The sequence below is a fragment of the Stomoxys calcitrans genome, chromosome 5 (assembly GCF_963082655.1).
Source record: "Stomoxys calcitrans chromosome 5, idStoCalc2.1, whole genome shotgun sequence".
Classification (NCBI taxonomy): Eukaryota; Metazoa; Arthropoda; class Insecta; order Diptera; family Muscidae; genus Stomoxys; species Stomoxys calcitrans.
The window spans coordinates 27493507-27615999 of record NC_081556.1 but is presented as its reverse complement, the minus strand read 5'-3'; the positions used below and the strand labels follow the sequence as shown (position 1 = coordinate 27615999).

The following is a 122493-nucleotide window of genomic DNA, read 5'->3' as shown; positions in this document are numbered from 1 at the left end:
TTTTCCATGCTATGTTTACATCCCCGCAAAAAACTTATGAGAAACTGATCTTCAGTGCGAGCTCTTAAATGGGGCTGCTTTTCAATCCATTGTCGCAAATCTTTCAAGTCCTGTTCAATGCGTTCGGACACTTCATTTAATTCCTCACAGGCTACTTTCTGCAGGGCCTCTGGCAGGGGACGTATATTGGGCATTTTCCTTTCTGTTTTTTTTTGGCTAAACTTCCAACCGTAATCGATATCAACCACGCAAGAGACTAAATTAGTATGATTATTAGTAGGAAGCTGGTTTTTTCCGTAGTTGCATTAGGGCACATTGTTTATACAGAAAAATGCTTAAATATCGAACGGATTAGATAGGAACATTCAAGGTTTGTTGATAATTGATAAGTAATTCGCGTGGAAGACAAGTTCAAGTGTTCATTAGACGATTATGCTTTTTATTGGCATACGTAATACTTCAAACCTCCAGAGTCCTTTAAAATCTAAAAATTTATTCTGCCATAATTTTTTACAAAAATCCTCAAAATACACCTTTCGGGCAAACAGATATTGTTAGGTGCAAAAATTTTTTTGCATGGGTTTAAGGGTCATACGAAGTAAAAACAGATAAAAGCGTGCTAAGTTCGGCCGGGACGAATCTTGGTTACCCACCATCTCGGGTATACATGTAAACCACCTTTCGTCATAATCCGAATGATCCGAAATGCGGCACGGACATTGAGTGGTATAATAAATACAAGCCACTGTTCAATTTAGTGGAACAAAATATTGGTCTTTTTAGAAGCTATATCCAAATATAGACCGATATGAAACATACAGGACTCGGCTGTCGAAAAGCCTAACATATGTCACTGTGTCAAATTTCAGCGAAATCGGATAATAATAGCGCAATAGGCCCTTGTTTTCCGCTGCCGTCCGTACTTAGAATGGCATAGGCGACATGACAGTCTGTTTGTTCTAGACGCAAATGACGGTGCAGCTCCTTCTGTCGGTCTTGATAATATCTAAAAAGAACAACATTTTTATTTATTCTGCCTTTGAACATTAGAATTGTTTTTTCTTACCTTTACATTAAATGCTTCCATTGCGTTCCGTATCCTTGGATATGCGGTTATGTGGTTGTTCAACGCTCGTTCCTCCATGTTTGGTAGGGCCAATTGTTTTGTCAGCTTGAGAAGGAATGGTCGTCGTCAGTAACTTCTTTTTATTGGCTTCATCTCGTTGTATAAATTAATTGAGCAATGTCCACCATATTATAATACATGACCAATGGCCAGCGGTTTGTTGAGCGCCTCGACTGGTGGAGCGGCTGAAACCGCGACTGATGAAGCGGCTGCTTCAGGCTCCACTAGCCGACAGACGACTGTTCAGGAGCTTTTGACGAAGACACCTGGTTAAGGACAAGACCGAACCGATTCTATCTTCGCATGCCTATAATTTGCTTAGGCCATCGGTCTTCCCCGACAAACCAACACGTTCTTTAAGAGGTTGGAATAACAGAAGCCCATCGCTCTCAGGTTTATTGAGAGGCTTGGTGCGAATGATCCTAAGACTCTCACTAAAAGGGAGAGAGACTCCCTAAATTGGGCAGCTCGGGGATATGCAGCACAGGCCCCAAAGATAACACGTCTAGATTTGGAAACTGTATCGCAGTCAGCCAAAAGGCTGCGGTCACCTGAAGGGTATCCCATGCCTTAAATAACTAGGGCGAACAATAGTAAAATGGGTCCAAGAACCTTTGCTAATGTCGCTTGGTACAGTTTTGTGATGACAATTGTGGACAAGGGAGAAGAACAGGACTGCATACCTACGTATAATTGGAGTGGGCTAGTCAATGAATTGTAATCAGTATACTCCAATGTTCTTGCGAAATTTCCTGGGTCTCTTCCAGTTTGTGACGATGCAGGCTGGTATCGGGGCCGATACACACCAATTGTCTTCGGGGATCAACGCTCAATTGAAATGTATCGTTGTGCGCTAAAAAAGATTGGTGAGATCTGACCAGGTGCAGCATTAGATTTAGTCAAGAAGGAAGATATTACGCCTCGACCCGAGGTGCATGCTTAGATATCAAGTATTCCCTCTGATACTGAATTCATACTTGGCAGACTAAGGGACTGTAATCATAATCTTTCAACCACCTACTGGAAGATTGGTAGATTGAATGAGGCTGATGGTGACCAGAGACATGCAGTATTCGTATTAAACTCCGGCTGCCTCACTGACTTCAACAAGTCTGAAGGAGTTGTAACCTACGGATTCAACAAGTTGAAACTGAAGTCCTATAGAAGCGGGAATCAGGAGACGACTCAGCAGTTATTTGCTGAACACTTGCCTGAGGAACTATCGACCACATCGCTAAAGTCTGGCGGATTGCAGGAGACTAAAGATCCCCCTTCCACAATCGAGGCAGGAGGGGATGGCATCGAAACGGGACCCGACAAGCCCTGTGTGGGTGGGTCACAAAGTTGGACTGGGCTCAAGATGTGCGCCAGCGGGGAAGCACGGAACTCAAAAAGTACTTCGATAGCAGCAGCCAGTGAATCATCTAAGGAGGAATCGCCCACACCGCAAGTGTCCAGTGTTCTGAGAAAGTCACATCTTTCTCACCTGTTCCTGGATGCGTACGGAGCACATCATGACAAGTTCTAACGAATCTTGTGAGGATGAACTACTGGTGGAATCAGAAGACGAGGCGGGGTGGAAGTTCTGAATCCTGACTATGGTCCGGTTTCTAGCCATTAACAATAAATTATTGTCTCTGCAAGAAAAAGACGTAAAAGTGGTCGCGTCGGGGTCGCGTGACGTGGCAATAGCAAGTTTCCCAGCACTCAAAGAGATGTACTTCAGGAAGCTTTACGTGCAACTTCAAAGTGGGCTACCAAAAGTGGTCTAGGTATAAATCCGTGCAAGACAGTAGTAGTTCTTTTCGGCAGGAGATACAAGTTGTCTACAGTGGAACCTTTATCTTGGGGTGGAGAGAATGTTCCATTTACAGAAAGCGCAAAATACCTGGTTGTTTTGCTGGGCAGGAAATTGAACTTGCAATCCAACATTTTGGAAAGGGCAGGAAAGGCAACTCTTGCCCTATACACCTGCAAGAGAGTCATTGTCAAAAGTTGGGGTTTAGACCGCGTGTCATGCATTGGGTATATACTGCAGTTCTCAGACCTATAATGCTATATGGTGTTGTGGTCTGGTGGACGGCGCCTCAAAAGAATGGCTTGTTTGTGCATCAAAGCCACACTGAGGACGACATCATCTGATGCACTGAATTTAAAGCTACATCTTATGCCTCTGGACATTGTGGCTACCCAAATTGCAGCGACTACTGCCGTGAGGTTAAGGGAGCTTTTTCTTTGGTTTTGTGGTGGTTAAGGGAACTGTGTTATCCTTTATACTATATCCGATGTTCCAGAAAGTGTGGATTACACCCTACCAGAGCCGCTTATTGATAAAAATTACTGTACCTTACTATTACTATTCCTGATAGAACCGATTGGAACTACGACATCCCTGGTAACAGAAGTTACATTGACTTCTATACGGATGGTTCCAAACTAAACTACCATGTGGGCTCTGGGGTGTACTCTAAAGATCTACAACGGGATATATCGAAAAGGTTACCCGGCCACTGCAGTGTTTATCAAGCGGAGATACTCGTAATTTAGAAAGTGGTGGAATGGCTAAGATATAATGTCTTAACGACGATTGGCATAAATATCTTCTCAGACAGCCAGGCAGCCATTAAATCCCTGGAGAACGGATTTCTGAACACAAAAATTGCCCTCGACTGTCGAAGATCTCTTAACAAGATGGCTGAACAGTTCAAAATTCACCTGGTTTTGATGTACTGCCACAGAGATAGCCCAGGGAATTAAAAAGCGAACGAGCTTGCTAGACTAGAAACTACTCTATACATTGCCGGGAAACTGGAATCTGTGGGTATGCCTCTAGCGAGATGTAGGTTAAGTTTTCAGGACCAGGCCCGAAGGACAACGAATGATAGATTGTCACAAAGATAATAAATCTTCAAAGATATAAATCTTCATCAAATAAAGACATGTCAGTTCCAATAAAAGGAAAATGAATACTGAGTTCTGGGGACAACTTTGCAATAAACTGCGTTGTGTTGATAATAATGTAAGAGCAATCAAGAAAATGGGCGTTAAATTGGGTTGAACCGAACGTTATATACCCACCACCATATAGAACATTTATAAAAGATAATTGAAGATCTTACAGCCAAATCGGATAAGAATTGCGCCCTCTTAAAGCTGAAAAATCAAGACCCATGATCGGTTTATATATTATATGGGAGCTATATTAGGTTATGAACCGATTTGAACCATGCTTAGCACAGTTGTTGGAAGTGATACCAAAACACAACGTGCAAAATTACAGCCAAATCGGATGAGAATTGCGTCCTCTAAAAGCTGAAGAAGTCAAGACCCATGATCGGTTTTTATGACAGCTCTATTAAATTATATACCGATTTGCGCCATAGTAAGCACAGTTCTTGGAAGACAAAACAAAATTTCGTACAAAATTTCAGCCAAATCGGATGAGGTTTGCGCTCTCTAGCGGCTCAAGAAGTCAAGATCCCAGATCGGTTTATATGACAGCTATACCAGATTATGAACCGATTTCAACCGTTCCTAGCACAATTGTTGAAAGTCATAACAGAATACCTCGTGCAAAATAAAAACCAAATCGGATAAGAATTGCGCCCTCTAAAAGCTGAAGAAATCAAGACCCATGATCGGTTTATATGGCAGCTATATCAGGTTATGCACCGATTTTGACAATACTTAGCACAGTTGTTGCAAGTAATACCAAAACACCACGTGCCAAATTTCAGCTCAAGAAATCAAGACCCAAGATCGGTTTTTATGGCAGCTATAGCAAAACATGGACCGATTTGGCCCATTTGTAAGACCTACACAAATAAAAAGTATTTGTGCAAAATTTCAAGCACCTAGCTTTACTCCTTCGAATGTTAGCGTGCTTTCGACAGACAGACGGACGGACGGACATGGCTAGATCAACTTAAAATGTCATGACGATCAAGAATATACATATACTTTATGGGGTCTTAGACGCATATTTCAAGGTGTTACAAACAGAATGACGAAATTAGTATACCCCCATTCTATGGTGGAGGGTATAAAAATGCACGACAGTTTGTATAAAGGCGGATGTTAAGCTATAATACGAGTATAATTAAAGTTTCAGGTAATATGAGGTGTTGGTTGCACAATATTGATAGCTTAACCCACTAACGACGAAAGGGTAGAAAATAGCCAAGAATAAAGCTGTCTTAGCAAAATACCCAAGAATAAAGCTGTCTTAGAAAAATTCAAGCTCGAGTTAGGAATGAGGAATCCTTATGAAATTTGGGTTGGGGTAAATTAGTTAGGTTATGTTGAAAGGAGTTTGCTGATATTAATCCGCCCCATGCCACTATGGACATACACCTAAACCAGTTATCGACTATTTGTGCGTTCTAAATACAAAATAAGTAAATGCGTGCTAAGTTCGGCCGGGCTGAATCTAAAACGTATACAAAATAAATGTAGTTGAAGGGCATAATTTTATTCTACATACCAAACTTCTGTAAAACCAGCAAAAATTAAAGCTTCTGGGAACCGAACAAGGATGAACATAGGAGCTATATTAGGTTATAGACCGATTTGAACCGTACTTGGCACAGTTGTTGGAAGTCATAACAGAATACTATGTGCAAAATTTCAGCCAAACCGGACAAAAATTGCAGTTTGTAAGGGCTCAAGAAGTCAAATCGTGAGATCGGTTTATAGGGGACCATATCAGGTTATATGCCTATTTGAACCGTATATCACACATTTAAAAGAATACTATGTGCAAAATTTCAGCCAAATCAGATAAAAATTGCGGCTTCCAGGAACCTAAGAAGTCAAATCGGGAGATCGATTTATATGGGAGCTATATCAAAGTCTGAACTTATATGACCCATTTGCAATCTCCAACGATTGCATATTAAGTAAATGTGCAAAATTTCGACCGCTATCGTGATTTCGACAGACGGACGGATGGACGGGCGGACAGTGTTAGATCGACTCAGAATGCCGAGACGATCCAAACAGTGGAAAAACTAACTTCACACTTTTCCACGACAAGGGTACATAGAAGTACCTAATACCCGCTCTAAACAAAGCGACGCACCTATCAGCCAAACAGTCAAAGCATTCCCTATTTGTTACAGTTGACTTTGATCTTAAGGTTATGTCATATTTATAATAAATTTGCATTGTCCAATTATCTTATTACCAGCATTTATAATTATTTATTGAATATTGAAAGAATTTATTACACAAGAGCACAAACGAACCTCAGCAGATAGTTATATATTTTTGATCGATTACATTAAAAACAAAGCTTTTATGTTCCAATCAACCAGATCTTATAAATAGTATCAACTGGGTTTTGAAAAAGACACAATCGAAGTTACGGTCAACAAAAACAGATACTAATACAAAATGTCTCAACTCATGCCATTAGGAGAGGACTTACAAAATGTGGCCATCAAAGAATTGGGTGAAAATCCCAGCAGAATATCTGAGGATTTGCTAATCCTTAAGGCATGGATTAATCAACAACCTCATTTGAAATCGCGCATGGATGATCAGTTCCTTATACAATTTCTTAGAGGCAGTAAATATAGCTTGGAAAAGGCCAAAGACAAATTGGATACATTCTACACGATGAAGACCAAATATTCCGATTTGTTTGCTATAACTGATGTGGACAATGAGATGTTTCGAAAATTTCACAATACTGGGTAAGTTGTGGGGAAAAACTGAAAGCGATATTGCAATTTGCAATTTAGGATATTCGTCTGCCGTATCATTTTCGAGAATATTGTCGTGTGCGGGAATCTAAGTTGGCAATATATCATGAGCTGGATGTTTATTTATCCCGGCCGACACGGGGTAACTATGAGCACCACTCAGAATGGAACTTTAAGCTCCGACTTGTGTGGTCTCCATCGTTACCACGGAAAGCTTAGCTGAAAGCTACCGGACGCGTCCACAGGTTGCGGATGGTGTAAGTCTCCGTTTTTATGCGTAGTAGCTGCAAATGCGGCCTCGGGCAGTCAGCGATTTTCGAGAGGAGAGTTTCAGTGAGGAGTCAGCTGGCACAGGCTATATATTAAATACTGAGTGCCAATGATACTCGAGATGACAAGGCGAGTTATTGGCGCCTTCAAATAAACAATGGCCAAAATCAACGTCTGTCCCCAAGTTAGGGGCGGCTGGGGGCGAGCGTCGGATCTTGGAGCAAGTGGCTCGCCACAACGAGGGAAACAATCTCACAAAACCCATGCGGTTGGGGCGCTGGGCCAGTAACCCGCCCCCGGAAAACTATGAGAACTACTATGAGAAACAAAGGAATAGTTGACGACCCACGCAAACGAAAAAAGGACCATGATTTGCGGATCTGCACCTGGAATGTCAGCACTCTTTATAGAGAAGGTGCAGTATACGCGCTAGCAAATGTATTAGAGAAGTACAAGGCAGATATTACCGCCTTACAGGAAGTGCGATGGACTGGGAATGTCGTCACTACAACACCAAACGGTGACGAACAATACTATAGCTGCCTTAGCACGGGCCATGAATTTGGCTGTGGACTTGTGGTTAGTCGGAGACTGAAACACCTTATCTCCAGCTTTACTTCGGTGGATGAGAGGCTAGCCACAATCCGCATAAAAGCCAACATCAGTCAACATCAGCCTTATTTGTGACCATGCCCCGACGGAAGATAAGGACGAGCAGACCAAGGATATGTTCTACGAGCGCATAGAGGGAGATTATGACCATTGCCCCGCCCATGATATTAAAATCCTTCTGGGATATTTTAATGCAAAAATAGGAAAGGAAGACTTTTTTCGTCCAACAGTCGGAAAGTTTAGACTCCACGAGATATCGTCCAGTAATGGATTGAGGCTAATAGATTTCGCCGCGATAGTCAGTAACTTTATCTACCTCGGCACCGCCGTAACCGAAACGAATGACACCAGTTTTGAGATAAAGCGAATAATAATACTGGCAAACAGATGCTACTTTGGACTAAGTAAGCAGTTTAGAAACAAGGCCACCTCTCGACAGACGAAGATTACACTATACAAGACACTGATACTACCCGTTTTGTTATATGGTTCTGAAGCATGGTACTTGTGAAATCAGATGAGGCAGTGCTTGGAGTATTTTAGAGAAAGATTCTTCGTAAGATATATGGACCAGTTTGCGTTAATGGAGAATATAGGCGACGTATGAACCACGAGCTGTATGATGACGATAGCATAGTGACATGCATCAAAATACAACGGCTGCGTTGGCTAGGTCATGTTATCCGAATGGATAAAGAAGCTTTAGCAAAGAAGTTTTTTGAAGGCTAACACGGTGGTACACGCAAACCGGGAAGACCAAAAGCCCGATGGAAAGATCAAGTGGTGGGAGACACCTCGAAACTTGGTGTCAGAGATTTTAGAATGAGCGCAGGAGACCGAGGCGCTTGGAATGCTATTCTACGTTCGGCTAGTGGAACAAATGTTCTGTCATAGCCAATTAAAGTAAAGTAAGGATGTTTATTTATATGCCTTGGCCTCACTGCCCTTGCATTCAAATCTTGAGCGACGCCTTACTGTGAATTTCAAGGGTGGTAGTTACAGATCTCTGCCCAAAAAACCCCACACTTATCCACAAAAAGCCTACATTTCAAGCGTGGTATGTAAGGGCCCTTTGCGGGAGTTTGTGTCAGGATATGGCAATATCACACACTAGTGCGTCAGTGTCACCGATTACAATTGCATCAAAATAGACCAATCTCCTGCAAGCCCTCAACTTGGAGATATCAGTGAAGATAGGATTTCTTTGTCCTCAAACAAGTAATAGCCGACCAATATTTCCCAGAAAAATAGTTAGTTTTGTTCCATATAATAAAAGCGGTAAAACTTCGCTAATACTGGAGATCGAAATCACAAAACAATTATCTGAAATCTATTCAGCAGACTTAAGTGTTTTAAATCAAGTTTAAATAATTTACATATTACACATCTCCCCAGAACTTATGTGACATTGCCGAAGCCGTTGAATGCAAATGGACCTCGAATTGTTTCCGTACGTATAAATTATGCAGCTCCCGACTTTACGGTGTGCCAGATCGTTCAATATACAACAGCTGCATTGGAAGTTGCTATGATATCTGATCCCTATGCTTGTATTCATGGTATATGCTTCATAATGGATTTCTCCAAACTTACCCTGAATCATGTCATGCTTATAACACCAACAAACTTTAAGAAATTTGTAAAATATTTTGAGCACACGATTCCGATAAGAATAAAGGGGATCTACGCTATAAATGCTACACCAGCCGCTGAACAATTGTATCAATTTGTAATGCCTTTCTTTCCACAGCAATTAAAAGAGCGGGTATGATAACAAAAATTAAAAAAAAAATAAAAATACTTTGAAATTTTTAATTTTTTCCTTTAAAGATTGTCATCATTCGCAATAATATAGAGGAATTGCATCGACATATACCCAAAGAGTATTTACCAACGGAATATGGTGGTGAAAATGGTTTATTGGAGCAGTTGTGCGAGGACTACAATCATGTATGGGATAAACATAGAGACTTTTTTCGCGAGAATGCTGCCTATGGCGTAGAAGAGAAATTGCGTTTGGGCAAATGCAAATTAGAATTTGGTGATGATTTCGGCATTGGGGGTACATTTAGAAAACTTGTGGTGGATTAATAATCACTTTGTGAAAAATAAGTTATGTAATAAATGTCATATCTATGAAATAATACCATTGAAATAGTGTGTATCTATATATAAAAAAATAGTAGTGTTACCGATGTTTGTGATATACGCCCAGAAGAAAGGGCTGAACCTACAAACTTGAAATTTTGCATAAAGGTCACTGTTGGTATGAAGGTACGGGATAAGGCTGGATTTTTTTAAATTCGAACCAGAACATATCATAATTAGAAAATTACCTAACACAACATTATTGTTGCCTTTCACTTAAGACTCATTTCTTTGTGCTAATGCAAAGCCATATTACAACAACAGTAGTTAGGTAAAAATACGAGAGAAGACCATTAGGTACAAGACAATGAGTATACTTCTAGAAGTTATTATTACGCCCTCACAAATAGAGTGACATAATATGGGAGCACTATGTGAGAGCATGACAGAGAAAAGTTGGATGTCGATAGATATAGTTCACTGTTGCGGTGGTTGGGTTGTTATAGTGATGAGTGAGGTGCTTGGTTTGTTCTTTTGTTCCTACGGAGGTCAACCAATTGCATATGCTTCTTTTTAAGACTGTGTAGTTGGAAGTTGAGATTCTACCGGGAAAAATTCCCAATGCGTGGGAATTTAACCAATAAATACCTTTTTTGGTTATTTATAAATTTTCACATATTTTGATAACTGAAAACATTTTGTACCATTTTTTTATAATTTCTTATTCTTTGTATATGAAACTGACTTTCTGATCTTATAAAACAGGACTATAATTATAAAGTCGCTCGCCTTAAATTCTTGGGGAAATAAATTGCTAAATTTCAATCCAATTTCGATGAAATTTGATAGAGTGTATTATGGTAGACCCCTACCATGGACCATGGATCGCATTTGCCGAGTTCTTTGCCCGTTATCTCTTTTAAGGCAAACAAAGAATAATGGATAAGAATTGTTATGCTATTGGAGCTACATCAAGTTATAGTCCTATTCGAATTGAATAATGAAGACCATAGTAGAAGTCATTGTGCAAAATTTCAGCTTAATCGAATAAGAATTGTGCCCTATAGGGCTCAAGCAGTAATGTAGGGAGGTATATTTCTATGAGAGCTGTATCAGGCTAAAGATCGATTCAGACAATATTTAACACGCATGTTGAATTTCAGCCAAATCGGATAATAATTATGCACTCTGGAGGCTTAGGAAGTCAAGACCTCAGATCGGTTTATATGGCAGCTATAATAGCTTATGGACCGATTTAAACCATATTGAGTACAGTTATTAAAAGTGATAACAGAACACGTCATGCGAAATTTCAGCCAAATCGGATAAGAATTGCGGCATCTAGTGTCTCAAGAAGTCAAGATCCCAGATTGGTTTATATGGCAGTTATAATAAGTTATGGACCGATTTGAACCATATTTAGCACACTTATTAAAAGTCATAACAGAACACCTCAAGTGGCTCAAGCAGTCAAGTTTCAACATCGGTTTATATGGCAGATCAAGATCCCAGATAAGTTAATATGACAGCTATATCCGGTTATGGACCGATTTCAACCATACTCAGCACAGTTGTTGGAAGTCATACCAAAACACTCCGTGCAAAATTTCAGTGAAATCGGATAAGAATTGTGCCATCTAGTGGCCCAAGAAGTCAAGATCCAAGATCGGTTTATATGGCAGCTATATCAAACGGACGGACAGACGGACAGACGGACATGGCTAGATCGACTTAAAATGTCATGACGATCAAGAATATATATATACTTTATGGGGTCTTAGACGAATATTTCGAGGAGTTATAAACAATGACAAAATTAGTATACCCCGATCCTATGGTAGAGGGTATAAAAAAATGGGACAGTGAGTTGTGTTAGGGCCTTCGACATCCCTCTTTAATTTGGCTCAGATCAGTCCAAATTTGGATATTGCTGCATAGACCGATCTCTCGATTTAATCTCTTGGCCCCTAAAAGGCGCATTTATAACTCGATTTCGCTGAAATTTGACACAGTGTTGGACTTTTCGACATACTTGTCGTATATGGTTCTGATCGGTCGATATTTTTCTATAGCTACCGAAAAAACAATATTTTGTTCTACGAAATTGAACAATGACTTGTACTTATTAGACCACTCAATGTCAGTGCCGAATTTGATCTAAATCAGACCATAATTCAATGTAACTGATATGGGGGCATACATTATGACGAAATGTGGTTTTCGTATATACCCGAAGTGGTGGGTATCCAAAGTTCGGCCTGCCCGAACTTAACGCCTTCTTACTTGTTAAATATATACCTATGATTAATATTGGGTATTATTTGTTTAAAAGTACTGTTATAAATAAACTATATGATTATTTGCACTAAATGACTTGGAATTGACATGTGTGCATTTCTCTATCACGTTTATGAAACATTGATTTGCATCACCTACATGATAGAAAAAGCATGCATGGCATGGTTGTCATACCAGTTAAGTTACAAATTCCCCCATTAATAAGGGGACCAGTCTATTAGCTGTGTTTGTATCGACATGTTGTATATTCTTGTAAGCTGTATGAACACACAGCATAAAAATCGTGTCACTTGAAAGCAAAAGACATTCGTTCCACTATTCTCTCATCCATGTCTCAGGGCGAATTTTGCTCAAGATCATCTGAATTGATATTGACGATACAGTAGTAACGCCATGCCCATGGGGGCTATATCTGTTTATAGAACGACTCGGATTTTACTTGGCATGGATGTTGGATGTTGTAACATAAGTCTTTGTTTTTTTGGCCAAATCAGATGAAAATTGAGGCTTCTAAGGGCTCAAGAAGTCAAATCCGGGGATTGGTTTATATGGGGCTATATCTGTTTATAGACCGTTTCGGATCATGCTAAGCATGGATGTTGGAAGTCATAACTCAAGTATTTGTTCCAAATTTTGGTCAAATACGATGAAAATTGAGGCTTTTAAGGCCTCAATAAGTCAAATCGCGGGATCGGTTTCTATGGAGCTATATCCAAATCTGAACCGATATGGCCCATTTGTATTTGTGAAAAATTTCAAGAGGCTAGATTTACGCGTTCGATCGCTATCGTGATTTCGACAGACGGACGGACGGACATGGCTAGATAGACTCAGAATGTCGAGATGATCAAGAATATATATATACTTTATGGTCGCAGATCAATATTTCGAGGTGTTTACCCCCATCCTATGGTGGTGGGTATAATACTCGTAAGCTCTTATGGGTTCATAAATGATGTATATTTCACGGTATTACACAAAAGGTGGTTAATATCCGCGTTGGTGGTTATCCAATGTTCGTTCTGGCCGAACTTTATCCCTTTTTACTAAGCAGAAAAATGAAATTCGCACTTAAACGACTGGCAAGTATGTCTAAACTACTATAGTTGTTAATGCATATGCGGATAAAACATAGATCGAATATATCATACAATATGCTGCATACCATCTCTTGTGAATGATCATGGTCAGATGTTCAGTGTCAGCTGGACAAACATGTTTGGTATACAAGGATTGCCTATTATATATTTCGGGATGGGACAACCCTTGTATTGCAATCCGCCGTGACAGCTCTATCGTAAAGCTTGACATTTTTGAGGTTATTCGTACTCAGAACGTTTTGACATACGAGCGCTGTTTGTGTTGTTTACAGTAACTTGAAAGATTCATTTCGCCCAAAAAATGGAATTGACTGGTGAACACTTTCGTGCGATTTTTTACAACTTTCGTCGTGGATTAGCTCAACAACAGTGCATCGATGAGCATCAAGGTTTGAATCGGACCATAACTTTATATAGCTTCAATAGCATATTATTTCTAATCTTTTATCCTTTGTTTGCCTAAACAGAGATACCGGGAAAAGAACTCGACAAATGCAATCCATGGTGGAGGGTATATAAGATTCGGCCCGGCCGAATTTAGCACACTTTTACTTGTTCTCTTTACGAATTGTTGTTTTCATTGTATAGTAACTTTGGATGCAATAAAGTGGAGAGTTTTACTACGAACATGTTTATACCCACGATTTGGTTGACATTTTGCATAATGTCTTCTACTATGGTCTCCAACATCCAACCCTAGTATGGTCCGAATCTGTCCATATCCTGATGCAGATGGCATATCTTATCCATTATCCTTTGTTTGCCTATAAGAGAAATGCGATCCATGTTGGAGGGTATATAAGATTCGGCCCGGTCGAGTCTGGCACGCATTTACTTGTTTCATTTATAGTCGCCTCCACCCGACTTCTGCCTTACTTATTTTGCTAGGTAGTTATATTGTTTAATTTTAATTTCTATCTAGTTAGTAAATATTGCAATTGGCTTATCCCCGGAAAGTTGTTATTAAACTCATTGATCCCAATTTGTTAATAATTTCGTAGGTAATATGCTTTATCCCCTGTTCCTTAGTGGAATGTTCATGGGAAATTTAGTAGTTGTAGTGGTTATTTTCTTTACAAGCTGTGCCCTCACGTTTTTCCAATTTCAAAAAGCCGGCAATCAAGAGCTCAAATTAAATTTAATTAGAGCACCTATATCAAATCGTTGCTACATATAAATAGTTTCACTTTGAGTTGTGAGTTTTTATTGCAAGTTAGAGACAATTGGAAACATAGGTTTTAGCATGTCTCAAATAAAATTATTAAAGGAAGAATTGCAAAAAGTGGCCATAGAAGAATTGGGTGAAGTACCTAGTCGAATTCCGGAAGATTTGGAAGTCCTTAAGGCATGGATCAACCAACAATCCCATTTGAAGGCCCGTACAGAAGACCAGTTTCTCATACAATTTCTCAGAGGCTGTAAGTATAGCCTGGAGAAGGCTAAAGACAAATTGGATATCTTCTATGCCATGAAGACCAAGTGTCCAGAAATGTTTGGCATTACCGATGTGGATAATGATGCTTTTCGAAGGTTTCACAAAACCGGGTAAGTTGTTTCTTCACAACAATAAAACTGTTTTTGGTATGTAACCCCTTAATTTTTTGCAACAGCACCTATGTGCCTTTGCCTGAACCTTTATTTGGGAATGGTCCCCGCATTGTCTTCATACGTGCCAATTATGCTGCTCCAGATTTTACTGTGGCCCAAATCATGTCATATGTAACAGCAGCTACCGAATTGGCCATGATAACAGATCCCTATGCTTGTATCCATGGTCTTTGTTATATCATGGATTTCTCCAAGGTTACCCTAAGTCATGTCATGCTAATAACGCCAGCGGCCATCAAAAAGATTGTCAAGTTTTTTGAGAACACAATTCCTGTAAGAATCAAGGCGCTTCATATAATAAATGCTTCAACAGCAAGTGAACATATGCATCGAGTAGTTTTGCCCTATATACCAGAGAATTTGAGACAAAGGGTAGGTGAAGATTTTAGCTGTGGAGATATGATTTAAAATTGTTCTTGTTTTTATCTCCAGATATTCATTTCTGCTAAAAATTCTAAAGAATTGGATGATCACATTCCCAAAAAGTATCTGCCTGTGGAATATGGTGGGGAAAATGGTTCTTTGGAACAGCTATGTTGTGAGCGCAATAAAATCTGGGATAACTATCGAGAATTCTTCCGGCAGAATGCCGACTACGGCACTGAAGAACATTTGCGTTTGGGTAAACCCAAGATAGACTTTGGCGATGATCTGGGTATTGCTGGATCATTTCGAAAACTTATAGTCGATTAACCTTCTACGTATGACAAAGTTTAGAGATATTCTTTACAACTTCAGTTCAGTTTGGAGAAGATCTTTTTTGGAATTTTTCATATGATATGGGAAATAGCTATATGTAATTTTTAAAATATATTTATATGTGTAGTTTGTGTTATATTAGCATATTGGAGACACATGTTATGTATAAGTCGAAAATATATTCCATACATTAGAAGTAAATTCCATGTCCATGAAATCATATTAATAATTTTACAAATTTTACAAACTTCTCACATCAATGAGTGCTGTCCGATTCAAGTTTAAGCTCAATGATAAGTTGCCTCTTTTATATAGCCGAACCCGAACGGCGTGCCGCAGTGCGACACCTCTTTGGGGAGAAGTTTTTACATAGCATAGTACCTCACAAATGTTGCCAGCATTAGAAGGGGATAACCACCGCTGAAAAATATATATACTTTTATAACCTCCACAATAGGGTGGGGGTATACTAACCTAGTCATTCCGTTTGTAACACCTCGAAATATTGATCTAGGACCCCATACAGTATATATATTCTTTATAGTCTCGACATTCAGAGTCGAACTAGCCATGTCCGTCCGTCCGTCTGTCGAAATCACTATAGCGGTCGAACGCGTATAGCTAGGCCTCTTGAAATTTTGCACAGATAATTAATATTGATGAAGGTCGTTGGGGACTGCAAATAGGCCTTATCGGTTCAGGCTTGACTTCTTGAGCCCCCGGAAGCCGCAATTTTTGTTCGATTTGCACATAGTGTTCTGTTTTGACTTCCAACAAATGTGCCAAGTACGGTCCAAATTGCCCAAGAACCTGATATAGCTCCCATATAAACCGATCTCCCGATTTGATTTCTTGAGCCCCTGGAAGCCTTAATTTTCATCCGATTTGGCTAAAATTTGCGCATAGTGTTCGGTTATGGCTTCCAATAACTGTGCCAAGTACAGTTTCAATCGATCTATAACCTGATATAGCTCCTATATAAACCGATCTCCCGATTTGATTTCTTGAGCCCTTAAAAGCCGCAATTTTATTATGACTTTCAACAACTGTGCCAAGTACCGTCCAAATTGGTCAAGAACCTGATGTAGTTCCCATATAAACCGATCTCCCGATTTGATTTCTTGAGCCCCTGGAAGCCTTAATTTTCATCCGATTTGGCTGAAATTTTGCACATAGTGTTCCGTTAACAACTGTGCTAAGTACAGTCTGAATCGGTCTATAACCTGAAATATCTCCCATATAAACCGATCTCCCGATTTGCCTTCTTAAGCCCTGCAGCCGCGATTTTTATCCGATTTGGCTGTAATTGTATGTTATACGTCTCAACAACTGTGCTAAGTTCGGTCCAAATCGGTCCGGTTCCCAAGATTCGACCCGGCCGAACTTAGCACGCTTTTGCTTGTTTTTTGATGTTCTCACTAGGATTCCAACCCAGGTGTTTAGGGTCATAGGCGGACATGTTAACCTCTGCGCTACGGTAGCATAATAAACAGTTTTAAAATGGTCATACCTGGCTCGATGCGCTTCTGTAGTAGATCGTTGGGGCTTGCAAATAGGCCATATCGGTTCAAATTTGGATATAGCTCCCATATAAAGCGATCTTTGACTTCTTGAACCCTTACAAACCGTAATTTTTGTCCAATTTGGCTGAAATTTCGCATGTGGTGTTCCGTTATGACTTTCAACAGTTGTGCCAAGTACGGTCCAAATCGGTCTATAATCTGGCAGGAATTTTGCGTGCAGTGGTCTGTTAAGATTTTTAAAATTTGTGCCAAGTACGTCCCAAATCGGTCTATAGTCTGATATAGCTCCCATATAAACCAATCTCCAGATTAGACTTCTTGAAACTTTACAAGTCGCAATTTTTATCCGATTTGACTGTGCATGCAGTGTTCTGTTAAGATTTTTAACAACTGTGCCAAGTACGGTTTAAATCGGCCTATAGCCTGATATAGTTCCCATATAAACCGATCTCCCGATTTGATTTCTTGAGTCATTATAAGCCGCAAATTTTGTCCGATTCGGCTGAAATTTTGCATGCGGTGTTCCGTTATGACTATCAACAATCGTGCCAAATACGGTCCAAATCAGTCTATCATCATCCTTGTTTGGTTTTTAGAAGCTTTAATTTTTGCTGGTCTGACAGAAGTTTGGTATGTAGAATAAAATTATGCCCTTCAGCTACATTTATTTTGTATAAATTTCTAGGTGAATCCATGACGGTGGGTTCCCAAGATTCGGCCCGGTGGAACTTAGCACGCTTTTACTTGTTATAATATAAATCTTGGTCAAGATTTCGATGGTAAATGCGTAGTTTGGACACAAGTTATTGTTTATTTGATTTGCGGATTTGTTATCTAATTTTAAATAATTTTCTTAAAAATACCATCGAATCCAACTTTTTGCAAGCCCCACAATATTTTCTCCACATTTGGATATGATATTTGGGATTTCTACTATACATTCACTTAAATTTTAGGTTTTTCAAATTGTCTCGGTCGAACTACATATCAGTTTGGAGGATTTAAGACAGCAGATTCATATCCCATATCTAATTACCTTTCATTTGACACCCACATCCTGGAAAACTAGATTTTTTTATTTATATAATTTTGTTTTTTTGCGGAAGGAGGACTATTCATAAACCACCATAGCACTCTTAATTACATTGACAGCAAGGTGAGAACATGATTATCTTCGCCATTACCACTATTCTAACCACACCACCCACCCCACTACATCACACCACAGCACACCATTTGGCTGCTCAGTTAACTCAGTTTCGTCGCAGTTCTTTAATCGTCCGCATGCAAAATAAAGCCCTCGTAAAAGTTTTAGTGGAAAATTGATCAAAACTAGATAAAACTTTCTCAAAAATTTAATAAATCAATAGAAAAATGTAGTGCAACTTATGTATTAATCGATTTATTTGGATATTCGTTAAAAATCTATTGGAAATCTTAAGAAAACAATCAGCAATAAATTATAATATTGGTCTGCGGGTTTCGCGTTTTTGCTTCGCCGTGTGTGTATCCATTTTTTTGTTTACATTTGTTGTTGTTATGTAAAGAGTGTGTGAGAGTGTGAGGTGAACACGTTATTTTCTCAGATTTACTTACTTCAGTGTTTTGATTTTTTTTTCCAAGATGAGTGACTTGACTAAGAGAAGTTTTTCACCAAACAAAAATAATTGAAAATACGTCATTAGCAAAAGGGTTTTAAATTAAGCAATAAAAAGCACTATTAAGTCAACTGTTATATTTGATATGAAAAATCCTTTTGTTATAATTTCTTATAATCATCAAGCAACAAAATTACAAAATTATTATACAGGTAAGTTTCATTGAAATGTAATTATATTTAAAATTGTGTGGAAAATATGAATTTTAGAAAAATGAAAAATCTTAAGATATTTATGACAATTATTTCTAAACTAAACATTTTAATACGAACGCACAACAAGCCGATCACTTTTCAACCGAACCTAATATGAACCAGTAAAAGCGTGTCAAGTTTGACCGACTCGGATCTTATATATCCTGCACCATGGATCGCATTTGTCAAGTTCTTTGACCGATATCTCTTTATAGGCAAACAAAGGATAATGGAAAGGAATTGCCATGCTATTTTAGCTATATCAGGTTATAGACCGATTAGGGTCATACTTGGTTTAGATGTGAAAGACTTTAGTAAAAGCCATTTGTGCAAAATTTCAGCCAAATAGGATACGAATTGCTCCTTATAGGGGTTCAAGAAATAAAATCGGAAGATCGGTTTATATGAGAGCTATATCAGGTAATGAATCGACTCAGATCATATTGAGCAAAATCAGACAAAAATTTCGCTCTCTAGAGGCTCAAGAAGTATAATCGGGAGATCGGTTTATATGGGAGCTACATCAGGTTTTAGACTGATTCTGGCCATACTCAACACATATATTGAAGGTCATAGGATAAGTCTTTGTGCAAAATTTTAGCCAAATCGCCATCTAGAAGTTCAAAAAGTTTAATCGGGAGATCGGTTGTTTTGGGATAAGACAATAGGCTTTGAATCAGGAGATCAGTATACGAGGGTTGCCTTTTATATTTCGGGATTAGAGAACAAAAACAAATAATAAGAATCGAAAATCGCTTTATTGTTTTTCAAAATATTTCCTATGAAGACCTATACACTTTTGCATGCATTTGAACCAATTGTCGAAGTACTTTTGCCACTATGATTGCAGTGTCTCCAAAACATGCATTCTGGTGTCCAAAAACGTTGACCTCTCATTTTAATTTTTGCGTACGGAAATAAAGAGAAGTCTCTCGGTGCCAAGACAGGACTATACGGCGGTTGACTCATCAAATCGATTTTTTGAGTGCTCAAAAATGTAGTTGTTTGAACCGATGTGTGAGAGGTCATATTGTCGTGGTGAAGAGTGATCCTGACCTCATGGAAGACAACTGCTACACAAATGATTGTGTACCTCTCGGAATTGACTGTTCTGCGTATTTCTAGTGGTACGATTGCGAGATGTTCAATTTTTCAGAAAAAACGGGCGATTATATTCTTGGAAGCGCTTCCAACTTTTGTTGGATTTGTCTCATCTTGAAACATCCAAACAGTCGACTGCCGCTTACTTTCACGACGATTCATCACTTGTCACGATGTCATAGACGTGTTTCGAAGCACCGCGATAGTATTTTCGGAGCATTTCTTTCGACTAATCGACACGAGCCTTATTTTGAGCGATTGACAAATTGTCGACTGCCGCTTACTTTCACGACGATTCATCACCTGTCACGATGTCATAGACGTGTTTCGAAGCACCGCGATAGTATTTTCGGAGCATTTCTTTCGACTAATCGACACGAGCTTTATTTTGAGCGATTGACAAATTGTGACGGTCAAATGTTTAAGAAATATTGAATATGTGTTGTTCCCACTAATGGCTAAGGTTGTCTCAATCCCATGATGAAAACCGTAAACCGCAAAGTGTATGGAAAGGTGGATATATATTTATGAGTATATGGCTATACCTTATGTTGCAATCAAGTGAACAAAGTTACAATAGGCCTACAGACCTATAAGCCTTACGTTGTGGATACCATGATAAAGAGTAGGACATCCAGCAAACTGCTCAAATCCAAACATCATGCCTATATCAAGGGAAGGTCGGTGGAGACTGCGCTATAGAAGAATCTTTCGATGCCAAGACGTACACATTGGCAGTTTGCATTGACATCGAGGGGGCGTTTAACAATGTGCGGACCAACACATTGCTACAATCCTTAGACCAGTAACGGGTGGACCTGGTCCTTAGAGTCTGGAGAAACCATATGCTAAGGAACACGACATAAATATAAGGAAGAAAGTGGTACAGGGAACGCCATAGGAAGAATTTTATCGCCACTCCTAGGGATGACCACCATAAATGACCTATTACGGATGCTGAATGAGAAGGGATTTGAACCAGTCTGCTATGCAGATGATGTTATAATACTTCTTAGAGGTAAGGATCAGAACCAGCTATGCAGAAGGGACGAAAGGGTCTTGCATATGACATATGACTGGGCTAGACCCACGGGTCCCAATGTTAAACCAGAGAGGACTGAAATATGCCTGTTCACGAGGAAGACGAAGGTGGGCCAATTTAACGCACCACGTTTTCTCAATAAAACGATTTCGAAATCTGACAAGGTCAAATACTTAGGAGTGATCTTGGATTGAAAACTGAATTGGAAGTGTCACATTCAGGAGCGTACTGAGAAGGCTCGCAGATGTTGGGCACTTTGTATACGGGCTATAGGCTCGAAATGGGGCCTGATCCAAGGATAGTCCACTGAGTCTATAGGAGCGTGATTAGACCAATATTTACTTACGCCTGAGTAGTTTCATGGACTGCTATGGAGAAAAATTTAAACATAAGGACCATACAGCAGATTCAGAGAATATGTTGCCTTGGCATAGGCGGAGCGATGAGGACCACGCTCACTAGGGCACTGGAAACTATTCTAGATATCTGACCCATTGACATTCAGATTAAATGTGAGGCAGGCACTCCGGTTATGAGACTTAAGGCAATGGGATAATGGATTGAGGATGGGAGCAGCTCATACCATCGTAGTATAATCGAGGCGACGATAGGAAACAGCGAAGGAAGGGAAGAGGTTTCCGATCGGATAACTGGGATGAACCCTGAGGACGAGCGTGAGGCATTGCTGCCAGCGGCACAGTCTTGGAGTGACGGAACCCTAGTATCGCCGTCTGGAAGATTATGTTACATGGATGGATCAAGCTAGAGGAAAGAGTGGGCCTGGGGTTTACATTTACAGAACCCAGGGACTGAGATCTGTTTTAAACTGCCTGCCCATAATATGGTCTTACAGGCGGAGATCCGGGCGATCACTTAATGCTTGAGTTGGTGTGGTACTGGCGCAAGGAAGTCAAGTGTGAACTTCTTTACGGTCAGTAATATTGCCATAAGGGCAATAACAACCAGGTAGGTAAGATCACGAACAGTCTTGCATTGTAAGAAGGAGAAGGTTGGCACAATCCCCATCGTTTGGGTGCCGGGCCATGACGGAGTAAGGGGGAAGGAAAGGACAGACAAATTGGCAGTGAATACCAGAGAACTGCCGTCAATAAACTTGGTTAACCTGAAGCCTTTCGGGTCGACGCAGTCCGATTTAAGGACTTGGGCGACGAACCCACACTATGGAACAGCGAAGCAGTCGGTAGAACAGCGAAAATCCTATGGGGCTAGCTAGTAAAAGTAAGAAGTAATACTGAAAAGAAGTAAGTGTAGCTATTGGTATCGTAACGGGACACATGGGGCTACGAGCTGACTTATGCAGAATCGGTGCGGCAAGTGATAGCATATGTAGGGCATGTGGGGAAGATGATGATGATGAGACGTGGAGACACCGGTACTAAGGTGGGGACACAATACCAGACATGAGCCAATATAGGGGCGTGGGATGGAACGCACTAAAGGATTTTGGAGTTCCTAACATAAAAATGTTCTTTTTCGAGGTTACTTTTAGAGCGCACAACAAGCCCATTACTGACTTAGGTGTATGTCCATAGTGGCATGGGGTGGAATAATATCCGCATCCTCTTTTCAACCTAACCTAATCTACAGTATCCTGTTACACAGTTGTGATGAAGGGTATGAACACCCATAGATAAATTATATGTAGATAAAGTATTTGAAGTTCGCACATAGACTGATTAGTGGCGCTTGGGAATACAGATACATGAGAGTTATTTAAGAACATGCCGCAAGCAGCATTCTGCTCTCAATGGCATGCTGTTTGCGTCGTTTGCATTTTCTTAATTTCCTTTATTTTCTTTCCCGTGAAGGAAACAATGGCGTAATGCACGTATATAGTGTTTCGTCGGTCTAAGATTTCATTATGTGCATCTTTCTTTCTTTTCTTTTTGCTGTAAATTCGATTTTTTTTAATTTATCGGCAAAGCTGCCTGCTTTCAAGATTGATTTACTTAACAATCTCTTTTATTTACTATAGAGTTTTTTTCTTCTTTGTTTTCTTTCAATCGACATTTAATTTCCTAAACGAACCGCCAATCCCAAGCACATCATCAAAATCTAAGGGTTTACCGGGACGTAGACTCTCATTAGTGCCAAATTCAGAATTTTGCTTGAAATACAACCGATGTTCGTCCCATACTTTATTGTAATCCGCAGTTAATTGTTGCAAACATCCATTTGAGCCTCCATAATCTTGTGGCAAATATTTTTGAGGGATATGAGAGTATATTTTGCTGATGTCTTTGCCGCATATGGCAACCTAAAGATAAAAAAGGTACTGAAAATTGTGTTATGTTTTCTTTTTTGAGAATTACTTACCCTTTCACGTAATTTCTCTGAGAGGCATGATAATACAGCTTTAAAAAATTGTTCTGCCACCGAAGAAGCGTTTATATAGCATATCCCTCTTATTCTTAATGGCCTGGATTTTTCATAAAAATTCATAATCCTTTTTATTGCTCCTGGACTCATATGCAGGAAATGACTAGCTGTGGCTTTACCCAAATCTACCAAATAAGTTATTCCATGAATACCAGCATAGGCATCGCTGATCATTAGAACTTCGTGCATTGCATTTATGGGCAGAAATATTTCTTCCAAACTAAATTTATTTGTCGGGTAGTTAAAGCGATAGAACAAAATTCGTGGTCCATTGTCGTTGAGCGGTATAGGCAGGGGAGTAAGAACTCTAAAAGTAAAACAAAAATTGTAAATTAATTTTTTTTATTATTTTTGTTTAGAGTACCCACTTCCCGATTTTATTTCGTGAGACCCTAGAGAGCGTAATTCTTATCCGATAGGGGTGAGATTTGGCATGAGGTGTTTTTGTTTTACTTTCTACAATTATGGTTAAAATCGGTTCAAAAACTGATGTAGCTGCTATATAAACCGATCATTAGATTTTCTTTTATTTATTATACCAATTTCAATTTTGTGCAACGCTGTCGGTTAAAACCCACATTTTCGTCTATTCTCAATTAATTTTTTATAATTTTGGTGATTTATTGCTAATATATAAACCTTAATCTATTCTGGAAAGAAAAAGTGTTGCTTAGTACAATTTAAACAAAAACAAAAAAATTTAGATCAATCCTAATGTGAGTGTAGTGTATTCCCAACAAAGAACTGCATGACACCCACAAATTTTTCACTCAAAAGTCACTTTGGCTAAAACAATTGTCTGTATCCCATGCGGCATAAAAACAAAGTCAGCTAGAAACACACGCACATATACAATAGAGTGAGAGATGCGCGAACGTTTTAGTAACCGTTCAGTGGATGTTACTTTTAATATGGTCGATGGTCATCTTGTGTTGTTTGAAATTTAACACCACTCAGATGAGTGTCATATGAAGCCAAAGCCATCAGATGAATGAGACATCAAGTTTTGTTGAGCGGCATACATAGATATACTCCTATGTTTTTTGGACTTGGCTTTTTATACCCTCCACCATAGGAAGGAGGTTTGTAACTTCTATAACTGTTTGTAACTTCTATAAATATTCATTTAAGACCCCATAAAGTATATATATTCTTGATCGACATTACATTTTAAGTCGATCTAGCCATGCCCGTCCGTCCGTCTGTCTGTCTGTCGAAAGCACGCTTACTTTTCGAAGGAGAAAAGCTAGCAGAAATTTTGCACAAAAACTTCTTATAAGCGTAGGTCGGTTGGGATTGTAAATGGGCCATATCGGTCCATGTTTTGGTATAGCTGCCATATAAACAGATCTTGGATCTTGACTTCTTGACTAGTGGCTCAAGACGTCAAGATCCAAAATAGGTTTATATGGCAGCTATGAGGACGCAGTTCTCATTCGTTTTGGCTGAAACTTTGCATGAAGTGTTTCGTAATGATTTTCAACAACTGTGCTTAGTATAGTTAAAATCGGACCATAACCTGATATAGCTGCCATATAAACTGATTTGGGATCTTGACTTCTTGAGCCTCTACAGGGCGTAATTATCATCCGATTTGGCTGAAATTTTGTATGACGGCTTCTCCCATGACGGCTTCTCAACATACGTGTAAAATATGGTCTGAATGGGTCTATAGCCTGATACAGCTCCCATATAAACATATCTCCCTATTTTACTTCGGGAAAAGAACTCGCCATAAGCGATTCATGGTGGAGTGTATTTAAGATTCGGCCCGGCCGAACTTAGCATGCTTTTGCTTGTTTATTTTTGGATCAGAACTGCTTTTATCAGTGACGTCTTTATCAGTGACGTCAGTCTGTCTCCGTCTGTTCAAAAGTGACAGATTTACTTCCATGGAATTCTTAACTTTAAATTTTCTTTTTAGAGTTTGCTTTATAGTTTTTAGAGCGCCCGATTACTGGCTTAGGTGTATGTCCATAGAGGCATGGGGCGGATTAATTTCTGCGCCCTCTTTTCAACCGAACCTTACCTAATCTACTTCCATTTTTATACCGTCCGCCATAGGATGGGGGTATACTAGTTTCGTCATTCCGTTTGTAATACCTCGAAATATTCGTCTAAGAGCCCATAAAGTATATAAATTTTAGATCGTCATGATATTTTAAGTTGATTCGTCCGTCTGTCTGTCGAAAGCATGGTAACATTCGAAGGAGTAAAGCTAGGCGCACAAAATCTTCTTATTAGTGTAGGTAAGTTGGGATTGTAAGTGGGCCGAATCGGACCAGGTTTTGACATAGCTGCCATATAATGAACCGATCTTGGGTCTTGACTTCTTGAGCTTCTAAAGGGTGCAATTCTTATCCGGTTTGGCTGAAATTTAACATGAATTATTTTCTTACGACTTTCAACAACTGTGTTAAATATGGTTTAAATCAGTCCATAAAATGATAAAGCTGCCATATAAACCGATCTCCCGATTAGACTTCTTAAGCCCTTAGAGCTCGCAGTTGTTATCTGATTTGACTGAACTTTTGCACACTGACGTCTCTTATGACCTACAGTTCTTATCTATTATCCTTTGTTTGCCTATAAAGAGGTATAAGACTCCGCCCACCACCGAAGGATGGGGGTATATTAATTTTATTATTGCGTTTGCACTACTTCGAAAAATCCATTTTTGACCCTAAAAATCATATATATTCCAGATCGTTGCAAAAACCTAAGACGATCTATCCATGTCCGTCCGTCTATCCGTTTGTCTGTTGAAATCACGCTACAGTCTTCAAAAAAAGAGATATTGAGCTGAAACTTTGCACAAATTCTTTTTTGTCGATGGACAGGTTTAGTTCGAAGATAGGTTATATCGGACTATATCTTCACCTAGACCCCATATATACCGATCTGCCGATTTGAGGTCTTAGGCCCAGTAAGTTGAGTTAGGCCCACCGACTTCCTTGTTCAACACAGCTCCGATCGGTAAAGATTTCGATTTCGAAGCTGCCATATAGACCGATCTCTCGATTTAAGGTCTTGTCCGATTTCGCTTGAAATTTTTAACGAGTTGTATTAGGCTCCTCGACATTCCTGTTCAATACGGCCCACAGGGGTTCAGATTTGGAAGAAGCTGCCATATACACCGATATCCCGATTTGAGGTTTTAGGCTCATAAAAGGTGTTTTTATTAACCGATTTTGCTGCAACTTAGCACATTGATTTCTGTTAGGCCCTTCGACATTCGTACCATGTATGGTGAAGATCGAGGTATATTTGGATATAGTTGCCATACATACCGATCTCCCGATTAAAGTTCTTGGTATCATAAAAGCATGTATATAACTAGATTTCGATGAAATTTGACTCAGTGGACAGTGTAAGGCTCTTCGACAGTCGCGTTTAATATGATCCAGATCCGATCTCCCTAGGTCCTATAAAATGCGCAATAATTGTCCCATTTCTTTGAAATTTGTCACAATGAGTCCTGGTAAGCTCTTCGACATCCGGTTCTATATGGTTCAGATCGGTCTTGTTTTGGATATAACAGTCATATCATATACCGATCTCCCGATGTAAGTTCTAAGGCCCATAAAAGGTTAATTTTTTCATAAAAAGGTTCATAAATGATCCATTATTCACCATATTATACAAAAGTTGTTAATATCCGAGGTGATGGGTATCCAAAGTTGTGCTCGGCCGAACTTATTGCCTTTTTTACTTGTTTTTATTATACCCACCACAATAGGACAGGGTTTATATTCATTTTGTCATTTCGTTTGCAACATATCCAAATATATATCTGCTTAGTATTTCTGATCGTAGTAAAATTCTAAGGCGATTTAACGATGTTAGTGTATCTGTCCGTTCATTTATCTGTATTTCCGTCAGTTGTAATCGCACTTACAGCCTTAAAAATTGATTAATTGAGCTGAAACTTGACACAGACCCCATGGTGGTGGGAATCCAAAGTTCGGCACTGCCGAACTTATTACTTTTATACTTGTTTTTTATTAGATCATTTCCTCGAAAGTCTAGCAAAAATTCATGGCGATTAACAATCACATATTTTAAAATCTTTTTCCTTCACAAATAACGCTTCCTTAGATAGTGCCATTATCGTTCGATTAAATATGGACTATAGAACAATTTCTCATTATCAGTTACTGTATTTTCATGAGCGTCTAGACTTACCCAAGATTATGGCATTCACGAAATATCACATCATCAACGTTTGTGGGTGAAAAAAACTGTGGATATTTTGTCTTCATGGCATGAAAATGGTCGATTTTCGCCTTGGCTTTTTCCAAACTGTATTTACAGCCTCTTAAGAATTGTATCAGGAATTGATCATCAGTGCGTGCCTGTAAATGTGGTTGTTGTTGTATCCATAATTTAAGTGTTGCCAAATCTTCTGGTATTCTTGAAGGTATCTCTTCCAACTCATCACAAGCGATCTTCTGAAGTTCTGCACTGAGAGGTTTTATTTGAGCCATCTTTCAGCCCAAAGCTGCGTATATTCTGGCAAAGAATTCACAAACAAAATAAGCTTTGAGTGCCTTGCATTGTTTATCGCACCTTACGCTTTGTGCATTTGAAATGTAGATTAGAAAAACGGGCCTTTTTAATAAATACAAGGCAACAAATTAAACTGAGTTGATAGTTATCTTTTTATCGAATTTATTATCCGTTCATTAAACATTTTATGTGTTGTGCGGTAAAATGATTTGACTGTTCTTTTCGTATTGCTTATAGTTCTACCCTACACTAAGTAATGGTACACGAGTATGCGTCTTTTTTCTGATAATATAAAAGGAACACATCGTATATAAGACTAGTAAGGAAGGACAAAAAAAGAAAAAATCAAAATTTTGGCCTAATTTTAAAGATTCGGGGCAAAGATAAGCAAATTTTTAACGAAAGATTTCCTTTGGTTAAAAATCCTGGGCACACGGAGCAACAGCGAGAGCCGTTGCAGTTGTCTAGCCTTCGAAGCCATCAATACAACTTCCAACAGATGCACAGAACCATTTGTACTACCGAAGAGTGTAATTGCCACAGAAAAAAAGTCTGTCATTACACAAAAACACATGCATTGGGAAAAAATAAGCTAATAGACAGTGTTGTCGAGCGTAGTTAACGTGGTAATCGTATCGTAGATGCGTTTTCGCAATTAATACAATTCAAATACAACATACCAACTCACGGCTCTTGAAGCCATCACACCTAATATGGTTGAAAAGTCTTCTAAACAAAGACGATACGTGTCCCATAGTGGTTGGTGTGTTGCTATCTTTGGCTTTCATTTTCATTTCCAAATTTCGATCATTTAGCTCGTCTCGAAAAAATACAAAAAAAAAATGTAAAATTTAATGAGCTTTGGCAAGAAACTTAAAAAAAAAAATTGTGTCAAAACAGAAAAAATTTAAGCTTCTAGGAAGCGAACAAGGATGATCGAAACCCGGTTTACATGGGAGTAATATCAGGTTATAAACTGATTTGAACCGTATTTTGTACAGTTATTGAAAGTCGTAACAGAACACCGCATGCAAAATTTCAGCCAAATCGGACTCCTGGGGCTCAAAAAGTCAAATCGGGAGATCGGTTTATATGGGAGTTATATCCGGCTATAAACCGATTTAAATCGTACTTACCACAGTTGTTGAAAGTCATCACAGAACACTACATGCAAAATTTTAGCCAAATCGGACAAAAATTGCGGCTTGTAAGGGCTCAAGAAGTCAAATCGGGAGATCGGTTTATATGGAAGCTATATTAGGGTATAGACCGATTTGAACCGTACTAGACACAGTTGTTGAAAGTCATAACAGAGTAGTTCGTGCAACATATCGGCCAAAAACTGCAGCTTTCAGGGGCTCAAGAAATCAAATCGGGAGATGGGTTTATATGAGAGCTATATCAGGATATAAACCGATTTCAACAGTACTTGGCACAGTTGTTGGAAGTCATAAAAGAACACTACATGCAAAATTGTAGCCAAATCGGACAAAAATTGCGGCTTGTAAGGGCTCAAGAAGTCAAATCGGGAGATCGGTTTATATGGAAGCTATATTAGGGTATAGACCGATTTGAACCGTACTAGACACAGTTGTTGAAAGTCATAACAGAGTAGTTCGTGCAACATATCAGCCAAAAATTGCAGCTTTCAGGGGCTCAAGAAATCAAATCGGGAGATGGGTTTATATGAGAGCTATATCAGGATATAAACCGATTTCAACAGTACTTGGCACAGTTGTTGGAAGTCATAAAAGAACACTACATGCAAAATTGTAGCCAAATCGGACAAAAATTGCGGCTTGTAGGGGCTCAAGAAGTCAAATCGGGAGATCGGTTTACATGGAGCTATATCAGGGTATAGACCGATTTGAACCGTATTAGGCACAGTTGTTGAAAGTCATAACAGAACACCGCATGCAACATATCAGCCAAATCAGACAAAAATTGTACCTTTCAGGGGCTCAAAAATCAAATCGGGAGATGGGTTTATATGGGATCTATATTTAAATCTAAACCGATATGGCCCATTTGCTATTCCCAACGACCGATATCATGATTAAGTTTCTGTGGAAAATATCAGGCGGCTAGTTTACGCGTTCGACCGCTTTCGTGATTTCGACAGAAGGACGGACGGACATGGCTAGATCGACTCAAAATTTCCAGACGATCAAGAAAAAAGGGTGATTTTTTTAGAGCTATAGGCAAGTTTAAAAGAAAACACATAAAATTAAGAAAACTGCGTGAAATCTTTATTTGAATCGTTAATACGGTCCATTCGCCTCTGAATAAGTCAATTTTTAGGCGTGCTATGTGGCATGTGTCATCGTCTTGTGGAAACCACATGTCATGCAAGCCAAGCTCTTGCATTTTGGGCGAAAAAAGTTGGATATCATCTCACGACTACGCTCACCATTCACATTTACGTTACGATTCGTATTATCTTTGAAGAAGTACGGTCCAATGATGCCACCATCCCATAAATCGCACCAAACTGTGACTTTTGCTGGATGCTTTGTTAGCTCTTACAATGCTTCTGGCTGATCTTCACTCTAAAATCGACAACTCTGCTTATTTATGGCCCAAATAAAATTTTGCCCATGAACATTCCACTAAGGAGCAGGGGCAAACTTCTCAAATATCAATGAGTGCAGTCCGATTCAAGTTTTTAAGCTCAATGATATGGGACCTTCTTTTTATAGCCGAGTCCGAACGGCGTGCCGCAGTGCGACACCTCTTTGGAGAGAAGTTTTATTGTATATGGCATAGTACCTCACAAATGTTGCCAGCATTAGGAGGGGAAAACCACCGCTGAAAATTGTTTCTGATGGTCTCGCCAGGATTCGAACCCAGGCGTTCAGCGTCATAGGCGGACATGCTAATCTCTGCGCTACGGTGGCCTCCATGCCCATTAAGCCATACGTTCCCATTAAGCCAAAAATGAGCTTCGTCGATGGAATGAAAGAAGAGTGCGATGAATTTTCTTAACGGAGCACACATTTTGATAAAAAAATTCAATAATTTGCAGTCGTTGTTCGTTTATAAGACGATTCATGGTTAAATTAAGCTGCGTAAGCTGTTTAAACCAGTGTTGCCAAAAAGATAATATCTAAAAAAAATCATACTTTATATTTTGAGCTTCGTAAAAATTTAAGACGATCTTGTCCCTCTACTCCTCTGTCCGTCCGTCCGTCTTTCTGTTGAAATAACGCTACAGTCTTTAAAAATAGAGATATTGAGCAGAAACTTTGTACAGATTCTTTTTTTGTTCATAGCCAGGTTAAGTTTGAAAATGGGCTATATAGGACTATATCTTGATATAGCCCCCCTTTAGTTCGATATGCTGATTTAAGGTCTTAGACCCATTAAAGCCACATTAATTATCCGATTTCGCTGAAATTTGGTACAGTTAGTTGTGTTAGACCTTTCGAAATCCTTGTTCAATACGGCCCGGATTTGGATATAGCTGCCATATAGACAAATCTGTCGATTAAAGGTCTTGGGCCCATTAAAGCCACATTTATTATCCGATTTCGCTGAAATTTGGGATAATGAGTTGTGTTAAGCCTTTCAATATCTTTATTCAATATAGTCCAGATTGATCAAGATTTAGATATATCTGCCATATTGACCGATCTTTCGATTTAAGGTCTTGCGCCCATGACAGGCGCATTTATTGTCCGATTTCGATGAAATTTGAGATAGTAAGTTACGCTAGGCCCCTCGACTCCCTTGTACAATTTGGCTTATTGGATCAGTCCAGATTTGCATATAACTGCCATATAGACCAATCTCTCGATTTTAGTTCTTGGGCCCATACTAGGCGTATTTATTGTCCGATCTCGCTGAAAATTTACACATTGGCTTATGTTAGGTTTTTCGACATCCATGTTCTCTATATGACCCTAGATCGGTCTTTATTTGGAGATAGCTGTTAAAAAGACCAATATTGAACCAAAATTGAACAGTGACTTGTATTTATTAGACCAGTCAATGTCCGTACCGTATTTGGTCCAAATCGGATCATATTTCGATATAGCTGCTATGGTGGCACAAATAATGCGTTTTCACCGGATTATGATGAAAGGTGGGTTACATATATACCCAAGTTGGGGGGTATCCAAAGTTCGGCCGAGCTCAATGCCTTTTTATTTTTTTGTAGCTAAGGTGGCAGTTGTTATCCTATCATCACTAAAATTAGCATGTATCAAATATGAAGGGTATAAAATTAATGTTCTATTTATAAGGGTGTTAAAAAAGGTAGAGTGCACACATTTCAGAAAGAACTATTAAAATATTTTTGTTTATATCGTATTGAAATTAATATAGGTGAAAATATAACGAAAACAAAATCAAAAATCAATTTCTTAATGTCCAACCAACGTTACCAGGTTTATAAAATATTTCATTTGAAACTACTAAATTTGGTAATTAAAATACAGGCTTTAAATAATGCTAGGAACAAAAATTGAGCAGTTGCACAATGGGATGGAAAAAATAAGAGTCTGCCATTTTGGAACAAATAGAGATATCTTCATGAAATTTGTTTGCTAAGGTGTTCTCCCAGGGGCGCATTGGTGGGCTTTCAAAGTTGGTCACCTCGGCCCTACAAAATTTTGTTCGGGCTGTCAAAAAAGCATTTATGGTCTGATTTGCAAAAAAATCGTGAAAAATAAAATTCAGATATAAAATATCATAAAACTAAAACTACTAAAGGTATCGTTCTAATTTTCTAATTAATTTGAAGATATCAATTTCTGAAGTTCAAGTTGTAGTGATGTGGTATTAGGATATTAGGTATATATATAGTGAATACAAAATCTAGTAAAAACGAACAAAGTTCGGCCGTGAAGATAACCACATCTAAGGCTTCTGCTAAAGATTTTTAGAAATTAGCCTAGAAAATTAAGGAATTATTTTAAAGAAAGCAAATATCAATATAACAATAAGCCTTCTACGGGCTAAGAAAGTTAAATAAAGAGATCGGTTTATATGAGGCCACCGTGGTGCAAGGGTTAGCATGTCCGCTTATGACGCTGAATGCCTTGGTTGAAATCCTGACATGTCTTCGGACTCGGTTATTAAGCTGAGGCCTTTTCTCATCGAGCTTAAACTTGAATCAGAGAACACTCATTGATAAGTGAGAAGTTTTCCCCTGTTCCTCACTGGAATTTTTATGGTCAAATGTGCAATTTGTTAAGAAGTTAAGGTCCAAGATCGGTTTATATGGCAGCTATATCAAAACATGGACCGATTTGGCCCATTTACAATCCCAACTGACCTACACTAATGAAAAGTATTTGTGCAAAGTTTCAAGCGGCTAGCTTTACTCCTTCGATAGTTAGCGTGCTTTCGACAGACAGACGGACGGACATGGCTAGATCGACTTAAAATGACATGACCAAAAGTTTATATACTTTATGGGGTCTCAGGCGCATATTTCGAGGTGTTACAAACAGAATGACGAAATTAGTATACCCCCACCCTATGGTGGAGGGTATAAAAAATAAATAGACAAGCAAAATGACACTAAGTATTTGCAAGTTAAACTTTAAATATCTATAGTCACCTTGGATGCATTTCGAGTGAGATGAAGTTAATAATTGTGATAATAGCAAACATATGCAACTTAAAAAAAATTTTCAAATAAGCAGCTTAATATTGACCTTAAAATCTAAAACAAGTAAAAAAGGCACTCAGTTCGTTCAAGTCGAACTTTTGTTTCGACAAATTCCGAAGAAAAATATAAGTTATATGAGTTATGTGAGAATGACTAGAGAAGCACTTTGGTGTAAGCAAACCGGGACAACCAAAACTCCGAGAGAAAGATCAATTGGTGAAAGACATGTCGAAATTAGGTTTAAAATTGGAGAAGGAACGCAGAAGATTGACTCGCTTGAAAATCTTTTCTTTTCTTTAAAACTAGACTACATTAGTTTGGTATTACCATGTTTTAGATACTCAAACAGTTAACAAATCGTCATCGTAATCCGTCGTTTCTTTGGGATCAGCCCACTTCCCCATAATTCTTACCATCGAACGGCCACCCGACTTCACAACCTCTGAGCTCCTGATGTTTATCCATCAGAAGAAGGCTGATTGGGTGGGCTTCAAAGAGTGCACCGTTCAATGAACTGACACCACCCTCAAATGTGCTAATTGCCGAGAGGAAATTCTGAGACATCATTAATGCAGCAGCTGCTCACTTTATACCAGCCGGTCGAATACCCCAAGTGCGTACCAGATGGGATTCCTTGCACGGACTACACTAACCCTAGAATCAGCGAGCTGAAAATGAACAAAGCAGAATTTGTGGCTGGAACACTTGAAGCAATGTAACTTAGATATCGGTTTAGACAAGCTATAATCTACTGTTAAGTCACTCTCGAACCGATGAAGACGGGATGTCGGGACCTCAGTCACTTTTGGCGACGTAACTGTCACTGATCCGAAGAGATGCGCCCGGTTGTTCAACCATCAATTTATTGAGCTTCACGGGAGTGAAAGGGCTAGGAGGAGAGCCATTCGTCGTATCCGTGGTCTCCGAGCCGATGGACAGTCATCACAATTTACCGTGGGCGAAGTTACAAATGGCATCCGTGGCGCAAAGTCCTCTAAGGTGTTGGGCCACGACGGCGCCAAGTTATCCAAGGTATTGGGCCTCGACGCAATCTCTATACTGATGCTGAAGAATCTGGATCAATCTGGAGTCGAGTACCTTACAAATTGTCCTCAACCTGCTCTTGAACACTGTGGAAGATGGGCAGAGTGATCCCTCTACGGAAGCCTGAAAAGGACCCGAGTAAGGGGGAGTCGTTCAGATCGATGTCCCTTCTCTCAGCAGTAGCCAAGACGCTTGAGGGGTTACTTCTCCCGAACCTCTTTGGAGAATTTCCATTTAACGAGCATCAGCATGGATTTCGAAGCACAACAACTGCTTTGCATGCCATAACCGCACACATTTGCCGTGGCTTGAATCAGCCCAAGGCATGTGATAAGACGGTTCTCGAGGCCTGAAACGCTGGGTCGCGAAATATCTGAGTGGTCGCTAAGCCATTTTTGGGGGAATTTAGGGATAAGAAATCGAAACACCGTAGAGTGAAACAGGAAGTTCCCCAAAGCGGGTTAATATCTCTGGCAATGTTTAACCTCTACCTATCCTCCATTATATCTACCTCCACCCACCCCAGACGGCTTAGAGATCTTATCATATGCGGACGATTGTACGATCATGGCATCAGGCTCCCCAACCAATGATGACATCATTGACGAAAGGTTGAACTTGTCTCCTATTTTCCTGCAAGAAATCTGAAGATATCTCATGTGTGCTGTTCACTACAACAAGCATGAGGTGCGTACGAAGCTGAAAGTGATGGTCGATGGAGTGGCAATTCCGACCATCAAGTGTCCCAAAATACTTGGTGTCACATTTGATAGTTCTTGCAAATTCTCCACACAGGTCACAGCCATTTGCGACAAACTCAAAAGTAGAAACAAGGTCCTCAAGTCATTTGCCGGCAGCACTTGGGGTGCTGACAAAGAAACCTTGTTGACCACTCACAAGTCTCTTGCTGGCAGCACTTGGGTGCTGACGAAGAAACTTTGTTGGCCACGTAGAAAGCATTGGCCGGTTTGTGGTAAGTTATGCAGCGCCAGTGTGATCTCGTCAGTTATGTGACATGCAGTGGAATAATATTCTAATTTGGCAGAATGCCGCTCTTCGAACTACATCGGGCTGTCGCCTCAGTTCTTGTGTGGACCATCAGGAGACAAAGATCCTACCAGTGCGAAAACATAAATACATGCTGTCTAAGCAATACATTCTGGGCTGTTATCGCAGAGACCATCCAAATCATCATCTTCTGAATAGGTATCCAACCCCCAGAAGCCTTAAGATAGATCTACAGATCTAGAGCACGATTTCCAGCGCTACAAAAGAGAACCTCTAGATCAAGCGGGTGTAGACAACATTCATAAAGACACGGTAGCAGATGCGTTGAATAGCTACCGGGTGAATGTGGTCCTTGTGATCCTTCATTGCACCTGAAGAAATTGAGTTCCCCGGCCAACCAGAGTAGTTCTGGCACAATTAGGATACGGAAGATGCAACCGCCTCAATTCCTACTGTCCCGATTCTAACCAGGGACCACATGACACACTTTACTTCTTTAACTGCCCAGACAGACCCTTTCGTCTCTGACCCAGATCCCTCTGGACGCACCCCATTTTACTAGCAAAGTTCCTGAAGCTGGAAATTTCACAGAATCAAGCAGACGAAAGATAGAACACAACACACTGCTACAACAACAACTAGTTCAGACTATATGCGGTGTGATCTATATGATTTCTTAAATATTTGCCCTAATATCACTTTATTACTATTTGGCTTAGTAAGTAACCTCATAATATGACCACTTCAGTCAACATTAATTTTCCTGAATGATCCTCCCGTACCAAAGACTCCATCAAAATCTAAAGGCTTGCCAGGACGTAGTCGTTCATCTGTGCCATATTCTGAGTTTTGTTTGAAGTATTCTCGACTTTCATCCCAGACCTTGTGGTAGTCTGCACAAACTTTATCCAAAGATCCATTGGAGCCTCCATATTCTTCAGGTAAATACTTTTGAGGTATATGATCGTATATTTTGCTAATGTCCTTGCTGCATATAACAACCTGCAAAATTCTTCATTACAGTTCAATCCAAGGTAAACATTCAGAGAACTTACGCGTTTTTTAAGTTTGTCCGAGATGCAGGATAATAACAATTTGAAGAACTGCTCAGCAGCAGCTGGAGCATTAATATAACATAGAGCCTTAATACGCAAGGGAACCGATTTTTCATAGTATGTCATTAACCTTTTCACAGTACCTGGAGTTAGTTGTAATAAATGACCTGTAGTGGCTTTGGCCAAATCTGTTACATAGACTATTCCATGTATGCCGGCATAGGGATCATTCATCATGAAATTTTCTTTCATTGCATTTAATGGCAATAAAACCTTCTCAATATCTTGATCCGTACTGTAGTTGAAGCGCGCGAATAAAATGCGAGGACCGCAATCATTGAGAGGTGTAGGCAAGGGTAACACAACACTGCGCGAGTCCAAGCAAAAAAGAAAAAAGAAGCAAGACATTAAAATTATGAAGATGTCTTACCAAGTTTAAAATACCACTTACCCCTGATCAAAATAAGCTCTGAATTTGGGATCATCGATGTTGGTGGCGCAAAACGTCTCGGGATATTTCGTTCTCAAAGCATAGAAATGATCCAATTTCTCTTTTGCTCTCTCCAAGCTATGTTTGCAGCCTCTTAGAAACTGTATCAGAAACTGATCATCGGTGCGGGAATGTAAATGAGGCTGCTGTTGAATCCATAATTTAAGGGCGACCAAATCCTCGGGAATCCTGGCGGGAACTTCGCCCAAATCTTCGCAGGCAATTTTTTGCAGTTCCGCGCTTAGAGGTCTTATTTGGGCCATCTTTCACTCTAAGTCATTCAATACCAACTAACTTAATGTTTGACGTCAAACCATCTAACTCATCTCTCCTCAGGAGACGCCGTGTGGCATTGAGGTGATATAATGGTCTCCATTAACCGGTTGCCGGTTGACGTACAATTCCATGCATTTTTTTTGCATAATTGTTTTTTTTTTAATTTAAATTTAAATTATATTAAATTATTCCATTGAATTTTATATGTTATCTTTTAAATGTATTTATTTAATAAAAAAAATGTTTAAGCTATTCCGGCTTTTGAGCCATATTTGTTGCTCAATTGATTTCGCTTAATGACATTCTAGTGAATTTATAATAAAGCCTGTTATACTTTTTCGGTATAAAAACAGGTTCAACAATTAAGTGGATCGTTTATTATGTTTACTATCGTCAAGCTGTATTGAATGCTTTCTTAATTTTAAACAAGTAAAAGTGTGCTAAGTTCGTTTGGGCCGAATCTTGGGAACCCACCACCATGGATTCTGCTTAAAATGTATGCAAAATAAATTTAGTTGGAGAACATCGTTTTATTCTAAATACATACCAAACTTTTGTCAATACAGCAAAATTTAAAGTTTCTAGGAACCGGTTTATATGGGAGCTATATCAGGTAATAGACCGATTTGTACCGTACTTGGCACAGTAGTTGGAAGTCATAACAGAACACTATGTGCTAAATCGGGCAAATATTGCGGTTTGAAAGGACTCAAGAAGTCAAATCGGGAGACCGGTTTATATGGGAGCTATATCAGGTTATAGGTCTATTGGGCCGTACTTGTCACGGTTGTTGAAAGTCATAACAGAACTCTATGAGCAAATTTTCAGCCAAATCGGACAAAAATTGCGGCTTGCAAGGACTCAAGAAGTCAAATTGGGAGATCGGTTTATATGGGAGCTATATCAAGTTCTTGACCAATTTAGACCATATTAGTTGGCACTACATGCAAAATTTCAGCCAAATCGAACCAAAATTGCGGCTTGTAAGGGCTCAGAAGTCAATTTTCAGCGAAATCGGATAAAAATTGCGGCTTTTATGGGCTTAAGACCCTAAATCGACAGATCTAAAACATATTTGAGTCGTATGTAGCGAGGCTTTTATCAACTCGCTTTTTCAAAATTTGGCGAAATTGGATAAGAATTGCGGCTTTTATGGCAGCTATATTTAAATCTAGTCTGTCCTGAACCATATTTAGGTGTGATGACGGAAAGCTTAAAACAACTCACCGTTTCAAGTTTCAGCGAAGTCGGGTTATAAATGCAGTTTTTATGGGCTCAACACCCTTAATCAGCAGATAGGTTTATAGGGCAGCCTTTTTTTTTTTTGAATAAAGACCGATCTGAACCATATTTGAGTCGGATATCAGTAGACGTTCATCAACTCACTACAAATTTCAGAGATATCGGATAATAATTGCGGCTTTTGTGGGCTTAAGTCCCTGTATCGACAGTTCGGTCTTCATGGCAGTTGTATCTATATATAGTCCGATCTGACCCATATTTGAGTCGTATGTTGTGAGGCTTAAAGTTTAAACTTTCAGCGCAATCAGGTAATAATTGCGGCTTTTATGGGCTATAGACTCTAAATTATCAGATCGGTCTATATGACAGCTATATCTAAATATGGTCCGATCTGAACCATATTTAAGTCGGATGTCGGGAGGCTTAAAACAACTCACTGTTTCTAATTTCATCGAAATCGGATAAAGAATGCTCCTGTTACGGGCTTAAGACCCTAAACTGGTATATAGGTCTTTATAACAGCCATATGTAAGTACGGTCCGATATGGGCCATATTCGGTTTGAACAACGGGACCCCTAGTACATCTTCCTGTTTCAAATTTCAGCGTAATCAAACAAATGGCTTAAGATCCAAAATTGCCGGATCGGTCTAGATTACGTTAGGTTTAAGTGCCAGTATGCCATCAGACTCATTTAGACGTTTTCGTCAATTGTGATACCACAGGAACAGAAGAAGGAATATGCCTTCTAGTTCCTACCGTTGAACCATCCAGATCGCCTTAAAAAGCCCAATAACTTGCGAATGTTCAAATTGCAAATTTTGCCCATGAACATTCCACTAAGGAACAGGGGCAAACTTCTCACATATTAATGAGTGCAGTCCGATTCAAGTTTTAAGCTCAATGATAAGGGGCCTCCTTTTTATAGCCGAGTCCGAACGGCGTGCCGAGTGCGACACCTCTTTGATGTGAAGTTTTACATGGCATAGTACCTCACAAATGTTGCCAGCATTGGGAGGGGAAAACCACCGTTTGAAAATTTGTTTCTGATGGTCTCGCCAGGATTCGAACCCAGGCGTTCAGCGTCATAGGCGGACATGCTAACCTCTGCGCTACGGTGGCCTCCAACTTGCGATTGTTCACATCCGCTAAATCAGATACGTTCTCAATGAAATGAAAATTTAAAGTGGAACTCCTTCTGACTGCCAGTGCGGTACACACACACAGAAGGTGCTCTGTAGTCTCTTCTTCATTCGATGTCCTCACAGTTTCTGCAAAAGTCGTTACTTCAGTTTGTCAGCATGTTTTCCGATTGGACAATGACTTGTCATGACGGTGACAATGACTAAGACGTCTGTTCTAGCCAGTGACAGCAAAGCGGTAGACCTCTTCAAGTCTACATTAGGCCACATAAATTTAGAATACTCACAGCCCTCTCTTTGTCCTTCGGGACTGGTCTATAAAACATAGCTTACATGTCGCTAGAGGCATACCCACAGATTTCAGTTCCTTGGAATGCGTAAGGTAGTTCATAGTCTCGCAAGCTCGTCCGCTTTACAATACCCTGGGATATCGTTGTTCCATTCGTTTCTATCAGGAATGGTGGTACAGTAATTTTTATCAAAAAGCGGCTCAGGTAAGGTGAAATCCACACTGCCTGGAACAACGGATATTGTATCAAGGATAACACAGTGTCCATAGCCGCCATTGTCCATACATTCTCTGACTTCTGAATATACCCCACCGTAATAGGTCTCGGGGACAGAATTTTCCTTAGCTTAGAGGCCTCAGATGTATCCTCCACGGAGGTGCAGAATTCTACCTAGGATTTGTTCTGAGCCTTTCTCAGCTCGCCCTTATATTTTCTTAGCTCAGCCTTATAGATGTCCGAATCGTGTGGTGCTTTTGTGGCTTTTGATCTGTTGAAGAGTTTTCTGCACTTTTTCTTGGATCATATCGCCAGATTGCAACTTATAATATATTGAATAAGCAGCTCACCCCTTTCGTTGACATCCGATCTTCCCCATATCTGGTGAGGTGCATTAGCATCACTTTTTACAATGAGGCTTTTCTTCCCGTCTTCAACCAGCGACTTAAGGTTTGAAGGTGGCATCTCTGAATCGTGTGCCATATATAGGGAAGCCAGCCAGTAATGAGACTTGTTTATTTCAAGGCTGGCTACTACTAAATCTTCAGTGCTTAGTGACGGATGAAGAAAAACATTTAGACTTTGCAAGAATACAAGCTCTGTGTCCCGGAATTCCTAGTCCACGAACCATTCCTCCACACACCCATGGTTCCTGGATAAGAACCACGTTAAATCCCCCTACCATCAGGAGAATTATGTGCCGCAGAAGCGGCCTTACAATGGTGGAGATTTATATGTGGAAATCGGACCATAGTCAGGATTCAGAACTTCAACCACTGTACGCATCCAGGGTTAGGTAAGAAGGCTGTGGAACCACTCTTCCTCAGGACGCTGGACACTTTCGGTTTGGACGATTTCTTCTTAGATGCTTCACTAACTCAGACAAGTGTTCAGGAACAACTGCTGAGTCGTCTCCTGATTCCCCAACCCCACAGCTTCTATAGCATTTCTGTTTCAACTTGTGGAATCCGTAAGATACAACCCCTTCAGACTTGTTTAAGTCTGATAGACAGCCGGAGTTTAGAACGAATACTGCATGTCTCCGGTCACCATCAGCCTTATCCAATCTTCCAGTCGGTAGTTGAAAGATTGGGACTACATTCCCTTAGTCTTCCAAGTATTGATTCAGGATCTGAGGGAATCCTTGGTATCCAAGCATGCGCCATTGGTAGAGAAGGAATATCTTCCTTCTTGACTAAATCTAGTGCTGCACCTGGCCAGATCTCACCAATCTTTTTTAGTGCACAACGATACATTTCCATTGAGCGTTGATCCCAGATGGCAATTAGTCTGTATCGGCCTCGATACCAGCCTGCATCGTCAAAACTGGAGGAGACCCAGGAAATTCCGCAAATACATTGGAGTATACTGATGACAGTTCATTGGCTATCCCACTCCAATTATTGTATGGTTGGCTAACCCACAATGAATCAAGAATTCCATGCTATTTACAAAATCCCTAATTGTTTGGCTCTATGTTGGTCCATGTCTTGCATTGTGTCCCCTCCTAAGTACAGATGTCTGTTAGCAGCGAAAGCCAGACAATTATATAGGAAGTGCCCCAACGTCTCATCGTCTTCCCCACATGCCCCCTTGTGTTTTGATGGCACAAGGAGGTTTACAATCAGCCTTGGTGGACACCAAAAAAATGAATTTTTTACAAAACCCTCTATAAATATATTTATGTAAGAACAAATCACCCACATTATAAATATTTATTATAACAACTACAAATAATATTAATCAACATCCAATTTTCTAAATGAGCCATTAATGCCCAGATCACCATCCAACTCGATTTTCTTGCCCACACGCAGACGTTCGTCTGTACCGTATTGGGCATTCTCCTTAAAATATTCTCTGTATTCATCCCAGACCTTGTTGTAGTCTTTGCATAGTTGCTCCAAAGAACCGTTTTCACCGCCATATTCAACGGGGAGGTATTTTCGGGGTAAATATTCCTCCAGTTCGGTTAGATCAGTACCGCATAAATGAATCTGAAATGAGAGAAACAAATAGAAATATGATAAGTAAAGAGGTAATATAGCTGAATAAAAACCAGGAAGGAAAAGCAAAGGTCGGCGGGGCCGACTATATAATGCCTTACACTTCCAAGTCCACACACCACTACTGTTGTGGGGTAAGGTATAACAAGTTAGTTCGGCCGGGCTGAATCTAATATACCCTCCACCATGGATGGCATTTGTAAAGCTTTTTGCCCATCTCTTTATAGAGCTAGTAAAATCGAGAGATCGGTTTGTATGGGAGCTATATCAGGTTATGGACCGGTTTAAAACCCCATACCGGAAAATCCGAAAGATTCGTCTAGGATATCCGGTGGCTTTTATGGGCAAATACTTTAATTCGGGGTCTATATGACAGCTATATCGAAATATGTTCCGATCTGTACTGTCCTAGGATCAAACAAAAGGTGGTCTAGTCCAACTCATTATTATAAATTTTAGTTGTTGGCTCGAGACCCTGTAACGGAAAAACGGACTTTAGACAGCTATATTTAAATTTGGTCTGTTCTGAAACGTATTCGGTTCGAACATTGAGGAGCCTTGTGCAATGCACTGATTAAAATTTCAGCGAAATCGGGCAACAAATGCAGCTTTTGCGGGCTTAAGACCCTAAATCGAGTGATCGGTCCATATGGCAGTTGTATGAAAAAATGGCTCGATCTGAACCATATTCCTTTTGACTGCAGGGGGCTTGGTGCAACACACTATTCGAAATCATGGTGAAGTCGAGCAATAGATGCGCTTGTTATGGGCTTAAGACCTCATAATGAGAGATAGATCTGCTATGGCAGCTAAATATGGTTCGGTTCGGACTTTGATGAGCCTTGCACTATACTGTATCAAATTTCGGCGAAATCGGGCTTCATAGGGCTAAATACCCTAAATCGAAAACAAGTAAAAGTGTGCTAATTTCGGCCGGCCGAATCTTATATACTAGAGATGTTGACGTGATTGATTTTTCACTCACGTTCACGCACGCTCACGAGACAAAAATTTGATTCACGCACATTTGTTTATGTTGACTCACATTTACGCAGGCTTACGAGACAAAAATTGTATTCACGCACGACTCACGAGAAAAAATCAGGATTCACGAAACATTTTACGATTCACGGTTTAAAAAATACTTTTTCATTAAGCGAATAATATTTTTTTTGCAAACATCTGCGAAAAGTATTTAGAAGAAACATAGGCGAAAAGTAGAAGAAACATATGCAAAAAAATACAATTCTTATAGTCAGGAACATGGCATAAAAACTTATATAAGCAACCCTTGATCCTTATGGCTACCATTGCCGGCATCATTTTTTGTTTTGTTAAATGGCTAGTTTTTTTATTTATTACCGAAAAAACAATAAATTTAAATATAGACACGAAAAGTGCAGAGAAACAAGTAAAACGGCATTAAGTTTGGTCGGATCGAACTTTGTACACCCTCCCCCTCGAGTATATATGTAAACCACCTTTCGTCAGAATCCGGTAAAAAATGCCCAAGACCTTAAATCGAGAGATCGATCTATATGTCAGCCGAGCACGCTACCAACTATCAAGGCAACCTAATATAGAAAGTAATTGGAATATTCAATAAAATTAATAATGTCTTTAATTGGATTAATTAAAAAAATAACTGAAATTTTCAAAAATGTCAATCATTCTTTTAATAGGATGAATGAAAAAATTAACTGCAATTTTAAAAAATTTCAATCATTTATTTAATTGAATATGCAATTTTTTAATTGGAAATTTCTCAATTACTTTTTCAAAAAACGTGATTGAAGCAATTTCAATTAAACAATCAATTGGTTCAATTACTTTCGTGATTAAAATCGTTTTTTTTATTTTTTATGTGTAAAAGCACCTTTAATGCCAAGATATGCTACCATTGTATCTTCCTTGGCAGCGAGAGAACCTTTTTTGCCTTCTTTGCCCTAAGATATATTTCTATCAACCTCTTTAGAGTCTTCAACAAAAAGAACGGAAGACTTTCGCCTTGGTGTGGTAAGGGTTTCCTGGTTTTGGAATGAAAATGATCTTTGTGTCTCTCCATCCCTCAGGCCTATACGACATGCTGATCCAGGCAGAGTATGTCTCCCTAAACCAAGAAGCCAGCCTATCGAACACAGCTTGTTATTCAACCAGTGATATATCATCAGAACCTGGCGACTTAAAGGAGTCGAAACTATTTATCGCCCAAAGGATTTTCGACTCAGACACAATTCTCCCAACAAACTCCCACTAAGAACACCAGTGACAACCTCTACGGGCGCCACGTTGTCCGTTAGAGAGTTTGCTGGAAAATGTGTATCAACGAGTAGTTCTGGTATTTTCCTACTAAACATTGTCCATATATTCTCTAACTTCTGATTGTATCCCACCGTTATAGGTTTTGAGAATAAAATCTTCATTATCGCAGAGGCCTCAGATGTAGGCGCTACGGAGCTGCAGAATTCCACTCAGGAGTTGTTCTGAGCCTTTTTCAGCTCGTCCTTATAGTTTCATAGCTCAGCCTTTTAAGGAGTTCAATCAATAATCTCTATATTAGACATCTTTATAAATATAATACATATTTATATAACTTACCCTACTTCTGAATTTTTCTGGAGCATATTGCATCATCATTTTGCAAAACTTATGAGCATATGGTGATAAATTTATTACACATATTGCCTTGATGCGCAAAGGTAATGTTTTCACAAAAAATTTTACATTGTGTTTAAAATCACTGGGCGTTAATGCCAATAGATGGCCAGATTGAGCTTTTTGAAAGTCCAAAATATACAGTATTCCCTGGATACAGGCATAGGGATCACTCATAAGGGCTATTTCATTAAGGCCAGTAATATGGCGCACGCAGTTGCGTACAGAAAATTCTTCAGGCCTAAATGTAGAACGACACAAAAATATTCTTGGTCCGTATTCACACAATGGTTTTGGCAGAACAATAACTGTGCTGCAAGAAAGGTTAAAGGGAAGATATTTACACAATCGAGTAAGATAAAATATTGTTTGAATCGGATTTTGTGTACGCCACTACCAGTGGAAGGGGAAACATTGTAAAATGGATTTTCGACTGATTTGAGTCTCATTTGTATAGCCACCACCGAAGGATGAGGGTATGTTCATTTTGTAATTCCATTTATAATGCGAAAGAGGAGAAATGTTTATGCCGTAGGAAGAAGAGAGAGATGGAAAGACGTGAGCGGGTCGAGATGATCAGCAGTCGGAATAAATGACTTTGTTGCAGGCTCATCCTACTGTAGAGACAAAGAAGAAAGTCTGGTAACAGATGCCGATAGAGAAAGAAAAGGTTTGATTTTTTTGAGGTTAGGATTTTCATGCATTAGTATTTGACAGATCACGTGGGATTTCAGACATGGTGTCAAAGAGAAAGATGCTCAGAAGCCGTTCAAGAACTGCCCATGCATCCCGAAAAATGCACTGTTTGGTGTGGTTTGTACGCTGGTGGAATCATTGGACCGTATTTTTTCAAAGATGCTGTTGGACGCAACGTTACGGTGAATGAACACATTTCGAACCGAACACTGATTTTGGTAATAAAATTCAATGATTTGCAAGCGTTGCTCGTTAGTAAGTCTATTCATGATGAAATGTCAAAGCATACTGAGCATCTTTCTCTTTGACACCATGTCTGAAATCCCACGTGATCTGTCAAATACTAATGCATGAAAATCCTAACCTCAAAAAAATCACCCTTTACTATGTGAAATTGTCTACGAATATACCACATAACCGATCTTTGATGGCGGCATAGAATATTTACCGCCTAGTCAAAATGAGGTCAGCTTAGTAGTAACACGGCTGAATAAGAACAAGGCAGCTGGAGTCAATGGGTTGCCAACAACACTGTTTCATACCAAAGGCGACTCACTAATGAGGCATATGCATCAGCTCGTTTGAGCAATTTGGCTAGAAGAGCTCACATCTGATGATTTAAAACCTCATCATACTATGGTGCTTAAACAAAAAGAGAGGCAAGACGTAAGGACTTACTACAGAGGAATAAGTGTCCTTTCGCCATACGTACTGTATGAAATATCAAAATCTTAAGGCAACGCTATAATAGGGCCCTACCAATGCTGCTTTGAACCTGGTAAATTCACCAAGTATCAGATATTCATACTACCGATGGGCACGTGATTGATTTTTCACTCACGCTCATGAGAAAAAGAATATATTCACGCAAGCACGCCGATGACTTTTTAATGTCGACTTACGTTCATGAAAGCTCACGAGACTATATTTTTACTCACGCAAATTAGACAATAAATGCGCCATTTATGAGCCCAAGGCATAAATCTGCAGATCGGTATTTATCGCAGCTATATTCAAATCTGGACTGATCTGAACCAAATTGAAAAAATATGTCGAAGTGTATAACAAAACTCACTGTCCCAAATTTCGGCGAAATCGAACAATAAATGCGCCTTTATGGGCTCAAGGCTTAAAATCAAGAGATCGGTCTATATGACAACTCTATCCAAATCTGGACCGATCTGAGCCATATTAAAGAAGGATGTCGAAGGGTCTTACACAACTTACTGTCCAAAATGTCAGCGAATTCGGACGTCTCACGCGTGACACGACAACTCACGTGCACACCTCTAGTCGTGAGCATGATTTTACTCATTCTTGCTCACGCACGAAGAAATTTACTTCAATCACAGTCACGCACGATCACCTGAATGAATTTGAATCTCACTCACGGCTCAAAGTGATTCAAGCGCGACACGACAACCCACGACTTACGTGCACACCTCTAGTCATAAGCATGATTTTACTCACTCACGCTCACGTACGAAGAATTTTAATTCAATCACGGTCATGCACGATCACGTGATTGTATTTGGAACTCACTTACAAATCAAATGACTTCACTCGTGACACGACAACTCACATACACACCTCTAGTCGTGAGTATAATTTCACTCATTTTTGCTCACGCACTAAGAAATTTATTTCAACCATGGTCTCGCACTATCACGTAATTGCGACTCACTCACGACTCAAAATAACTCAAGCGTGACACGCATATACTGGAAAAAAACCAAGGAAGATAGAACGACAATTGCCATCTTCTCGGCGACTACAAGGCCTTCTTCAACTCTCCTATACTGTTCAAGGTATTTCAAGCTGCAGGAAGTCCATGTTTTGATATAGCTTTAATATAAGCCATTCTTGGATCTTAACCTTTTTAGCCTATAGAGGGCGCAATTTTTATCCGATTTGTCTGAAATTTTTCATGAGTTGGTTCGTTATGGCTTCCAACTACTGCGTTAAGCATGGTTCAAATCGGTTCGCAACCTGATATATCTGCCTATATAGCACAATGTCGGATCTTGACTTCATAAGCCTCTAGAGTGCGCAATTATTATCCGATTTGGCTGAAATGAGGTGGTGGTTATGTTATGACTTCAAACAACTGTCCCAAATACGATCCAAATCTGCATACATCCTGATATAGCTACCATATAATACAATCTCACGATTTGACGTCTTGAGCCCTATAGGCATTTGGCAATTACAAATTTCACATACGATCGATCCATGGCAGTGGGTAGTACACATGCTTGGGCCCTGCCTTACTTAACACTGCTTTAGTTGTTAGCCTTACCCAGAATTTTGATAGCGACGAATTACTGGATCATCCACATCTGTCACCGAAAACAGTTCAGGATATGTGGTTTTCATGGCAAAGAAATAGTCAATTTTTTCTTTGGCTTTCTCCAGGCTATATTTACAGCCTCTAAGGAATTGTATGAGAAACTGATCATCCGTACGAGCCCTTAAATGGGATTGGCTACTTATCCAATCTTTAAGGGTCTGCAAATCCTGGCCAATTCTATTTGGAACTTCACCCAATTCGTCATTGGCAACTTTTTGTAATTCCGCACTGAGAGGTTTAATTTTTAACATGATGAATAGCGTAGTTCTTAAACACGAATAGTGTTATCTTTGTAAAATGTCAGTCTATGCGTTTTTTGGTTAGAAAAAAAAACAAAACAAAACCTGTTTTTTGGTTTGAAAAATAAGCCAAACATTTAGTGAATAAGTCCAAACCCTACTGCAAGCAGAGAGGCAAATAAATGTCAAACATTTTCTAAATTAAAATCTTAATCTATCTATAGCTAAATAGAGACATTTCCATATTTATAAACCTCTTGAAAGCAAGAAAAAAGCTTGTATTCGTTTGCTGCTATATTTTTAATGAAGCTGCTGCTAAGTTCGATGAAGCTTGTAAAAATTTGCAAATTATATTCCAGTCATAAACACAAGTGAATTAGACTATTATTGAACCTGTTAGTTCACAAACATTTTGTGGATGTTCATTATGAACTTTAATTCTGAAAATTCTGGATACACGTGCTTAAGTTGTCCATTAAAAATAGCTCTACGTTGATCAACTTGAAGCACATAACAAACCTTCTGACTGAAGTTGTATTTGTGTAAAATTAAAATTGAATTCTCAAGCAGTATATTATTATTAGTTATATGTGCTGAGTTTGGTGGGGCCGAATCTTGTAAACCTATCATCATGGATTGAACTTAAAATTTACACAAACTAAATTAGTTGAAGAGCACATGTGTACTTAACGTACAAAATCTCTGCCAATTCAGCTGGAAATTTAAGCTTCTTGGGGCTGTAGAATGCTAATGGGGAGATCGGTGTATATACACTCATAGAAAATGGTCTGCTGATAGTAGCAAACACTGTCTGCCGACTGTTAGTAGTTAATTTTACTACTATTACAGCAATAGTTATGCTGTCATAGCTAAATGTGTGTCATTTCAGAACAGCAGCATGACTGCTGAAAAGTCTGTTATTTGCTGAAACTTACTTCTGTTTAATTTAAAATGGGCTATAGCTGTTTATATACCGATTCGGATCATACTTGACAAGGATGTTGAAAGTCGTAACACAAGCCTTCATTCCAAATTTCAGCCAAATCGAATGAAAATTAAAGCTTCTTGGGCTCAAGAAGTCAAATCCAGGAATCGTTTTATATGGGGATAGCCCCCGTTTATAGACCGATTCAGATCATACTTGGCATAGATGTTGGAAATCATAACTCAGGTCTTTGTTCCAAATTTCAGGCTAATCAGATGAAAATTGTGGCTTCTAAGGGCTCAAGAAGTTAAATCCGGGGGATCGGTTTATATGGGTGCTATATCTGTTTATAGACCGAATCGGATCATACTTGGTATGGATGCTGGATGTCATAACTCAAGTCCTTTTTTCAAATTTCAAACAAATCAGATGAAAATTGAGGCTTCTAAGGGCTCAAGATGTCCAATCCGGGGATCGGTTTATATAGGAGTTATATCAGTTTATGAACCGATTCGAGTCATACTTGGCATGAATGTTAAAAGTCATAACTAAAGTCCTTGTTCTAAATTTCAGCCAAATCTGGTGAAAATTGAGGCTTCTAAGGACTCAAGAAGTCCAATCCAGGGATCGGTTTATAGGTGGGCTATAGCTGTTTATATACCGATTCGGATCATACTTGACAAGGATGTTGAAAGTCGTAACACAAGCCTTCATTCCAAATTTCAGCCAAATCGAATGAAAATTAAGGCTTCTTGGGCTCAAGAAGTCAAATCCAGGAATCGTTTTATATGGGGATAGCCCCCGTTTATAGACCGATTCAGATCATACTTGGCATAGATGTTGGAAATCATAACTCAGGTCTTTGTTCCAAATTTCAGGCTAATCAGATGAAAATTGTGGCTTCTAAGGGCTCAAGAAGTTAAATCCGGGGGATCGGTTTATATGGGTGCTATAACTGTTTATAGACCGAATCGGATCATGCTTGGTATGGATGCTGGATGTCATAACTCAAGTCCTTTTTTTAAATTTCAAACAAATCAGATGAAAATTGAGGCTTCTAAGGGCTCAAGAAGTCCAATCCGGGGATCGGTTTATATAGGAGTTATATCAGTTTATGAACCGATTCGAGTCATACTTGGCATGAATGTTAAAAGTCATAACTAAAGTCCTTGTTCTAAATTTTAGCCAAATCTGGTGAAAATTGAGGCTTCTAAGGACTCAAGAAGTCCAATCCAGGGATCGGTTTATAGGTGGGCTATAGCTGTTTATAGATCGATTCGGATCATACTTGACAAGGATGTTGAAAGTCGTAACACAAGCCTTCATTCCAATTTCAGCCAAATCGAATGAAAATTAAAGCTTCTTGGGCTCAAGAAGTCAAATCCAGGAATCGTTTTATATGCGGGCTATATATGTTTATAGACGGATTCAGATCATACTTGGCATAGATGTTCGAAGTCATAACTCAGGTCTTTGTTCTAAATTTCAGGCTAATGAGATGAAAATTGTGGCTTCTAAGGGCTCAAGAAGTTAAATCCGGAGGATCGGTTTATATGGGTGCTATATCTGTTTATAGACCGAATCGGATCATACTTGGTATGGATGTTGGATGTCATAACTCAAGTCTTTTTTTCAAATTTCAAACAAATCAGATGAAAATTGAGGCTTCTAAGGGCTCAAGAAATCAAATCTGGGGATCGGTTTATATGGGGGCTATATATGTTTATAGACCGATTCGAATTATACTTGACATGGATGCTGAAAATCATAACTCAAGTCATTGTTTCAAGTTTCAGCCAAATCAGATGAAGATCGAGGTTTCTAAGGGCTCAAGGAATCCAATCTGGGGACCGGTTTATATGAGGGCTATATATGTTTATAGACAGATTCGGATCATACTTGGCATGAGTGCTGAAAGTCATAACTCAAGTCTTTGTTCCACATATCAGCCAAATCGGGTGAAAATTTAGGCTTTAATCAAGAAGTCAAATCCGGGGATCGGTTTAAATGGGGTCATTATCTCAGCCTTGTCATGGATTTCGGAAGTCATAACTCAAGTCCTTGTTTCAAATCGGATAAAAATTGAGGCTCTAGAAGTCAAATCAGGGGATCGGTTTATACGGCGGTTATATCTGTTTATATACCGATTCTTGTCATACTTGGCATGAATATTGGGAGATATAACTCAAGTATTGTTTTCTTGAGCCCCTGGAAGCCACAATTTTTGTCCGAGATAGCTAAATTGCACATAGTATTCTGCTATGACCTTCAACAACTGTGCAAAGTATGGTCTAAATCGGTCTATAACCTGATATAGCTCCAACATAAATTGATCCCCCAATATGACTTATTGAGCCACAATTTTTGTCCGATTTGGCTGAAGTTCTGCAAATTGTCTTCTATTACGACTTACAACAATTGTGCCGAGTACATTACAAATCGGCTTATAACCTGATATAGCTCTCATATAAACCGATCTCCCGATATGACTTCTTGAGCCACTGGAAGCCACAATTTTTGTTCGATTTGACTAAAATTGTTGCACAAATTGTTCTGTTATGACTTCCAACAATTGTGCCAAGTATGGTCCAAATCGATCAATAACCAGATTTCTTGAACTCCTGCTAGCCGCAATTTTTGTACGATTTAGGTTAAATTTTTGTACATAATGTGCTTTAAGACTTCCAACAATTGTCTCAAGTACGGTTAAAATCGGTCTATAACCTGATACAGGTCTTATATAAACCTATCTCCTTAAATCGGTTAAAATCGGCCTATAACCTGATACAGCTCTTATATAAACCGATCTCCTAATATGGCTCCTTGAGCCCCTGGAAGCCACAAATTTTGTCCAATTTGGCTGAAATTTGTGAAATGTGGTGTTCTGTTAAGACTTCCAATAATTGTGTCCAGTAGGGTCCGAATCGGTCTATAACCTGATATGGCTCCCATATAAACCGATCCCCGGATTGGACTTCTTGAGTTCTTACAAACCGCAATTTTTTCCGATTTGGTTGAAATTTTGCATGTAGTGTTCTTTTATGATTTCTATCAATTCTGCGTGGTACGGTCCAAATCGGTCTAGAACATGATATAGCTCCCATATAAACCGATCACCCGAGTTGACTTTTTTGAGCTCTGACAAGTTGCAATTTTTGTCGGATTTGGCTGAAATTTTGCATGTGGCGTCCTGTTATGACTTCCAACAACTGTGCCAAGTATGGTCAAAACTAGTCTATATAAACCGGTCTTTCGATTATCGTTGTTCGGTTCCTAAGAGCTTTAATTTTTTCTGGTTTAACAGAAGTTTGGTATGTATAGTAGTATTATGACCTACAGCTAAATTGAGTTTGTATATGTTGCCTACCCCTGGCTACATCCCTTGTGGAGGGTATAATTAACTTGCCCCAATACATACAACCTGAAATGTTGAGCACCTCAACCGGCGGAAGCTGTCAAGATTTGTCCCAGTGCTAACTGGCCAATGGCTAGTTATACAAACTGTCTAACGACCTTACAACGATCACTTCCTCTCCCTAGCTATAGCCCTTGTGGAGGCTATAATTAGCTTGCCCCAATACATACAACCTCAAATGTAAATGTTCTGCCTCAACCGGCGGAAGCTGTCAAGATTTATCCCATAGCTAACTGGCCAATGGCCATACATGCAAACTGTCTGGCGACTTTACAACGATCACTGCCTTAGTTGCAGAGACGAGAAGACACATTCTCTGTAGCTTAGATCTATAGAGCGTTCGTGACTCCACGTTCTTGTTTAGATCATGGAGCTAGGTCTGGGTGACCCATTAGACTGGATGTAATCGCAATTGGTGTACAACGATACAATTACATCATCATTCATGTCACTACACTTACTCTGTTCTTCAATTTTTCTGGTGCATACTGCAGCATCATATTGCAAAATTTATGAGCATAGGGCGTTAAATTAATAATGCATATCGCTTTAATGCGCACTGGAATAGTCTTCTCGAAGAATTGTATCAGGTTCCTTACAATGTTGGGTGTTAGCACCATTAAATGGGCTGTCGTGGAATTGGCAAAGTCCATAATGTACAAGGTGCCACAGATGCAGGTGTAGGGGTCACTCATCATGGCAATCTCATTGAGGGCCGTCACATAACGTAAACCATCGCCGACATAGAAGTCACGGGGATCGAAAGTGCAGCGGCAAATATATATTCTTGGCCCGCAGTCATTTAAGGGGATTGGCAATGAAATCACCGATCTGCATGAGTTAGCAATGGATTAGTTGTCAACACCAGATATGGGGTCATTTTCTGCAGTCTTACCCAAGATTATGAAAACGGCGAATACTGCATTCATCAACATTGGTAACAGAGAACAGCTCAGGACATTTGCTTTTCAGGGCATAAAATTTATCGATTTTATTTTTAGCTTTTTCCAGACTATATTTACAACCTCTCAGAAATTGTATAAGGAACTGATCATCAGTACGAGCCCTAAGATAAGGTTGCAAGGCTATCCAATCCTTTAGGACCATTAAATCTTCGGAAATTCTGTGCGGCACTTCTCCCAACTCTTCGTTGGCAATTTTTTGCAATTCTGCACTGAGTGGTATAACTTGTAACATCTTCAAAGCTTGACGTTTGAATCACTAATGCCTCGATTTGGCCATAAACGATGATACTATGGCGCAATTGCATTTAAATTATTTGCTTCACTGACATCTAGCGTGTGTCACTCAGCTTAACTGCGAAGATAGCTCTCCTCAAGTCGACTTCATAATATTTGTTTGCCAGCGAATGAAGATGGTGAAAAGACAACAAAGAGACACTGCATTTCAAACATCTTCAAAATATTTCAGCTTTGAAAATCATTATTTTCCTGTTATTAATTACCAGTATAAATATCTCGTAGCCGTTGGCAAATTTTAAAACAAACAAAAAAAAAGAGCTATCTTCGTTTCAATTTTACAGTGTTTCAAAATTGATATTTATAGCAATCATCTTAGGATTGATGATCGAATTGAAGATAACGTGATGCTCGGAAACAATTTAAGCGGATGAATGGGCTAAATCGAGCTAGATCAACTGAAAGGTTTTATATGAAATAAAACAGAGTTGTTCTTTATACAATTTTTTTTAACTATTTACAAAAAAATATTACGAAAATTTTTTCAATTAAAAATTGAATTAATGATTTTTTAATTGAATCTGGATTTTTTTTTTCAATTACGAACGTGATTGAAATTTTGTCAATTTTCATTTAAAATATTATTGATTCAATCATTTTTATACCCACCACCATTCCGTTTGTAACACCTAGCTTGCAAATTATTGAATTTTATTATCAAAATGCGTGCTTTGTTAAGAAAGTTCATCTCGCTCTTTTTCCATTTTACGTCGAAGCTAATTTTTGGCTCAATGGATACGTAAAAAAGCAGAATTGTCGATTTTGGAGTGCAAATTAGCCAAAACCATTGCAAAAGCTACCAATGCAACCAGAAAAAGTCACATTTTGGTGAGGTTTATGGACTGGTGGTATCATTGGACCGTACTTCGTAACGCCTTTAGATTTTGTGGGGTTATGATAAAACTTATGTCTACCCAGAAAAGTCCGCTACAATTGACGCATTGGAAGACAACATTGAAGATTTTATTCGTGAGATACCGGCCGAAATATTGGAAAGAGTGTGCCAAAATTGGACTAAGCAGATTGACCATTTGAGGCGTAGTTACGATCAACATGGAAGCCGCAATTTTTGTCCGATGAGGCTGAAATTTTGCATGCGGTATTTGGTTATGACTTCCAACAACTGTCCAAATCGGACTTAAACCTGATATAGTTCCCATATAAACCGATCCTCCATTTGACTTCTTGAGCCCTTACAAGTCGCTAGTTTTTCCGATGTGCCTGAAATTTTGCATGTGATGTTCCGTTATGACTTCCAAAAACTGTGCCATGTACGGTTTATAACCTGATATAGCTCCCATATAAACCGATCTCCCGATTTGACTTCTTGAGCCCTTACAAGTCGCAATTTTTTCCGATGTGGCTGAAATTTTGCATGTGATGTTCCGTTATGACTTCCAACAACTGTGTCAAGTACGGTATAAATCGGTGTATAACCTGATATAGCTCCCATATAAACCAATTCCCAATTTACTTCTTGAGCCCTTACAAGTCCCTAGTTTTACCGATGTGGTTGAAATTTTGCATGTGATATTCTGCTATGACTTCCAACAAATGTGCCTTGTACGGTCCAAATCAATTTATAACCTGATGTATCCCCCATAGAAACCCATCACCGGATTTGACTTCTTGAGACCTTAGAAGCCTCATTTTTCATCCGATTTGGCGAAAATCTGGAACAAGAACTTGAGTTATGACTTTCAACATACATGTCCCCCATATAAACGGACTCAGACTTGACTTCTTGAGCCCTATGGAACCTCAATTTTCATTCGATTTGTCTGAAATTTAACACAAAAACTTGAGTTATGATTTCCAACATCTATGCCAAGTATGATCGGAATCGGTCAATAAACAGATATAGCCCCAATATAAACCGATCCCCCGGATTTAACTTCTTGAGCTCTTAGAAGCCACAATTTTGATCTGATTAGCCTGAAATTTGGAACAAAGACTTAAGTTATGACTTCCAACATCCATGCCTGATTAGCCTGAAATTTGGAACCAAGACTTAAGTTATGATTTCTAACATCCATGTCAAGTATGATCGGAATCGGTCAATAAACAGATATGGCCCCCAAATAAACCCTTCCCCGGGTTTGACTTCTTGAGCCTTTAGAAGGCTAATTTTTTCATCCCTTTTGGCTGAAATTTGGACAAAGACTAGAGTTATGATTTCCAACATCCATGCTAAGTATGATCGGGATTGGTCTATAAACAGTTATAGCCCCCATATAAACCGATTCCTAGATTTGACTTCTGGAGTCCTTAGGAATGTTCCTCCGATTTGGCTGAAATTTGGAACAAGGACTTGAGTTGAGATGTCCAATATACATACCAAGTATGATCTGACTCGGTCTATAAACAGCTATAGCCCTCATACATACCGATACCCGGATTTGACTCTTTGAGCCCTTAGAAGTGTCAATTTTCATTCGATTTGTCTGAAATGTGGAACAAACACATGAGTTATGATTTCCAATATCCATGCTAAGTATAATCGGAATCGGTCTATAAACAAATATAGCCCCCATATAAACCGACTTTATCTTGATATACCCCCTTATAGACCGATTTGTCGATTTAAGCTCTTAGGCCCATGAAAGCCACATTTATTATCCGATTTTGCTAAAATTTGAGACAGAGAGTTGTGTTCGGTCACTTGATATCCTTCTTTAGTTTGGCCCAGATTGGTTCTGAATTGGATATAGATGCCATATAGACCGATCTATCGATTTAAGGTTTTGGCCCAATGAAAGGCGCATTTATTAGCCGATTTTGCTTGTATTTGAGACAGTGAGTTGAGTTATGTTATTTGACATCCTTCTTCAGTTTGGCCCAGATTGGTTCTGAATTGGATATAGCTGCCATATAGACCGGTCCCTCGATTTAAGGTTTTGGGCCTTTACTAGGCGCATTTATTGTCCGATTTCGCTGAAATGTGGTACAGTGAGTTGTCTTAGGCCCCTCGATATCCTTCTTTAGTTTGGCCTAGATCGATCCAGATTTAGATATAGCTGCCATATAGACCGATCTCTCGATTTAAGGTCGTAGGTGTTTTGTTTTTAAGCAGTGATCATGGCACAAACATAAACCTCAAATTCGTGCTCTAGGAGTTTTACATATGTGAACCATGTTGCATCGAAGGCGAGGGTGCGCCCTATACAGCGCGCTTTTCTCAAATATTTTAATATAACACTGTACAATTTTCAATTAAATTTTTAATTGATCGAATTAAAAAATTTATTACACTACAAATTTCCTAAAATTATTGTGTGCCGATTAGATCTACAGCGAAAAAAATAAAAAGCAGTTTCAATCACAAAATTAACTGAGCCAATTAATTTTTTAATTGAAACTGCTGAAACTGATAATATCGATAAAAGTTTTTGAAAAAAGATGATTAAAAAAATTCTCAATTAAATAAAATGCATATTCTATTGAAAAAATTCAATAATTTTTTTAATTGGATTGATTAAAAATTAGTTAGAATTTTATAAAAATTTTCATTTCAACATTTTTTTAATTGAAAATTTTTTCAATCACCTTTTTTCAAAAACTGTTATCGATATTATAATTAAAATTTTTGTGTTTGAAGCAGTTTCAATTAAAAAATTAATTGGTTCAAATAATTTTGTGATTGAAACCGATTTTTATTTTTTCGGTGTAGATCTAAGCGGCACATAAATTTTTAGAAATTTTTAGTGTAGTGTATATGACATGCTTGCAGTAACAAGTTGTTGTAAGTACATATTCAGAATAAGATATAGGGTATTACCTTGATCACTTTTGACTTATCTTACCTTTGGAAACTACTTAATCGATTTAGATGTATTTTTATGCGAAAAAAGTGCTTTGACTTACCCTATTTCTCAATTTTTCCGGAACATATTGCATCAGGGTCTTGCAAATTGTATAAGAATATGATGATAGATTAAATATACAGATTTCCTTGATGCGTAATGGCATAGACTTTATGAAAAACCTAATCATTTTCATAATAAGACTGGGTGTAAAAATTACCATATGGCCAGTGGTGGCTTTAGCAAAATCCAGCATATACCATATACCGCAAATACATGCATACGGATCACTCATGATGGCGATTTCATTAAGAGCGGTCATATAGCGTAACACATCTTCAGCTAAATAGTCGTTAGGTCCAAAAGTAAAACGAGTCATAAGAATTCTTGGACCGAAGTCATTTAAAGGTTTGGGCAATACAAACACTGAGCTGAAGGAAATAACTTGGAGAGGTGAATAAATAATGCTGGTGATACTTTTGCTATTGAAATGCAAGCTCACCTCACATTGTGAAAAGAACGAAATCTTGGTTCATCAACATTCGTCAGAGAAAATAAATCCGCATATTTACCTTTCAAGGCAAAGAAATAGTCAATCTTTAGTTTTGCCTTTTCTAGACTATATTTGCTGCCTCTTAGAAATTGTATGAGAAACTGATCGTCCATTCGAGCCTTTAGATGCGGCTGCATGTTAAGCCAATCTTTAAAGCCTTGCAAGTCCTCAGGTATTCTGTTTGGTACTTCACCTAATTCTTCAATGGCAACTTTTTGCATTTCCTCGCTTAGGGGTTTTACTTGCAACATTCTGAACACTTCACTTTGAATTATAGTGGAATTTGTTATTTTTGTTTAAATCTATCTATTTGAGCTCTTACCTCAGTTGTAGCCAAAAAAGCCGATGATTGCGTAATATACAATACATGAGTTTAAATGTTTTTGTTGTTGTTAACAAAACTTTTAGTTTATACATCTATTCATCCAAAGCAATTTTGTTGTTCATAAATTATCATAAATAAGTAAAAACAGGTTAAGTTCAGCCGGGACGAATCATGAATACTCATCACCATGGATTCCGCTAAAAATGTGCCTTTATTAACTCAGTTCGTATTAAAACTATTTTATAACAATCAAATCGGGCATTGGTTGTGGTTGCTATTGTCTCAAGTAGTCATATCGGAGAATATCAGTATATAGAGCGATTCGGATCATAAGTAGCAGCATGGACGCTAGAAATCATAGCAGAATTCTTTGTGCCAAATTTCAGCCACATAAGATGAAAATTGAGGCTTTTAGGAGCTCAAGAAGTAAAATCCGAGAGACGGTTTATATGGGGGGTATACCAGATTATTGATCGATCCGAATCATACTTGGCAATGATGTTGGGAGTATCACGTTTCATCCTAATCGAATGAAAACTGAGGCTTTTGGGAGCTCAAATGCGGGGTTAGGTTTGTGTGAGAGCTAAATCAGTTTATAGACCGATTCGGATCATACTTGGCATGGATGTTTGAAAATCAGAGCAAAAGTCTTTGCCTCAAATTTCAGGCAAAACAGGGGAAAATTTAGGCCTGTGGGAGCTCAAGAAGTCAAATCCAGTGATCGGTTTATATGGGGACTATATCAGAATATAGACCGATTTGGATAACACTAGGCATGGATGTAGGAAATCATAAAGGAAGTCTTTATGACAAATTTCAGCCAAATTATATGAAAATTGAGGGGCTTCTAGGGGCTCAAGAAGTCAAATCCGGGAATCGGTTTATATGGGGTTATACCAGTTTATTGGCCGATTTACATCATACTAGGCAGTGATTTTGAAAGTCAGAAGAGACGTCCTTGTGCGAAGTTTCAGATAAATAAAACGAAAACTGAGGCTTTTAGGGGCTCAAGAAGTCTAATCCGTTGATGGGTTTGAATGGGAGCTATATTAGTTTCTAGACCGATTCGGATCATACTTAGCGCTAATGTTGGAAGTCATAAAGAAAGTCTTTGCGTCAAATTTTAGCCAAATCAGGCAAAAATTTAGGCCTGTAGGAGCTCAAGAAATCAAATCCGGGGATCGGTTTATATGGGGGCTATATCAGTATATAAATCGATTTGGATCATACTTGGCATGGATATTGGAAATCATAGCGGAAGTCTTTGTGCCAAATTAGATGAAATTTAAAGTTTCTAGGGGTTCAGGAAGTCAAATCCGGGTATCGGTTTAGTGACTGATTTGAATCATACTCGGCAATAAGTGAGAACGAAAGTCTTTGAGGCAAATTTCAGTCAAATCGGATGAAAACTGAGACATCTAAGGGCTCAAGAAGTCAAATCCGGGGATTGGTTTGGATGGTGCCTATATCCAAATCTGAAGAGATATGGCCCATTTGTTACAAACGGAATGACTAGATTAGTATGCCCCCTATCCTATGGTGGTGGGTATCTTATATAAACAATCAATTTGTGTTTGTTTGTTTGTGTGTTCCTTATAGACACAGAAAAGGCCGAAAAAACGTATCGATTTTCTTGAAATTTTCACTGATGGTGCATACGGATCCCGTGGTGAAAATAGGGTTCTAAATTTTTTGATATTTGAAGGGGGAGTGGACCCTCCCCATACCCTAATTTTCCGAAAATGCCAGATCTCGGAGATGGTTGGTGCGATTTAAGCGAAATTTCGTGTGCTCTCTTATAGTAAACTACAAACAAAAATTTGGTATCCAAAAGGGGTTTACCCCTTTCCCAAAATATCCCAAAAATAGCAATTTTTTACTGACCATCGCAATATGGGGCTCAATTAAAGGTATTTGGGAGCAGAATACGAATTTGATATCCAAATGTAGGACCATGTATTTTAGGCAAGACCCCTTCACCAAAACACCCGAACAAATATTCCAAGGAAAATTTTGTATGGAAAACAATTAAGGATTTTGATTTCGAGGTTACTTTTGAGTACTTAGAGCGCACAACAAGCCGATAACTGACTTAGGTTACCTAAGCTAAGTTGTAGTAGGCCCCTCGTCATTCTTGCCCAATATTGCCAAGATCTTATTATATTTGGATATAGCAACCTGATAGACCGATCTCCCGATTCAAGTTCTTGATCCCATAAGAGCTGCACAGTGAGTTCTATTAGAACCCTCATCATTGGTGCCGAGTATGGTCAAGATCGGACCATATGTGGATATAGCAGCCAGATTGGTCGATTTCCTACTTCATGATCATGAAGTATGATCATGGTCATGATCCCATAAAACCTGCACTTATAACCTGATTTCAAAAAAATTTGGAACAGAGAGTTGCGCTAGACCTCTCGATATCGGTTTCAAGGTCTTGATTCCATGAAACTTCCCCTAATTAGCCAATTAAGCTGAAATTTGGAACAGTATGCTGCATTAGAGCCCTCGATATCCATGCCGAGTATGGTCAAGCTAAATAGACCGATCTGCCGATTCAAGGTTTTGGACGCATTAAACCTAATTGCCAGATTCTGCCGATTTTTGAGCGTTGGATCCCTCGATACCCTTCGATCTGCCGATTCAAGGTCTTGGACCCATAAACCTGCACTCATTGCTCGATTTCGCCGATTTTTAAAACATTTTTTTGAGATTTTTGAGCGTTGGATCCCTCGACAGGATTGGACCATATTTACTGATCTTCCGATTTCAGATTATGGACTCATCAAAACCTCATTTACTATCCAATATCCATAAAAATCTGGAGCAGTGAGTATTTTTGGTCCCATCGACGGTTTTAGTCGTTTAGGACTAGATTGAATTATACCAGTATTTGGGTATAGCTAAATATTTGCCCTTGTCCCTTACTGGATTGTTTATGGTCAAATTTCCATAAGGAGAAGTTTTGGTCCCCTCCACAGTATTACTAGATTTGGACTAGATTGAATAATAAGAGCATTTGGGTATAACTGCATATTTGCCCTTGTCCCTTAATGGATTGTTTATGGTCAAATTTCCAATTTGTAGCTGCATTTAGACCGGTGGCCACCGTAGTACTGAGGTTAAGACTGGGTTCCAATTCTGGCGAGAACTCCAGAAAAAAAATTTCTGCGTTGGCTATCCCCTTTTATTGCTGTCGAAGTTTGTGAAGCACTGTTCCCTTCAAAAAAAAAAATGTAATGACAAAGGGGTGTCACACTACGGCAAGCCGTTCTGACTCTGCTACAAAAGGGAGGCCACTTATTATTGAGCCTCAACTTCAATCGGACAGCGCTCACTGATATGTTAGAAGTTTTCCATTTTGGTATTTAATAGCCACTTTGCCTGTGTCGCATGCCACATAAAAACAAAGTTATCTACAAACACACGCACATATACAATACAGTGAGAGATGCTCGATCGTTTTAATAATCGTTCAGTGGATGTGATTTTCAATTGGTCGACGGACATCTTGTGTTTTATGCAAATGAAAATCACTCAGATCAGTACCATATAAAGCCAAAGCAAGCAGAGGAATGAGGCATCAAGTTATGTTGAGCGGCATAGGTATACTCCGTTGTTTTTTTTCCTTGCTTTTTTATTTTTGGATGAGAATTGCTTTTATCAGTGACGTACGTGCTGTCTTTCTCTGCCTGTTCAAAAGTGACAGACTTACTTCCATTTTTTTCTTTACCCAAGCCATTACAAAGCACGCAAATTCATTTCAGTTCTCATAACTTTGAAAGGTAGCTGAGTGTGTGTTGTCTTCTATTCTGTTGCGCTCAATGTGAGACATTATGCGTATTGTTTAAAATTCAAAATATGAATAAAACGAGTTTAATCCCGGAGTACTTTTTTGATACTCATTTATTTCTTCAAAATCTCATCCTTATATATAAACTTAAAACTAACTACAAACTAAATATCCTAAGAAAGGCAGGCAAATCTAAAAATAATCACTTTGGGAAAATAAGATCATAAACAAAGACGATAAACATCCTATGCAGATACTAAATAAATTTGTCCAGCTGCAAGCCATATGCTTGCCATTCAGACCGCTGTGTTTTCTGATAATCCCTAACTATTTCCTTATCTACGCACATTAAAAACTATCTTCCACTTATCCCTGTGCGATGCGTTGGCTAGGTAAAAATATAAACTCTTATCACATTTATGCCGGCCCTTAAAACTATCCTTTAAAATAAACAAAAAATGGAAAGTATCTTATCTATTCGTTCTCAAGGCTAAAACATTTCCATGACACACATCAACTAATATCCCATGTTTAGAAATCTAAACATTCTGCGGGCGGCCAAAAATAATTATGAAATAGCTCTACTTATAAACTGTAAAAATTCAGCAAAATGGACTGTAATTCAAATATATATGTTAAAATCTAAACATCCCGAGGACGAACAACAACTATGTTACTTTCTCTTGTTAAATACTTATAGATTACATAACTTAAAAATAATATTATTAAAATAGAGGTAGAGATTAGTGAAATATGACCACTGATGTGATGCCATGATAGCTCCTTAAGGTGGATCGGATTCGCCTTCATCATTTTAATTTCTTCCTCCAATCCTTGAATCGTTGACGAATGATCGATTTTATTGTAGTTTAGCTCGTCCACCATCGCTATGTCCTTCACCTCTCTCAAGATATATGATGTGGAATTATAGGACATCTCAGTTTTTGCTTCTTGTGACGCAGTTAATACGGTTCGTCCAATCCTAGCAGTACACCCAGGCTGGAGAGTGATGATACCTAGGCCTGGTAATTCAAATACTCCTTTAGTGCGCTCAGCACATAGAATATGGGCCGAAACTTGATCTTTAGTTTTAAACAACCATGATCCTCTTGTCTTCAGCTCAATCCAAAAATTCCTGTTCTGAGTCTTCAAAAACTGGCAGCCATATTTACTTGTTGGCTTAAGCGCTGCTAGCTCACATGAATGATCGTTGGCGTCTTCCCAGGCCCAGTTGCCTCTGCAAAGAAATTCATCTTCACCAGTTAGCTGACATTGGTTCATCGATGACTGCGACAGTAGATGATAAGCATCCATTTCATAGTTGTAGGCCAGGAACTGCTGTCTTAAAGCTGCTACCATTGCGGTTCCGTTTCTCACCATCGGCAGTGGTACGACGCGGAATATTTCTGCTGATGATTTTTCTACCAAGGGAATCTGCACGTCAATCACTAATTTTTCTTCCACCAGCAGACCATGCGCCGTCATCACCTTGTATATTGCCTGCAAAACATCGTCCTTCTCACCAGGCAACCTTAGTCCTTTAGGTAGCTGATCCTTTATTTTCATCACCTCTGCCTGCAACTGGTTTGGCCGTACTAAATTTGGATTTACTTTTCCATGGTTGATGTCAATTAATAAGCCAATTACCCTGGCTTGAATATGTTCCACTTCAGTAAACAAGCTGCTAAGTTGATCGGCTACCGCGAAGAAGTCCATCGCCTTTTTGAAGAGGGAATAGTCAGTGTTCAGCATCTGACTTATGTTTTGCACCTTCTCATTCAGCTCTTTAAACTGTCCATTTATTTCATCCGTGGTCTTTTTCAGCACATTAAGCGTTGCTTCCACCACAGACGTTTGCTTCTCAGCCAAATATTTCAAGTTGTGCTGATTTTCAAGTACATTTTTCATATTTGCTTCCATACTCTCTCTGTCGTCCGCATCCATTACTCCGAAAAGAATGTGGAAAAGAGACCCAACAAACTCTAAAGGAGCCCTTTTATTTCGTTGGCGTTTTTTGTGTGAGAGTAACAAGTGGTTCTCATCTATAGTGTTCAGTCTGTTCGTCATAATATCCATCTGCGTGTCGCACTGCTGCTCGAACGATCTCAGCCGAACACATAATGATTTACACGCTTCTAGACCCTTATCCAGATGATTCACCGTGACAAAATACCCGTGCAGATCGAAATATGTCATAAGGTTCCATGACGATGTTACTCGGTTGATTCTGCCAATTTTATCCATATAAATGATTGTGTCATTTCCCAATTCTTTTATCGCACCGCCGGTAATTGAGGTTGACATCGATTGAACACTTGCCATCATTGCCATGATCATCCATAACATCATTGCTACGTTTATTTTTCTTCTTTGAGGTAATTTGCAAATATATGTCTGCGACACTTCAATGTCGGCTTCCTTTTCACCACCATTAGCTAATATCTCCAGCGGGCATAACTTGTGTATGGGCCGTTTTAACAACCCCTTTTGTTTAGCGACCTTTACTGTAGCGACTCGAACCTTTCCATCTTTGCCTTTATGTACTTCCGCAATACTTCCCAAAGGCCACCTTCCAGGAGCAGTATTTTCATCCTTCACTATCACCATCTGTCCAACCTTGATATTTGGTACTGGAGTTTTCCATTTTACTCTCTGCTGAAGACTACTCAGATAGTCATTGCGCCACTGTTTCCAGAAATCATCCCGCATTCTTTGAATTATTTTCCACCTGTCTAAAGATCCCAGTTTATTCTCCACGCCTCTTTCTGGAATACTTAGCAATGGTCTTCCGACTACAAAATGTCCTGGCGTTAAAATCTCGCAGTTATCCTCACTGAGTGGACACAAGGGACGAGAGTTGAGAACAGCTTCTATCTGCGACAAAAACGTTGCCATTTCCTCATACGTTAATTTCGTTTCACCAACAACCCGTCTCAAATGGTGCTTCACAGACTTCACGGCAGCCTCCCACAATCCTCCGAAGTGAGGAGCTCCGGGCGGAATAAAGTGCCACTGTATTCGCTCAGATGCTAATATATGAGCCACGTCTGAATTTTGCTGCACCGCTTTGACGAACTCTTTATCCAGATGTCTTGCCGCTCCCACGAAATTAGTGCCATTGTCCGAATATATATGGCTACTTTTTCCTCTTCTACTGAAGAATCGCCGTAGCGCAGCCAAAAACGCTTCTGTTGTTAGATCGCTGACTGCCTCCAAATGTAATGCTTTGGTTGCCATACAAACAAATACAGCTATGTATCCTTTGTAAGCTCGCTGTCCTCTTCCTTTAGACACCTTCATTTGAATAGGACCTGCATAATCAATTCCTGTGTGATCAAATGGATGAGACACACAAACTCTGCTTTCTGGTAGGTTACCCATTAATTGAGCCGCAGTTTCTCGCCTATAACGCAAACATTTGACGCATGACCGAACTGCTCTCTTGATGGCATTTTTGGCACCAATCACCCAATATCTGCTGCGTAGTTCATTTTCCATGAGTTTCGCACCTCCATGTAGCGTTTCTGTATGGATGCCATCAATTATTCGATCCACCAGACAACCTTTCCCCAATAGAATTGGATGCTTTCTGTTGAAGCTTAAACCAGAATTCTCCAGCCTGCCTCCAACTCTCAACACTCCAGCTGCATCAATGAACGGTGTTAGTCCACATATCTTGCTCCTCGTCGGTACTTCGCTGCCATTCCTTAGACACGAAATCTCTAACGAAAATTGGTTTGCCTGCACGCTCGTAATTATTAATTGCTCTGCCTCGTTTATTTCTTCCGCAGTTAATTCATTTTTTCCTGGTTTACGCTGAGCACGTTCAATAAATCTTCGCACATATGCTATAATTCTTATGAGTTTTTTGTAGCTAGAAATCCTCGTAATTAACTGCATGATGACATCGTCTTCCTGTTTATTTTCCTTTAGAACTCCAACAAAGGGTTGAACCGTCGATATGGGCCAATTGTTTTTCTCCAGCAGCCAATGTGGACCACTCCACCATAACTCATCTCCTTTTAGCAGCTCTGGCTTCATCCCTCTTGATGCAGCATCCGCTGGATTCTCCTTGGATCGCACATGACCCCATACGGCACCAGGAACAGACTTCTTAATTTCCTCTACTCTAACCCGAACAAATTTGTCTTTAATATTTTCAGCCTTTGCGATCCATGCTAGAGCAATAGTTGAATCGCTCCATAAATATTTCTGTTGTTTTTGGACTATTAACTTTTCCACATTAAGCATCAATTTAGCCAACAGATGCGCTGCACACAATTCAAGTTTTGGCAGTGTTTTCCTATTTTTTACTGGGTTTACCTTAGATTTTGCTGCTACCAACGTAACTTTGTTTGCGGCCCGGATGTATATGACAGCTGCGTACGCCTTTTCCGAAGCATCAGCAAAACCATGCAGTTCTATTTCCATTAGTGATGAGGTAGACAACCAACGCGGTATTCGGATTTCTGCTAAGTCGGGCAATTTCCTCATGACGACATCCCATTCCTTTATCATCTCAGAGCTTAACTGGTCGTCCCATGCCATATCCATTACCCATAGTCGCTGAATGAATAGCTTGGCTAGAATGGTTACAGGAGCCAGCCAACCCAAAGGATCATATATCTTGGCCAGTGTGGAAAGCGCCTTCCGCTTAGTCAACTTGTTATCTTCAATGATCTGAAAATAGAAAGCAATTTTATCTGTATGGGGATCCCATTGAACACCCAACGTTTTCATTGTTTCGCCTTCCTCAATCCTAATGACTTGATTTTCGCCAACATTTGGTATTGCCTCCAATATGTCATTTTCATTAGACATCCATTTACGCAGCTTGAAACCAAACTTATCCAATTGTTGGCTGATGTCATGATGAATTCCAATGCATTCCTGTACTGAATCAGCACCTGTCATCAAATCATCCATGTAAAAATCATTTTCTATGATGGCTTGAATCTTTGGATTCCGTTCGCTGCACTCTTTTCCAATTTCAATTAGAGCTCGTTTTGCCAGAAATGGAGCACATGCTGTTCCGTAGGTAACAGTCGTTAGCGCAAACTCCTCAATTGGCATATGTTTATTCTCGCGCCACAATATGCATTGGTATGACTGATCTTTATCTGCTACTAACACTTGTCGATACATTTTCTCCACATCCGCTACCAAGACAAATCTCCATAATCGCCATTTCAATAGAATTTGAAATATATCTTGTTGTAGTTTTGGACCAATTTCAAGTACGTCGTTTAAGCTTTTACCATTCGATGTCTTGGCTGAAGCATCAAATACCACCCGAACTTTTGTTGTAAGATGGCTTTCTCTTATCACCGCTTGATGTGGTAAATAGTACTTTCCACTATTTCTTCTTGAGACCTTTTTCATATGCCCCATCTCCAAATACTCCTTCATAAAAGCACAATATTGTTTCTGTAACTTTTCATCCTTTTCCAATCTTTTTTCAAGATTTAAAAAACGTGCTAACGCCATTTTCCTTGATGCGCCCAACTCGATATCCTCCTTAAACGGCAATCTCACCACCAATCTCTTATCCTCATTTATTGTTGTTGTTGTTGTAAAGAGCTGCTCGCATCGATCTTCCTTGACGTCGTCATCTTCACATACTTCCTCCATCTCCCAAAATCTTTCCAGCTCTTTCGTAACCGTCATCACGGCATTTCCAGATTCATGTCCGCAAACGCAACCACAGATTATGAGACCAAGTGACGTCTCTTGTCCAGACAAAGAGCCAATTTTGACTACCCCTTCTTGAATGATTTCATGATATAAATCTGCACCAATTAATAAGTCAATTCTATCGGACTTATAGAACAGCGGATCAGCCAAACAGTAATTTCGCCAGCTCTCCACACTGACGTTCAAATTTCTATCAGGTTGCGCTGAAAATAATGTTGACAACACCATAGCATTTATAACATGAACCGCATCGCTCTCAAACCGTGGTTTGATTTCAATTTGCATGATGGCTTTTGATCTGCCGACTGTCGTGTTACCCAGACCCACTAAATCTGTAACTAACTTCTTTCTGGGTAACCTCAGTATTTGGGCTGCCTCTTCCGATATTGAAGTGCGTTGAGAACCTTGATCGATTAAGGCTCTCATTAAAATTTGCTCACCACTTGCAGCCTTTACTCGTATTTGTGCTGTTGCCAACAGAGTGACAGCATTGCCTTCCATAGTTAATTGAGCTTTGGAGTTTGATCTCTGAGTTTCCTGCGTTTTGTTTCCTTCGACGTGAAGCATAGTAATATGTTTTCCGCCGCACTTGTCGCACTTGGTGTTAAATTTGAAGCATTTCTTTTCCGACGGGTGACTCAAACAAATTTTGCACATTTTCATTTTTTGTGCCCACGCACCTTTTTCAGCTGGTTGCAGTTTCAAAAATTTGTAGCACTCTTTTAACCCATGTCCTGATGCTTGACAAAATGCGCACGATCGTTGAGTTGTTTGGTATGACTGTGTTGTTTTTGCTCTTTGATGCGTGTTTCCTTTTTTGCTGTATACCGCTTCCAAAGCCAAGTATTGCTGCTCCAGAAAAGACAGGACATCCTCTAGCCTTTGGACTTCTTTTGATTTCTGGACCCATTGCTCATATTTCAGCAATCCTTCCTTATCTAGCTTTCTAATAAGGATCCGAGCAATGAATGGATCTGCCTCGTCTACCTTCATTCCCATAGCTTTCAATGCATGTAATGATTCCGTAGCCGTATCCAATAGCTGCTTTATACTGTTGCTATACTGAATATTTATTATGCCGTGGTCGATGATCTTGTCAAACAATGTGCAGAATAACAGCCGCCGGTTATCGTATCTCTGCTCCAGTATCTTCCATGCCGCACTGTAGTTCTCCCCTGTCACTTGAAGATGTTGTATTAAGCGAGCAGCATCACCTTTCACCACACTTTTAAGTCGATAAAATTTTTCGACTTCCGATAGCCTTCTGTCCTCCTCTACTAACTTTGTAAATATTTCTTTGAAGGAATTCCAATCGTTGATATACCCACTGAATATGGGCACTTTTAACTCTTCCAATCTAATTAAACTTGTTGATCCTGTATTTTGCATTGTTTCCACACGTTCTTCAATTTCCACACAGACATCCACGTATCTTTCCCTGATACAGTCCCAAGCTTCAATCATGTCTAAATCATCTTCGTCATCATCATCAATAATTATTTCCACTATTGATTCCAGTTGTCCATACTCTGATTGCAACGCCAGCCATTGCATATTTAAATAACTTTTATTCGCAGTTGGCAATCTGCTTTCTATTACTTCCAGCTTTCTTGTAATAGTTCTATACTTCAATTCAAATTTTCTTCTTAGCTTCGACACAGGCTTTTCTTGCTCTCTGCTAATTGCCTGATCTCTCGGCTGGGTGTTACTCTCATTTGCCGTTTGTTCGCTAGGTGCCAATGCAGCTGCACCTTGCGTTACCATTAATTTTTTCTCCGCACTGCCTTGCGTTATCTCTGCGTCCTGATTAGCTGCCACTTTGGCTGAGGCTCCTTTTTCTTGCTGCTCAAACCCTTGCACAATTTTATCCATTTTGCTAATTGCTTCTTCTACTCGTCTTTGCAGCTCCTGGACCTCTTCTTCATGCCCACTGGACGACTTTCCGATATCCTTGTTTAACTTGTTGTAGCCTACAATGATTTCCTGCAGCCACTTTCTATTTTTCTTGACAACTGGCAGTAACATTTCCTCCACATCGAGGTCAACTGCTTTTACTGCCAACAAATGTTCAAGGTTTTTCAATTTCTCCAACAGAGAATCCGATTGACTCCTTGTGAACATTTTTCTTTCAATTTTAAATCACTTACACTGATTCGATACGTGTATTAAATCTTTGTTTATTCTTTACTACTTTGCAAGAATCACCAACTTTTACTTTAAACACACTTAACCGTACCGAAGGTTCGAAGGACCAAATGAATAAAACGAGTTTAATCCCGGAGTACTTTTTTGATACTCATTTATTTCTTCAAAATCTCATCCTTATATATAAACTTAAAACTAACTACAAACTAAATATCCTAAGAAAGGCAGGCAAATCTAAAAATAATCACTTTGGGAAAATAAGATCATAAACAAAGACGATAAACATCCTATGCAGATACTAAATAAATTTGTCCAGCTGCAAGCCATATGCTTGCCATTCAGACCGCTGTGTTTTCTGATAATCCCTAACTATTTCCTTATCTACGCACATTAAAAACTATCTTCCACTTATCCCTGTGCGATGCGTTGGCTAGGTAAAAATATAAACTCTTATCACATTTATGCCGGCCCTTAAAACTATCCTTTAAAATAAACAAAAAATGGAAAGTATCTTATCTATTCGTTCTCAAGGCTAAAACATTTCCATGACACACATCAACTAATATCCCATGTTTAGAAATCTAAACAAAATATAATTGGAAATCATTTTATGCTCATCGGCAAAAACACTTACATAAGTTCAACGAATGTAAGGGAGCATTTTATGTTTTGGTCGTTGAGAATCGCAAGCGTTAACAACAATTGCTGGTATAAGGTGTGAGCATATCATTCGTTTCATGTCTATGTGTAAATAGGGAAATATCATTTTATGGAAACTATAACTAATTCTTCACTTCTTTATTTAAATTTCCAATATCCAAGCCAATGTTGGTCAATCTTAATTAATATTGTTATCACCTTTAATAGCTACAATAAGCTTATGTGTTCCCCATAGGAACTCGAGCTGAGGCGTTAGTTTTATAAAGTTCATACATCACTTTCTTTATCTTTAATACAACAAAAATCTGCGCGTCACTTCTGTAGCATCCATATCTTATGAAAATTTTACTTAAAAAGCATCTACAATATGTCCTCTTTTCGAACAAAAAAAAAAAAAACAAGTAAAAGCGTGCTTAGTTCGGTCGGGCCGTATCTTCAGAACCCTCCACCATGGATTCTTCTAAAATATGGGAGCTTTATCTGGTTATAGACAGATTTGGACCGTACTTGGCATAGTTGTTGAGAGTCATAACATAAAATTCACGAAAAAGTTGATAAAAATTGCGTCTTACAAGGGCTCAAAAAGTCAAATCGGGCGATCGCTTTATATGGGAGCTGTATCAGATTCTTGACCGATTCGGACCGTACTTGGCACAGTTGTTGGAAGTCATAAAAGAAAACTATCTGCAAAACTTTAGCCAAATCGAACAAAAATTGCGATTTGGCGACCTAAGAAGTAAAATCGGCAGATCGGTTTATATGGGAGCTATATCAGGTTCTTGACCGATTTAAATTTAACTTAGCACAGTTGTTAGAAGTCATAACAGAACACTACGCTCCAAATTTCAGCGGCTCATGAAGTCAAATTGGGAGATCGGTTTATATGGTAGCTATATTCAAATCTGAACCGATATGGCCCATTAGCAATCCCCAACGACCACATTAATAAATAAAAGCCTTAGGGTACACCCAAATTTGCTATGAGGTTGATCCTTGAAGGGTTAATAAATAAAAGCCTTAGGGTACACCCAAATTTGCTATGAGGTTGATCCTTGAAGGATTACATTTATTTTGGAGCATATAAGGCATTTGAGCAACACAACATCAAAGACGAAAAAAAAAACAATTAAAGCGTGCTAAGTTCGGTCGGACCGAATTATTTGTCATTTGTCAAGATCTTTGCCCGATCTTTCTTCATAATGGATAAGAATTGCAATACTATTGGAGCATTATAAACCGATTGGGGCCATAATTGGCTTGGCGGTTAGAGACCAACGTGCAAGTCATTGTGCAAAATTTCAGCCAAATCGTATAAGAATTGCTCGATCTTGAGGCTAAAGAAGTGTACTCTGGAGATTGGTTTATATTGGAGCTATATCAGATTGTAAAGTGATTTGGGCCATACATGGCGCAGTTGTTGATGGTCGAACCGAAATACTTCATGTAAAATTTCAGCCGAACCGGATAATAATTGCGCACTCTAGAGGTTCAAGAAGTCAATATCCAATATCGGTTTATATGTGTGCTATATCAGGTTATGAACCGATTTGAGCCATACTTTGCAGAGTTGTTGGAAATCATAACTAAACACTTTGTGCAAAATTTCAGCCAAATCGGACAATGAATGCGCCCCCTATAAGCTTAAGAAGTCAAGATCCGGGATCGGTTTATATGGGAGCTATACAAGGTTATGAACCGATTTCAACCATACTTGACATAAATGCTGGAAGGTGAAAAGAAAACAAAACACTTCATGCCAATAATAATCGGATAATTATTGCGCCCTCTATCGGTTCAAGAAGTCAAAATCCGAGATCGGTTTATACGGGACCTATATCAAGTTATGAACCGATTTAGACCATACTTAGCGTAGTGATAGTCAAAATAAAACACTTCGTGCAAAATTTCAGCCAAATCGGTTAATAATCGCGCCCTCTATATAAATATAGAGGGCGCGATTATTATTCAGCAGCTATACCAAAACAATGACCTGCACTAATAAGAATTATTTATGTAGAGTTGCAAGCACCTAGTTTTACACCTTTGAGAGTTAGCGGACGCACGGACAGACGGACGGACGGACGTCCGACTAAGACTAAGAATGTCAAGAATATATATACTTTTTATGGTTCCCAGATCAAACGCAATGACGAAATAAGTGTACCCCATCCTATGGTGGACGGTATAATAAAATAATATAAATTCGGAATACATATATGTTATAATATTTAAAGAAATACATATTTTTAAAAGGCCAGTTAAAAGTGTGACAAAGCACACCGGGCCAGCTAGTATAGTATAAATGAATACATATGCACAAACTTACTTTTTTTAAATATTTCTCCGGTATGAATTTGTCGAACATTTTTAAAAAGGCAAGAATTCCCTTTGGTATGTTTATGGCATACAATTTCTTATTGCGGAGCGGAAAGGCTTCAATAAAGAACTTTATTGACGTCGTGATAAAGGATACCGTAAAATGTCCCATATTAGCAAGATTCGTATTACTAAAATCGATGACATAAACAGTACCGCAGATGCACGCATATGCATCACTTGTTAACAAAACTTCATGGGTGGCAGTTATGTACGGAAAGCTTACAGTGGGTGGGTATTTATCTGCGTATTTACCGAAGATAATGCGTGGTCCAACTCCATGTAGTGGCATGGGAAGGGCAACAGCTAAGCTGAAAGTGTTGTAAAGGCACCTTATAGGTTATCTCATTTAACATATTTGAGATTATCATATTGTCTTACTTTTGCTCTTGTTGTTGGCGAAAATTGATGTCATCAACATCTGTGATGCCATACCATTCACCACGTAAAGTCTTGAATGTAAAGAAGTAGTCAAGCTTGCTTTTTGCTTTCTCCAGGCTATATTTGGTGCCTCGCAGAAATTGTAAAAGGAACTGATCATCGGTGCGAGCTTTCAAATGGGGCTGTGTAATTAACCATTCTTTGAGAGCTTTTAAATCTTCGGGTATTCGGGCAGGCACTTCATGCAACTCCTCGATAGCAATTTTTTGCAATTCTGCACTAAGTGGTTTAATTTGTAACATCCTAAAGATAATACTTCTCAATCACAACTGATACTTTCTACTGGTTTAGCTGCATTAGATCGACTTTAATCATTTAGCAACTAGTATATAAAATAACAAATGCGGCTAAACCGAATCGTATGTACCCTTAATGGTAGATTTTAGAAAAATTGTTTAATATACACAGATAAAAATAATTTTGAAAAACAACAACTTTGGTCGAAAAACTGCGATGAAATTTGATAATTATATTGCAACAATTTATTTTGAATCTCAGCGGACGAGAAGTAAAAATTTGTTGTGGAAAGGCACTCGCCAACATATTACAACAACAACAATATATCCATTAGTAAGGCTAAAAACCATTTAACCAGCCACCACATGTGCTTTACACGCACAGCTTCGGTGTGGTGGTGTTTTTAATTTTCTTTGTTCGACTCGCGCTGCTTGTCTCGTTCGTTTTACTGCTGCTCTCAGACTTTTCTCTGTCAATCTCTCTACTATTACCCTTAAAAACAAATTTTAATACATTTGACGTCGCAGAGGATTGAACTCATGATCACATGTTTGCTAGTCTTGCTTGCTCTCTAACCTACCGCCATCATCTTTCTTATGATGAAATAACTCAATAATTATTACTGCAACGTAATAAGTGTCACAATTAATTAAATTCAAAAAATGTAAAAAACAATTTAAAACAATTTTTTTAATACGAAATATAATGGAAATGACTTTTTTTACCGACCGGGGGTTTATATCATGCATGTTATGAATGCCATGGGAGTTTGGTGCGATCCATGGTAGTGCGCCTATTAAAACAACTACCTCAACTAAAGAATTTGTTGACAATCCAGAAAATTTCAATAATTTTGTCCGTCTAGTCTCTATAAACCGACAGGGGATAGCTATGAGCACCACACAAGCTGGAACTTTGAGCTCTGACTTGTGTGGTGTCCATCGTTATCACGGAAAGCCTAGCTGAAAGCTACCGAGCGCGTCCACAGGTTACGGATTGTGAAAAGCTCTGTTTTTATGCAGAGTAGCTGCAAATGCGGCCGCGGGCAGTCAGCGATTTTTGAGAGGAGAGTCTCAGTGAGTAGTCAATGAGTGCAGTCCGATTCAAGTTTAAGCTCATTGAAAAGGGGTCTGAACGGCATGCCACAGTGCGACACCTCTTTTGGAGAAAAGTTTTACATGGCATAGTACCGCAAAAATGAAGCTAGCATTAGGAGGGGAAGACCACCGCTGAAAATTTTTTCTGATGGTCTAGCCAGGATTCGAACCCAGGCGTTCAGCGTCATAGGCGGATTTGCTAACCACTGCGCTACGGTGGCCTCCTGAGTGCCAATGAGTTTTTGGCGCTTTTAAATAACTAATGGCCAACATCAGCGTCGGTTCCCAGGTAAGGGGCGGCTGGAGGCCGGCCTCGGATCTTAGATCAAACGGCTCGCGGCAACGAGGGATACAAAACCCATGCTGTTGACGCACTGCGCCTGTTACCCGCCCCCGGAAAACTATGGGAATCACTACGTGAAACAAAGGAATAGTAAAAACGGACCCCGTACCCAACGTTGGCGACCCACGCAAACGAAAAAGGACCATGATTTGTGGATATGCACCTGGAATATCCGCACTCTCTTTAGAGAAGGTGCAGTATACGCATTGCCAAATGTATTGGAGAAGTACAAGGCAGATATTACCGTCTTGCAGGAAGTGTGATGGACTGGGAATGGTGTCACAACAACCCCAAACGGTGACGAACTATACTATAGCTGCCATAACACGGGGCATAAATTTGGATGTGGATTTGTTGTAAGTCGGAGACTGAAACACCTTTTCTCAAGCTTTACTCCCGTGGATGAGAGGCTAGCCACAAGCCGCATAAAAACCAAATTCTTCAACATTAGCCTTATTTGTGCCAATGCCACGACGTAAGACAAAGGCGAGCAGACCAAGGATATTTTCTAGACACAGGGCAAGCCACAGGGGGGCATTTTATCGCCACTGCTTTGGGTGACCACCATAAATAACCTTTTACGAATGCTGTCTGAGGAGGGATTTGTACCCGTCTGCTATACAGGCGATGTGATAATACTTGAGGCAGTCACTGCGGCCATGAGACTGCCGTCTGGAAGATCACGCTACACGAATGGATCAAAGCTAGGAGACAGAGTGGGCCTGGGAGTCTACATTGAGAACAAAGGGACTGAGTTGTGTTTTTGACTGTCTGACCATTATACGGTCCTGTAGGCGGAGATCCGGGCGATCACGGAGTGCGTGAGGTGGTGTGGTACTAACAGTAAAATTGCCATAGGGGTAATAACAATCAGGACGGTAAAGTACCGAACAGTCTTGTGGTGTAAGAAGGAGATTAACGCCTTCTCTGAGGATGGCAAAATCCGCATCGTTTGGGTGCCGGGCCATAACGGAGTAAGGGGAAATGAAAAGGCGGATGATTTGGCAGTGAATGCCAGAGGACTGCCATCAATAAACATAGTAAACCTGAAGTCTTTCGGGTCGACGCAGTCCGAGTTAGGGGCGACGAATGTGCATGCAACATTGTGGAACAGCGAAACGGTCGGTAGGTCAGCGAAAATCCTATGGGGGGATCCAGATCGTGAAAAAACGAGGCTATTACTGAAAGGAAGTAAGAAGGAGGTCAGAGTAGCTATTGGTATCATGGCGGGACACATAGGACTTATGCAAAATCGGTGCGGTAAGTGATAGCATATGTAAGGCATGCGGGGAGGATGATGAGACATTGGTTTTCCTTTTCATTTCCTTTGTCATTGCCTGGTTTTCGCGTCTAACAGACACCGACACTTAGGTGGGCACACAATACCAGACATGAACCAACGTAGGGGAGTGACATGGAAAACAATTAAGAATTTTGTAAGTAGCACGGAATTTCTAACTTAGATTTGCTTTTCGAGGTTACTTTTTTTATTAAAAGCACACAATAACCCGATTACGGGCCTAGGTGTATGTCTATAGTGGCATGGGGCGGATGAATATCTGCATCCTCTTTTCAACCTAACCTAAATCTAAAGGAGCGGAGCGGAAAAAATTGTCGTAACGGAATAATTTTTGCTGGAGTGGGAGCGGAGCGTAAAAAAGGTACCCGCTCCGGATCCATGGTTTGCCTTAAATGCATGTTGAAGAGAAAAGTCGCATATTTAACATTTTCAAGTGGTGTTATTGAAAGTGATTTTTGCTTTGCAAGTCTTAAGTTGAGCCCAATGACTGCAATCTATGATGGAGGGTGTGCATGATTCGCCACAATTTCTATTTTCTATAATTTGCCTCATTTATTCATAAGGAATTTGAAAGAGCAGGTTTTCGTAAAGACTTCACTAAAATGCATATTCGTTAGATTTATATTAGGGTTGAAAATAAAATATCTAATTTAAGTTGATTACGCATATCGAAAAAAATATAACAACTGGCATTAATTTGAAATTGTTGCTAGATTGGGAACATTCAAGTTTTGCCTGACGAAAATTGACCACGTATGTGATGAAGAAGCATTCGAGCAATTCTCATCGCAACATTTAGTTATTTATCCCTAAAATTTCGTTCATACTTGCAATGGTCTTATCCTTTCGATTATTTGTATTTTAACACTTCAGTAACAACTGCTGACTGAAGTTGTGACTGGTATCTGTACCAGTCACAGATGCCAAAGGATAGCAATAACAATGTTATCCTATAAGCGTTTGGTAGTTTGTGCTAGAGCCAATGGGTTGACATAGAATGACACTTTTGTCTCGACAGGACTTTGAAGGAACGGATGACCAGGGTTCTAAGTTTTCATTAGCGCAGGGCATGAACATAGTAATCACACAATTGTTTTCAGCTGTCGTTCTCTATGGAATTTTAGATGTTTGGCATGATTTTCAAAAAGGCAGTAACCTTTAACTATAAGCGTTTTGGTAGTGCCAAGTACGGTCCTTATGAGGATATGACCTGATATAGCTTCCATATAAACCGATCTCCCGCGCCCTTAAAAGCCACAATTTTTGTCCGATATGGCTGAAATTTCTTTTATTCGCACCCTCTTTCCAACCTAACCATAAATTCGCTTTTAGGTACTCCAACAAAATTTTGAAGGGTCGAGGTGACTAACTTTGAAGGCCCACCAATTGGTCCCCGGGCCTTCTAAAGTCCTGATTTTGCACAATAGCTATAACCATATGAAAATTTTCGTATAGATATCACTATTCATTCACAAAGGTCAGACTTATTTCCACAATTTTTTTTCCATCCCACTGTGTGACGTAAATCGAAACGACATTAACCAAGACGTCGTAAATCGAGGTGGTAGTTAAAGCGTATTTAACGTTATTTTTGATATTTGAAAAATGTCTTCTTTCCACAAAACCAAATCTACGTTAGTATGTAGCGAATCCCGCCGGGTCAGCTGGTAAATTCATATTATCAACTTTATTCGCCATTAAAATTATTTATTCTAATTTATTTATTTATACTATTTTGCAAATAGTCAATATTTTATTCTTAGTCAACTTTTTAGATCTGAGCAGAGGAGATTTAAATGACCTTGAATAGAGTTTAGCAAACTTTCCAATATAATTCATTGGTTTTATCACTAGTTGTTCAATAATCCATTTTAATGAGAAAAATGCAAAATATAAATTTAATTATTGTACCGCTTAACAGGATCATACAATCCCATGACAGCCTTCTTTCGTCATGGGAGTGGAGTATAGTCGCACTGATTATGTTGCAAGGTGCTGTGCGAACATAGACAGCAGTGGGTCACAAGTGTCGCCATCTTAGCCTCTTGCGTCCTCGACTCCGCACTAAGTGACGCCCGACCTATCCCGTGCGCCAATATATGCAAGAGCATCATCCCAGCCCCAATATTGCCAGGCCAGTGTATATTTCTTCCAGTTGAATTGGAATGGTCTGAGAAGCAAGATCAACGAGATGTTGGATTTAATGAATTGGAAGAACATATTGGTTGCAGCGATCCATGAGACAAAACTGACCAACACCTGCAGCCTGCACAACTGTCATGGATACAACGAATACTACGTAAACATCGTTTAAGGAATGGAGGTGAGGATTGGCCTTCGTGATACACCATTCCGTGCAGTATAGACCGATCTCATCTGCGTCTGGCGCTAATGACCCCAACATAGGGATAGCAGTCAGATCCGGTACTGTCGAGATAGAGCTATACAACGTGTACATACCGCCTGTTGGAAGTTGGGACCAAGTTAATGGCAAAGCTTACAAACCCGACATAAGTGGGCTAATGCACATCTCGTTTCAAGTCATTCTCCCCTAGGTAACGACCAGCGGGGAATATCTTTGACAAACCAGATTGAAGGCCCACGTTTTGCACTGTGAATGAGGATGCCCCACTAGGATTACGAGGAGGTGCATCCATACATTTCCATTGCATCCCCTGATCTCCTGAGTGACGTAACACGACAAGCCGTAATTTCTTTAAGATCAGACCATCTCCCCATAATTCTCACCACAGACTGACCACCCGACTCATAACCTCTGAGCGGCGGACTTTTATTAATCAAAAATAGGTCCATTGAATCGGCTTCAGAGAGTACAGCAATCGTCGCTTCGAGCTGAATCTGAAAATTAACAGGGTAGTCAACGAATATAAGCGGAACTAGTAGCTGGAACACTAGGAGCAATGTAACTTGGCTGTGGTCTTCTGTTAAGTCACTCTCGAACCCCTGTAGACGGGATGACAGGACCTCAGTTACATTTGGCGACGTAAATGTGGCTGATCCGAGAAGGTGCGCCAGGCTGTTCGACCGTCAATTTATTGTGCATCCCAGAGTGATAGGGCTAGGAGGAGAGCCTCCCATCACAATCATCCCGTGGACGAAGTTACGAATGTCATCCGTGGCGGCAAATCATCCAAGATGTTGGTCCCCGACGCATTCTCTACACTGATGCTGAGAATATGGATATACCTTGCAACTGTCCTCAACATGTCTTTCAACACTTTTATAGTACCCGATGTCTGGAATATGGGCAGAGAGATCCCACTATTGAAGTCTGGAAAGGACTCGAGTAAGGGAGAATCATACAGACTGATCTCCCGTTTCTCACCATTAGCCAAGACAATTGACGGACTACTCCTGCCGCACTTTTGTTGGAGAATTTCCATTCGCCGAGCATCAGCATGGATTTCCAAGACTGTATAGCACTATAACTGCTTTGCATGCTATCACCGCACATATTTGCCGTGGCTTGAATTAGCCCTGGCCTGTGATAGGACGGTGCTCGTGACACTGCACCTATCGAAGGCATTCGACTCGGTCAGCCATGCCATACTATTTGAGGACATCGACAATCCGTCCCCCAAGCTAAGCCTGAAACATTGGGTCGCTAATTATTTGTGCGGTCGCCAGTTATTTGTGGAATTTAGGGATAAGAAATCGAAACACCACAGAGTGAAACATGGAGTTTCCCAAGGCAGGTTGATATCTCCGGCACTGTTTAACCACTGCCGATTCTCCATTCCACCCCCTCCAGGCGGTATAGTGATCGTATCATATGCGGACGATTGTACGATCATGGCATCAGGTCCACACGCAATTTTTTTAAGGTCGACTCACGTTCACGCACGCTCATGAGACATACATTTTTCTCACGTCACGAATCATGTGACTCACATGTGACAATGCAACTCACGTGCACACCTCTGGAGTATACTCCCATCCAATGGTGCTGGGTATAAAAAGATTGAAGATTACTCGCATGTGCGTGGTAATCCTCAGAATACATGAAGAAGCTCCAGTGAAGAAGTCCTTTGAATGTTGATCAAATAAAACGTGAGTAAGATTAAGATCTGGAGAAGTAGTAGAAATAATTGAAGAATTAAAGGAAAAGAATGGGTTATACGTTTCCAAAAAAGTTTTTGTTTTGGAACACACTCGTATGTAGTCAACCACTCTTAAGTAGTCAACCACCTTGGTGGGAAAAGACGGCGACTTTGAAGCTTCATATCATTCTTTATTTTGCATCCGCGAGGCCTGGTTTCCGAATTCTATGTTTATAACTTTTTAACATTGAGTGACATTGCCAGATTAGTACTTGCCATTCACGGTAAATACATGGTCTTAAGAAGGACAGATTTACTGCTTTAAAACATCAGAAGTTCAATAGACACTCAAATGTGTCCCACATATTTTATGGGGTGATTTAGAAGAAATATCTAAAGACGGTATAGGCATCTCTTTGCAATCTTTTAGAATTTGTAGGGTAGTCTTTACTTTAGAAGGTATACGGTCCTTTCATTAGAAGTCTTTGAAACGCTGTTATCAGGCCTGATTTAAGAAGGCCTTACTAGTGTTCCCACTGGGTTGGTTAATATTTACTGCTAAGCTTTTGTTTGACTTACCCTTGATTTAAGTTTCATCGGAGCATATTGCAGCAACATATTAGTAATTGTATGTGCGTACGATGATAGATTGAAAATGCATAGACCCTTTAGACGCATCGGTGAAGTGTTTTCAAAGAATTTAATCATCTGTATGATAATGCTTGGTGTAAGGGCCGTCAGATGTGGTGTTTTGGCGTCGGCAAAATCGAAGACATACATGACGCCACTGATGCAGGCATATGGATCACTCATGTGTAAAATTTCATTGACCGCACTGCCATTACGTAAACTATCGACGATGGAAAATTCATAGGGACTATAGGAGTATCGATTGAAAAGTATACGTGGACCACTTTCTCGAAGCGGAATGGGCAGGACAGCATGTGAACTGTGGTGGAAATAATCTTGACATAACAAAATGAAGAAAATATCGAGCATGTCTCCTTGTCTTACTTTGTGTTGTGAAATCTGCGAAAAGTGTCATCATCAATGTTGGCGATAAAAAATAGATCGGGATGTTTTGTTTTAAGGCGATAATAATTATCAATCTTTTCCTTAGCCTTTTCCACACTGTATTTGCAGCCTCTCAGAAATTGTATGAGAAATTGGTCATCTGTGCGTGACCTGAGATGGGGTTGCTTTTTTATCCATTCCTTGAGGGCTAGCAAATCTGCGGGGATTCTAGAAGGTACTTCTCCCAATTCTATATTGGCAATTTTTTGCAATTCCGCTGGAAGAGGCACTAGACAAGACATCTTTAAAGTTTCGCGAAATATTTACAACTAATGCCATGATTTTCTAATGCCTAATATAAGATGAGGAAAAGAATGGCATATCAATAGAAGTAACCCTACACAAGGCAAGTTGCAACAGCTCTAATTTTGTTAGAATTTAACATATCCCTAACTAGTTATCTTTTCTTGGGTTACTAACTAAAATTCGCTACATATTTTATCACATTTGTGATTATAGCGATTCTTCAAAGCGGTATAAAACCACCTAAGCATAAGGGTTTGGCAACATATTTGGTTTTTGCACTCATTACTAATGTTGGCGCTTCCAAGTCTTCGATTTGCAAAACTTTGCAAAAGTCTGAAAGTTTGTTCACCCCCAAAAACTTGTTTTAAACAAATAAACAAAGTTCCCTAGAAATTGGCTGACATAAAAATTTATGTTCTACAGCTCCAGCTAAGCCTATGTGAATATGTTTTGAACATATTTAACTTAAGTTATAAAAATCTTTTTTTGTTTTGGCATAATCAGTGAATCAATGAATTTTTATGGCGACGGAAGTGATACCATTGTATGGCCTATAACAACTAACAAATTAATATTAGGTTGCCCAAAAAGTAATTGCGGATTTTTTAAAAGAAAGTAAATGTATTTTTAATAAAACTTAGAATGAACTTTAATCAAATATACTTTTTTACATTTTTTTTCTAAAGCAAGCTAAAAGTAACAGCTGATAACTGACAGAAGAAAGAATGCAATTACAGAGTCACAAGCTGTGAAAAAATTTGTCAACGCCGACTATATGAAAAATCCGCAATTACTTTTTGGGCAACCCAATAGTTGACATTTTTGGCGAATATCGATATTTATTTTCTCCACTATAGCATGGGGATTTACCAGCATCATAATAAGTTGCAACACCTCAAAATATTGATCTAAGAAAAAACTAGTAAACACTGAGCTGAATTTTAAGTAACCACCACCGTACTGGGCAGGGTTGTTGGTAGTCATAACAAAACACTTCGTGCGAAATTTCATGCCAATCGGATGACACTTTCGGCTTCTAGGGGCTCAAGGTGTCAAATTGGGAAATCGGTTTATATGAGAGCTATATCAGGTTATAGACCAATTCGGACAGTACGTGACACGGTTGTTGGAAATCGTAAAGAAACACTCCGTGCAAAATTTCAGTTAAATCCGTTAAAAATTGCGGCTTCCAGGGCCTCAGGAAGTCAAATAAGAAGATCGGTTTATATTGGAGCTATATCCAAATCTGAACCGATATGATACATTTGCAATCTCCAATGACCTATATCAATTACAAGTATCTGTGAAAAAATTCAAGTGGATATCTTCATTCGTTCGAGGGCTATCGTGGTTTCGACAGATGGACAGACTGGCGGAAGGGCATGGCTTAATCGATCCCATGATGGTGAGTATATACACTGTGTATTTTTTGTTAAAAATAAGCGAAGCACCTCGAGTATATGCAATAATATTTCGTTTGAATCCGGTGAAATATTCACTGAACTGAACCAAACTCGCCACAATTCACTGTTCAAATTTTCAACAAAATCTGGTAATAAAACAGTCTTATATGGGTTCAAGGCTATTAAACAATTTCACCAAAATCCGGGATAAATACGCTATTTTTTCACGTAATCAACACGCAGGGGATGTCCCCTATATATGCAGTGCATTGCGTTGCAATTAGGAAAGTGAAGGGTTGGAGGGGGGAAAGAGGGAGTAGTGTTTATTGATATTCGTCTTAAATTTCTGAACGTCAATGTCGGTGGGAAAGACTTTAGCCGGAAGTCGATTTAACATACGAATGGTTCGGGCGAATAATGAATTTTCTCGGTAATGGTTCGGTCGACTGGCCAATCAATTACAAACGGTTGTGAGTTCCTGGCAAGTCTTGTATTCCTGGTGAACATCCTAACGTCAGGGATAAGAAGACGAATATCCCGGGAACACATGCCATGAAAATGACGATAGAGCAATACAACGCTACCCACATTCCGACGATGTTCAAGAGAAGCAATAGAATTGGATACTTTACTATCCCCAATCAACGCAATCGCTCTCCGTTGAACCCGGTCAAGTAGCTCCAAGGATGATTTTGGAGCTCCTGCCCATATATGAGAGTTATATTTCATCCTCGGCCTGATGTAAGCAGTATAGATATTGAGAAGATCAGAAGAGGTGAAATATTTCTTGCACCGCTTAAGAAAGCCTAAACACTTGAATGCTTCTTTCGACACTTCGAATACGTGTTTTGATCAACGAACATAACATTTATGGGTGAACGAACTTCAAACGGGAGATCAGTCGTTACGAGGGCTATACCTGAAAATTGTCCGATCTAAACCTTACTCAACACTGACATCAAGGGCTGAACACAGCTCTGTGTGTTATATTTGGGCGACATCTGGCAAAAAAAATGCGGTTTGATTGCCCTGAGACCTTAAATCGGAAGATCGGTCTATAGGGGGGCTATATTATGATAAAGACCGATTAAAACCATATTTGGCAAGGATGTGGGAATCTGATCAAATTGAGCAATAAATGTGGCTTTTAAGGACCTAGGACCTTAAATCGGGAGATCGGTCGATATGGGGACAATATTAAGATACAGACCGATCTAGGGCATATTCGGCATAGATTTTGGGGAACTAAACACAAGTCATTGTTCCAAATATCAGCGATATCGGGTAATAAATGTGGGTTTAATGAGCCTGAGACCTTAAATGGAGAGATCGGTCTATATGAGGGCTATATTAAGATAAAGACCGATGTAAACCATTTTCGCCACGGATATCGAGGATTTTAACGCAACTCATCCCAATCGGACAAAGAACGCGGTTTTATTGCCCTGAGATCTTAAATCGCAGGATCGGTATAAAAGGGAGCTATATTGAGAGGTAGACCGATTTTAACTATATTCAGTACGTATGTCCAGGATCTTAACGCAATTCATTATGCCAAATTTCAGCGAAATAGGGTAATTAGTATAGCTTTTATGGGCCTAAGACCCTAATTCGGAAGACAGATCTCTATAGGGGCTATCCTCATATACAGATCGATCTAAATCATATTCAGCACATATTTTAGGGATCTTAACACAAGTAATTGTGCCAAATTTCACCGAAATCGGGTAATAAATGTGGGTTTAATAAATCGATCTATATGGGGCTATACTCAAATATGGACATATTTCAACCATATTCCGCACGGATGTCGAAAAACTTATCGTAAGTCATTGTGGACATTTTTAGAAATTTTTGTCTGAAGCATATTCGGCATTGATTTTGGGGATCTCATCGCAAATTATTCTCCCATATTTCAGTCAAATCCGATAAAAATACAGCTTTTATGAGCCTAAAATCCTAAGTCTGGAGATCGGTCTATATGGGGAGTATATTAAGATATTGACCGATTTAAAACAAATTAGCCACAGACTTCGGGGATCTTAAAGCAAATTATTGTGCCAATCAGCTAAATCGGATACTGAATACAGCTTTTATGAGACTACAACTTTTAAGCCGGGAGATCGGTCTATATGGGGGTTACACCACCACTGTGGTACAGGGTTTTATAACTTAGTGCATTTGTTTGTAACACCCAGAAAGAAAAGAGCTAGACCCATTGATAAGTAAACCGATCGACTCAGAATCACTTTCTGATGCAATTTAGCTTTGTCCGTATGTCTGTCCATGTTAAAGAATAGGTACAAAGTACACTTCGCAATTTTCATCCGACCGTCTTATAATTTGATACGGCCATGTTTTTCGGCCTAGAGACGAAGCCCATTGAAATTGCAAAAATCGGTTCAGATTTGTACCAATATTGCAATAATATGGACATGTGTCTACCGATTCTATAGAAATTTTGCAGGAAGGATTTTCTCTCGATATTACAGTTGAGTTTCATAGAAATCGGTTCAGATTTAGATGTAGATATAGCTACCAATCTTGCCAACGCTTTCCTCGACGACTACCACAATATCTAAGAAGTTTGGTCGAAATCGGTTTAGATTTAGATAAATCTCCCATATATATGCTCATCAGATTTTTTTTGGGCAATTTGCAACAATGTCGTCATATGTCAACCGTATTTATTACAATTTGAACATATTTTCTCGAAAATTGGTACGGATTGTTAAATAACCCATCTGAAAACATCCGCCGAGGTCCATCAAAATTGATTCAGAATAAAATATAGCTCCCACATTGTACTTATAGAATAGGTGTAGGGTAATATATAGTACACATCGCTTGACTTATTATTAATTTTTAACGATTGGTTATTATTGATGATAAACTTTGGTTTTTTTTTCAGGCATATTTTACAAGAAATCATTCCGGTAAGTCACCTGAGCAAGAATATTCCTTCATCATTCTTTAAATACTTCGTGCAATCAAGTTGAAATTTTATACAAACGACTAGATATACTGGGCCAGCTCTGCTTCGCTTTCATTCACTATGTAATAACTTTGTTCTGAGCCCCATATTGCTATGGTTGGTAAATATGTTTAATTGGGTGATGATATGTATATATGTGATGTTCTCAAAAATACTTTCTATTTGAGTCCAATATTATAATGGTCAGTAACTAAATCCAATTTTGGGGGCGTTATGTCGTTGGGGCGACCCACCAGAAAGTTGGTTCTGAAACTGGACAAGCGGATTACTGGTTTAGGTGTATGTCTAAAGTTGCTTGGAGCCTAGGAGCTTGAGTAAAATTCACCCAAATGCGAAATTTGTTCTTAGAATAAAAAAAAAATGGAAAACATTTTGATTTAAAACCAAATGGTGTGAGGCAACCATTGCACTATGGGCTCAAATTCAAAATTAGCTGCAAAAATTATATACATGTAAATAAGTGTGTCTAATTAAAAAAATGGATTACAAATGATTTTGGAAAAAATCGGTTCAGATTTAGATAAAGCTCCCATATATATATTTTACCCGATCTTTACCGATCTAGAAGCCATAAATTTGCTCCGTTTTAAATTTTGCACGAAATATTCTATTTGATAACAAAACACCTGTGCAAAATTTCATTCAAATCTGATCAGATTTAAATATAGCTTCCATATATATCTTTTGTCCGATTTGCTCTTTTTGGCTGTGGAAGCCACAGTTTTAGTCCGATCATTACAAAATTTGGTACGAGGAGATCTTTTTGATGTCTTAATACATGTGTCATATTTTATTAAAATCGGTTCAAATTTAGATATAGATCCCATATATATCTTTCCTTCAATATGGCCTTTTTTGGCCATTAAATAACAATAAGTAATTTAAAAATGTGCAAATATGTGCAGGCAAATTTGACACCATGTAAAACTAGGCAATCACACGAACAACAAAGTGGGAATTATTAATTAATCTTAACATTTCTAGTTCTACTCCAAATAAAATGGAAGAAATGTTAAAATTTTCACGAAGAAACATCACCATCAACATAAACCCCAAACAGAACTATTAAAACAAAAATATATTGAAAAGGTATACCGCATTTTTTAAGTACTCACCTCTACCATTTAAATCCAATTAAAAAATTATTGAAATTCAAACTCCTTAAAAATATATATAACAAACGAAATACTTGAAATTTCAGCCCAGTTTGCTGCTTACCGTTTGTTTAAATATTGTAAACATTATCAGCTGTTTCCTAACAACCAGGGTTGCCAAATTTTATAATTACTTGTGATTCTTACTCTCCAGGGTGTTCTAAAGCAAATACAATAAGAACATTTAAAACATTTCATTTTGAAAAATTGACTTTTGCCGCTGTTTTACGATTAGAGCCCATAGTGCATTGGTTTGGTAGTTATCCCTACGATAACTGCCAACAAAAAACAAATGAAAGCACATAGGCAAAGATCTATGACAAAGTAGATCAACAAGACCCACCACCTCGGGTATATATGTAAACCCCCTTTCATAACAATCTGGTGAATATTGGATAACTTATGAACCCAAATTCGGCACGGACATTGAGTGGTCTAATAAATATAAGTCACTGTTCAATTTTGTTGAAAAAATTTTGGTCTGTTTGGCAGCTATATCCAAGTATAAACCGATCTGAACCTTAAAAGACAGGGATGTCAAAAAGCCTTACATAAGTCACTACGTCAAATTTCAACGAGATCCGATAATAAATGCGCTCGAGAGTTCTTTCTATATGGCACCTATAACCAAATCTGGACCGATCTGGAACAAATTAAACAAGCTTATTATAATCATCCTGTTTTATTATAACTCCACTACCATATACGTAGTTATATCATAATAGGGGCTGGTCTCGATCATATTTTAATCAGTTCCCGAGAACTCATACACAAGTAAAATTTTCAGATAATAAATCAGCTTTTTATGGGATTAGGACCCTAAATTGGAAGATCGGACTATATGACAGCTATATCTATATAGTCTGATTTGACCCATACTTGGGGCAAATGTCGGGAGGCTTAAAACCACTCACTTTTTCAAATTTCAGCGAAATTGGATAAAAAATAAAGCTTTTATGGGCTTCAGGCCCTTTATCGATAGCTGTATCCAAATATAGTCCGATCTAAGCCATATTTATGTCAGGTGTTGGGAGGCCTAAAACTACTCAGTGTTTAAAATTTCAGCGAAATCGGGTAATAAAGCTTTTATGGGCTTTAGACCCTTTATCAGGAGATCGGTCTATATGGCAGCTATATCTAAATATAGTTCGATCTGAAACATATTTTGGTCAGATATTACAAAAAGTAGACCTAAAACTACTATTTCAAGTTTCAGCGAAATCGAATAAAAAATAAAGCATTTATGGATATTAGACCCTTTATCGGGAGATCGGACTATATGGCAGCTGTATCTAAATATAGTCCGATCTGAACCATAGTTAGGTCAGATGTCGGGAGGCTTTAAATAATCCACAGTTTTAAATTTCAGCAAAATCGGGTAATAAATAAATAATTTATGGGCATTAGACCCTTTTTCGGCAGATCGGTCTATATGGCTGCTGCATCTAAATATAGTCCGATCTGAACCTTAGTTAGGTCAGATATCGGGAGGCTTAAAATAACCCACTGTTTTAAATTTCGGCAAAATCGGGTAATAAATAAAGAATTAATGAGCATTAGAACCTTTAGCGGAAAATCTGTCTATATAGCAGGTATATCCAAATATGGTCCGATTTGGCCCGTTCTAGAACTTATCCAGCGTGCATCAAAAAGACGTCTCTGTGTTCAATATCTCATTTTTTGAAGGTTGTAGAGTGATTACAGCAGACACACAGATAGACACACGGAAATCGTTGAATCGTCTTAGAATTTTACAACGATCCGAAATATTTATACTTTGTAGAGTTGGAAATTGATATTTCGGTGTGCTGCAAACGGAATGTCTAAATAAATATACGCCCTATCCTACGATGGTGGGTATACAAATGGGCAACGTTTGTCATCATTCTTAACCATTCATTTATTTTCCTAAATATCAATCATTACTAATTTTTATTCTAATTTATTGCCAATCACCATTTTTTTAGTCCACTTCTACTTTCCTAAACGATCCTCCAGGTCCAAATTCAGCATCATCACATCGCAGTGGTTCACCCATGCGAAAATGTTCATCGGTGCCAAACTCGGCATTCTGTTTGAAAAATTCACGAAACTCATCCCATACTTTATTGTACTCCTTGCACAGATCATCTAAGCAGCCATTTTCTCCACCATATTCTTTTGGTAGATATTTAAGGGGCAAGTGCTCACCAAACGAATCAAAATTCTTACCGCAAACGAATATCTGTTGAGAAGAATAAATGAATGGGAAAATGTAAGTGTTGATGAAATGGCAATCATTTATGTAAAATACTATTAGGAAGTAGGTAAAATTGAACCCTTCCCCCCTGAAGGAAATGCACACAGCAGATATTCTCGTTCTCACAGCTTGTGTAGAAAATTTCACAGAAATTCTGTATTTCGAAACCTTTAATTGAATTTTTTTTGCTTGGTTTGGCCTTGAAGTCCCAATGGCATTTCAACATATTCTAAATTACTTTATTACTAGGATTCGGATTTTTATGCAAAGTCGGAATTTTGCCATATCCACAAATGTTATATAGAAAAATATCACCGCATTTTCCAAATAATCGATCTGAAAATTTAGATTTTGCATTTAAATCCGGAATCTAGTTATTACTCACTCTTTTCTGTAGCTTTTCTGGCATATATGTCAGCAGCAGTTTAAAGAATTGTTCCACAAAGTTTGGCATATTGATGATGAAAACACCCTTTAGACGTAAGGGTACAGCTCTCTCTTTCATCATAAAAAGATTCATCAACAAGACTGGTGAAAGATGGGCCAAAAAGTCTTTGGTCAAATTGGAAAAGTCAAAGACATAGACCAGACCTTGAATGCAAGCATATGGGTCGTCAATCAAGGCAATTTCGTGCAGAGCAGCAATTTGGCGTAGACCATCCGAAAAAAGAAAATCTTGGGCATTAAATGAAGCACGAATCATCAGAATACGACATCCAGTATCATTCAGAGGAGTTGGTAATGGTAAAATGGCTCTAAAATGATTTTTTTTTTTTTAAATCCATAAGTATTAAGCCTTTTTGTTTTTTTTTTACTTTATTCAACTTACCCGGTATTATGAAAATCTCTAAATTTTTTGTTATCCACATCGGTTAGCTGAAATAGGTCCTTCTTGGTTGTTCTCATGTAATGATAGTAGTCTAACTTTTGCTTGGCCTTTTCCCGGCTATATTTACAGCCTCTTAGGAATTGTATAAGAAATTGATCATCGGTACGAGCTCTTAAATGTGGTTGTTGACTTATCCATGTCTTGAGGTATTCCAAATCCTCCGGTATCCTTGATGGTACTTCACCTAATTCTTCAATAGCAACTTTTTGTAACACATCATTGAGGGGCTTTACTTGAACCATATTAAAGTGAATTACTTCAGAGACTATATTTCACCTGTAACTTTAAACTGTTTATGAAGCAAATTGAATGGCATAGGGTTGAAGCAGATGTATACTAGAGTGGGTAAGAAATAATGACCTTAACAGTGGCCAGAATCAATTCAAAAATTCGAATAAAATTTCTTAAAACAAGTAAAAGCGTGTCGGGCCGAATCTTGTATACCCTCCAATATTGATCCGATTTGTCGAGTTCCTTTTCCGGTATCTCATTTAAGGCAAACAAAGGATAATGAAGAAGAATTGCTATGCTATTGGTGCTATATCAAGTTATGGTCCGATTAGGTTCATAATTGCATTGAATAATGGAGGCCATAGTATAAGTCAATGTGTAAAATTTTGCTATGCTATTGGTGCTATATCAAGTTATGGTCCGATTAGGTTCATAATTGCATTGAATAATGGAGACCATAGTACAAGTCAATGTGTAAAATTTCAGCCAATTCGCATAAGAAATGCGCCCTTTAGGGGCTCAAGAAGTAAAATCGGGAGATCGGTTTATATGGGGCTTTATCATGCTATAAACCGATTCACACCATATTTGCCACGATTGTTGAAGGGCATGCGAGAAGCCGTTGTGTAAAATTTCAGCTATATTGAATAAGAATTGCACCCTCTAGAGGCTTGAGAAATATTATCGGGACATCGGTTTATATAGGAGCTACTAGCTGAACCGCGCCCGCTCCGCAAGGCCTTCTTTTACAAAAATTGGAACAAAATCATCCTTGGAATATTTATTTTCAACAATTTGAGAGCGTTTAGTTAAATACCATGCTGCGAAAGTGGTATATGTACATTGCACAGTGGGAGGAAATCGACAAAAACTAGTAAAAAATATGCCGTGTAAGAACGATTTTTCGATTTTCTTCCACTGTGCGTCGCTTGACTAACAGTATAACAACATAAATTCCTATATTTGAATCCCACATAATCTTTATTGGTCTATGAAATCGTCTATTTGAGCCCGATATTTCCATAGGGATTCTGGAAATGCCACTGCCCCCCAAACATTTGGCCTCGAATGTGGATATAAAATTCATTCTGTACTCCCAAGTACCTTTCATTTGAACTTCTTATTGCCATAATTGGCGAATCTGTCCAATTTGGAGGTGTTCAGTGGGTGGGGCGGTCACCCAGACACTTAGCCCTAAAAAATGTCACCATTTTTTTGAACCCCATATTGCCATTGGTTTACAGGGAATTTATGCAATGAGACGTCCCCTAAACACTTGGCCCCAAAAGTGGATATAAAATTTGTTATCTAATCTCAAATACCTTTCATTTGAGCCCCTTATTGCCAGTGTCGGCATATATGTCCGGTTTAGGCGTGGACCCGTAAAACCTATTGACATCGTGTTCCACTCTCATTGAGCTCCAAATTGCCATGGTCAGCAAATACGTCCTAACTCCTCGCAAATATCTTTCGTTTTTGGCCCAATATGTCCGATTTGGGGGGTTTTGGGGAATGGGATGGCCACTCAGTGACTTGGCCCTGAAAGTATATTCCAGATTCGTGTTCTACTCTACAAAACCTTTTCTTTGAGCCCCATATTTCAGTGGTCCGGACACTTTGTCCCGCTATTCTCCCATACCCCCAGAAATTTGGTCCCGTAAGTGGGTATCAATTTTGTGCTCTGCTCCCAAATTCTTTTCATTTGAGTCCCATATTGCCATCGTCGGTAAATATGTCTTATTTGGGGGTGTTTTGGGTAGTCCCTCAAATACCTGGTCCCACAATTGGATGTCGATTACATTTTCTTATTTAAAATGCATATCATTTAAGTCTCATGTTGTCGTGATTGGTTTATATATTCATATATTTGGTGGGTTTCGGGGGTGGGGCGGCCCCCCTTGGTAGCCCATCTGAAATTTGGATACCAAATTTTTGTTTTTTGGTTAACTATAAGAGCGGACACATAATTTCGCTTAAATCGTACCACCCATCTCCGAGATCTGGCGTTTCTGAAAACTAGGATAAGGGGGATGATATCAAAAAATTTAGTACCCTATTTTCACCATGTGTTCATTTTACACCATCCGTGAAAATTTCAACAAAATCGGTTCAGACGTTTTTGAGTCTATAAATAACAGACTAACAAACACACTTGGTCATAAAACTTATAGAGATTTGAGCCCCTTTTTGCCATAATCCACAAATAAGTCTAGTTCACTTTGCCATGAAAAATATCAGCATCGTGCTCTACTCTCAAATTGCTTTTATTTGAGCCCCTACTGCCATTAGTTTAGGGGGTAGTTTATGGTGTGAGACGACCTACAAAGACTTGGCCTCAAAATTGGATAACAAATTCGTTTTCTACTATCAAATACCTATTGTTTGTTGCCATAGTGGGCAAACATTGGCGGTTTGAAGGGAGTTAAGGGGATGGACCTCGAAATAATATCAGCATTGTGCTAGAGCACGATTTTGTTTGAGCACCATAATGGCAAGAATTAATAGGTGGCGATCAAGATATGCAGAGCTACGGGTTTGGTTCAGAGCCACACTAATTAAATTTTTATACCCACCACCATAGGATGGGGGTATACTAATCTTATAAGCTGCAATTTTTGTCCTATTGGTCTGAAATTTTGCATGTGGTGTTCCGTTGTGATTGATTCAGAAACTGTGACAAGTACGGTTTCAATCGGTCTATAACCTGATATAGCTCTCATATAAACCGATCTCCCTATTTGATTTCTTGAGCCCTTACAAGCCGCAATTCTTGTCCGTTTTGGCTGAAATTGAGCAAGTAGTGTTTTGTTGGGATTTGCAACAAGTGTATCAAGTACGGTCCAAATCAGTCTTATACTTGATATAGCTCCCATGTAAACCGGTCTCTCGATCATCCTAGTTCGGTTCCTAGAAGCTTTAATTTTTGCTAGTTTAATATAAGTTTGGTACGTAGAATAAAATTATGTCCTTCAACAAAATTTATTTTGTATCAATCTTAGGAGAATCCATGGTGAGAGATTCCAAGATTCGGCCAGGCCGAATAAGCACGCTTTTACCTGTTATTTCTTACTTCTATTTCGAAACAAAACAACAAAAAACTTTGAAGAGCAATTGTGTTGTGGTGGTGTGTGCGGGCTGCAAGGATCGCGATTTCGCCCTTTGCCAGAGGGCTTATTTAATTTCATTTCACTTCATTTCATTCCATTTCATTTCATTTCATTTCAATTCAATTCAATTCAATTCATTTCATTTCACTTCATTTAATTTTATTTCATTTCATTTAATTTAATTTAGTTTAATATTATTTTATTTAATTTTCCTTATTTATGAACTTTTAGATTTTTTACACACACACACACTTTTTAATATGACCCACCTTAATAAATAACCATTGTGCAGCCATTTGTACTAGCCATAAAACAAAGTGAGCATGATGCTGAAAATGGGTTAAAAAAATTACGATGCGTTAATAGCTTCATTAACATTGGATTTTTGTCATTATCTTGTTATGTCTGATGTTTTAAAGTTTAAACTGTCCAAGCCTTCCCCATATCTCAAATTAATATGTTTTTAGTGGTTTATTTATAGACTTTGATATCATCATATTAAAAGCTTTTGGAAGGTAGTTGCTAATAATAATGGGGGGGAAAAATATAAAAATGCAAGTTTGTTGTAAATATAAACCATGGCACGTGTTGTGTTTTTTTAGTCTGTATTTTGAACTTCGGTTAAATCTTAATGTTTGATTTCTGTAAAAAAACAAATTACATCAAATCATATTAAGTACAATAATATGGAGCCAGTTACTTCAAATCGTTTGCGTTAATTTACATCATTATGAAATTCATGTGCCAAAAAAATGGAAATTTATTGAATTTATCAATTTTGATTTCCCAGCAGTCATCAATTCATTGTTTTCCTTTTAGTAAACGAAATATCGTGACGATCGGTTAACGATATACACAAACAAAGATGATCGAGTTTATATGGGAGCTATATCAGGTTATAGACTGATTTGGACCGTATTTGGCACAATTGTTGGAAGTCATAACAGAATACTATGGGCAAAATTTCAGCCAAATCGGACAAAAATTGCAGCTTGTAAGGGCTCAAGAAGTCAATTCGGGAGATCGGTTTATATGGTAGCTATATCTAAAAAGCGATATGGCCCATTTACAATCCGCAACGACCTACATAAATATTACGATCTATACAAAATTTCAATCGGCTAGCTTTACCGCTATCTTGATTTCGACAGACGGACGGACATGGCTCGATCGATCCTATGGTGGTGGGTATAAAAAGTGAATTTTTATACCCACCACCGAAGAATGGGGGTATATTCATTATGTTATTCCGTTTGCAACACATCGAAATATATATTTTCGACCCTATAAAGTATATATATTCGTGTTCAGCGTAAATTTCTAAAAAAGATTCGTCCGTTTGTCTGTTGAAATCACGCTACAGTCTTTAAAAATAGAGATATTGAACTGAAACTTTGCTCAGATACTTTTTTTGGTCCATAAGCAGGTTAAGTTCGAAGATGGGCTATATCGGAATATATTTTGATATAGCCCCCATATAGACCGATCCGCCGATTTAGGGACTTAGGTCCATAAAAGCCACATTTTTATCCGATTTTGCTAAAAATGGGACAGTGAGTTGCGTTAGGCCACTCCACATCCATCATAAATTTGGCCAAGATCGGTTCAGATATGGATATAGCTGCCATATAGACCGATCTCTCGATTAAAGGTCTTCGGCCCATAAAAGACGCATTTATTTTCCGATGTCGTCGAAATTTGGGACAATGAGTTAAGTTAGGTCCCTCGACATCTTTCTGCAATATGGCACAGATCGGTCCAGATTTGGATATAGCTGCCATATAGACCGATCTCTCGATTTAAGGTCTTGGGCCTATAAAAATCGCATTTATTGACCGATTTCTCCGAAATTTGGTAAAATGAGTTGTGTTAGGCCCTTCAACATTATTCTTGAATTTGGCTCAGATCGGTTCAGGTTTGGATATAGCTGCCATATAGACCGATCTCTCGATATAAAGTTTTGGGCCCACAAAAGACGCATTTATTTTCCTATTTCGCCGAAATTTGGGACAGTGAGTTGTGTTAGGCTCTTCGAAAACTTTCTGCATTTTGGCCCAGAACGGTTCAGATTTGGATATAGCTGGCATGTAGACCGATCTCTCGATTTAAGGTCTTAGGCCTATAAAAGTCGCATTTATTGTCCGATTTTGTCGAAATTTGGGACAGTGAGTTATGTTAGACTCTTCGACATCTTTTTGCAATTTGGCCCAGATCGGTTCAGATTTGGGTATAGCTGCTTTATAGACCGATCAGTCTTGGCCCCCAAAAAATGCACATTAATAATCCGATTTCGCTGAAATTTGACACAGTGATATATATATTAGGCTTTTTTATATGGTCCAGAACGTTCTATATTTGGATATGGCTATCAAAAAGACCAATATTTTGTATTGCAAAATTGAACAATGACTTGTACTTATTAGACCACTCAATATCCATGTCGAATTTGGTCCAAATCCGTCCAAATTTCGATAAAGCTGCTATGGAGGCATAAATTATGCATTTTTCACCAGATTCTTACAAAAGGTGGTTTATATATAGCCAAGGTAGTGGGTATCCAAATTCGGCCCGAACTTCACGCCTTTTTACTTGTTTGAAATCAATTGAAGGGTTTTACGTCTTAGAATTTCCTTTTAGCTCAAAGTAAACATATTTCGCACTTATTATTAACTAAGCACGAGTTACACCTAGACACACTACTTTGGCAGTTAACAGTGTGTCGATCGACTCATAATTCTTCCTAGTTCGACCTAGCCATGTCAGTAATCAAGGTATAGGTAGCATTTGTTATCAAATCATTTCGAAATTTTTCAAATATCACTTTTTTAGTCTGTGAACAAACGCTATTAATTTTTGGTAAACATCGGTTCTGATTTAAATATAACTCCCATATATAAATATCGCCCGATTTTCATTTAAACGGTCGTAGTTGCCCCAATTTCTAACCGATTCATACGAAATTTGATTTGAAGTGTTTTATTACTTATCCGTTGAATTTCATCAAAATCGGTTGAAATTTATTGGTCGATTATGGATTGCAACTCGGCTACAGTTGCGTTACCAGGAGAAAAAACACGAAGCAGAAATTGGTGTAAGTTAGAAACTTTTGTCAATTGCATTCAATATCAGTATTTTATAGCCTCCACCATATGATGGGGGTATACTAGTTTCGTCATTCTGTTTGTAACACCTCAAAATATGAGTCAAAAACCCCATAAAGTATATATATTCTTGATCGTCATGAAATTTTAAGTTGAATTAGCCATGTCCGTATGTTCGTCCGTCTGTCTGCCGGAAGCACGAACTTTCGAAAAAGTAAACCTAGGTGCTTGAAATTTTGCACAAATACTTTTTATTGGTATAGGTCGGTTGGGATTGTAAATGGACCAAATTGGTCCATGTTTTGGTATAGCTGCCTTTAAGCCTCTAGAGGGCGCAATTATTGTCTGATTTGACTGAAATTTTGCACGTGGTGTTTTGGTATTACTTCCAACAAGTGTGTTAAGTATAGTTCAAATCTGTCCATAACCTGCTATAGCTGCCATATAAACCGATCTTGGGTCTTGACTTCGTGAGCTTTTAGAGGGAGCAATTCTTATCCGATTTGGCTGTAATTTTGCACGTGGTGTTTTGGTATCACTTCCAACAACTGTGCTAAGTATGGTTCAAATCGGTTCATAACCTGATATGGTTGCCATATAAACCGATCTTAGGTTTTGACTTCTTGAGCCTCTAGAGGGCGCAATTATGGTCCGATCTAAATCGCCCCGGTAGCCGAGATGGTAACGTGCTTGGATTACCAGTACAGGGGTCGTGGGTTCGATTCCCGCCACAAGCCTTGGTCTGTCTGTGGTATCACATTGGACTTAAAATTGTCTTAGTGAGTCTGTAAAGGACTGCCACTCTTACTTAACCTAACCATTGTCTAAATCGGTCTACAACCTGGTATAGCTGCCATACAAAATGATCTTGGATCTTGAATTCTTGGGCCGCTAGAGGGCGCAATTCTTATCTGATTTGGCTAAAATTTTGCGCGAAGTGTTTTGTTATGACTTCTTACAATTGTGCTAAGTATGGCGCAAATCGGTACATAACCTGATATAGCTGCCATACAAACCGATCTGGGATCTTGGGTTCTTGGGCCTCTAGAGGGCGTTGGAAATCTATATTGAACTACAGTTGGGTTGTCATCCATAATCGACCCTCTAGATATAGCTCCTATTGAGGGGTTTGCTAGGCTTTTATGTTTAGTTTTTAAGTTGTTACCCTTTGTTTTTCTTTTGTTATTTAAATAAGAAAAGTTTTTTAAGTGTTGTACAAAACGTTTTGTTTGAGTTCTTGTTACATAATTTGATGAATTCACTTTTATTCTTGACTTTGTTTTAACTAGGGTTTTTTTCTTTTGTAAACTACTACCACTGACTTTGTTGGCTTTTGTACGACTGAACAATTAAACGTTGACTGGCTTCTCTTCTAATCCCTGCGATGGTTTAAAGGTTCTTAGAGAAGAATTCAAAATCATAACAACAACAATGACATGTGATGCGTGTGCATGTTTGTTGCTATGCTCTCTCGTCATGATCGAAAGCAGAGAAATGAAGATTGTCAATAATGGTGCAATCAAAGCAAACAATGATCAATGGGTCAGCTCATGCATGCGAGTATGTACAACTATTGTGCATATACATATATGGGTCATTCAATGACTATTTTAAATAGGTGTATTACTTTCTAATAGAAAGTGAATGTGGATTGAACCTAGATTTATTTCATGTACTTATTTACTATGATGGCCACCGTAGCGCAGAGGTTATCATGTCCGCCTATGACGCTGAATGCCTGGGTTCAAACCCCGGCGTGAACATCAGAAAAGTTTTCAGCGGTGGTTATCCCCTTACTAATGCTGGCTACATCTGTGGGGTTCTTTGCCATGTTAAAACTTGTCCCCAAAAAGGTGTCGCACTGCGGCACGCCGTTCGGACTCGGCTGTAAAAAGGAGCCTCCTTATCATAGAGCTTAAAACTTGAATCGGACAGCACTCATTGATATGTGGGAAGTTCGCTCCTGTTCCTTAGTGGAATGTTCATGGGTATTGCATTTGCATATATATATATAGTAGACTTAGAATAAAAACAAGTAAAATCGTGCTAAGTTCGACCGGGCCGAACATTATATACCCATCCACCCGGTAATTCTTTTGAGGCAAACAAAGAATAATGGATTGAAATTTGTATGCCATTGGAGCTATAAGACCAAAGAAGAAGTCAAGTCAAGTGCAAAATTTCAGCTAAATCGGTTAAGAATTGTGCCTTATAGGGGCTCAAGAAGTAATATCGGGAGATCGGTTTATATGGAGGCTGTATTTGGAAATAGATCGTTTCAGACCATATTTGACGCGAATGTTAGTGGCGGAAGATGTTTTACAAAATTTCAGCCAAATCGGACAAGATTTGCGCCTTCTAGAGACTTAAGAAGCCAAAATCCCAGATCGGTGTATATGGCAGCTGTAACAGGTTATGGACCGATTTGAACATAACAAAGAACTTCGCCCAAAATTTCAGCCAAATCGGATGAGAGCAGCGCCCTCTAGTGGCTTAAGAAGTCAAGATCAAACATTGGTTTATATGGGAGCTATATAAGGTTATAAACCGAATTGAAACATACTTCGCACAGTTGTTTGAAGTAATAACAAAACACTTCGTGCAAAATTTCAGCCAAATCTGATCATTATTGCGCCCTTCAGCAGCTCAAGAAGTCAAGTTCCAATATCAGTTTATATGGCAGCTATATCAAGTTGTGAACCGATTGCAACGATACTTAACTCATTTGTTATATCAAAACACTACACGCAAACTTTCACCCGAATCGGATAATAATTGCGTCCTCTATCGGCTGAAAAAGTCAAGATCCGAAATCGGTTTATACGGGAGCTATAGGTCAGCATGTTTTCCAATTAGACAGTGACCTATCATGACGGACACAATGACTGAGACGTCTGTTTTCTCTTTCTCTTCCTCTCAAGTCTAAATTAGGCCACATAGTTTTTGAATACTCACAGCCCCCTCTTTGTGACCATCTATCATTCGTTGCCCTTCGGGCCTAGTCCTGAAAACTTAGCTTACATGTCGCTATAGGCATACCCACAGATTCCAGTGTCCCTGGAATGTGTAGTTCTTAGTCTCACAAGCTCATCCGCTTTACAATTCATTGGGATATCTCTTTGGCCCGGCACCCAAAACAGGTGAATTTTGAACTGTTCAGCCATCTCGTTGGGAGATCTGCTACAGTCGAGTTCGGTTTTTGTTTTCAGAAATACGTTCTCCTGGGATTTAATGGCTGTCTGGCTGTCTGAGATTATATTTATGCCAATCGTCGTTAAGACATTATATCATAGCCATTCCACCACTTCCTTAATTGCAAGCATCTCTGCTTGATACACACAGCAAGGGTCGGGTAACCTTTTCGATATGACCAGTTCTAGATCTTTAGAGTACACCCCAAAGTCCACCTGGTCGGTTAATTTGAAACCATCCGTGTAGTTCCAATCGGTTCTATCAGGAATAGTGGTACAGTAATTTTTGTCAAACTCAGTTGTGGTCCCAACCCGAACCTTATTCGATAATGGTCTAGAAATCGAACTAGTGATACCAACACTAGTTCGCTATCCATTCTTCTGCAATCCACGGATCGTCATTGAGCGCCATAATAAATCTTCTTCCGTCCTCAGAGGGAGGATCCATTCTGAAGATGTGCCAATCCCATGATGGATAATTACTATTTCTTTGAACTCTTATAATTTCTTCCAGTCTGTCCTCTGGTAAGACTGGAACCGTGATGAAAACACTTATCTTTGCCTTTTTTGGGAGCTCCTCTTCTGCAATGAGTCTTAGTCTGGTCCATGTCACAGGCCCGTATTCTGGACACATTCCCTCAACCAGTCAAATGTCTCACCTGTTGTACAAGCAAGTATTCTTCCCCGAGAGATTTATAAATGGAACTGGGCCCCTTAAAAATGGATACCCCGATAAGACTTCTTGAAACCTTAGAAGCTTCAATCAATGCCCGATTTTATACAAACAGAAAGAACATTTTTGGCAGAATCCATGGTGTTGGGAAAGCAGGAAGTCTATAATACAACTGCTAATTTTAGTCTATTACAAATATTTCAATATTACGAGTATGATACCTGATGGCGTTTTATTTAAAAAGATTGGCTAGACTTATTTCCATTGTTAATTTGTTTATGTCCACAACATAAATGGTTCGCAGCCATTTTAAACTTTGGGATAATGACCCATAAGGTTAAACGACTTTCAATCTCAAGTGGCTGGTGAAAAGTCTAAAAAACAGAACCAATCAAACCAGTTGGCATACGATAAAAACAACATCAAAGAATATTTGGCCACATATGAGATAATTCGCATTTAGAACGTGTTCTTAAGTCAAGCATGAACAACAATGTTGGCGGATCATTTAGCAACGTAAACAGCTACCAATAAGACGACCATAACTCCAAGATGTTGCAACTCATGCCTTTAAGTGCAGAATTGCAAAAAGTTGCAATTGAAGAATTGGGTGAAGTGCCTTCAAGAATACCACAGGATCTGGAGAACCTTAAGTTGTGGATTAAACAACAACCCCATCTAAGAGCACGTACCGACGATCAGTTTCTTATACAATTTCTACGAGGATGTAAATATAGTCTGGAGAAAGCCAAAAGTAAGCTGGAATACGCTTTGGCTGTGAGAACGAAATTCCATGAATATTTTCAATTCACCGATGTGGATGATGTGCAATTTCGACGATATCACAATACTGGGTGAGTGTTGGAAAAAAAAGAACAAACCCTTGCATATTAAGCGGGAAAAAACAAGCAAAACCAAAATGAACATTTGATTTCAATATTGTTTCAATATGTTCGTCTGGCAGAATGTAGGAAATTTTGTCAAAATTTGATTTCTATGGAAAATTGGTCACTCCTTTTGTATGCTTGTTTTTTAATCCTTACATATATTTCTGCAGGGCCATGATGCCATTGCCCACACCTCTTAATGGTTTTGGACCACGCTTAATAATGGCTCGTTTCACCTTCTCTGGAAAAGAGTTTTGTAGCAAGGACAGCGTTCGTTATATGTCAGCAATGATGGAAGTCCTTGCCATTAGTGATCCCATTGCTGCCATCAATGGTTTCGTATTTATCATGGACTTTTCCCAATGCACAAGAGATCATATGAAGGATATAAATGCCACAATGATGAAACTGCTTATTTCGGTCAAAGAAAAAGCCCTTCCTATGCGATTAAAAGGTTTCTATGTCATAAACCTAGCACCATATCAGGAGCAACTGGTAAAACTAGCCCTCACCTTTATGCCTACAAAGTTACGCCGGAGAGTAAGTTGATTAATTAAAAGAAGCTTAAGGCATCTATTTTAATTGGTTTCATATTTTAATGCTTTTAAAATAGATTTTTATTTGTGGCAAAGATGTAACCACTTTGGGTGAACATTTGCCGCAAAAATATTTACCCCAGGAATATGGCGGAGAAAATGGTTGCATAGATGAGTTATGCCTGGAATTCAATCAAGTCTGGGATCAGTATAGAGAGTACTTCAAAGAAAACTCCAAATATGGTGTAGATGAGCACTTGCGTTTGGGCGGATCTATTTTCAGTGATTTTGGAGAATTTGGTGCTGGTGGCTCTTTTAGAAAAATTGAGGTGGACTAAAGCAAAATGGTGTATAATTAACCTAAAGATACAAAAAAAAAATACAAAATCTGTGATTTTGTTAAAGATGCGATTTTTTTTTTGGATCGTAATCGAAAAACTTTTCTACTTAAATAAAAAAATTTTACTATTCTCGTGACAATGTAAACAAAAACAAGTAAGAGCGTGCCAAGTTCGGCCGGGCCAAGTCTTATATACCCTCCATCATGGACCGCATTGGTCGAGTTCTTTGCGCGGTATCTCTTTTTAGACAAAGTATGAATAATGAATAAGAACTGTCATGCTAATGGAGCCATCTTAAGTTATAGTCCGACTCGAACTATAAATTGATTGAATACTGAACATTGTAGTAGTTATTGTAAAATATTTCAATCAATTCGGATAAGAATTGCGTCTCGTAGGGGCTCAAGAAGCAAAATCGGGAGATCGGTTTGTATGGGAGCTGCATCGAGCTATAGATCGATTGAGATCATATTGGTCACGTATGTTGAAGGTCATGGGAGAAGCAGTTGTACAAAATTTCTGCCAAATCGGTTGAGAATTGCGCCCTCTAAAAGCTGAAGAAGTCAAGACCCCAGATCGGGTTATATGGCAGCTATATCAGGTTTTGGACCGATTTGAACTATCGGTCACATTAGCACAATTAGTTGAAAGTGATACCAAAACCACACGTTCATAATTTCAGTCAAATCGGACGAGAATTGCGCCCTCTAGAGGCTCAAGAAATCAAGATTCAAGATCGGTTTATATGGCAGCTATATCAGGTTATGGACCGATTTGTATCATACTTAGCGCAGTTGTTGTTGGTATCCAAACAACACGAGAAAATCTGCAGCCAAGTCGGACAAGAATTGCGCCCTCTAGAGGCTCAAGAAGCCAAGACCCAAGATCTGTTTATATGACAGCTATATAAAAACATGGACCGATTTGGCCCATTTACAATACCAACCAACCTACACTGTAAAATGTGCAAAATTTCAAGCTCCTAGCTTTATTCCTTCGAAGTTAGCATGCTTTCGACAGACAGATGGACGGACGGACAGATATGGCTAGATCGACTAAAATGATATGACGATCAAGAATATATATACTTTATGGGGTCTTAGACGCATATTTCGAGATGTTACAAACAGAATGACGAAATTAGTATACCTCCATCCTATGGTGGAGGGTATAAAAATCAAAACATCTAACCGTCACGACACTAAAACAAATTAATTAAATAATTAATTCTAACCATTGTATTTCCATAGGGAATTTTGTCAAACTATCATTTCTCTGTGAAATTTTGTCAAAATTTTATTTTTAAGGATTTTGGTCTAATTTAAATAGTTATTGTTTGTATGTTTTTCGAGACGAATTCAATGATCGGAGATTATCTTTGCAAATGGAAAGCCAGACATCACAACCCACCAACCACTATGGACCGCGTTTCGTCTTTAGTTAGAAGACTTTCAACCATATTAGGTGTGATGGCTTCAAGGGCCGTACGTACGTACGAAAACCCCTCTATGATACAAACACCACATTAACCACGCTCGACAACTCTGCCTAATAGCTATACCTTCCCCAATGCATGTGTTTTTCTGTAATGAAATATTTTTTGTCTGCGACAATTACACTACTTCCACATGGTGCACATGATTCTGTGCATCTATTGGAAGTTGTGTTGATGACCTCGAATGCTAGACAACGTCAACGACTCTCGTCGTGCTCCGTGTACCCAGGTTGGAATCCCGGCCGGGCTGTGCCGAATTTTTTCATTTTTAATCTTTTTGTCAGAGCAATCAGTTTTTTCTCTTTCGAGACGAGCTCAATGATCGGAGATTTTCTTCGCAAATGGAAAAGGAAAGCCATATATCGTTACAGACACCAACCATTATGGGACGCGGTTCGTCCTATTGCTTTATTAAGCTCCCAAAGGGGAAAACAATGGCCAAGCCGCAACTAGGCAACCATGACTAATAGAATATGTTTTATGTTTTTTTTTTTCAATTTCTTTTCTAAAGTAATCAATATTGTATTCGTTCAGATTTTTTTTCACCAATTCTGTTAAATTACATTTTAAGGAAATTTTGTCAAAATTTATTCAAAACCATCGAACGTGTTGTGAATACCACGATAAAGAGTAGGACATCAAGCGAACTAATGTAATGTGGTTTTGTCGAAAGCTGAGGTAAGTTCAGTCGTCTCTAGGATCAACTTAAGGACACACAAACCTTAAGTGATAACACAAATTAATTAGAATCGAGGGTTGACAAAAAGGGGACTTTATTAGTTTAATTCAATGTGGTGAAAGGTGAGTACGCTGAATGATAAACCGATTGTCATATTAACGAACAGCGTTCGTTGACTTGCATAATACAACGAAAATTTACATTAGTACAATGAAAATTTTCGTTAATAGAATGAATTCAATCGTTGACGTTGTCTTTCTGAATTTCGTCAATCGTTGTATTTACGAATTCCTGCTCATCAATATTACGAAATTTTTATTTTCCATATTTTAAAGAAAAAACTGAGAAATTCTTAACTTTTGCCATGAAACAATCGTACATTTTCCACTCCATAGGGATTTTTAACTTTTAGGCAGATATGACGACGGAGATTGAGATTTGAAAATACCATACAAAAATTAATGAAAAATTTTCATTAATATAACGATCAACCACCAATGAATTAAAATGAATTGCAATCATTAATACAACAACCCAGTTCATTATCTGAACGATTGACTTCGACACGAGGGGAGTAAGTAGTATTAGTATTATTACTATTGTTGAGTTCGTTGATACAACAACCAAATACGTTAATACAATGATTTTTTATTTAGAAGAAATGACCGTGTTTGTAACGAAAAATCATTTTATTAACGACACAAAATACCCTGATCACGTTCTGATTCGATTTAGCTATGTCCGTCTGTCTGTCCATGTTAGTTTGTGTGTAAATTACAGGTCGCAGTTTTCATCAATACAATGATCGATTATCATCAATACTATGATCTGTGATCATCAATACAACACTTACATTTTTGTAAATTGAACAATTTCGTTAATTAATGCAATGATTGGATTTCATTAATACAACAATTCTATGTAATAAACACAACGAATTACATTTCGTAAATACAATGAAAACTAATTTTTAAACAATTTTTTATCCTTAATACAATGAACAGTCGTCATTAATGCAACGACTGTGTTTCGTAAATATAACGATTAACCTCTCATATTTACAATTGATCCTGGTTGTAAATACAACATAACAGGTTTCATTGTATTAATGAAACTCTACGTTGGTTCAATATTAACGTTAGATTTCATTAATACAACCATCAAAATCATTCATAGTATGAACATTTTTCTTTCAGTGTGGGTTTTAGTCTTCGGCTCATGCTTACGAGCGTTCGGTAGTGGAAGCGTTTCTTGGATGATGGTTGAGTTTGAGGGTGTTAATGTGGGCTCGGCTGGTGTTGTCTCGACGGCGGGCTCTAGCAAGTTTAATTCCCCCTTGTTAGTGCTTTTGGTCGGTGTTGTTGCCGACAGCAGTCGATTTATAGTTTATGGTAGACTTTCGGTGGGTGTTGGTGGAAGGCGTCAGGCGTCGATGCGGGCAATGAATGGTGTTTGGGATAGATAGCGGGCACCTTGTTGTCGAACTCTCCTTGTGTAACTGAGCGCTGGCCTGGCTGCCCTCCGGATCGTCTTCTTTGGTTCTGAGTTCTGGCGGATACTGTTACGGCGTCTTCTGGTTCGGTGGTATAAAGACACCACTATATATTTAGGATTCCAAGTATCACTACTACAAGGTCTACGGGATGAAAAGATCTCCAGCAAGGGTGCATGGGACAACAAGCTATCTACGGCCGGTTATGCTATTTAAGGATGCGAACGGATCGTGGATACGAGCTAAGCGCGGATGCGAACGAATCGTGGATGCGAACGAATCGCGAATGCGAACGACCCGCGGATGAGAGCTAAGCTCGGATGCGAGCTAAGCGCGTATGTGAGATAGGCGTGAATGCGATTTAAGCGCGGATGCGAGCTAGCCGCGGATGCGAAATAGTTGCGAATGCGAAAGATCCGCGGATTCGAAGGAGTCGCCAAGGCGTAGGGAGCCAAGGCGTATTTATAAGGTGGGCGCAACGGCGAATTGCTACAACAAAACATCTTTTTTGGGGAACTTGATATGTCAAAATTTGTATACAGGGCGAAAAAAATTCCATTCGCCGTGACATTTAAAATTTACGGCAAATTTGCTTCAACCAATCAGAGCAAGAGGAAAGAAGTTTATTGATATTTGAGTGTCAAACAAGAAAAAACTTATTATAAAGTGTTCAAAATTCCCATTAGCTCCAGAGGCTTTACCCACAAAACCACCTAGATTGCATGTTTGAATAGTTTTTCACTAGGATAGGTTCGGTTATAGAAGCGTTTCTTGGATCATGGTTGAGTTTGAGGGTGTTAATATGGGCTCGGCTGGTGTTGTCTCTACGGCGGGCTCTCGCAAGTTCAATTCCCCCTTGTAAGTGCTTTTGGTCGGTGTGGTTGCCGACGGCAGTCAATTTATAGTTTATCGTGAACTTTCGGTGGGCGTTGGTGGAAGGCGTCAGGTGTCGATGCAGGCAATGAATGGTGTTTGGGATAGATAGCGGGCGCCTTGTTGTCGAACTCACCTTGTGTAACTGAGCGCTGGCCTGGCTGCCCTCCGGATCGTCTTCTTCGATTCTGGTTCGGTGGTATAAAGACACCACTATGTATTTAGGATTCCAAGTATCACTACTACAAGGTTTACGGGATGAAAAGATCTCCAGCAAGGGTGCATGGGACAACAAGCTATCTACGGCCGGTTATGCTATTTAAGGATGCGAACGGATCGCGGATACGAGCTAAGCGCGGATGCGAACGAATCGTGGATGCGAACGAGCCGCGGATGCGAGCTAGCCGCGGATGCGAAATAGTTGAGGATGCGAAAGATCCGCGGATGCGAAAGAGTCACCAAGGCCGCAACGGCGAACTACTACAACAAAGCATCTTTTTTTTTGGGAACTTGATATGTCAAAATTTGTATACAGGGCGAAAAAAATTCCATTCGCCGTGACATTTAAAATTTACGGCAATATTAATATTTGAGTGTCAAACTAGAAAAAACAAATGATAAAGTGTTCAAAATTCCCATTAGCTCCAGAGGCTTTACCCACAAAACCACCTAGATTGCAGGTTTGAAGAGTTTTTCACTAGGTTATTGTACCGGTAAAATAGCTACCAAGTGCAGACCAGGGTAGTTCTGGCTCAATTCCAATTGAGCTGAAATTGTTTCCAAATTCATAGGCGTGTGCTCGATTATAACCAGGGACCACACATCACAAATGTCAAATGCATGATGCTGAGCATGAGGTTTCCTCCTGAATTGAGTTCACACTATTTCGATGGGCAGGATAACTAGCAAAGGGCTCAAATAGGAATATTGTGATTAGAGTTCAATCACCACAAGGACGGTGTTTGTACCCCTTTTTAAGTCTCTTGGATAATTGTGGGATTTTCAAATAATTTGAAAAGGAATGGGTTGAAGTTTGCTGGAAACGAGGATGACGATTTAATCTTGGTATATGGCCGTTCATAGTGCATATAGTATGCTACCAAGATTGGCCAACGGGTTTGCCGTTTTAAACCGAATGATAAATTTGGTGCCATTCACCAATATGAGGTAATTTGGTGTATTCAAGGAACCACTCCGACATGTGGAGCTGCCGCTCTCACTACTGATAAGGGTCCTTACAAGCTATTGCAAGGTCCGGACTTTGACGTAGGGTAGCTGCTGGACTATGGCTAAATGAACATCTTTTTTCCTGTCTAAATTATTTCCAGGCACACAGTCCTTTCGCCATTCTTGACTAAAATATGGGCTGGAAATGGCAGATAGGAGAAAACTTCTCTTGCCCGCCTGGCTTCCATTTATTGTGATGCATGTTGACTCCTTATTTTCTAAATATGGCTAATGTTGAAGGAAATGGCTTTTATGCGGATTGCGGCTAGCCTCTCATCCGCCGGAGTAAAGTTTGGGACAAGGTGTTTCAGTCTCCGACTAATCACAAATCAACAGCCAAATTCATGACTCGTATTTGGCCGATATAGTATAGTTGGTCACCGTTTTGAGTTGTTATGACGCCATTACCGGCCCAATGCACATTCTGTAAGGCGGTAATATCTACATTGTACTATATCCGCAAATCATTGCCCTTTTTTATTTGCGTGGTTCGTCAACGTTGGGAGAGTCCATTTTTAGAATTCTTTTGTTTCTCAGAGTGATTGTTGTGTCACGAGAGCAGGTTACTAGCCCAGCGCTGCGCATGTGTTTTGTGGGAACGCATATGTACCCCTGGGTTTCGCGAGAAGCTTGCCCCATGGTCCGACGCTTGCCTCCAGCCGCCCCTAAACTGGGAGCAGACGCTGATGATTGCCATTGGTTATTTGAAGGCGCAAATAACTCGAGTGTCATTGGCACTCAGCGTTTAAGTAAGAGTTAGTGCCACCTGACCCCACACTGAGATCTTCCTATCGAAATCGATGATTGCCCGCGGCCGCATTTGCAGCAACTCCGCATAAAAACGAAGCTTTCCACTATCCGCTACCTGTGGACGCGCGCTTTAGCTTTCAGCTAAGCTTCCCGTGATAACGATGGACACCAACAAGTCGGGGCAGAACTTTTCTGTGTGGTGCCCATAGTTATCCCGTGTGGGCCGGTAGCACTTACAGAAAGCAATGCTTATCCGACTATATTAAAAATAAATGGAAACATCTTAAGACATTTTTACTTGTTTATAAAAAAATTGAATTTTTAATGAAACGATTTTTAAGAAAATTATTATTATTCTTTGTTGAGCCCAAATGTTTTTCTTTATTTCTTTATAATAACATTTCAAACTCACCTAATCAACATTAAGTTTTCTAAATGAACCACCCACACCAAACAAACCATCAATGTCAAGCGGTTTGCCAGGTCTTAAACTCTCGTCGGTGCCATAGTTGACATTATCCTTAAAATATTGACTATAGGTATCCCAGGTTTTGTCTAATGCATCATTAATTTCTTCGATTGTAGCCAAATCTCCTCCATAATCCTTGGGTAGATACTTGGGTGATATATCCTTGTGCAATGCTTCCAACTTATTTCCCATAATATGAATCTGAAATTAAAGAAATTATTCTCATACCATAACTTTAGAAACAAATTTTGATATACATACCCTTTTTCTCAACTTCTCTGAGAAGAATGGCAATAGCATTTTGAACATCTGCTGTGTGGCTGTTGACGTGTTGATGTAGTAAATCGATTTTATGCGAAAAGGCATCGATTTTTCTAAATACGAAACAAGAGCCTTGCAAAAATTCGGTGACATTTGCATATAATGACTAGCGGTAGCGGGTCCACAATCAACGATATAATCAAGACCGTTGATACATGCATAAGGATCCGTCAACATCCATAGTTCATGCAAGGCTATACCTGGCTGACACACATTTTCGAGGTTGAATTTGCTGGTGGGGTAACGGAAGCGAAATGTAACAATTCTGGAACCATTCCCATTGACCGGTATTGGAAATGGCAGAAAGCAGCTGATAAAAGAGATTTTTATTAAAGTTAAATAGAAAAGGTCCAGCTCTTTGTTCTTCAAGAGCAAACCGGTAACCGGTAATTTGACATATTTTCAGCCATATGGAAGGTTAATTTCACTCTCTTCAATTTTCTTCACAAACTTACCTTAGGTGACAAATCTCTCGGAACTTTGGATCATTAACATCGGTGGCATTCATCATTTGAGGATATTTGGATTTCAATGAATAAAATAAATCAATTTTTTCCTTTGCCCTTTCCAAGCTGTACTTACAACCCCTAAGGAATTGTATGAGTAGTTGATCATCGTCACGTACTCTTAAATGGGGTTGAAGTTTTATCCATTCTCGTAAAGCCGCTAAGTCTTCAGGTATTCTTGAAGGCACTTCCCCCAATTCTTCTATGGCAATTTTCTATAATTCTGGACTAAGAGGTAGTATATTAGCCATCTTCGTTGTTGACTTTCTAATGACAGACTAAATGAAAAAATTAGAGCAAAAGATAAAAGGTTGATCTCAATCTACAATCACTGAAGATCTAAGAAATATGGCAATTTACTGCAATGCCGTTTATCAGGTTTTATTTATGGATTTGCAGTACTTCGGTTTGGTGAGATTGAATTTAAGTGTATTCAGTTTATTACCCATGAATTGTTCTGTCCCAATAATCTGGTTCTTCTAATCTGCAGTTCATAAACAGCAATTAGAGAATATGATACTTATAATATACTGCAGCTGCTACCATAGGATGAGAGACAATACATTTCGATTCGAGACTCTAAAAAATAAAACAAGCAAAAGCATGCTTAGTTGGGCCGGGTCAAATTTTATATACCCTCCACCATGGACCGGATTGGGCACATTCTGTCAGTTATATCAGGTTATGAACCGATTTAGACCATACTTGGTTGTTGGATATCAAAATAAAGCACTTCATGCCAAATTTCAGCCTAATCTTGTAAAAATTGCGTCCTCTAGCGGTTCAATAAGTAAAGATCCGTGATGATATGAGATCAATATCAGGTTATGATTCGATTGGGGCCATACTTGGTTTAGCAGTTGGAGAATAAAGTGGTAGTCACTATGCAAAGTTTCAGCCAAATTGGGTAATAATTGCGCCCTCTAGCGGCTCAAGGAACCAAGATCCGAGATCGGTTTATATGGGAGCCATATCAGGTAATGAACCGATTGAAACCATACTAACCACAGTTATTGGGCGGTAGATTAAAACACTTTGTGCAAGATTTCAGCCAAATCCGATAATAATTGCGCCCTCTAGCGGCTCAAGAAGTCAAGATCGTAATGAACCGATTTAGAACATAATTGGCACAGTTGTTGGAAACCAAAACAAACCACTATAGAGGCTCAAGAAGTCACGATCCAGGATCGGTTTATATGGCAGCTATATCAAAACATGGAGCAATATGGCCCATTTACAATCGCAACCGACCTACACCAATAGGAAGTATTCGTGCAAAATTTCAAGCGTCTAGCTTCATTCCTTCAAAAGTTAACGTGCTTTCGACAGACGGACGGACGAACAAACGAACAGACGGTCGGACAGGGCTAAATAGAGTTAGAATGTCAACACGATCAAGAATATATACACTTTGTTGGGTCTCAGATCAATATTTCGATGTGTTACAAAATGAATGACGAAATTAGTATACCCCCATGCTTTATTGGAGGGTACAAAAATATGAAATTTAAAATGGGAAGAGCCAAGGTACAAGGTCCACCTTGGCTCATTTTTTTTAAATTTTTTTTATAGATTTATTATTATTTACTAATTATTCATGTATAGGGTGGCTGATGAAAGCCGCTACCAAAAAAAAATGTAATAACTTTTTTTCTATTTAATAATAATAATTTAATAATTAATTTAATTAATTAATTAATTAATTTAATTAATAATAATTTAATAATTAATTTAATAATTTAATTTAACATGAATAAAAGAAAAATGTATTCCATACACCGAAAAAAATATGTAGCAATATTCATCATTGTAGCAATATTCATCAGCCACCCGTATAATGAATGTTAGAAACAATTTTTTTTATATTGTATTATGTTATAATGTTTATATGAAAAACTATTGTTGAGTAGATTGTCCCTCGTCCAACATATTATCTGTGCAGATGTAGCATCCATGCATAAGTGTTGAATGCTCTGCACAAACTGGATTGGTACAGGAATGGCAATAGACCCTTGTTTTCCGCTGCCGTCCGTACACAGAACGGTCCGCTAGTTCTAGACGCAAACGACGGTGTTGCTCCTTCTGCCGGTCTTGATAATATCTAAAAAGAACAAAATTATGTAGTTATTCTGCTTTTGAACATTAGAGTTAATTTTTCGTACCTTTTCATCAAACGCTTCCATTGCGTTCCGTATCCTTGGATATGCGGTTATGAAAATAGTGCTATATCGCCTTCGTTGAAGCTGAACAATGTGCTGTTGACAGGACGCGTATGACTTTTTTGGAATTCCCGAAGAACACATGTATTATTCGAGTGCACTGTTCCAACATATGCGGTTTTTCTTTCTGATCAAAGTATGCGCCAAATCCAAAGTTGTGAAAAAAATTTTCGTCATTAATTGTGCGCTCCTGTATTCAAAAATCTCTCCGAATGTTGAAGTACAAGATTTTACCCCTGATTCACCTCGCATGCCTGGTCAGGCAATTTCCCAGAGTAAATCATTGCTTTGACAGAATAAAATGATTTTGAGTCGCACAACCACCGTACTTGGCAGGCTTCGATGGAATGTACTGTATGAAGCGGGTGCGGCCTCTGTATGAGAATAACTGCTCATCAACGGTCAACTGCATCATGCGGAGTGTAAGCTGCCACCTAATAAGGCTGCAACATTTGCCAAATATCATCATTAGCCGCAGTTTTGCTGTTGATTAGTAGCGGCTATCGCGTATTTTCATTGTCGAATCTAAAGCATTGTTTTGTGGACTTCATACGATCTATTGATAATGCAGCTTTATATATATGGGACATCGTGTTGGGCCCGAAAACTCTTCAAGAGGTTCACCATTCGATTTAGTAAGTGCAGCATACAAAATAATATTCAAAAAAGCATCGAACTCTTTCAAAGTAATTGATTTCCATTCCTTTGTGTTAGTTGGATTTGCCAAATTCCATGCAGAGTTCACTTCCCTGCCTTTCCGATTTGATTCGCGTGTTTCGATGCACGCCATATCTTCGGAGATGAGCGAGCGGAATATTGTAAAGGGATCATATGTGGTTCCTACAGCTCCCGGAAAACAAGCCAAAAGACAGTGCACTTATTGACGATTTCCTAAAATTTCAGTACAAAGGGACCAACGAACCTTTTCACACGTTCCCCTATTAAACACATGTAAATCTCAATAGAAACTAGACTATTGGTCGGGTCGCTATGAAACGATTCTAGATAAAACTTCCTTGGAATACATGTGGGGATCGGGTATACTTCCCATGGACCATCAAGGAGTAATTTCAGTTTGAAAATGAAAAAGGGACTCCAGGGACCTTTCCAGCCGCAGGAGGTTGCATAAGACGAAGTGATTCGATTTAGTTATGGCCGTCTGTCCGTCTATCCATGTTAATTTGTGTATAAACTACGGGTCGCATTTTTTGTAAGATGGTCTTCAAATTTAGCACAGGCATGTCTTTCTGCCTAGAGACAAAGTTAATAAGCTTTGGGAAAATCGATTCAGATTTCGCTATAGCTCCCATATATATGTTTGTCTGATTAAAACTAATATTGCGATAATGTTTATTGTATGTGTTCATTTGTTGACCGAATTGAAATTTGGCAGGAATCACTTTCTCTTGGTTCTTGACATTACTGGAGAATTTCATAGAAATCAGTTCAGATTTAGACAAAGCTCTCATTTATATATATATATATCGCCGGATTACACTTCCAGAGCCACTGCAAACGCATTTATTGACCATTCTTCCAAAAATTTTGTACCACACTTTCCTCAACGACTACCACAATATCTGAGAAATTTGGTCGAAATCGGTTCAGCTTTAGATATAGCTCCAATATATATGTTCGTCCGATTTTTGGAAATATTGCGATAAGGTGCTCATTTGTTAACCGATTCTTTCGAAATTTGCAGGAAGGATTTTCTTATGACTTTCGACATTAATTGTGAATTTCATAGAAATTGGTTCAGATTTAAATATGGCTCTCATATATATATATTGATATCGTGCATTTATTGACCAATTTTTCCAAAATTTTGTACCACACTTTCCTCGACGACTACCACAATATCTGAGAAGTTTGGTCGAAATCGGTTCAGCTTTAGACATAGCTCCCATATATATGTTCGTCCGATTTTTGGAAATATTGCAATAAGGCGCTCATTTGGTAACCGTAGTTATATATTCCCTCGAAATGTGATACGAATTGTTTAATATCCTATATGAAAACATCCGGCGAGGTCTATCAAATTTAGTTCAGAATAAAAAATAGCTACCACTTTAAACTTATAGGGTAGGTGTAGGGTATTATATAGTCAGCACTGCCCGACTTTTGCCCTTGTTCTAAGCCTTATGCAGATCCCTTTGACTTTTCTTCAAAATGCTGCTCATTATTTTTTAATTTATTTAAATATTAATTTTATTATCTTTGCTAACTTAATCCACATTCAACTTTCGAAAAGTTCCCCCCACACCGAATAAACCATCTATGTCCAAAGGTTTGCCAGGCCGCAAACTTTCATTGGTACCAAAATTAGCATTCTGTTTGAAGAATTCTTCATTGTCATTCCATGTCTTGTCATATTCCAAAGCAAGTTCCGCCACCGAGGGCATTTCTCCTCCATAATCTTTGGGCAGACATTGAAGAGTTAGATCCTGTTGCATCTCTTGTAAATTGTCACCCATTACATGGAGCTACATTTGAGAGATAATTTTTCAATTTAGATGTCATTATATTCGTTAAAAAAATCATCACTCACCCTTTTTTGTAGCTTCTCCGACATAAATGGCACTATTATCTTGAAAAATTGCTGAGCTGCGGATGAGGTGTTGATATAGTAAACAGATTTAATACGAAATGGCATGGACTTTTCCATAAATGATAAAATCTTTTTACAAAAATTCGGAGTCAATTGCAAATAGTGACTTGCCGTGGCCTTGGCATAGTCCACAATGTAGATGATGCCATTGATACAGGCATAGGGGTCCTGCATTATCATCAGTTCATGCATGGCTGTAACTATTTGGAACATTTCCTCTATGTTATATTTGTGGGCCGAGAAATTGAATTGAAGAATGCCTATCCTGGGCCCAATGCCATTTAAAGGCTTCGGCATGGCCTGAAAAAATCTGCAGAGAAACCAAATCACAACAATTACATCGTTCGGTTTTTCCCATGTATATTCACCCCAAACGACCTATTGCTCTGAATTTCTCATCATGCACATTGAGCAAGTTCATCATATCAAGATATTTGGTTTTCAATGAGTAATACATGTCTAGTTTCTCCTTGGCTCTTTCCAAACTGTATTTACAACCTCTGAGAAATTGTATCAGAAATTGATCATCGTCACGATATCTTAAATGTGGCTGGCGCTGCAGCCATTGTCTTAGGGCCAATAAATCTTCAGGAATTCTTTTGGGAACTTCACCCAACTCTTCAATGGCAACTCTTTGTAGCTCCTCATCAAGAGGTTTAATATTTGCCATCTTCACTTTGCCTATCTTTGAACGAGACTAATATTTGTGTGATGAGAAATTATTGAGTTCCAATGAATTAATTTGTTTGATATTTTTCCATTGACGTTTCATAGCAGTTCAACGATTATAGCTGATATCCATTTTTATTAACGTCTATTGACTTTATTAACAAAACAAAAACATTTGATTGCAAATGTTTGTATTGGTTTTAAAATGGGCAACCAATTTGGAAGTAAACAAATACTGTATATGAGCTTGAAAATCGCCCAGACCGAATCTCATAAAATCTGCATCGAGAATCCGGTCCGTTGAATTCTTTGAAGGTATATTTTTCACATTAGCATATTTGAAACCAGTTCATCCCTCAATTCGGGAGCAAAGTAGTTTACGACCAGATGTAAAATAAAACAAGTAAAAAGGCGTTTAGTTCGGCCGGTCCGAACTTTGGTTACCCAACACCTCGGGTATATATGTAAACCATCTTTCGTCGAAATCCGCCCAATAGCAGCTATATCGAAATATGTTCCGATTTAGACCAAATACTAACAAGTACAAGTCATTGTTCAATTGTGTATAACAAAATATTGGTCTTTTTACTAGCTATATCTAAAAATAAACCAATCTCAAACATATACGAAACGGTTGTCGAAAAGCCTAACATAAGCCACTGTGTCAAATTTCAGTGAAAACGGATTATAAATGCGCCTCTTTTGGGGCCAAGACTTTAAATCGAGATATCGGTCTATATGGCAGCTATATCTAAATCTGGACCGATATCTGTCATATTAATGAAAAATGTCGAAGAGGCAAACACAACTCACTGTCCCAAATTTCGGCGACATCGGACAATAAATGCGCCTTTTATGGACCCAAAAACCTTTAATCGAGGGATCGGTCTAAATGGCAGCTATATGCAAATCTTGATCGATCTAGACCAAACTGCAGAAATATGTAGAGGTGCTTAACTGAACTCACTGTCCCAAATTTCGGCGACATCGGATAATAAATGTGCCTTTCATGGGCTCAAAATCTAAAATCGAGAAATCAGTTTATATGGCAGCTATATCCAAATCTTGACCAATTTGGGCCAAATTGAAGGAGGATGTCGAGGGGCCTAACATTACTGTCCCAAATTTCGGCGACATCGGATAATAAATGCTACTTTTACGGGCTCAAAACCTTAAATCGAGAGATCGGTCTATATGGCAGCTATATCCAAATCTGGACCGATCTGGGTCAAATTGAAGGTGGATGTTGAGGGGCCTACATTACTTACTGTCCCAAATTTTGGCGACATCGGATAATAAATGCTCCTTTTACGGGCTCAAAATCTAAAATCGAGAGATCAGTTTATATGACAGCTATATCCAAATCTTGACCGATCTGGGCCAAATTGAAGGAGGATGTCGCTTTTACGGATGCTACTTTTACGGGCTCAAAACCTTAAATTGAGGGATCGGTCTATATGGCAGCTATATTCAAATCTGGACCGATCTGGGCCAAATGAAAAAAGGATGTCGAGGGGCTCTACGCAACTCACTGCCCCAAATTTTGGCAAAATCGGATAATAAGTGTGGCCTTTATGGACCTAAATCGGCGGATCGGTCTATATGGGGGCTATATCAAGATATACAATAGTTCGACATAGCCCATCTTCAAACTTTACCTGCCTATAGACAAAAAATAATTTGTGCAAAGTTTCAGCTCATATCTCTATTTTTAAAGACTGTAGCGTGATTTCAACAGACAGGCGGACAGATGGCCGGACATGGCTAGATCGTCTTAGATTTTTACGACGATCAAGAATATATATACTTTATAGGATCGGAAATGGATATTTCGATGTGTTGAAACCATACTATATTTGCCTTTATGTTTAAGGAAAAGAAGTTGTACACAATTTCGGGCATATCCGATAAGAATTGCACCCTCTAGAGGCTCAAAAAGTCAAGTTCCAAGATCGGTTTAAATGGAAGCAGCGTAAGGTTATGACGAAGGAGGCCAACGTAGCGCAGAGGTTAGCATGTCCGCCTATTGGCTTGAGTCCTGGCGAGACAATCCGAAAAAAACTTTCAGCGGTGATTTTCCCCCCTAATGCTGGCAAACATTTGTGAGGTACTATGCCATGTAAAACTTCTCTCCAAAGAGGTGTCGCACTGCGGCACGCCGTTCGGCCTCTTATAATTGAGTTTAAACTTGAAACGCACTGCACTCATTGACATATGAGAAGTTTGCCCCTGTTCCTTAGTGGAATGTTCATGGGCAAAATTTGAATTTTCGTTAGGTTATAAACCCATTTAGACTATACTTCGCACATTTGTTCGAAATTAAAACAAAATACCTTATACACAATTTCAGTCAAATCGGATTAGAATTGCGCATTCCAGAAGCTCACGAAGTCAAGGTTCCGAAATCGGTTTATAAGGCAGCTATATTAAAACATGGATCGATATGGCGCATTTACAATCCCAACCGACCGCCACTAACAGGAAGTATTTACGAAAATTTCAAGCGCCTAGCTTTACTACTTCGAAAGTTAGCGTGCTATAGACAGACAGATGGACGGGGACGGCTAAATAGCCTTAGAATGTAAAGATGATGAAGAATATATAAGCTTCGATGTGTTACAAACGGGGAAATTTATAAAAAAATGTTCACCTTTTATTTCTTTCAGACCCATCCCATAAAATTTGTGAAAGTTTCGAAAAAATCGGTTGAACTGTATTCGAGCCTTTATATATGGAACAAACAAGCACACTTTCAATAAGACTTCGAACCCTGACTGCTATAAATATGTAAGTCATTGACAAAGTGGTGAAACTCCTATAGGTATCTTAAAGATTAAGATTGAAATCGATAAGATCTGACTATCTTTTCTCCCAAGTTTTGTTCATATTTTCATTGCTTTCAAATTGAGATGAATTCCTTAAGTCTTTTCCTGTGAACTCTTTTGGCGTTTATGGTGCCATATATAAACAACCATGGTGCTCTTTGCATTGCACTGACACCGAGGTGAGAACGTAACTATTTTGGCTCTCACCAGTGTAGTTATTTTGCCTCTTCATTGTTTTCTCAGTTTCGCCAAAATTCTTCAATCGGTCGCTTGCCAAATTAAGCCCTCATCAAAGTTTTAACTTTAAAGGTGATTAAATCCAATAAAACTTTTTTAAAAATGAAAAAATCAAAAGAAATGTGTAGTGCAACTTGTATATAAATAGATTTTTAAGAAAATCCGATTAAAATGTATTGCAATTTACCAGAAAACAATCAACAAAAAACTAAACTTTATTATGTTTGCCTGCGTTTTTCCGTTTGCGCTTCGTCGTGTGTGTATCCATTGTTTTGTTTATATTTGTTGCTTTTATGCAAAGTGAGAGAGAGAGGGAGAGAGTGTGAGATGAAAATGACATGTACTTGGATTCGATAAGTATTACTTATTTCTTCTTATTCTGTTACCATAAAACTATTTTAAATTAAGCAAAAAAATTAATTATTAAATCAAATACATTGAAATCATATAAATTTCTTCATATTCATCAATCAACAAAATTGCAGCTTGACATGTAACAGGTAAGTCTATTAAAATGAAACTATACACGTATTAAACACAGGTTTTGAGACAATATAAGATAGAAACAAGTTATAGTCCGATTCGGGGCTCAAGAAGCAAAATCGGGAAATCGGTTTATATGGGAGCTGTGTTAAGCTATAGATCGATTCAGACCATATTGTACACGTATGTTGAAGGCCATGGGAGAAGCCGTTGTACAAAATCTGTGCCTCTCTAGAGGCTCAAGAACTCAAGATCCCAGATCGGTTTATATGACATCTATATCAAGATATGGAGCGATTTGGACCATACTTCGCATAAATGTTGGAAGTGATACCAATACTCCACGTGCAAAATTACAGCCAAATCGGATAGGAATTGCGCCTTCTAAAAGCTCAAGAAGTCAAGACCCAAGATCGGTTTATATAGCAGCTGTATCAGGTTAAGAACCAATTTAAAACATACTTCGCACCGTTGTTGGAAGTGATATCGAAACACTATATTCAAAATTTCAGTCAAATCGGACGAGAATTGCGCCCTCTAGAGGCTCAAGAAGTCAAGACCCAAGATTGGTTTATATGGCAACTATATCAAAACATGGACCGATTTGGCCCATTTACAATCCCAATCGACCTACACCATTACGAAGAATTTGTGCAAAATTTCAAGCGGCTAGTTCTACTCCTTCAAAAGTTTGCGTGCTTTCGACAGACAGACGGACGTATGGACGGACATGGCTAGTTCGACTTAAAATGTCACGCCGATCAAGAATATATATACTTTATGAGGTCTTAGACGCATATTTCGAGGTGTTACAAACAGAATGACGAAATGAGTATACCCCATCCTATGGTGGAGGGTATAATGATATTTTGCAATAACCGGTAACCCCTAAAAGATTACCGACCCCGTAAATCTTATATATAAAAAACGGCTGAACCGATTAACTTGAAATTTTCACAGATTGTGTAGGTTTGTCTGGAAGGAAATATAGGCTATATAATTTTTTGATATCGGAAGGGGGCCGGACCCTCCCCCTCACCAAAAAAGTACTACCCAAAAATAAAAATCGACCGATCGGGACAATATGGGGCTCAAATGAAAGGTATTGAGGAGTAGAGTACGAATTTCGTATTAAAAATTGGGTCAAAGTAACTGGGAGGCCGCCCCAGCCCCAAAACCGCCTAAAATAGGTTTTTTGGATGATCATGACAATATGGGACTCAAATGAAAGGTGTTCGGTAGTAGATTGCAAATATGGACAGGAAGGAGAAAAAGCCTTTATAATTTGTTAATAACGGAAGGGGCCGCCCCCTCCTCTTAACAGATATATTCAGTGTTCCTATCAATATGGGACTCAAATAAAAAGAATTCGGCATTAGATTACAAATATGGCATAAAACATAGGTCTAAGTAATGGGAGGTCGCCCCACCCCCAAATGGGCATATCAGTTGTCCATGGCATAAGAGACTGAAATGAAAGGTATTTGGGAGTAGATTACGAATATGACATTAGAATTTGCGTTCAAGTCTAGATGGCGCTTTTCCTCCTAAAAATACGTCAAATAGGTTGCAAAATGCAAATTTTGCCCATAAACATTCCACTAAGGAACAGGGGCAAACTTCTCACATATCAGTGAGTGCAGTCCGATTCTAGTTTAAGCTCAATGATAAGGGGCCTCCTTTTTATAGCCGAGTCCGAACGGCGAACCCGAGTGTGACACCTCTTTGGAGAGAAGTTTTACATGGCATAGTACCTCACAAATGTCGCCAGCATTAGGAGCGGAAAACCACCGGTGAAAAGATTTTCTGATGATCTCGCCAGGATTCGAACCCAGGCGTTCAGTGTTTTAGGCGGACATGCTAACTTCTGCGCTACGGTGGCCTCCCGTCAAATAGGTTGATTGACCCCTTATGACAATATGGGACTCAAATGAAAGGTATTTGAAAGTAGAAAATGAATTTTATATCCAATTTTGTAAGCCAGTATTTGCGGGTGCGCCCTAAAGCATCCCCTAAATTAAATATCATTTCTGACTGTGGTAATATGGACCTCAAATCAAAGGTATTTGGGAGTAAAGAACGAATTTGACATCTTTTTTAGGGCAAAATGCCGGTGAGAACCCTCTAAACCGTTCATATTTACGACCCTGGCAATATGGGGCTCAAATTAAAGGGATTTGGGAATGGGGCACGAATTTGAGTTGAAATGTGTGAGGTGCCATCCCTTCCCTAAAATGCATTTATCAGTTCCTTAATTTTCAAAAACACCTGATCTTGGAGATTGGTGATGCTATTCGTTCGAAATTTTTTGTGTTCTTTTACAGTCACCATAAACAAAACATGGTTTCTATGGTTGGTATCGGGTGCCTTGGGGCCACCTAAAACCCGCCAAATGGATATGTATACCAAACACGACAATATAGAGCTCAAACGATAGGTGCTTCGGAGAAAAAAAAAACGAATTCGATATCCAAATGAAGAGCCGTGTATTTGGGGAGCCGTTCTGCCTTCGCCTTAAGTCTCATAGCCGCAATGGCTGCCTCTAACTTCATCTGTATGTCTATGGGTCTGATATAGTCTCCAGTGACCTAGTGAGCCACCGGAGGCAACCGTAGCGCAGAGGTTAGCATGTGCGCCTATGACGCCGAACGCCTGGGTTAGAATCCTGGCAATAGAGAATATCATAAAAATTTTTAGCGGTGGTTATCTCCTCCTAATGCTGGCGACATTTGGTACGATTTAGTATGGCAGCCATGTAAAAACTTCACCAGAAAGAGGTGTCGCACTGCGGCACGCAATTCGGACTCGGCTATAAAAAGGAGGCCCTTATCATTAAGCTTAAAAAAACTTGAACCGGACAACACTAATATGTGAGAAGTTTCCCC

The 122493-nt window shown here is 38.9% G+C and overlaps 11 protein-coding genes across 12 annotated transcripts in view; 2 read left to right on the top strand and 9 right to left on the bottom strand.

The window, feature by feature from the left end:
- LOC106085601 (alpha-tocopherol transfer protein-like) overlaps positions 1-194 on the bottom strand; it is a 1068-nt gene extending 874 nt beyond the window's left edge. The window contains exon 1 of the mRNA XM_013249914.2: positions 1-194. This exon is cut by the window's left edge and continues 108 nt beyond it. Within this exon, the coding sequence (XP_013105368.2) occupies positions 1-194 (194 nt within the window).
- A 6248-nt stretch (positions 195-6442) lies between these two features.
- LOC106085649 (uncharacterized) lies at positions 6443-15584 on the top strand. Its single transcript, XM_013249972.2, has 6 exons — positions 6443-6822; positions 9109-9478; positions 9544-9792; positions 14413-14744; positions 14810-15179; positions 15240-15584. The coding sequence occupies exons 1-6, from the start codon at positions 6521-6523 to the stop codon at positions 15498-15500; spliced, it is 1884 nt and encodes a 627-aa protein (XP_013105426.2). The 5' UTR covers positions 6443-6520; the 3' UTR covers positions 15501-15584.
- A 7391-nt stretch (positions 15585-22975) lies between these two features.
- LOC106085651 (alpha-tocopherol transfer protein-like) lies at positions 22976-27916 on the bottom strand. Its single transcript, XM_013249974.2, has 3 exons — positions 27610-27916; positions 23362-23731; positions 22976-23302 (listed from the first exon to the last, which is right to left on the bottom strand). Exons 1-3 carry the CDS (start codon positions 27909-27911, stop codon positions 23045-23047), a joined length of 930 nt encoding a protein of 309 aa, XP_013105428.1. The 5' UTR covers positions 27912-27916; the 3' UTR covers positions 22976-23044.
- An 8367-nt stretch (positions 27917-36283) lies between these two features.
- On the bottom strand, positions 36284-37410 carry LOC106085653 (retinol-binding protein pinta). Its single transcript, XM_013249978.2, has 3 exons — positions 37109-37410; positions 36658-37024; positions 36284-36604 (listed from the first exon to the last, which is right to left on the bottom strand). Exons 1-3 carry the CDS (start codon positions 37408-37410, stop codon positions 36347-36349), a joined length of 927 nt encoding a protein of 308 aa, XP_013105432.2. The 3' UTR covers positions 36284-36346.
- A 4561-nt stretch (positions 37411-41971) lies between these two features.
- Positions 41972-73924, bottom strand: LOC106085652 (alpha-tocopherol transfer protein-like). Of its 2 annotated transcripts, none has more exons than XM_013249976.2 (3): positions 73591-73924; positions 73160-73520; positions 41972-42309 (listed from the first exon to the last, which is right to left on the bottom strand). In XM_013249976.2, exons 1-3 carry the CDS (start codon positions 73890-73892, stop codon positions 42052-42054), a joined length of 921 nt encoding a protein of 306 aa, XP_013105430.2. In that variant the 5' UTR covers positions 73893-73924; the 3' UTR covers positions 41972-42051. The 2 variants fall into 2 exon arrangements, with proteins under 2 accessions (XP_013105430.2, XP_013105429.2); XM_013249975.2 differs by lacking the exons at positions 73160-73520; positions 73591-73924 and adding exons at positions 53060-53429; positions 53494-53801.
- On the bottom strand, positions 62936-70351 carry LOC131998052 (uncharacterized). Its single transcript, XM_059370083.1, has 2 exons — positions 70176-70351; positions 62936-67014 (listed from the first exon to the last, which is right to left on the bottom strand). Exon 2 carries the CDS (start codon positions 66886-66888, stop codon positions 62977-62979), a length of 3912 nt encoding a protein of 1303 aa, XP_059226066.1. The 5' UTR covers positions 66889-67014; positions 70176-70351; the 3' UTR covers positions 62936-62976.
- A 3648-nt stretch (positions 73925-77572) lies between the features above and the next one.
- On the bottom strand, positions 77573-82004 carry LOC106085600 (alpha-tocopherol transfer protein-like). Its single transcript, XM_059369701.1, has 3 exons — positions 81703-82004; positions 81268-81637; positions 77573-77737 (listed from the first exon to the last, which is right to left on the bottom strand). Exons 1-3 carry the CDS (start codon positions 82002-82004, stop codon positions 77573-77575), a joined length of 837 nt encoding a protein of 278 aa, XP_059225684.1.
- Positions 82005-89442: 7438 nt separating this feature from the next.
- On the bottom strand, positions 89443-90970 carry LOC106085618 (clavesin-2-like). The gene is made up of 3 exons (XM_013249934.2): positions 90629-90970; positions 90185-90554; positions 89443-89784 (listed from the first exon to the last, which is right to left on the bottom strand). Exons 1-3 carry the CDS (start codon positions 90928-90930, stop codon positions 89524-89526), a joined length of 933 nt encoding a protein of 310 aa, XP_013105388.2. The 5' UTR covers positions 90931-90970; the 3' UTR covers positions 89443-89523.
- Positions 90971-101464: 10494 nt separating this feature from the next.
- On the top strand, positions 101465-102764 carry LOC106085620 (clavesin-1). The gene is made up of 3 exons (XM_013249937.2): positions 101465-101845; positions 102049-102418; positions 102492-102764. The coding sequence occupies exons 1-3, from the start codon at positions 101544-101546 to the stop codon at positions 102750-102752; spliced, it is 933 nt and encodes a 310-aa protein (XP_013105391.1). The 5' UTR covers positions 101465-101543; the 3' UTR covers positions 102753-102764.
- Positions 102765-109683: 6919 nt separating this feature from the next.
- On the bottom strand, positions 109684-113198 carry LOC106085628 (clavesin-2). The gene is made up of 5 exons (XM_013249947.2): positions 113116-113198; positions 112605-112668; positions 110517-110782; positions 110002-110371; positions 109684-109941 (listed from the first exon to the last, which is right to left on the bottom strand). Exons 1-5 carry the CDS (start codon positions 113196-113198, stop codon positions 109684-109686), a joined length of 1041 nt encoding a protein of 346 aa, XP_013105401.2.
- Positions 113199-115011: 1813 nt separating this feature from the next.
- LOC106085623 (clavesin-2-like) lies at positions 115012-116144 on the bottom strand. The gene is made up of 3 exons (XM_013249940.2): positions 115763-116144; positions 115335-115704; positions 115012-115269 (listed from the first exon to the last, which is right to left on the bottom strand). The coding sequence occupies exons 1-3, from the start codon at positions 116062-116064 to the stop codon at positions 115012-115014; spliced, it is 930 nt and encodes a 309-aa protein (XP_013105394.2). The 5' UTR covers positions 116065-116144.
- Between the last annotated feature and the right edge of the window lie 6349 nt (positions 116145-122493).

Coding starts and splice junctions, on each gene's coding strand:
- LOC131998052 (XM_059370083.1), bottom strand. CDS start 66,888: ATGGATATGGCATGGGACGACCAGTTAAGCTCTGAGATGATAAAGGAA.
- LOC106085623 (XM_013249940.2), bottom strand. CDS start 116,064: ATGGCAAATATTAAACCTCTTGATGAGGAGCTACAAAGAGTTGCCATT. Junction 115,705..115,762: donor AGAGCAATAGGTCGTTTGGG/GTGAATATACAT, acceptor GTTTCTCTGCAG/ATTTTTTCAGGCCATGCCGA. Junction 115,270..115,334: donor CGGAGAAGCTACAAAAAAGG/GTGAGTGATGAT, acceptor TCTCAAATGTAG/CTCCATGTAATGGGTGACAA.
- LOC106085618 (XM_013249934.2), bottom strand. CDS start 90,930: ATGGTTCAAGTAAAGCCCCTCAATGATGTGTTACAAAAAGTTGCTATT. Junction 90,555..90,628: donor AGAGATTTTCATAATACCGG/GTAAGTTGAATA, acceptor AAATCATTTTAG/AGCCATTTTACCATTACCAA. Junction 89,785..90,184: donor CAGAAAAGCTACAGAAAAGA/GTGAGTAATAAC, acceptor TCTTCTCAACAG/ATATTCGTTTGCGGTAAGAA.
- LOC106085620 (XM_013249937.2), top strand. CDS start 101,544: ATGTTGCAACTCATGCCTTTAAGTGCAGAATTGCAAAAAGTTGCAATT. Junction 101,846..102,048: donor CGACGATATCACAATACTGG/GTGAGTGTTGGA, acceptor ATATTTCTGCAG/GGCCATGATGCCATTGCCCA. Junction 102,419..102,491: donor CTACAAAGTTACGCCGGAGA/GTAAGTTGATTA, acceptor CTTTTAAAATAG/ATTTTTATTTGTGGCAAAGA.
- LOC106085600 (XM_059369701.1), bottom strand. CDS start 82,004: ATGTCTTGTCTAGTGCCTCTTCCAGCGGAATTGCAAAAAATTGCCAAT. Junction 81,638..81,702: donor CGCAGATTTCACAACACAAA/GTAAGACAAGGA, acceptor TTTCCACCACAG/TTCACATGCTGTCCTGCCCA. Junction 77,738..81,267: donor CGATGAAACTTAAATCAAGG/GTAAGTCAAACA, acceptor AAAATTCCATAG/AGAACGACAGCTGAAAACAA.
- LOC106085653 (XM_013249978.2), bottom strand. CDS start 37,410: ATGGCCCAAATAAGACCTCTAAGCGCGGAACTGCAAAAAATTGCCTGC. Junction 37,025..37,108: donor AGAGCTTATTTTGATCAGGG/GTAAGTGGTATT, acceptor GGACTCGCGCAG/TGTTGTGTTACCCTTGCCTA. Junction 36,605..36,657: donor CGGACAAACTTAAAAAACGC/GTAAGTTCTCTG, acceptor AGAATTTTGCAG/GTTGTTATATGCAGCAAGGA.
- LOC106085651 (XM_013249974.2), bottom strand. CDS start 27,911: ATGGCTCAAATAAAACCTCTCAGTGCAGAACTTCAGAAGATCGCTTGT. Junction 23,732..27,609: donor CGTGAATGCCATAATCTTGG/GTAAGTCTAGAC, acceptor TTTTACTTTTAG/AGTTCTTACTCCCCTGCCTA. Junction 23,303..23,361: donor CAGAGAAATTACGTGAAAGG/GTAAGTAATTCT, acceptor TTTTATCTTTAG/GTTGCCATATGCGGCAAAGA.
- LOC106085649 (XM_013249972.2), top strand. CDS start 6,521: ATGTCTCAACTCATGCCATTAGGAGAGGACTTACAAAATGTGGCCATC. Junction 14,745..14,809: donor CGAAGGTTTCACAAAACCGG/GTAAGTTGTTTC, acceptor TTTTTGCAACAG/CACCTATGTGCCTTTGCCTG. Junction 15,180..15,239: donor CAGAGAATTTGAGACAAAGG/GTAGGTGAAGAT, acceptor TTTTATCTCCAG/ATATTCATTTCTGCTAAAAA.
- LOC106085652 (XM_013249975.2), bottom strand. CDS start 53,795: ATGTTACAAGTTATACCACTCAGTGCAGAATTGCAAAAAATTGCCAAC. Junction 53,430..53,493: donor CGCCGTTTTCATAATCTTGG/GTAAGACTGCAG, acceptor TAACTCATGCAG/ATCGGTGATTTCATTGCCAA. Junction 42,310..53,059: donor CAGAAAAATTGAAGAACAGA/GTAAGTGTAGTG, acceptor CTCTCATTTCAG/ATTCATTTATGCGGTACTGA.
- LOC106085628 (XM_013249947.2), bottom strand. CDS start 113,198: ATGCAGTTGACCGTTGATGAGCAGTTATTCTCATACAGAGGCCGCACC. Junction 112,669..113,115: donor ATTCCATCGAAGCCTGCCAA/GTACGGTGGTTG, acceptor TGTTCTTTTTAG/ATATTATCAAGACCGGCAGA. Junction 110,783..112,604: donor TAGAACTAGCGGACCGTTCT/GTGTACGGACGG, acceptor CCAGAATTATAG/AAAATTGCCATAGAAGAATT.